Here is a 144,179-nt window from a genome sequence, read left to right as displayed (position 1 = left end):
ATGAAGCTCCAAGTTTGGTTATAAATGAAAGAACCCTCGGTGTAAAATATGGAACCAGACCTTTTTGTGACTGTCAGACATATTCCTTTGAAAATGATAGAAAATGGTTGTTTACCCATGATAACACAGTTAGCCTTAGAACTGGTTAAAATTTTGCCCTATTTGTGTAGAGGTCGCTTGTTTTAGGATAAAACTAGAATGTGAACTCAGACACAATACAAGTCTCAGAGATGTTGATCTTCATACCCTCTTGCATGTGACCATTTTCAATTTTCAAGTAAACCCACACCCCTACAGTGAAAATGGAGCGCACTGCTACTGCTTACCGTCAAAAGGACAGTACTGAAAATGTACTAACATATAAAGTACTTACTTGACACTGTTCACCCTCACTTGTTTTGGTGCCAACTCTGGTAAAATAAAGTTAAAGTTAAAATCTTTGAGTTCTCTGTATGCTAAAATGATAACATTCCATTACCTCAAAATAATACAATTTGTTTAAGAATAGTTCTCAGATCAGCACATGAACTTGCTACAAAGCTGATTGATCTTTTGTTTTGTGCTATCAGTTTGTTAGTGTTTCCTACATTATTTTAATTCATTTGTAATGATCAGATCCTAATTACCTAGAGCTGTACACCTTGTGAACTGATCAAGGGCGCTTTTTGACATGTTGTAGGCCAAGACATTTGCAAACTGAAATTGACAATATGTTTATTGAAAACACATGACAGTTCTGGAAAATAAACATGAATGAAATAAAAAAAATAAATAAATGTAACCACAAATTAACTGAGAACTGCTAACAAAGACAAAATGCTCTGGTCTGATTATATTGACTGATCTGTATACTGTATACATGATTATTCTTGCCTCTTGTAATTTTTACCTTAGTTATCATACTTGCAAACTTAATTTTGCCAACTTTAAATTCACCAAGAAACAAAAGCTAGAAAGAGATATTTTCAAAAAAATTTTCTTTGAAGTTGCCTATTTTAAATTTGCCCAATTGTGATGAGGGTAAAAAATAAAAAGTGTGCAAATATTTTCCCTGAATGGAGTTCATTTAAGAAATGAATTTAATTTTTGAAGATTCATGAGAACATGAACTACGACGCTTCACGCCGGCATATTTTATGAAGCGCATTAGCGCTTCATGATAAATATGCCGGTGTGAAGCGTTGTAGTTCATGTACCTCATGAATTTTCAAAAATTAAATTCATTTCTTATATTTACATTATTTTTCTGATGATTTGCCACAAATAACGTCATTCAAATGTCATTTTCAAAGCAAAACAGTTTGCACTATAGTTTTGATGTCAAGTTAGGTATTATGACGTAACAATGGAGATATTCATGCCCAATCATGGTAGTTCATGAGAAAATGAACTGTATTCTATTTTGTAAAGAATCATAGGGGAAATTTATTGGAAATGTAAATATATATATATATATATATATATATATATATATATATATATATATATATATATATATATATATATATATATATATATTTATTACATTTTCAACAGTGAAATACTGTGATTTATTTATTGAATAAAAGTGATATTCTCTCACAGTGTGAAAGGATACCAAAAATGATATTCTCTCACAGTGTGAAAGGATATCAAAGTAAGTAAAAAAAAAAATTCTGGCCTGTCATGAGATGTAGAAACTAAGCATCTTGATAGAGATAAAACTGCAAATTTCTTCCCAAATAGGTTGCTAAAATCCATGCTATGTAATGTTTTCAATCACACAACTGCCTAGCTATGACGTCTCAACCGCTCAACTATGACGTCAACCCTATGACACTGTGTTAAGAAAAGACAGAGGCAAGGGGAAAATCAAAGAAAATGTAATAAACAGAAAATTCAATGTTTTGTAGATGAATATGGAATTTATTTCACTCGTGAGACAGGATTTTTTCATATTTTCACTCGTGCTTCGCACTCATGAAAATATCAAAAAATCCTGTCCCACTCGTGAAATAAATTCCATATTCATCTACAAAACATTGAATATCCTCTATATATATACTGACTTACTAGTCTGACTATTAATACTGACTTACTGATTTTACTGTAAACACTGATTACTTATCTGAATGAATTACTGATTGATTGAAATTCAAATCACATTTTGTTCAGTCTATAAAGATTCACTAAGAAATGGGATCTGGCAGGCTTAGCCTATCTGAGCCAACTCCCAAATTCTGACCTACTGAACTTCCTGTAGCACTGATCTTCCTGATTTGTATGTAAACACTAATTTACAGATCTTAGAGTTAAAAACTGACTTACTGATCTACATGTAACTGTAAACGCTTACTTAAGATCTGATAGTTAAAACTGGTTTATTGGTCTACAGATCTGACAGTTAAAACTGACTTATATGTACTGTGTCTATAGCTAATTGTAAACACTAACATAATAGATCTGACAATTTTAACTTACTTGATTTAACCGTAAATAGTAACTTACAAATCTGACAGTAAACACTGATTTACAGCTCTGGTAGTTAAAACTGACTTACTGGTCTAACTGTAAACACTATCTTACAGATCTGACAGTTAAGAGTGACTTATAAATTTACTGATCTTACTGTATTCCTTGACTTACTGATCTGATACCATTCACACTAGACACATTAACAATGTTGCCTTTAGTCTCTATCAGGTATGGCACTGCCAGCATGGTCATATAGTAAATACTCCTGTAAATTAAGTCACAATAGTAAATACTCCTGTAAATTAGGTCAGAAATGTAAATACTCCTGTAAATTAAGTCACAATAGTGAATACTCCTGTAAATTAAGTCACAATAGTAAATACTCCTGTAAATACTCCTGTAAATTAAGTCACAGTAGTAAATACTCCTGTAAATAAAGTCACAATAGTGAATACTCCTGTAAATTAAGTCACAATAGTAAATACTCCTGTAAATACTCCTGTAAATTAAGTCACAATAGTAAATACTCCTATAAATAAAGTCACAATAGTAAATACTCCTTCACAATAGTAAATACTCCTGTAAATTAAGTCACAATAGTAAATACTCCTGTAAATAAAGTCACAATAGTGAATAATCCTGTAAATAAAGTCACAACAGTAAATACTCCTGTAAATTAAGTCAAAATACATATAAATACTCCTGTACATAAAGTCACAAAACCTTCACCTTTTAACTGTAACAACTAATGTGAAAGACAGTATAAAAATCAACTTGAAGATATTTAAAACATGTGGAGCCACCAGACCTGACATTGATATCAAAGACTCTGTCGTACTGTTCCAAAGATGTATTCTCTATACTGCCCAACTCCAGAACTCCTGCACAGTTCACCTGGAAAAACAAAATATCCTGGAATCTCTGGAGTCACCGTTCATGTTTCATATTCTTTACTTGACTTATAAGACTGATCACCGTTCATTATCTTCACATTTTATATGGCATTTGTGTTCTCATTTTGATGACATTTGACAATGTATTTTCTTGTTCAAAGCTTTCTGAGATTCAGATTTTATTTATTTAATGACCACAAGATATTTTTATAAATGAATGTATATTAATTAGGATCGTTTCATTGAAGAGGATATGATATTCCTTTTCACTGATGTGAATCATTTGATAAACCGACTTATTGGTTCTGGAGAAATGAAATATTATGCGAAAAATTAACATCCACAACAGATGCTGATTGAGACAATAAAATACAATACTTGAACCTTTGACACAGTTGAGCTACATAATGCAATATTTTTAAATGTCATAATTACCAGAATGTTGAGTTTCCCAAAGTGTGAAATAGTAGTGTCCAACACTCTTTTTGTATCTTCTTCTTTGACCAGATCTCCAGGTATCAGTAGAGGCTGAAATATAACACAGTAATCCACTTAGGTACTTAAACAATGAATAATGCTATAATTGCTATAAAGGTTATTGTATTCAGTTCTATTATACCCTCTCTGATGAAGCCTTTTTTATCTAATATCTTGTTAATTTTTTTATCTGTCATCTCTTCTACAAGAGCAACATTTTTCATTCTAGAAAAACATGCAGAGATCAGATCTGTTTACCATTTTCAAAACTTTCAGATGTTTAAGTATTTTTACTACAATTAGGCCATAAGATACAACAATCGCCTGTTAGATTTTCCTTTGAAACATGAAATTTAGAAAAAAAGAATGTCTCCTAATCAGCAACTCCTTTCAAAGTGTCTAACACGAAATTAAATAATTATCAGTGATAATGATGTTTTATGCTAGATTTTAGTAGAGGTCATGCATTAAAAGTAGTGATGGGAATCGGTAAGAATTTCATAATCGATGATCGGGCTACTGTAACTAACTAATCATCAATTATAATCGGACATTTACAAAGTCTGTCAATTTAGTTTATTAAATGGTAAGAATGGGTGATGAATAACTACTTCCTGTGGTGGTCCAGCTGTAGTTAGAATAATCTAACTGTGTCTCGGGACAAGCCCTAGTCCTTAAGAATATATCACTTTAACGATTGAACCTTCTATCTAGTCCAGCTGGTTCTTCTTTCATTTTGTAGAATCCAAAGTATGTCCATACCCGGGAATGAGCGTTGTTACCCGGGTATGAATACAATGTCTGTTCGCCTGCTCTGATACACTCAAATAATTCATAGACAAGTTGCAGCTGGAATATTCAGCTTAAAAACTATTAGTTGTAAAATAAAATAAATAACCCGATTAATCAAAATAAAAATTTTGTAATCAAGCGCTTGAATTATGCCAGCAATCGACTGATTTTCGATGATTGGAACACCACTAATTAAAAGTTTGGTCTGTTCCTTCTAGCAAAATTAACACTTAATTCACACCTCCTTCTTGATCCATTGTTTGACATGTTGTTGTACACTGTATGTTTCATTCATGATATCATCAGGAACATGCTTTTCATTGCATAAACCAAACTGAATATAAATTTATGAAAACTAGTTCAACATCAAACAAATTCAAGACCAAATTTAAAAAAAAAAGGAAAAGAAAAAATGCATGCAAATGAATGCATCCAACTGGCCAAAAAACATATAAGGCCATCATTAAATTTTCAATTTGTTTTGTTTGAAGTACAACCCACATTTTCCAAGGTGGGTAGGTATGTAAGTGTTTTTTTAATCCTCTTACAATAATTATCATAATACAAATTGAAGATTTTTAGCAATATATTAATTAAATATTTTCATTATACACAGGACATCTAGACAGATTTAATATTTGTTGCCTAAAATAGGTTCAATCTACATGTGTCTTAGAGAAATAATAAAACCTTAACTTTCAAAATGATATGGCCAATCTTTATATCCTTGGGAATACAAAAGAAAAAGAAATTAATTGAAAGTTAATGAAAAAAATGATCAGGTAAGGGCAATTTTGATGGATTGGTCATATTTCATCAAACAAACATTTTTTATTGTTGGCCTACAAATTCATAATTCATATTCAATTTGACTGATTTTAAAAGTTCTGAATCATCTTGAAATGATACTTAACTTTAACTTTTCCAGATTAATAAAGTTTTATAACAGAAAAAAATTAACATGTATATCAATCTGTGAATAAAGAAAGTTGCTACATGTACTTATTGTAATCATCTGTTCCTTAATATGCATAGAAATTTTAAATAATTTAAGTTTGACTGGACATTGACAATTAACTCGATATACTCTAGCTGCTGACTAAGCTGTCTGCTACTGAACTTAAATAACATTCTATATTTTATCCTTTTCCTAAGTTAACTGACTAAAGTTGAACTTCAGTATCTTGAACACCGATATCTCCAACATAATGGATATAAATCAAAGTGATTTGGAAGTCCCAAAGCACTTATTCTTTATAATTAGTATTTTACAAAAGACATGCCAAATATCTCGAATCCTTGGATATTTTGGATTTTTTTTTCTCAATCCCATCGAGTTTGAAATATTGAGGTTTGACTGTACTTCATTGCCATTCTTTCAATTCTTGCCTTATCTAAACATTGCTCTCCTATTTTCTTTAGATTTTCCTCCTTTCTGCCCGTCAGTGCCACGTTAGCCCCCAGCCTGGATAGCAACACAGCAGTCGCTGCCCCAATCCCAGAACTGGCACCTGAAAAATAAAGTCTTATGATAGCAAGAATAGACTGATACATTCTTTATGTTCACAGGGTCATATATTAAACTGATAAATGTCATCAGGCATCAGCTGTTCAGTGCAGTGTTGTCAGTAGATAATTATTTTACAAAATTCACGTTTCAGAAATAACATTATATGTTTAAAGAATTGTGAGTTGTATAACAAGTAAAATTACCTGTGATTAGAGCTACTTTTCCGCTTAGATTTCCCAAACTTGAAGCCATGGTTTTACAAAGTACTTTTAGATCCAAAGTGAAAGTAGACACTTTCGCTTTGACTGTTAACAGCTGTTGGTTGTCTGTTGCAGGTCAGTCAGTCGTTTATAAATAAGTACAAACAATTTACTTAAGCTGCATGAATAAAATGATAAAAATAATTGAAAGGTCAGAGAAAATGAACCATCGTTCCAGATAAATTGTAGTTATCGAAATATATCGTACGGACATTTTTAATCCGGGAAAACTCAATAACGGTATTGGTTTGATCAGGGACCTATATATATATATAAGATATAGATATAGATGGATAGATATAGATATATAGGTCCCTGATTTGATTTATTTAAAATATTTTTTTTAAAAAGGTTTACATGCTAAAAAGTGTCACTATAAAAGGTTGATTGTATTCTTTTGCTGCTTATATATATATATATGAAACATGCAAGGATCCAGAATTTTTTTCAGAAGGGAGGGGGATCCAATTTCATCTAGCTGCAATAATATTAGCCCTCATCATTTTTATTCTCCTGAAAACATCAGATTAAAATATCGGAGAGGGCTACATTATTCCAATTATAGATTTCATCGAACGTTCTACTTGTCTCAGTAAATAGTGCTAGGTCTATTATTATCTGATTAATATTTTCTTTAATCGGGATCATTAAAATATACTCAGGAGCATCTTTGCAAGTCAAGGGTTTTCGGTCCACTCCGTTAGCTCCCCATAAACCCCATGCAGCATCGCTTGCAAAGATGCCAAAGGTGCCGTCTAACTATATTAATCAATATTTTCATATTATATAGGGACTATTTATAGACTATATAATAAAGAGTAGAATTTCCCCCCTTAGTAGTAACAGCCCACCACCCCCACCCACCCCACTTGTCAAAATAATTATTTCAATTGTATTTAGAAAGAAGATGGGCGTGTTTGGCGTGTGATCTGCAGGAATAAGGCGTACGAAACATTTATAGTTTAAATATCTACGATATCTACGATTTGGTCGATTGACCACAGCTGGACATACTTTACAAAGTTACGCACATGGAAAAATGTTACAATTAGTTTGAAATACTTTGTCAAATTTAATATATCAGTCCGCTCATCTTAATAATTATTACATGTAAAACTTAGTAACGCTTCACATAAATGATAAATATATATAGGGTATAGTTAAATGCAATTACATGTATACATGTATATTAACATCAATTCTCTGTAAGGACCAAAATTTTACTGTAGGGCTGTGGCACACACCATGAGCGATTTTCATGAAACTTTTTCAGGTGATTAATGCCCATACATTATGACATAATCAACATTCAAAATTAAGGTTACTACCTTGGTTGCCATGGTAACGGGCTAATATAGATTTTTGCCCCATTTACTCTCAATTCAAGCATAAAAATGCTATATACTTGATTTCATGTGGTTTAATCATCTTTATTATTTTGAGATAATTCATACATTATATGAATAGAACAAATGAAGCACTATATAACACAATTAAAAAAAATTCTACAAGTCACTGCAAATTCTTCAATTGATGGCTCAAAGATGACCAAATTCTTACATTTTGAAAATGGTCGTTTTTACCCTATATTTCAAGAAGTCTTTCAAGATATGCAGGCAATTCAAGAAAAAATCACCTGAAATTTTAGAAACACCATAATAATACTAGAGCCGAGCTCGTTGCAATGCAACGAATAGGTCTTCCGTCGGAGCTCCGGACAGGACAGAGCGACCTTGAGTCAAGGTCATGCAACATTTTAAGGTTATAAACAATCCTGTAAGGGGCATCAACTTTCAATGTTTCAACAGTAGAAAGACAGTAAAGGAATGTAAAATTCCCTTGTCAGTGAACTTGAACTTGTCCAAATAACTTTGCGTCAAGCCATGACACATTCTGCAGCTTGTTAAGAGCAAACACCATCTTTATGTCACCGACATAAAAAAAATTCACAGTCACGTATTCTTTCAGACTATTCATCCAAAACATCATATTCTAAGTGACCTCGAATTTAAGTCAAGGCCATTACACACTCTGGATGATATATTTATCATCTTTTCAGTGAAATGCAAATGCATGCAATTTTTTCTATTTCAAAAGTATAGACCTTTTTGTTTATTTGTTTGTATGTTGTTTAACGTCCCTTTCGAGAATTTTTCAATCATATGGAGACGCCACCATTTGCCGATGGAGATCTGCAAATTTTGACCTATACTCGACACACATGGCCATTTAGCAGTGAGGGATCTTTTTCGTGCCAGCACCTACTGCCAGACGGGACCTCAGTTTGTACGGTCTCATCCGAAGGATCAGTCTCTGCGTCCCACAGTGGGATTCGAATCTGCGACGTAAGGATCAACTCCATAATCCACGACTCTAGAGCAGACACTCTTACCACTGCGCCACTTGGACGACTAGACCTTTTTGAATTTTACACTTATTATATCAGTGACCTTGAACTTGCCTAAATGACCTATGTTAAGGTCAAAAACATTACCTTTGAACAAATTATGAGCTTCCAGTGATACCCAATGACAAAGATATACCTGAAAAAGAATATTGCACTTTTCTGTCAGTGACCTTGAACTTGCCAGAAAGACCTTGGATCAAGGTCAAAACACATTCTTGGATCATAAGCAATCTCTGTATCAAGTAAAAGCTTCCAGTGATTTTATATAACAAAGTTATAGGATGTGGGAAAAAAATAATATTTATCTGCCAGTGACCTTGAACTTGCCGAAAAAACCTTTGTTCAAGGTCAGGAAAACCCATCCCAAGCAATCTGAGAAAAAGTTTCCTGTGTTCCTCCCACCCCTTATAAATTTATAATCCAGGCACGAATTTTGCCACTTCTTCTGCCAGTCTAGTACTATGTTATCTCAAACTGGTGGATCATAAGCAATCTTTGTTCCAATTATGAGCTTCAAAAATTATAACACATACAGTAATCTTACAGTTTTCTGTCAGTGACCTTGAACTTACAGGAATGACCTTGGATGAAAGTCGAGTCAAACCCTTTAATTTTGTCATAAGCAATTTCTGTATCAAGTATGATACTTGCTATTTTTTTCCAATGACCTTGAACTTGCTGGAATGATGTTGGATCAAAACCATGACACACCTTCGGATCATTAGTAATCTTTGTACCAAGTATGACCTTCCAGTTTCTTCATAACAAAGTTATAATATCCTTGGCGAACTATCACGTACAGACGGACAGCTCGGCAGACGGACAGTGTGATTCCAAAAGACTCAAAACACCCCCACCCCAAACCCACACACTTCGTTTGGAGGGATATATAAATTCCTTTGTTAAATTATGAACACTCCTTCTCCCTGGAATCAATATTTGAAAAAAGAAAAAAATGAATGTATGCTATGTTGGAAATTTTCTCATTCTAGTCCAAGGATTCTTGAGAATACTATTTTCAAATGACCCCATGCGCGGATCTAGAGGGGGTTGGGGGCAGTTAAATGTATATACTAAACAAGAGGCCCATGGGCCACATCGCTCACCTGAGTAACTTTGGCCATGCTGTTCATTACCAGGCTTCCCCCCTTGTAATACCTATTGTGGCCCCACCCTACCCCTAGGGACCATGATTTGAACAATTTAGAATCTACACTACCCCAGGATGCTTCCACATAAGTTTCAGTTTTTCTGGTCCAGTGGTTCTTGAGAAGATTTTTAAAGATTTTTCCTATATATTTCAATGTAAAACTTGAGATTCCCCTATTGTGGCCCCGCCCTATCCCCGGGGTCATGATTTGAACAATTTAGAGTCTACACTACTTGAGGATGCTTCCATATAAGTTTCAGCTTTTCTGGCTCAGTGGTTCTTGAGAAGAAGATTTTTAAAGATTTTCCCCATATTTCAATGTAAAACTTGTGTTCCCTATTGTGGCCTCGCCCTACCCCCGGGGGTCATGATTTGAACAATTTAGAATCTACACTACCCCAGGATGCTTCCACATAAGGTTTAGCTTTTCTGGCTCAGTGGTTCTTGAGATGAGGATTTTTAAAGATTTTTTCCTATATATTTCAATGTAAAACTTGTATTTCCTATTGTGGCCTCGCCCTACCGCCGGGGGTCATGATTTGAACAATTTAGAGTCTACACTACCCCAGGATGCTTCCAAAAAAAGTTTCAGCTTTTCTGGCTCAGTGGTTCTTGAGAAGATTTTTAAAGATTTTTCCTATATATTTCTAAGTAAAACTTGTATTTCCTATTGTGGCCCAGCCCTGTCCCTGGGGGTCATGATTTTGAACAATTTAGAATCTACACTACTTGAGGATGCTTCCATATAAGTTTCAGCTTTTCCGGCTCAGTGGTTCTTGAGAAGATTTTTAAAGATTTTTTCCTATATATTTCAATGTAAAACTTGTATTTCCTATTGTGGCCACGCCCTACCCCCGGGGGTCATGATTTGAACAATTTAGAATCTACACTACCCCAGGATGCTTCCACATAAGTTTCAGCTTTTCTAGCCCAGTGGTTCTTGAGAAGAAGATTTTTAAAGATTTTTCCTATATATTTCAATGTAAAACTTGGATTCCCTATTGTGACCCCGCCCTACCCGCGGGGGTTATGACTTTAACAATTTAGAATTTTCACTATCCCAGGATGCTTCCACGTAAGTTTCAGCTTTTCTGGCTCAGTGGTTCTTGAGAAGAAGATTTTTTAATGACCCCACCCTATTTTTGTCTTTTCTTGATTATCTCCCCTTGTAAGAGGACTTGGTCCTTTATTTTAAAAATTTAAACTCCCCTTCCCCCAAGGATACTTTGTACCAAGTTTGGTTAAAATTGGCCCAGTGGTTCTTGAGAAGAAGTTGAAAATGTGAAAAGTTTACAGACAGACGGACGGACGACGGACAACGGGTGATCAGAAAAGCTCACTTGAGCTTTCAGCTCAGGTGAGCTAACAAGTAAAACTGACCATGCCCCCCCCCCCTTTTAGAAAACACGGAACCTTCCTCGAAAACGCGGATCTGTGTTAAAATGGTATGAAAAGTCTTAGGTTTGAAGCTTTAAAAGTCAACGACCCCCCCCCCTCCCCCATACACACACACAAACACACACACAAAATAGGTTTTTCACGTTTGGGAAAAGAGTTTCTTTTTTTTTTGGCTCGTCAAGAAATTTCTGGGTTGAAATATTTTTTGTTATTGGGATCCCCTCCTCTCCCCCCCCCCCCCCCAAAAAAAAAATTCCTTGATCTGCGCCTGGACCCCATCTAACTTTTTCTACATGTATCCGTTAAAAGAGGATGTGACCCTTCATTTGAACAAAACTTTACCAAAAATATTCTGTGTTAATTTTCGTTGTTATGGTCCAGTGGTTCTTGATAAGATATAAATGAGAAAAATTTACGAGTAGCTTTAGAACAACAACGACGATAATGCTTATATACACCAATATAGCAAACAAAGATGAAGAATTATGAACAGCAAAAGCTTACTTGGGTCCTTGGCTTGGGAGATGAGATACTTATTAAAAATTGAAATTATTTTGTCATTTTTTTCTTTTTACAATCGACGGGCCTGCATTTCAAAGAGAGAGAGAGAGAGAGAGAGAATTTCTAGCTAGGTCTTTGAATAACAGTGAGATCGCTTCAGAAAACCAGGTCCCTAAGAATGTACATGTATATAAAATAGGCAGTGCCTTTCTCTCGGAATTCATCACCTGCTTCTATAAAGCTCCATCCTCACTTGTACTGACATGTACCTGGTAAAACCAACCGACTGCGAAGGAAAACATTCTATTTATTTCGAGGATGGGGGTTTACGTATAGTGATGAGAGGAAATTTATTCACCTATACGTTCATTAAATATGAAAGATTGCTTCTGAGTATTTGTATACGATCGCACGACTTTCGTGTTAATTTATAAAAAGTTAGATTATGAAAGCAAAGAACTAAACTAACATTTGTTGTAGATGAATTAAATAATTATTTAGCCGTTAATAAGGTTTTTTTAACATCTGTAAGAACCACTTTATTTTAAAAAACAAATAATCGTCCTATTATTGGCGCCCATGATATATAAGGCTAGGTGTTTAAATAAAACATACATGTAATTCAGATATCGACATCCAAGAGAACAACACATTCTTTTTCAGTGGCGGAAACAGGAATCTTGAAAAGGGGGCCCGACCAGTTTTGTGTCGGGGTAGGGGGCCAAAGCCACATTATAAATTGATTTATTAAATCTTGTGTATATTTTGGATACAAAAGGGGGCCATGGGCGGATATAGGATTTGTGATGGGGGGGCGTGGATAACTTCGTTCAGGCAGGGGGCCTGGGGGCCGCCTTAAGGCCCCCAGTGGGCCCAGGGCGCAAAGCCCCCGGAAGCTCCTGGGTTTACGTGAATTTTAAGAGTCAGTAAAACCAGACACAAAAATAGTTGTATTGATTACTTCCTTTACACAAAAGCCAATAAGATATGAATTAAGTTTGTAACTTACAATACTCTAAAGTCTTTGCAGGAATTTCACGTCTGCTTAAGAATAATGTACAAATTTATTAATCATTTGATAATTTTTACTTCAAATTTACTCTTGAGAAAGCAGAAACTTTGTGCATCTCCGAACTTCGTGAATCTCCGAACTTCATGTATGTCAGAAGTCGTTCTGAATCATTATTATTTCAGCAAGGATGCTAGTCAACCTGATATTTGTATGTAACTCTAATGTTATTCCAAAAAGTGTTGTTGGTTTTTTTTTCTAAATTCCATTCACTGACCTACACATGTATCTCCACCGCAGCCAACGAAACAATATAAACAAACACTCTGTAACGTGCAGTTCCCTTTATAGCAGTATGAAATAAACGAAGCACAATGATACACAAAGAATATCTGAATATTGAAAAATTAAATATTGCAACGTTTGTTTTTATAAGTATTATACATATATGACAGATACACTGTAGGGTAGGGTGGTGTAATTTCGACCGATTATTTTTTTATATTTAGATTTGTTCAAGTATGTCACTGCCTATTACATGTATTACGCTCAACATTTACTGGATTATTTTTCCTTCGGAATACCTTTTATTGTTCAGATGACATTGTGTTATATGTATTATTCGTCATGATATAAAATAAATGTGTTCGATTTACAAGATATGTGTGTTGGGTAGCTTCAACTACACACGGGGTATTTTCGATCGATGTGCAAATATAAATGAAATTATTCGCGTCATCTCTAATTTTAAAAAAAATACATATATATTAATTTAAATTATTCTGTTGTAAAACATAAAAGATTGTGAAAAAATGCTGACAAAAAGAAAAAAAAGCAATTTTCAAAATGTACCTAATTTGAAGACATTAAGTGCACCAGGTGCCTAGAGACTAATTTACCGATTTGTCAAGGCATGCTACAAATATATATATGCGCAGGCATCTAAACCGCATGTAAACAAAACAGATGATTTTTTCCACGGTTATAGAACTAGTTTCTACGGAGTGTTCTTGTACATAATACTTATCCTAATACTTTTTTTATACGGATGGTGGTCATGATTTTTTTCTGGTAACAAATAGCATTGCATCATTTTCATTGGTCGAACTGAGTTACAAAAAAAAATGTACCTGCTGACGCCGTATTCATGCAAAGGGTAACTTCGGCCGATTTCTGTTCAGCTGATTTGCATTTTATTTGTAAAAACTAAATACTATAATTTTAAAAGGTATGAATTTAAGTTGCAAATTTAAACATAGTTGATAAATTTCACGCCAGGAATATCCACTGTGTCTTTCTGTATATACAAGATATTTTTAGAGGTGATAAACTGATAATTCCCCGCAATGGTTTAAAAATACTCGTCCGTAATTTTTCGGGCGATGAAGTTTCTTCTTGGATGTAATTTTCCAGTAAAGAAATAAATTTCGCCTATTATTATCAACATTGATTTGTATGTATATGAAAAATGCATTTTCTTTCTGCATAAAATAGATGTGTGTACACTATAATGGGTTATAAACAAATTATTTTAAGGTATATATGAACAGTCGAAATTAACCAGGTGGTCGAAGTTACACTCGTCTGTGACCATCCTAACCTATATCCTGACGTTAAAAAAAGTCTTGTATCTATGTAAGTAAATTACTGCATAGTTACACCATTTGTTAAATAAATACATCAATCAGTGGATAGGTTTGTAACGTAGACCTTCTGATTTTAAATTCATTTATTTACCTCACTCGGCACACCTCGGCCGATTCGTACCTCATCTGAATGAAGGTGACGGAATCAGCCGAGGTTTGCCGAATGTTATTTACCTTCGACCAGCCTTTAAATATTGCAGTATTTTTCTTTGCATCATCATAGGAAATTGACAAGTGCTGTCTACCCTTCAAACGAAATCGGGAGACGTTTTCCGCTTTGAATAATTATGAGATAATATTCATAGCCTAGGGAATGCAAGGTTTTCAGACTTGATTTTTAAGAAAACCAATACTTGGTCATAAAATAAAATTACCATTTTTTAATTGACCATTAATTATAAAACCAAAGTATGGCATTATTAATATTAGTCATGTCATATTTTGAAAATTTTAGGGGGGGGGGGGGCGTGCGCCCCAAGCCCCACTTAAATCCGCCAGTGGGGGCAGGCCCCTAGGCCTGAACCTCCTCTAAATCTGTCAGTGTTTTCTTTCATTATACGGACTTGCAGAATAAGCGAAATACTCCAAACATTTAATAAAAATCTCAAACCCGATCTAAAACGCGTTGACAAAGTCAAACCAGACGGTTTTAGTTTTTACGGCATTTTTACAGTGATATGAGAAAAGTCGGATAATTGCTGTTAATTTTAAGAAATAAAGTTCGGCATTTTTCAACCTCGTTCGGTATAATATAATTTACTGATAATTTTTTCCGTTAAGGAGGAACACATGGACGAAGGATAAAAAAAGAGGTATTCTGCATGTACATGTACACATCATTGCTATAATTGTGTACTCGGGATTAAACCCAAAATCCTTCGTTACATTGTATTTGGGTATGATTTTCACATGTTCTCAGGCGGATTATCATTTATTTTAATCTGTCTAAAGACAATAATTTCAGTTAATAGAGAAATGTTTTTATTTCGTCGTTTTTTCCCCATCCTTTTGGTTTACACGTTTGCTTTGTACACAAAAGCGCGTGTTCATATACCGCTGTTTCTACACGCTATCGATGTGATCAGGGAGAACATGATATCTTCAAGCAATTTACTTCTTATGAAAACATATTAGGTGAAAATATATACACCCATTAGTATCTTAGTACCTTAGTATCGACCTGTTTAATTGCAATGTCACCAACCGTAACGATCGCTGGCCAGGACTTGAATATAATTTATTACCGTTATTAAAACAACTCGTCAGCTGAGTGGACCTACGTTTTAAACAGTAAAATAGGGAAATTCCAGAGTTCGAAGTGTATTTATTTTGGGCGCTCTTCCGCATAAACAAATTAAATCGCATTTACGCGTACTGACATGCATGTACCAATAATTTGTGTCATGGGTAAATTCAATTTATTAGATGAAATAAAACAAATGCATAAGATTAATCTTCCTAAACAACACGTTTTTAAAACAATCTATCTGATATAACTGACGGTATAAAATAACAAAGAAAATAAAGGGTTTGTGTTTGTATTTAATTTGGAATGAGAACAAATCTTAACCTGTCAAATCACTTATAAAACATACTTCGTTTTCCAGACACTAATTGCCATGCGTAATCTTCACATGCACTGACCAAGAGGTCACAAGTTTGAAATGTATGGCTTCTCATTGCGTGAGTTTAGTCAACACATGTCGGAGTAGACTATCTAAGCCAATTGATTCCCAAAGAAAACTGCATAGGAAGGGGTTTTTTTTGGTACACTTTTTAACGGGTAAAATTCATTCGACGCTCGATAGAATTTTCAAATATAAGTGAAATATTGAGGCGGTTAAGTTACATGCGTCCGACCTAGTATTTTGTATGCAATAATATTGTAAGTTAGGAAGAAAATAATACAAACTCAAAAGTAGTTAATTTTATTTTCGATTTTCCTGACAATTAAAAATGTGACCTCTACATACAATTATCATTTTTAATTATATACATCCTGTTTAATGTTCATGAAAGAAATAGCAACTCGTTAAATAATAACATTAGAGAGATAAATAAACTGTTTCTTTAATACGCAAAGAAAGTGGTCTTTTCGGCATTCAAAATGCATTGAATTTGAAGTGAATAAGCGAAAGGCACTTAAGACTAGCTGATTAAAACGAGCGAGTGATAATTAAACAGTAAGACGGAATCATATGAAAGATTCGAAATGATTTTAAAGTAATTTTCCACAAAGCGCAATTATCTCAACAATGCAATGTTTATAAGAATAAATATGCAACTTTCTTGTAATTGAGCGAATAAAATATAAATCGAAATGTACTAGCGACTTAATAAAAGATATGAAATAATCTGAAAGATTCAACATATTTATCCACTCATCACTTAGGTAAAATGTATTTGGAATGGCCATTCTATGGTTTGTTTTGTGTATGACCTTAGGTCGCTGGTCGATTGATCCTCGGTGACCTCCTTTGCCACGCGCTATCGAGGGAGAGGTTACATAATTGTAAACACACGAGGTGAATGTAAAAGGCGTGTACTTAATGGCTGTGAATAGTCTTTGTTTAAAGTTTTGTTTTATTTTCTGACTTTATTGTTTGTTTTTATATGATAAGAAGAAAAGGTTATCTTTTTTTCCCTGTTTAGTAGACTGGTTTATCCAAATTTGAAAACAAACGAAATAAAAGGGAAAGTTGTCAGTAAATAATTTGGAAATAAAGCACAAAATACTTCAAAAACCTGATTATAAAGAATATTAGCATCTAATATAGCAAGGTTTATTATTTATAGTAAGTTTATTTTAATTACACGCATGAAGAGCTCTTGTTTACTTGCTGAATGAAAACACTTACCTGTATATGTGTTATGCTTCTAGCTCATTTAGAACACAAGACTCAAACAAAATAACATTTTCTTGAGATCAATAAGATGTTAAATAACAACTTTAATTACGGCAGCTATTTCGAAATATTTACCGTTTTTGAGTTATAAAGCAAAAACTTTAAAGGGCCCCAGATCCCTAATTATAGGGGCCAGACCCTTTTTAGTGGTCTCAAATGAAAGGCCTTAAAATTGTGCACAACTTTTATTCTACATGTTTTATCAAAATATTTTTAGTTTAGAAGATAAAAAGGAAAATATGTGTAAATTTTCGCTCTTTTTGGCGTTCTAATTTTTGACCCCTCTCTAGCGCCATTTTGAATACAGAAATTGAAAAACAAAAACCGATGTGCACAACTTCAGTGCTTCTATTATTTAAATTCGGTAGAATTTCTACTCCAGCTTCAGTAGTCTCTGAGCCTTTGTCTGGAAATGAAGCCCCCTAAATTTTCATTTAAAGGGAGATAACCCAAAAGCGGAAGTGGGTTTTTGAAATGTTTAACAGCATTCTGATAGAATTTTGTAACGTCTTTAAACCCTGCAAATTTGAGCAAAATCCGTTGAGAAATGAGCAAGATATGAGGTCTCAAAGTTGGCGTCTAGGAAAAAAAAAAAAAGAATAATAAGAATAATCTTAACCATCAGAATCAGTAGAAGGTCTTCCGCCTGGAGCGGAAGACCTTAATTAGTTAACTTTTATGAAAAGTAGAGTGGGGATTTTTTTCGTTTTTGGTATTTTTAACTTCGAAAATTGGCATTTTGCCAAATAATATTTTTTTCAAAAAGTTACTAGACACTGGTTGTTTTATAAAATTTCTTTTCCAAACATTTTTCTCACGAATAGATAAGACAAACGGAATGATAAGTAAATATTATTAAAGATAATAAATAAGATAAAACAAAATTAAATGAATTATAATTGTTTCTCTATGATCCTTTACAAAGGGCAGGTAACTCAAAATCTAAAGAAAATTAGCAATTCAACTTTTCACTGGAACTTATTTCAGTAAACAACATTTTCAAATACTAGATAAAAAATGGAAAAAGATAATGGATAAAAGCTCTAATGATACTTTTCAACCAAAAAAAAAAAATAAAAATAAATAATAAATTATTACTTTTTCATGCATAGGTAGGTAGATATTAATTTAGCAAGTTTGAAATTTGATAAGCTAATGTTAATTTCCTCCATTTAAATTTTGCTTGTTCCCAGATGCAAATTTTTAGATATCAATTTTATTTGGATAAAGAAATTTAGAATTATTTAGACATAAATTAACACCCCATTAAAAATAAAACCATTAATGTATATTCTTACAATCAGAAAACATACACATATTCATGTGTTTATGTATAATTTTATCGTTACTTTTAAAAACAGTTTTTTTTCTTCAAATTATTAATCAAGCAAGAATCTACATCTAAACATTATCCAAAATGTGTATTTAGAGATAAACAAAATGTAGAAAATAACTGCTATATAGCAATTTTGTAGACAATAGAAACAAATAGGCTTGATGTCTCCATGATTTCTCTTTACATCAGAGGTTGGCCATTATGTGGTGTTGTGTCTGACCAGTCAAGAAGAATTTTAAATCGGTTTGAAAAGTGAAACTTGAAATAATCATCTTCATCTTTTCCCCTGGAATAAAAAACATACATGTACTTAAATTAAAAATCAATTGTTTAATATCTACTACATTTTTCATGTGATAACAAATACAAGTATATAGGCATATCTATTTTTATTAAAATGTATATAATACTAAGCTAGTAGTTAGTATTTACACCTCCAAATAAATTGCCTCAGAATTCCTGCATGTGTTCTTTAAAAAGCAGGCTTCCTATCACAGGTGCTTAGGGACGGGACCCCCCCCCCTCCCCTGCGTTCCATACCCCAAGGGTTCTCCCCGACTTTTTTTATATAAAATATTTTTCTATAACACATTCACAAAGTTTTTTTTTTTTAATTGACTTTAGACATAAACAAACATACAAACACATACACAAACAGACACACCACGGCTGGAAAGCTTACATACAGATTTTTAGGAATAAACATGAAATAAAAAAAATATGAATACACAAGATATAGTAAAATAATAATGTAGATGACATAGATTTATCTATATGTTTATGTTTTCAAATATCTGGTTCCAGTTGATCCATCTTCTTTTATAGTTTATACACATGAAGTTCATTGTTTTATTTATTTTTTATAAAAATTCATACTCTTGGATACTAAAAGAGAACTTTTAGTATCAGAAAGTATGAATTTTTATAAAAAGTTAGTTTTAAATTATATTTTGGATTTTTCAATTGTAATACTTTGTGAATGTGTCATAGAAATATATTTCATTAAAAAAAAGTCGGGGAGAACCCTTGGGGTACGGAACGCGGGGGAGAGGGTCCCATCCTCAAGCACCTGGTCTTCATATTTTATCGCCTTGAACGCAGACAACAATTTGTTAATTAATGAATACCGTAAATAAACCATTAATAAATACAATACATGGCGCAGACGTATGTAGCGCTAATTCATGATTACGCCAACCACTCCATACCCAGTGATTGCGCTAAATTTTGAATACGCCAATTTATGTACACATACAGTATTTTCAGTGTAGCCAATTGCGAGGTAAAAGTAACTGAAACAATTTACCATCACCTACTCCAAAACTGTCCCCATGCTCTAACAGAATCTTCTCCAAAAGAATATTGTTCAGTTAAGATACTGTCCGATGTTCAGTTCTCACGGTCAATTGCAAGGTTTTTTTCTCCATTAGTTAATTTTGTAACTGCCTCCTGCTTCTGGTATTTAGCCTTTGTGTTGAAATAAAGATGATAAAAACACAAGAATAAAGGTTCCCTTTATGTACCGGTATCTTTTCCTCTTCTTTTTTTCAAAGCACCAGTACATCTAAAATATGTTTAAAATATTTTTTTTCAAATAAGAAATTCATTCTTATTGTCAATCATGAATACATACATTTACATGGGTATATTATATTTATATCTTATTAGCTGCAGTTAAATTATTCTCTATTGAGAAGCTGATGGCTCCTTTTAATACCCCCCCCCCCCCCCCCCAGGGGGAGTATTAAAACGAGCCATCAACTTCTCAATAGAGAATACAGTTAAATATGTTTTGTTCTTTTACAGTGAATCTGAATTATATGACTTCTTTTTAGGCTAAAAATTTTTTTTATGTGTTTCCGTTAAGTCGACCATCTCTAATTTTTACCCACCACCTACCGGTACTACTTTATTGGCCATATCAGATTTTAAACTGTACCACTGGCGGATTTAGAGGGGGGCCCTGCCCCCCCCCTTTTGTCTCCAAAATATACATCACATTTAATAAATCAATTTTTTGGTGTGGCCTTGAGCCCTTACCCCGACACCAAACTGGTCCCTTCCCCTTTTCAAGATTCCTGGATCCGCCACTATGTACAACGTTACCAAAAATATATGTTTTTTATATTAAATTGCCTTGTGTATATTTTTCATTACATACAAACTTACATCTTCTATAACATTCTCCTCCTTTTGATAAACTTTGTAGTTATGATTTGCCAAAGGAAGTTGCTTTCTGAAGCAAGCAAAAATTCCTATAATGCAAATATATTACTAAGATGTATATCTGGAATGTCCTGCTAACATGGTGATCTTTGAATATAGACCAATTAAGTCTATTATATAAAAAAAAATTATTTAATTTAAAAATTATGTCAATTTAATTGAAAAAGCTTCTTACATGTAGTTTTTATACAAAATAAATATTTGAAAAAATTCAAATTTATACCTGTGCCTAGGGTTGTTCTAACCATTCCCACTGACTGCCGTATCTTCTGCTTGTTGTATTCCTCCAATTGCATCTTGCATTTTTCTCATGGGTTTTAGAGAGTACATGGAATCCCACATGATGGGAATACAAGTCAGACTTCATGAAATTTGTTTCAATATTTCGCAAAGTGAATTTGACTTAAAAATCTATTATTAATAAAGACCTATACATCATTGTCAAGTTGAATGCTGAGAAAGCAGTGTCTCCTTCTTTTGATGACTTACTTTGTCATACACACCTGAATTCCATTTTAAAAAGTTGAAAAACGCATCATTTTTCTGTTATTGTTTCATGTTTATTTTTCTGGCGTCTGTTTTTGCCACATGTTGTTATAAACTTCTTTAGACTTCAATACAGGAGAGTCAACAAAGGGAAATAACACCAGTTTAATTTTTTGTCTTAGGCTAATTTTTAGGAAAAGTTATTATTTGAGGGGATTGGAATATGACTTTTAACTGATTTCCCCACCTCAAATCTTTTTGCATCTTTTAGATCTAAGCTCGATCTTACTGAAAATATCTTTTTTGTAAGTTTCAATTGCCTGCAAAATTTAATATGCATATCAAGAAATAGGCACCTTTGTATTCATTTTTATGACAAATTCATGTAAATTGATCTGTATCATATTAAAAACCTTGGGTTAAATTGAATAAAATATAGATGCACAGAAACTTTAATTACTTAGCTATAAAATGAAACCCATGTTATGTTGATAACTTTCCTACATTAAGGAAGCACAGAATTATTTTACATGGTGATGACAATCAGGTCAGTTTTGCCATAACAAAATATTTCAAAGTCGTTGCTATGGAAACCAAGGAGGTACTGTCCAAAATTTACCCACCAATAGTCTTTATATAGGGCACTCTCTAATATTATAGTGATAAAATAAAATTCCATGATAGTGCGTGGCCAAGCATTTTTGGTCCTTACAGAGAATTGATGTTAAAGTGTCAGTAGGTTGGAAGAATTGCTTTCGCTTTCGGTGCAACAGAACCAGAATTTATCTATTTAAAAAAAAAAAAAATAAGTACTTAAAATTAAACTGACAAAAGCATTGATTGTTTGTACTAAAAAAAGATATTTACGCTCCATGCGAGGATCGAACCAAAAATATTTCTTTTTTTATCTGTATATATATTTTTTATGATTTGTACAGAAACATAAAAGAAAGATAACTCTTCACAAGACTGTTAAGAGTAATTATGTTGTAAGAGTTAACTCCCTTATATAGAATTTCTCTATTTTATCATATCGAGTGAAATTGATAAATATGATAAATAATTGTTAAAGGGAAGACAGATAATTTGTTATATTTTTATGATCAGAATATTAGATAATTGATATATTGTTTGTACATATTTTTATGACGCAATTTGTATATTGCAGGACATATCCATTTTCCATTATTCCATATATTCCATTAGTCCATTTTCCATTATCCATTTATCATCAACTAGACATGTCACCATAATAAAATGTAAAATTTAAAAAGCTACAAGTGTGTTTTCCATCATTGCCGGGAATACCCGCTACAATTGCACTGGACGGGTAACGCATACTACTGAGCTATCACCGCTACAGACACTTTATGGTTTTTAAAGCGACAATGTAGCACCGCATTTACACATCGGAATTTTTTTTTTGGGGGGGGGGAGCTCATTTTTTTATCGTCTCTGGGTCTTCTCTCCATTTTTTACAAATGTTTGTTAGTTTCTTTGAATTAAAATGCATACAAATAACGTTTGAAAATCATGGAGAGATGACCCAGAGATAGCAAATTTTTAGAAAAACGTGTTTAAAAATGTTACATTTTGTACCAAATGACTCATCTAGCCAAATTTTTAAGTTCTTTTTTAGCAAATCAAAATACAATATCGGGAAAATATTTCCATTTCCTATTTCACAGGAACCCGATACATGAAAAGAATGCTAAAATTTCATGTGACAGATCAATGAAATTTTCACTTTTCAAGTGCGCCCAGATTCCTGCCGAATGCCAATCAAAAGCGCCCTCGTTCTTATATAAAAATGATATACATTCTGTGAAATCAAGGCTACGGAAGCCCATTTAGGACCTATCAAAAAATATTTTCGAATTCGATATAACGAATTGTAGAATTTGTTATAACGAATTTAATTCGTTATAACAATTTCTTTGAATTCGTTATAACGAATTTAATCTGTTATAACAAATTTGTTGAATTCATTATAACAAATTCAAAAATTTGTTATAACAAATAAGATTCGTTTAAAGGAATTCTAAAATTTGTTTAGACAAATTTAATTCGTTATAACAAATTCAAAAATTTGTTATAACGAATTAAATTCGTTAAATCAAATTCAACAATCAGGGCCTTTAGAAAGATAAGTTTGAATTTGATATAATGATTTGGCGAATTCGTTTTAACGAATTTAAATCCTTATAACAAATATTTGAATTCGTTATAACGAATTAAATTTGTTATAACAAATTTTTGAATTCGTTTAAACGAATTTAATTTGTTATAACAAATTTTTGAATTCGTGGTGGTCACGTTTTCTACGGGGGTCCAAATTCATTTTTTTATTTGCTTCAGTATATACTTTTAGTAACTCTGAAAATTCCAGGGGGGGGGGTCCAGAACCCCCCCCCCCTCTAGATTCGCGCATGCGATTTTCTGTCTCGAAAAATCGATTCTAGAGTGCAATTTTCTTAGGGGAAATCCTACTCTAGTGGCAGTTTTCCGGATGTGTGGGTAGGATCTTTCAGAGTGTTCTTTTTTTTTCGGGGGGTGGGGGGTGGGGGTGGGGGGTTGTAGATGGATAGACCGGCACAGTATTGCATCATGAGTCAGAGTGGGTGTTTGATTTATTAGGAAATTTGAAAAAAAAACACCAATATATTTATATCTCCTTTTTCTACTTCCGAAAAATTGTTAAAAATACATGTATGTTGCATTAAACTAGGACTTACGTAATAAAATTCATTCCTTGAATTGCAAAATCTTAAACATGTTAAAGAATTTTTTAGCGATTGAAACTAAATTTCAACTTCAAGTACATTTTAACTATAAATAATTTAAGGTGAAAAATTTTATTTGTGACTAAATTTTACAGAAAAAGTCTGCTGATGCTTTGGTTTGTATCATACATGTCAGCCTAACATGAATTTGCAAGATTGATAAAGAAGCCTTAACAGGATACATGTAATCATACATGCCTGAATATATACATAGAATTTAACACAATCACCCAGTGGTATCTCCAAACCTGCTGTTATATAAGGTAAAATTGTATGCAGTCTATGAGTTAATAATAAATCCACTGGTTGCAGCAGAAGACATACTAAACAATACTGTGAATTCTTTTTTTTTTTTTTTTTTTTTTTTTTTTTTTTTTTTTTAATTTTAATTATAAATTTCATTGAACAATTTTGTTAACAAAATGAAAATCTGTTTGATAAGATGTGTGACATTATTTACAATATACTTTATAATCTAAGAGTCTGTAGCTTATTACTGATAGATATTGCTGTGTGTTTTATGACAGAATAAGAATCATTGGAGATACTTGTACACTGTCAGTGTGTTGGTGTTGTATTGTCCCACATAGAGATTGTTCTCATCATCCACACACACACTATGGGGATACTTTACCCCTTGTTGTTGTGTGAGTAATAGAGACAAGAACTGACCGTCCCGATCAAGGAGGTCAACAGTGTTACTGTATTCATCACACACCAGGATGTGACCGAGGACATCAGTACAGATTCCATAGGGATAGAACACTGACTTCTGACCTGTGTAGGAAAACCTGTGTTGTCCTGATTTATTCACCACCACTACTCCTTTATTATAGTCTGATGTACAGATATCTCCATTGATGTTTTCTGTGATGTAATGTGGTATTATATACAGTTCTTGTCCTTTGTTATCCCTCTGTATGTTCTGTAGTTCTTTTCCTGTCTTGTTGTACCTGGTGACTTTAGCCTCTCCATACCTCATCCCCACCAGTAAGTCCCCGTTGATGTTGGAGGAGTGTATGCTGTGTGGTCTCCAGTCTCCAGTTTTAATGAATTCGGTGATATTATTATCCTGTGTTATCCTATTGATGACATTCTTGACTTTGTCTGTAAAGATCAGATCCCCGTCCTGTGTCACTGTGTGGTAACCACGTCCACGCCTGATTTTTATCTTCTGTATCACATTCCCCTGTAGATCTATTAGGATAAGATTACCATACATGTCACTGATCCAGAGTCTGTCTGATTGATCTAGTGATACATGGATTACAACATCAACACCTGGTACATTGAACTCCCTGACCTTGGTGACAGTGGAAGATAATGATATTGTTTGGTTCTTGTCTGATTTCTTTCTGTCTTCTTTCATCTGTTTATGTGTAGGTTTCACTGCTGTATTGTAGACACTCTCAATGGGCCTTATTTCTCTCTTCTCTGCCTTAGTGTTGGGGACATTTATTTTACCAAGTAATTTGGTGACATCCTTTTTGTTGTATTGACCAGCAGTAAATCCTGGTGTGACTGGTTTTGTTGTCTTTGGTATGGATCGGATCTTTGGCTTCTTCTCAGACATTAATTTCTGGGGTTCTGTAGAGGACAGGCATCTGTGGAGCTCTTTGACAAGGTTATTAAGATAAGTGATGTAATCATCCATGGTCTTGTCTTGGGTGTTTAGATCTTCTAACAGCACATGCTCTATCTGGTCTAACTGTTTCATGTTCTCAAATACGACTGTGTCCACTATATTTTTCAGGATCTCACATTCAGTCTTCATGGATGTTCTGATGTTGTCCATGATGTGTTTGATTTCTGAGGAATCTTTTTTAATTTCATTCTGTAAATCTTGTGATGTGGGGAGAAAATACGCCTGGATTTTGGAGATTTCCTCTTGAAAGAGTGCATATTTATCTGTATAATTTTTTTCTAAATCAGTGAATATATGACCGCGATGCTTTTGCTGTGTGACACATTTGGAACAGACAGGAACTTGGCATTCTTCACAGAACATGTCCACATCTTTAGTGGGTGGATCTTGCATTTCTCTACAGGAAGTTGTCGTTTACGTTGCTGGTAAAGGACCACCTCATGGTACTTGCTTACTGGAGTTTTCAAATGTTCTTCTCTGCATTGTTTACACAACCTTAGGTGACAAGGGTTGCAATAGAACTCACAGTTTCTTTCACATTCTTCAATGGAACACTCCGAAAAGTGCTGGGCTGTGCGAGGAATATCCATTTTAGATAATGCCATCTAAAAATGGTAAGAATTGTGTACAAAAAAAGAAGGAAATATGGAAATGTGTTCTGTGCTACATAGAGTAGTAATATAAAGTTCTACACTATTCTCTATTGAGAAGTTGATGGCTCGTTTTAATACTCCCCCAGTTGAGGGGGAGTATTAAAACGAGCCATCAACTTCTCAATAGAGAATATAACTACACGTATAATGACATATTACATTGCATAGGCGTCGGAAGCAAATTGAAAGTGGGGTGGCTAATTGAAAGGGGGGGAGGGCTAAACCAACAGAAAAAGGTAGGCCCCAGTTTTCAATGCCTATATTTTGTCTATCTTTGAAAAAAAAGTGGGGGGTGGTGGTGGTGGCAACCCCCCCCCCCCCAGCCACCCCCGGTTCCGACGCATATGCATTGTGTATATTTAATATCTTCATACAAGTAATTAAATTGTCTCTGAAACACATGAACTCCGACACCACAAGTATTTAATTGTATCCCCCAATCACTACTGCATCATAATCCAGTCATTAATAATAAAAATGCTTTCATTACTTACAGCTTTTATGAATGACCTATAAATGACTTCATTGACAGACTTAGGAATGTGAGAATGAGACTTGAGGTGAGACTTTAACGATATTTGTAATTTACTTCCTGGTTGGAGATATGTCATTGGGGGGGGGGGGGGGGGGCAGGAGGGTATGGATCCCGATGTCCCCACGATTTCTGACTATGGACCTGAATACAAGTTATATTTAAGAACAAAGACAACAGTACAAAGACTGAAAGTGCATGTCTGAATTATCGCCATTAAAAATCCCAGCGCCATGCAAAAATGTAAATTTTTAAAGTCATGCCAAGAAATCCCGTCCATTTTCCCACAGCGATGGTTAGTCAATAAAAGTGTAAAAGATGCAAATCACCCATATTCCCCTAACGCTTGCGAGACAATTAACGGCAGCAGATTTGAGGGGGTGGATCCTAAGTTTTCAGTTTTCTTAGTAAAAGAAAAATAAACTTCTACTCCAGGAAGTAGCCTCCTATGCCCTGAAAAAATTAGTTCCTGTCAAAAACCTTTATTTATTTACAAAGTATGTGAAAATGCACTAAACATAGGTACCAAAATTGTAAAAATAGACTGGAAAGAAATTTTTAAAAAATTCAAAAGAAAAATATATATATATATATATATATATATATGAAACTACAATTGAATAATAATTTTATATGTATGGAACTATAATTGACTGAGTTTATTTTCATTGGTCAAATACCCTATAAGGCGCGGTACTTCCACAACAACAAAGTTCATGTTAATTTATACTTGGGGAAAAAATATTTTTATATGGAAACACTTAAAAATTTGAAAGGCGTCTAATTTTTGTTTTTACTGAACAATTAATTAGTTTACTATAATTTATTTTAACTTTCTATTTCGTCTATTTTACCATTTTTAACCGCATATGATTTGCATGGAACCCCCCTCAGAAAGGGGGGGGGGTGCAAAGGCTTCTAAATAATAAGTATTCTAGCTTTAATTCAAAACCAGTAAAACTTAAGATTCATCCCTCAAAACTGCTGACATTAGTTTCCTCGCGCACATCTCCCTGGGGAAAAATCAAAGATTAACGCTATACTTCCGCTTTTATCGAGTTCTCTCTAAAACTATAGAATGCGTACCTTTTCTTGACATCGCAACGTGTTTAGTAGAAATGCTATTAAATGCATGGACAAAGATGCATGTCTATTAATATTTAAGTGCTATTTTAAAATTTTGAATTTATATATTCTTTTGTTGGTTTCAAGGTAATTGAAATACACGTACATCAGGTCTTGGTCTTTACTGTGAATTTTAAGAGTAAAAACGTTTTGTTTCCATGCAGGGAAATTAAACTACGAGGGGTTACCAAAAAGTTCGTGGACAAGCGCCATAAAATCAAAAAACGCTTTAGGTATATCAATGAATTTTAACACATTTAGTAAGCATCATCTTTTCTATCTATAAAATAAGTCATAAGTTTAATTTTTTAATAAATTGTTAATGTTTTTGTAAGCAATAGTGTGTCCAGAGGCGCAACCTCGAACATGATGTGTTTTTTTTCCCCTAGCTGTGTGTAAATGAGAAAAAACACTACTGATATGAGCTTTTGTAAGCCCCAATTCCCGTTAATTCAGGCATGTGGTATAACAAAATTGTTCCGTAAAATTTGCAATTTTTACCTCATTCTGTAAGTTCTAAGAAATTTTATCGTAAATTTATATGGAATGTTCAAACAATTAAGGGCTTGAAAATGACGTCAAAAATGAGGGAGGGATTTTTTTTTCCAAACATACTATAAAGTTTCGCCCCTGGAAAAACTGGTACATAGATCTAGGAAATGTTTAAACGGGCTACAGAGAAATAAAATGCATTCCGAGTACTTGTTTTTAAATTCCAAAAAGATTCAGAGAGATGAGAGATGCACAGCTAATGTCAATTTGTGGTCAAGGTGTCGAAATTCAGTCACGTCGAAAAGTGACGTTGATCATGTGTGGTAGATATTGAACTCCGACAAACAAAATATGCTAGCATAATCAAATGAGAATCTTTCCCTATGTATAGATCTACTTACAATATTTTATGCATTGAAAGCAGCTGTTCACGACATTGTAAAGTCATATAAACAAGACGGGTTTAAGTCCTTACTTAACTCCAGGTAATCTCATCAAAATAAGTATATGAGGTAGAGGGAGCGGACATTGAGAAAGTATGACGTTGTCGGATGCCATGGAATTAAACGGCGACAGCGCCGGGTGATCATATAATGTCTTTTTTATATTAGAATAATTTGGCAAACTATCAACGTATCAAGATAAAATTTTCAACATTTCTTAACTTTCATTGTTTTATGTTCCTTATAAATTTTGTAAGTACAGACTAAATATTATTAACGTTATCACCACAGTCCACGAACTTTTTGATAACCCCTCGTAGGTTCATTGATTTATATGAGTAGAAACATGGAGACTGTAGCTCCACTGGCTTAAAAAATCTAATAAATAAAAGTTGAACCTCATGGCCGTCGTCACCAAGTTTCTGAAAAAGGAGGGGAGGGTGTTATGGAAGCGGTATCTCCTACTCTCAATTAGAATTTTTTATTTTACAAATGAGTATCATTTTTGTGGGTTCTGGGTCATTCTAAAAGTATTTTTTTTTTCAAATATTCAAAAGCAAAATTTAGCAGCATTGCGACAAAAAGAAAAATATTCAAGTTATTTTGTCTCCAAAAAAGTTTTCTATTTTTTTTTCTAAAAGGGTGGTATGAATGCACACCCGTTCCCCCTTGCCAAAGGCCTTACACCTGTGCTTGAAACAATTCTTTTAGTTATACAGTAAAGATGCAACACGAATTAATAATCCCAATTCAAACAGATGTAAGACCAGCTTCCTCTAAAATTGCTACAAGGAGCCTTACAAACTACCACTGTTCATTTATTAGGTAAATGCTTAGTAAGCTGGAAAGATTTTTTTAATGTAGTCTCTTTAAATAATCACTTCCGGTCTACTAAATAAAAAAGGATAGACAGTTCATATTTTAACCTTTACAGATTGTGCAATTCCTTACTTCTAAACCTCTTATTCTACTCCGAGAGTTAGAGGGTCAAGATCATTCCCTTCATATTTCAGCCATCGTTTGGCTTACTATCCCTTAGCCTACTTTAATACAATACATTACAAGACGGTATATGTTCACCATCCATTAAGTAAAACATCAGCATTTAAGTCTGTTTCATGACAAAATGAAATCTTTATTCATTAATAAAGAAATGAATGTTTGATGAAACCTGGTTTAAATGCCTTAATGTGATTGACAGAGAAAAAAAATAAAAGAATGTGGGTGTTTAAGAGAGTAGACATGGAACACTGAGCAGTGAAGTTAGTATCCACGGTTCACTGAGCAGCACTCTTTGAGATCTGCTCCTTGAGAATTAGGATGCTCTGTCGCTGTTCTGGAGGTAACATAGCGATCTATTGATCAGTCAACTGTAACACCTGCATAATCAGGGCCGCCTGGGAATGAAATGTAAAAATTTAATTAACAGTAACAAAATCTAATAGAACACATATTTTAATACATGTACAATGTAGGTATTGAAATAAAACAATGATATTCAAGTGCAAAATCTGAATGTATATATAAGGTAACTACAGTGTGGCTGAATCATATCTCTTTGCAAAAAAAGAAAGCAGTTGATTTCAGGTCTTGAAAATTTTAAGCTTGTTTCATTTTTATTTTGTATGCTAAGTTGCAGAACTTGGTTTTTAGACATCATTTTCCTTCTGCTTACTTTTTACTGATCCTGTGGGGAGATCTGGGCCCCTCCTGACAAGTTAGGGAGTCCTCCTGTCAAACCACCAGGTCCCTGGAAAACCAGCTAAGGATTAAGACTGATATTGTGACACCAGAAAACCATACAATACTTGTACATTAGCACAAATATTAATATATCAGTGATTAATATTAAAAAATAAAATAAGAGAGAATGGGAAATTCAAACAATTGTTCCTGTCCATCAGATATGAATGATCTATCATCATCATGTTATAAACTTTGAAAAATATGAACATTGTAGAAATTAAATATAAAGCATATTAGAATAAAGTATTGCAGAATCCAGTAAAACAGGATTACAGCAAAGACGCTATTAACGAATTGATGCTTACACTGAAGTGATTTTCATTCCCCATGGCTTTGAAATATATTGTGAATCTAACAGATATAACGAATTACGTTTATAAAGGAGCAAAATTGACCATCCCTAGCACTTTGTTATAAGTATGTTTAACTGTATACAGTAACCATGTAATGGCATTGTCTTCTTTACTGACAAAATGCATATCTCTCCCATTCTTGTATATTCTTGGAATGCACAACCCCTACCAACCAATTTGTTATCATGCCTTGCCCTAAATTTACAATCCCAAGCAAGTGAATAATATTTTTCTTTGAAATCACTGTGTGAAAATATGTTACAAACCAAAATAAGTGGGGTTTTTTGGTTTTGTAAAATATTAAAAATTGTCATGTTTACTCTTTTATACAGTGGATATAGTTCATAGAATATTGTTTTCATATCCACAGTTTTGAAATCATTGTTGTGATAGTTTTTTGCATGAATTTGATCAATTGTGGATTCATGCATATTAAACAGTGTAAAACATAAAATAGCTATGTGAAAAACATGTGATAAAAAGAATCTCCCATGGTTTGTGGCAAGATATGACTTTTTATCCAACTCATTGTTTGTTTTTATCCCCTCACCAAGACTTGGCGATAAAAACATATTACTCGTTTGATAAAAAATCATATCTAACCACAAACCATGGGACATTCTTTTTAATTCTTTGTTTATTTCAATGTGTTCTTACACCACAACATAATCTATGGAACACAGGTTTATTATCTTTAGCCACTTACCAAGAGCCCTGTAGGTAACCTGGGCATAGGTGCAGACTGTGTGGTGGTGGGCATAGGCATTCCTGGGCGTGGACCCATAGCTCGGGGATCTCCCATCATACGCTGCTCGCCCATCATTCTGGGGTCTCTGATCTCTGGTCTCACACCGGGTCCCATGGGCTACTGTCCCGGGCCCATGGGCTGCTGTCCTGGTCTCATGGTCTGCTGTCCTGGGCCCTGGGGCATTGGTCCTGGCTGACCAGGTATAACCATATTGGGACCCGGCCCACCAGGCATGCCCATGTTTGGACCTGAAAAACAAAAGAAAAGTTCATTTAAAATATATATATAAAAAAACTATATTACTAGAACTGTCCAAAATGGACAATTACCCCCACTGGGTTAATTATTTTTTTTTATTAGATTGAAAAAATGAACTGCAACTATCTGTCATCTTTGTGAAACATGTCACTCTGCAATTTGTTTGTTGAAAAAAAATCATATTATACAATATCTAATTAATCTTGATAACTTTATACCAAATTCATTTTAAAAATAAAAAGGCTGTACATCCAGTTACTATGTATTTTAATTTGATAGACTATAAATTAAGAAAGTTAGAGAATAGATATCTTGAATTCCCAGGATATAGATAACCCTGCTAGACCAGAGATGCTCTAACAGCTTCCCGCATTGAACTCATTAATTAATCTTCATTTGTAGGGGGTATAATGATGAAAGGTACTCAACCTGTTTGCTATTTAACATACATCAGTATCATGAAACATAGGTAATCTGAGATTACAGAGCTCACCTCAACGAATGTTGTCTTTAAGTAAGGCAAAGTCCCAAACTAATAATCTAGAAATGTGCATCCCTAGGTGTAACATTTATGCAATTTTTGGTCCGATAGGGCTTGCAGTTACTTGGGAGTGGACTTAACTGAAAACTTTAAACTAGTCACTCATCCAGAAAATGTAAGTCAAATCCAGCATCTGAATAAAGTTTGAGAGTGTTCATCTTATGATGCATCATCCATGCAAGTTTCAGGGGTGTGCAATTACCATCGCCCGACGCCCGGGACTACCAATTTCAGACGTCTGGCTATCATAAATCTATACTGCATTAGCCTGTCTGGCTAGTAAATCTAAAATGAAAGTATACATATATTTACGTCGACTGAATTGATGTACGAATTATCTTTGTTGTGAAATTATAATCTTAAATTCGTTTTAACCTATATGTATTATGTGTTGCTATCGCCAGTTGTTTCAGTGACAATTATAGTCGATAAAATTAGGGAGAAGTATGTGACAATAACAAAGCACGAACCATTATTTGTTTTATTTATTTCAACTTGAATGTTTTCTTTTACCTTTTTGTTATACTTATACATGTATTGTTTTCGGAAGTTAATGGGCTAGTGACTGACAACCCAGGCTAGTAACTTTGTTACTGCCACTAGCCCAATGGGTTTAGTAACTAATTTTTGTAATTGCACACCCCTGAAGTTTGGTTCAGATAGCCCTTATAATTAACTTCAACCTGGTCACTCATCTGGAAAATGTAGGGCAGATACAGCATCAGAAGCAAGTCTGGTAGTGTGCATCTTTAGATGTATCATCCATGCAAGTTTTGTCAACATAATGCTTAAAGTTACTTGGAAATTAGACCTGCTCTAAAAACTTTAACCTGGTCACTCATCCGGAAAATGTAGGTCAGATCCAGCATCTGAAGCAGGTCCAATAGTGTGTATCCTTAAATGTATTATCCATGCAAGTTTGGTCAATATAGGGCTTTTACTTACTTGGAAATAAGACCTGCTCCAAAAACTTGGTCACTCAACTGGAAAATGTAGGTCAAATTCAGCATCCCAAGTTAGTCCAGTAGTGTGCATCCTTAAATGTATCATCCATCATGATCCATGCAAGTTTGGTCAATATCAGGCTTTTAGTTACTTGGAAATGAGACCTGCTCTAAAAACTTTAACCTGGTCACCTGGTCTTTCTTTTGCTGAAATTGCAGCATCTGAAACCTTGACTGGTACAATGAAACACACTAGAAGCATACTCCATGCATCTCTGATTAAAATTGGGCACAGAAGTACTTGAAAAGAAAACTGCACCAAAAACTTTTACCTGGGACGCTGACACCGACGCCGAGGGTGTTACATAAGCTCCCCCAACTTCGTTGAGGTGAGCTAAATCTTCATGAATGATTAAATGATAAGACAAATATTTTCTGACTGAATTTTTCAGAGAATTTTGCCTTTTATTAACAGTTTGATTTCATAGGATACCCAATTGCTGAGATTCTAACCCTATATGTTCTAGCACAGTTTTATGCTATAAATTTATCTCAACCTCACAAATCCCAAAATAAGTTTTAATTAATGAAGTACTTTAATTTCACTTTTAATTGTCAACATTTTGTGCCCTATCAGTATAGAAGTAGAATTATCATACTCCCTTGAGAAGTTGGTTTTATTTTTTAGACTTTTGATCCTTTCTAATGTGCCACAATTATAGATTTATTCATTATTGCCTATATAGCCAAAGAAAATCCAAACTCTCTATAAACAGCTCCATGTATTGACACTCACGTATCATTGGACCCCGTGGTCCCATCATGTCCTGACCCGGCATGTTGGGGTTCATTGGATTCTGTCCCACCATTCTGGGTCCGGGTCCTCCAGGCATCTGAACCTGTGGACCTGTTCAGGTGGGAAAAAGAAGGAGATTTTAAGCAAAAATACATGTACAACTCTAAGGCTAAAATTCAGTTCAAAGGAAAAGGCTTCATTAACACCCAGAAAATGAATTTGATTTCCCAATTTCATATGTGTTATTCAATGGCTGAATTTTTAACTGTTATTACTATTTTTTGTTGTTGACATTTAAGACTTTAAAAGGTCATAATGATCTGACTGTGATGCATTTCCTCTGTGAGCTTAAAAAAACCTGCAACAGTTTACCTGGAATTGGCCCTGGGGCTGAAACAGGCTGTACCTGAAATTAAGAAAACCTACCATTTAAACTTAAAACAGTTCTCAAAATCATTTTCGATTTTTATTCTGTATACCTATGACAATTTAAAATCTGTTATATATAGTACAAGTTTTAGCAATTGTTTCCTTTTAAAGAAATGTATTCATTTCACAAGACAAGCACTGTGCATGCTATGAATTTCAGTACATTGAACATGTGTGATTAATAGTACACTGAATTATCTCTGACCTTCTTGGAATAACTAGAGATTTCATATTTGATAGGCCTCTGACAAACCTGAGGAATACTGAGGGGTATTGAGATGGGGACACTGCTGGGCACACTGGCAGGGGGGATCTGTTTGGTGTCTCTGTGCAACATAGCCTACAGTAATACAAGTCATCAATATGGTTAAACACTGTGAAAATTTTGGTAGTATTAAAGCATTAAATTTTTGTTTATTAACCCCTATGCATGGGGGATATTTCTGTGGAAATAAGGGAAAATAACTGATTTAAAAATATGTTTAATTTTGAGGCACTTCTCTGATCACAAAATTTGAAGAAAATATTATCACTATAATTTATCTGCACATGTAAGAAATTCAAATTTGAACATCACAGAATATAAAAACTATAAATTCAGTTATTTTTATTGTCACAGAGATTCTACCATGGCCACTTGTGGGTCGACAATTTTCATGACAATTTGAGCCTGCAGTAATGCGTAGGCCAACTGTGGATTTTGTAGCAGCATGTTCCTGGCCTCCGTCGGGTTGTTCTGGATACATAACTGCAAGAAAGAAAAGATTTTTTTTTACTGAGCTGTATGAAAATTTACAATAAAAAATTCTATTGGATTAAGTACTAATTTGTACCAAAGTATTGTGAATATTACATAAATTGAGCTACCTTTATCTGTTTCATGAGTTCAAACATCTGCTCTGGGGGTAGACTGGCCACAGCTTTGGAGATGGCCTCTGGGGCCTTCTCTGGCTCCACTCGGTCTCCATAGGGACTCTGTCAAAATACAGAAAATGATTCAAAATTTAACAATAAATATTCAAAAATTAAATTTTATACCAAACAATGCATCTAACAGTACATTTATTTATCATTTAAATAATCTCACTTTCAGCAGACAAATACGTCTTATTGGCACCACAATGCCATCATTGAAATGAGAAATGAATCTCATTTCTATTAGTACCCTTTTGTTATCCAAAATTGAATGCGAGATTTACTGGTGTGACAGAATGTATTGTTTAAAGTAGTGTTGTCAACAAGCACCCGGTTAACCGTTTAATTGTCGAATGATGCAAGTATCGGTTAGTAAAACTGCTACTCGATTACTCAGATTAATTGAGAATTTTATAAAGGTAAATCAATAGGAATAATGTATTTTTGTTTATAATGTCCCCATTTTATTTAACGTTAGTCTCGACCTAGCGTTTTACAAATGTGCGCGATTTGTTTTGATTAGTATTTCACAGTTTATCTAATTGATGGCTTTGATTGCCAAGGGGTATACAAGTTTTGAAGACTTGATTTAACTAGAAATCTGACCAGTCAGCAAGGGTCCTGCCTAGGGGTAGAAATATAAGGGTGCAGATTAGGGGATGAGAATTCTACTTGATTACAAAAATTTAAAAATATATAAATAAGAATAAGCAACAGCAACTGCTAAATATCCAACAACCTGTAAATAGTATCCTTGTATTTACATAAGGCAGTAAAAAGGCATCATATCTATAATAACTCAATTAAATGTATATATATTTAAAAAAGAATGAAGCATGTGTTTTCTAAAATGCCAGCCTTCAGTGAATGCAAATATCGCCCAGGCTTGACCTTAACTTCAAAACAAACATCAGTTGCAGGCAAAGGCAAAGAAACATAACCCTCTAAAATTTTCTGTGACCAGCAAGATAATCAACCCCAGGGGATTGATTATACTGTTTTCTCAACCTTTTCTTCTAAGTTTACAATAAGAACTTTTTCAGCAATGATAGAATGAGGTTATTATCTGATTACCTGTTAAAATAAATAGTATTCTTGAATTAACATAAGGCAGAAAAAAGAAAAAAAAATTATAAAAAAGATATCTTTATATATATCTTGTTTTCAGAATTCAATAAAATCATACATGTTAGGAATGTAGCTTAAGTAAAACACCTCTGTATCGTATAGTGGTTTATTTTGAACTCCTTCTTGTTGTATACATAATGTCATAGCCACCTCTATGACGTCATAGTTCAGTAAAAGTAATTTAATTAAACATGCTAAATCAAGGTAAATTAAGAAAGTACTAATGTCCATATTTCACAACATTCTCCGGCCCACAAAAGTGTCCATATTTCACAACATTCTCCGGCCCACAAAAGTGTCCATATTTCACAACATTCTCCGGCCCACAAAAGTACGAATTGAGAAAGTCATTGGACAGAGAAATAAAAGGCGGTTTTTAAATGAAAATGCAAAATATTCTTTTAAAAAGTTATTCACAATGTGACATGAAAAATGTCACCCTTTCACTTGGTTCAAGCTTGGATTCACTCTATGTCTTTGGGTTTGGTATCATCATGTACTTGAACAAAGTCTCCAATAAATGTTGGATAACTTGATGCTGTGTACTGAAAGCTTTGTTTGCTGTTAAATGGTTCAACTCAGATTTGAAGTTCTCTTTATCTGCATGTGCATTCTGATGCTCAAAGTACTCCTTGATGAAAGCATTCTCTTTGGCTTGAATTGCCTCCTTTAGCTGATCAATCTGTTGATCCATAATGTTCACCTTCCTCTTCATCTCTGTGATCTCTGCATCCTGAAACTTGACGAGGTTCATGCTGTATGTGTTTCTGTCATCTCCAAAAGCCTCGTGCAGGTTCTGTTGTTGCCTGATTTTGGTGTCATCCTCAGAAATCATCTTGTAATCAAGAATCTGCATGCCATGAACTTTGTTATCTTTCATGTTATTCTGAGTTAGATTGTTGGCCTCATTAATGTAGTGGTCTCGTTCCTTTTTCAGCCGGTAGATGACATTCATCTTCTCCTGAGTCTCCTCTCTGTAATTCTGAATGTTTTGCTTCAAGTTTTTCTTATCAACTTCAGCTAGCTTCTTTGCTGCCTCTAACTCTCTCTTCAAACCAGTAATGTCATCCGTAAAAGTTTCTCTCTGCTGCTCTACATCTGAATGATTTTTGTCTCTCGGTTGCTGAAGTTTCCTCTGAAGTGTCATTCTCGATATGTTGAGCCGCTGTATCTCCCGTTTGAGCTTATTAACTTCAACTTCTTTTTTTCTTTAACTCTGTTACTTGAGCTTGGTTCTCAACAGTCAACTGATTTGTAGCAATTAACTGTGCATCAAATTTGGACTGAAGTTTTGCAAATCGGGTTTGTAAAAACTTAACATCCTTCATAGTTCTCTCATTCAAAATCTTCTGTTCTTTTATCTGCTGTTCCAATTTAGTGATGTCACTTTTAGAGTTCTCTAGGTAGCCCTGTAGATTTTTGATTTCTCTCGTCTTTGCATCCAGTTCCGTCTTTGCTTGTGATGTAGGGGTATTCACCTTTTTGTTTTTGACTACGTCATGAGCATTGCACAAACTTGTATGATGACGTCTTTTACAAATTTTACAAATAAATCTAGATTGGCAATCTGCAACACAATGTCTGCCTAAACAGTTAAAGCACAGCTTGTCCCGTTTGACAATTTTCATACGATCGTTGTGTTTTTTATATCTTGTACAGCCATAAGAATAATGCGACTCCTTGCAAAATGCACAGCAAACTTGATGTTTCTCAGGACTGTAATTCTGTTGTACTTTCTCATCACTGGATTTTGAGTGTATGTAGAAAATAGCTGTAGCACTTTCTTCTGTTGTGTCCATGTGTGTTCCAGCTTCTAAAATGTCAAGTTCCCTGTAAAGACTATTCCTCAAGTCACCTAGCAACCAATCAGCAGAGCCATGTTCACGTGCCAAATTTTTGCGCAATTCACTGGGTAATTTGTTGAGAATAATAGGTACAAGAAGTGAACCATATGTATCCTGAGCTTGACCAAAGGATTCTAGTCCCCTGATATATGTCTCCACTTGATCATGAAAATGATGCAGACTTGTGAGATTATTCTTAGGAGTGGGTAGATCTAAAAGTGCTTGTATATAGGATTGCACTATCTTGTTTTTTTTTCCAAACCTTTCATGTAGGAGCTCAATCGCTCTGTTGTAATTTGCATGGGTAAGTGCAAATCCTGCAATGGTGTTTTATGCCTCTCCTTCTACTAAGGACTTTAAGTAATTAAACTTTTGTACTTCAGTTAACGTGTTGTTGCTATGAATAGCTGAATCGAATGAATCCCAGAATGACTGCCATTCTAATACATTTCCCTCAAATATAGGCAAGTTGAGTTTTGGTAGTTTATGAAAGTTAGCACTGCTACTCGAATTGGAATTAGAATGAAAGTTTGTGAAAGACTGATGACCTGTGGAATCTTCACTGAAACTATGTGATGATTGACCATTCTCTCCGATTTGTGAATTCTCATTGTGATCTGAGTAACTGTTGGCAGTTGCATTTAAACTTGATCTTTGCAATACCAGATGCTTCTTAAATTTCCGCAACTTAGAATTTAGATTCAAGTTGTACTCATCTGTATCTAGTATTTCTTTCTCAATATCCTCCTCTGCTGTGTCTGCTAAAATTTTGTCATCAAGACCTTTAAGAACAGCTTGCTTCTCTTTTATTGACTCCAGTATTGTTTCAATATCTTCTGTATCTGTGTTTTCCTCTTCCAGTCTTTTCAAAAGTCTAGTTACTGCACTTCTTTGTCCTGCTCGGACTGCCTTGAGTTTAGAAATCATTACTCCCCTTTGGTCACGGCACCAATGTTAGGAATGTAGCTTAAGTAAAACAGCTCTGAATCGTATAGTGGTTTATTGAAACTCTAAAACTGTTATCTCTATAACGTCGTAGTAACCTCTATGACGTCACACCTTTATGACGTCATAGTTCAGTAAAAGTCATTTAATTAAACATGCTAAATCAAGGTAAATTAAGAAAGTACTAATGTCCATATTTCACAACATTCTCCGGCCCACAAAAGTGTCCATATTTCACAACAATACATTTTACCAAAATAAAGTATGAACATTATTTAAATCCACATTTCAGAGAATGTAAACATCATTCAGAATTGACCTTAACTTCAAAACAAACTTCATTTGCAGACAGAAGTGTTAATTAATCTCAATGTGGCATATAAAGATATATGCTTTGAATTTTCTTCAAGAGGAAAGTTAATTAATCCCAAGAAACTCATTGCAGCCTTTCCTAGTTTACAATAGAACATTCTCAGCAGTAATCTCTCTTTGCCCATTCACTCTTATATAAAGTTAAGGAATCTACCCCACCACCCCAGCTCCAAACCGGATGACAGAGAGAACCAACCTTAGCATCAAAATGTGTCTTACTGCCTATTCAACCAACATACAAAATTTGAAGTTAATTGGTCAACCCCTAAACAAATTATTAGAAAAAAACAGAAAATTTTTGGACGGAAGAATGACAGACGGACAGACAGACTGACAGAGTGATTACTATAGGGCACCCGAAAATCCTTGCGGGGCCCTAATAAAATGGATATTAACTTAAGCTTCTCCCACAGGCCTGTTTTGTATGAAGGGCTAACAAGCTTCATGAAAAGTATGTAAGTATAAGAAATTTCAATTCATACCTTCATGAATTTTTCAAAATTAAACTTATGTTTCTAAAACTTACTAATGAGTTACTTTTATGGAGTGAACCATGTTTATAGAGATATGCTGAAAACAATTCTACATTTCATAACTCATCAATGCTAAAATGATAACATTCCTTTACCTCAAAATAATACAATTTGTTTAAAAATAGTTCTCAGATCAGCACATGAACTTGCTACAAAGCTGATTGATCTTTTGTTTTGTGCTATCAGTTTGTTAGTGTTTCCTACATTATTTTAATTCATTTGTAGTGATCAGATCCTAATTACATAGAGCTGTACACCTTGTGAACTGATCAAGGGCACTTTTGGACATGATGTAGGCCAAGACATTTGCAAACTGAAATTGACAATATGTTTATTGAAAACACATGACAGTTCTGGAAAATAAACATGAATGAAATAAAAAAAAAAATAAATGTAACCACAAATTAACTGAGAACTGCTAACAAAGACAAAATGCTCTGGTCTGATTATATTGACTGATCTGTATACTGTATACATGATTATTCTTGCCTGTAATTTTTACCTTTAAGTTAGTTATCATACTTGCAAACTTAATTTTGCCAACTTTAAATTCACCAAGAAACAAAAGCTAGAAAGTGATATTTTTAAAAAAATTTCCTTTGAAGTTGCCCATTTTAAATTTGCCCAATTGTGATGAGGGTAAAAAATAAAAAGTGTGCAAAAATTTTCCCTGAATGGAGTTCATTTAAGAAATGAATTTAATTTTTGAAGATTCATGAGGACATGAACTACGTTTACTTCTGTAAATAAAGTCACAATAGTAAATATACTCCTGTAAATAAAAAGAAACAAAACTTTTAGCTTTTCACTCTAACAACTAATGTGAAAGACAATATAAAAAGCAAGATATTTAAAACATGTGGAGCCACCAGACCTGACATTGATATCAAAGATTCTGTCGTACTGTTCCAAAGATGTATTCTCTATACTGCCCAACTCCAGAACTCCTGCACAGTTCACCTGGAAAAACAAAATATCCTGGAATCTCTACAGTCACTGTTCATGTTTCATATTCTTTACTTGACTTATAAGACTGATCACTATTCATTATCTTTACCTTTTATATGGCATTTGTGTTTTCATTTTGACATTTGACAATGTATTTTCTTGTTCAAAGCTTTCTGAGATTCAGATTTTATTTAATGACCACAAGATATTTTTATGAATGAATGTATATTAATTAGGATCTTTTCATTGAAGAGGATATGATATTCCTTTTAACTGATGTGAATCATTTGAAAAACCGACTTATTGGTTCTGGAGAAATGAAATATTATGCAAAAAATTAACATCCACAACAGATGCTGATTGAAGCCATAAAATAGAAAGCTTGAACCTTTAACACAGTTGAGCTACATAGTGCAATATTTTTAAATGTCATAATTACCAAAATGTTGAGTTTCCCAAAGTGTGAAATAGTAGTGTTCAAAACTCTTTTTGTATCTTCTTCTTTGACCAAATCACCAGGTATTAGCAGAGGCTGAAAAATAACACAGTAAACCACTTAGGTACTTAAACAATGAATAATGCTATAATTGATATAAAGGTTATTGTATTCAGTTCTACTATAACCTCTCTGATGAAGCCTTTTTTTTTTTAATCTAATATCTTGTTTATTTTTTTATCTGTCATCTCTTCTACAAGAGCAAAATTTGTCATTCTAGGAAAACATGCAAAGATCAGATTTGTTTACCATTTTCAAAACTTTCAGATGTTTAAGTATTTTTACTACAATTAGGCCATAAGATACAACAATCGCCTGTAAGATTTTCCTTTGAAACGTGAAATTTAGAAAAAAAAATCTCCTAATCAGCAACTCCTTTCAAAGTGTCAAACACAAAATTAAATAATTATCAGTGATAATGATGTTTTATGCTAGATTTTAGTAGAGATCATGCATTAAAAGTTTTGTCTGTTCCTTCTAGCAATAAACACTTAATATTCACACTTCCTCCTTGATCCATTGTTTGACATGTTGTTGTACACTGTATGTTTCATTTCATGTTTATCATCATGAACATGCTTTTCATTGCATAAACCAAACTGAATATAAATTTATGAAAACTAGATCAACATGTTCAACATCAAACAAATTCAAGACTAAATTTAATGAAAAAAAAAGGAAAAGAAAAAATACATGCAAATGAATGCATCCAACTGGCCCAAAAACATATAAGGCCATCATTAAATTTTTAATTGTTTTGTTTGAAGTACAACCCACAATTTCCAAGGTGGGTAGGTATGTAAGTGTTTTTTTTAATCTTCTTACAATAATTATCATAATACAAATTGAAGATTTTTAGAAATATATTAATTAAATATTTTCATTACACACAGGACATCTAGACAGATTTAATATTTATTGCCTAAAATAGGTTCAATCTACATGTGTCTTAGAGAAATAATAAAACCTTAACTTTCAAAATCATATGGCCAATCTTTATATCCTTGGGAATACAAAAGAAAAAGAAATTAATTGAAATTTAATGAAAAAAATATCAGGTAAGGGCAATTTTGATGTATTGGTTATATTTCATCAAACAAACATTTTTTATTGCTGGCCTACAAATTCATGATTCATATTCAATTTGACTGATTTTAAAGTTCTGAATCATCTTGAAATGATACTTACCTTTAACTTTTCCAGGTTAATAAAGTTTTATAACAGAAAAAAATTAACATGTATATCGATCTGTGAATAAAGAAAGTTGCTACATGTACTTATTGTAATCATCTGTTCCTCAATATGCATAGAAATTTTAAATAATTTAAGTTTGACTGAACATTGACAATTAACTCGATAAATCTATAAGAAGTATTGGTGAATTACGAAAACAGTTTGTTTGTGTTATTTATCCTTAAAAAAATTACTTGCTGAAAAGTGTAATAAAAAAGTTGATTGTAACTATTCTTTTGCTGCTTATATATGAAACATGGAAGAGTCCAGAATTTTTTTTTTCAGAAGGGAAGGGGGATCCAATTTCATCTAGCTGCAATAGTAGCCCTCCCCATTTTTTTTTCCTCCTGAAATCATCAGATTAAAATATCCAAGAGGGCTACATTATTGCAATTAGACTTCATCAAACATTCTACTTGTCTCAGTAAAAAGTTCAAGATATATTATGATATGATTAATATTTTCTCGGGATCATTAAAATCTGTGCAATCCAAGGGATTTCGGTCCACTCAATTACATGTAGCTCCCAATAAACAATGCATCATTGCTTGCAAAGATGCCAAAGAAGCCGACTAACTATCAATATTTTCAGTATAATCTTAAATATCTGTGTTATAGAATAGAATTTCCACTTTAGTAGTACCCCCCCCCCCCCTCAGTTGTCAAAATAATTATTTCAGTCGTATTTAGAAATTATATAGAAATGATATACATTCTGTAAAATCAAGGCCATAACTGGGTCCAAATTTTCAATGAGGCCTCCTTGGTTTTAGCAAATTGAAGACTTTATAATTTTTTAAGTTTTCACTTTTCCTTTTTGGGGAAAAATTTTCATAAAATAGAATAAATCTCAAATACGGGTAAAAAAATTACTTATTGTGGAGGGGGAAACAGATTCCTGGGGGTGAGGATTGTGCTCTACAGTGTACGATTTTCTCGCTCAAAAACAGATTTTAGTGTGCAATTTCCGCGGGGAAATCCTACTTTAGTGGCAGGATGTGTGGGTAGGATCTTTCAGGGTTTTTTTTTTTTTGGGGGGGGGGGGTGTAGATGGACAGACCGGCCAGTACTGCATCATGAATGGGTGTTTTCATTTATTTTATCAGGAAATTAGAAAAAACACCAATATATTTACGAGTGTACGTATATCCCCTTTTTTTTTACTTCCGAAAAATTGATAAAAATTTGCTAAAAATACATGTTGCAGTAAACTAGGACTTACCAAATAAAATTCATTCCTTGAATTGCAAAATCTTTTAAAAACCTTTTATGTTCAACTTAATTTCAGCTCAAAGTACATTTAAGGTGAGAATTTTTATTTGAGACTAAATTTTACAGAAAAAGTCTGTGGATGTTTTGGTTTGTATCATACATATCAGCGAGTCTAACATCAGTTTGAGAGATTAATTTATAAATATTGTAAGCCTTAACATGATACATGTAATCATACATGCCTGAATTTATACATAGAACTTACAGTGATATCTCCAAAATCTGTTGTTATATCAGGTAAAATTGTATGCAGTATTTGGAATTAATGCTTAATCTACTGGCTGCAACAGAAGACATGCTAGTATGAAACAATGCTAAGAAATCTTTTTTTTTTAATTCTTTAATAATAAATTTCTTTGAACAATTTTGTTAACAAAATGAAAATACATGTATCTTAACTTATTACTTTTACTAATAGATATTGCATGGTAAAAATACAACATAATCTATGATAAACCTGATCAAGTATACATACATACTAGATTTCTGTAAATTAATTTTAATTACATGTATGGCAATTTTTTGTTACAGAGTATTTTCTTAAAGTAAAGTTATGTATAAGATTCCAGACTACAGGTTTTATGTAATGGTCAGTCATGAACTGGAATATAAAGTAACAAAAATAATGCACATTTTGATATCCCATGCATGTGTTTTATGACAGAATAATAATCACTGGAGATACCTGTACACTGTCAGTGTGTTGGTGTTATATTGTCCCACATAGAGATTTTTCTCATCATCCACACACACACTACGGGGACCGTATACTCCTTGTTGTTGTGTGAGTAATAGAGACAAGAACTGACCGTCCTGATCAAGGAGGTGAACAATGTTACTGATATAATCACACACCAGTATGTGACCGAGGACATCAGTACAGATTCCATAGGGACGGAACTCTGACTTCTGACCTGTGTAGGAGAACCTGTGTTGTCCTGATTTATTCACTACCACTACTCCATTAATATGGTCTGATGTACAGATATCTCCATTGATGTTTTCTGTGATGTAGTGTGGTAAACTATACAGTCTCTGTACTTTGTTACTCCTCTGTATGGTCTGTAGTTCTTTCCCTGTCTTGTTGTACCTGGTGACTTTACCAAACATCCCCACCAGTAAGTCCCCGTTGATGTGGGAGGAGTGTATGCTGAGTGGTTTCCAGTCTCCAGTTTTAATGGATTCAGTGATATTATTATCCTGTGTTATCCTATTGTTGACATTCGTGTATTTGTCTGTAAAGGCCAGATCCCCGTCCTGTGTGACTGTGTGGTAACCACCTCCAACACTGGTTTTTATCTTCTGTATCACATTCCCCGGTAGATCTGTTTGGACAAGATTACCATCACTGTCACTGATCCAGAGTCTGTCTGATTGATCTAGTGATACATGGTATACACTATCAACACCTGGTACATTGAACTCCCTGACCTTGGTGACAGAGGCAGATAGAGACATTGTTTGTTTCTTGTCAGATTTCTTTGTGTCTTCTTTCATCTGTTCATGTGTAGGTTTCATTGCTGTATTGTAGACACTTTCCATGGACCTAATTTCTCTCTTCTCTGCTTTAGTGTTGGGGACATGTATTTTACCAAGTAATTTGATGACATCATTTTTGCTGTATTGACCAGCAGTAAATCCTGGTGTGACTGGTTTTGTTGTCTCTGGTATGGATCGGATCTTTGGTTTCCTTCTCAGGCATTAATTTCTGGGGTTCTGTAGAGGACAGGCATCTGTAGAGCTCTATGACAAGGTTATTAAGATAAGTGATGTAATCATCCATTGTCTTGTCTTGGGTGTTTAGATCTTCTAACAGTGAATGCTCTATCTGGTCTAATTGTTTAATGTTCTCAGATACGACTGTGTCCATCAGACTTTTCAGGGACTCATCTTCAGTCTTCATGGATGTTCTGATGTTGTCTATGATGTTTTTGATTTGTGTGGAATCTTCTTTAATTTCTCTAAGTAAATCTTCTAATGTGGGGAGAAAATACTCCTGGATTTTGAATATTTCCTCTTGAAAGTCCGCATATTTATCTGCATATTTTTTCTCTAGATCAGTAAATATATGCCCCCTTTGGTTTTCCTGTGTGGCACATTTGGAACAGATAGGAACTTGGCATTCTTAACAGAGCATGTCCACATCTTTAGTGGGGTGGATCTTGCATTTCTTCACAGGAAGTTGTCGTTTGCGTTGCTGGTAAAGGACCACTTCATGGTTCTTGTTTTCTGGACTTTTCAGATGTTCATCTTTGCATTGTTTGCATAATCTTTGATGACAAAGGTTGCAATAGGACTCACAATCTTTTTCACATTCTTCAATGGCACACTCCAAAAAGTGCTGAGCTGTGCGGGGAATATCCATTTTAGATAATGCCATCTAAAAATATAATAAGAATCGTGTACAAGAAAAGAAGGAAATATGGAAATGTTTTCTATGCTATGTAGTGATATGACTACACGTACAGTGACAATGACACACACACACACACCCTCACCCTCACCCACCCACACACACACACACACACACACACACACACACACATATATATATATATAAATAAAAAAAAATCACAAAATATTTTCTGCAAGCGCTTTCGCCATGTTGGGCTCTTAAGGCAGTTATACAAATGTCAGGTAGGTTACCTGGTAACATCCAAAAGCAAAAGTTCCTTGTGACGTCATATTAGATCAAGGTAGCGTAAAGTTGCCGTATTAGATAATGTACAAATATTGCATTAACTTGAACACATAATATGCATAAAATCTTACAATATGTTATATAATAAAGTATCATTTTCGATTAAGCTTTGGTTTAAAGAGTTTGATAAAGTAGTCCTCTTTTGCCAATCGTAGATTTTCATTTTCATTGGGAAGTTTATAAAAAGGGAAAATCCTAAATATTCCTTTGCCACATTTTGCAAAATGTTCACAACATGGTGTATAACGCACACTAGGGTCTTTAATTTGTTGTTTGTGTATACGAACCCGGGCATTTAGTTTTCCCGTTTGTCCAATATAGAATTCTTTGCACGTCGGACAGATTGCACAGTAGATAACGTTTTCGGATTTACAGTTCATTGGTGAGTTGGTTCTAATTTCCATTCCTGATTTAAGTTGGATTCTATTTCCCTCTTCTAAATATGTACACGTTCCGCATCTTGGATCTCCGCATTTTTTAATGGTTGGAATTTCCTCCTGTGTAGTAAAACGGGCCTTGGTTATCAATTTTTTAAGATTGGGTGCCTGTCGTCGACTATTGATAATATCATTTGGTTGTATTAAACTTTTCATATTTTCCGATTGTTCTAAAATTGGGTAGAATCTTTTAGCGTCCATTAGGATATTTCTGTTTCGTTGGTTATGGGTCACAACAAAGGCTATTTTCCCGTCATCGGTGGTGAAAATATAAAATATAAATATAAATTTTTGACACAATCCTGTGCTATTTATTGAGAAAATATCATAAAAAACTGATTTTTTCGAAATAAGTCAGAATTCACCATGGATCGCACAATATTCACTATGCATCGGACATACCAGTGGCGGATTTAAGGGGGGGGGGGGCGCCCCCCTAAAATTGTCAAAGTTAGCGTAAATCATAGTTTCGTCGAGAAAATGTAAAAATTTCTATTTGGTAGACCTCATTCTTACCCTACAAAATCTCTAGAATCCAGGAGCTTCCGGGGGCTTCGCCCCCTGGACTCCCACCAGGGCTTCGCCCTGGACCCACTGGGGGCCTCAGGGCGGCCCCCAGACCCCCTGCCTACTTTTGGCGCCCCCTCTAACTTCAAATCCTGTATCCGCGCCTGCATACGATATTTAAACCAGAAAAAATATCATACCTTGATCTCGGTGCTCTAAAATTACATATATGTAGTGATATCGAAACATTTTTATCTTGTATTTAAAAATTAACATTCTAATTAAATTTGAATGACTATTTCGATCCACAAATATGAAGAGATTTTAGTTGCATCACATCGCCTTATAAAGGCTTTACAATGCTAGTAATATGGCAACTCGCGACTTTGTCTCGTGGGTTTTAATCATCTAGTTTTAAGAAATAAATTGAGTCCACTTCTATAGTCGTCATATATTGATAATTTGTTTTTTCACCGAAAATTTAGTTTGTATTTTCTATTTCCGTTAAAAACAGCTGTCATTTGGGTTTTACATGAAAATGGAAGTGATTACCCATGCATCGGAAAGTGTCCGATGCATGGTTAATTTGCGTCCGATGTACGGTGAAATAAACATACTAGTTAAAAACAATTCTAAAATATATTATACAAACATTGAAGTAAAATTTTTGAAAAATTTCTGTAATATCATCAATCATTGGCAAATATTACCAAGGTCAGACCCGTACCGTTGACGTCTATTTAAAAGAACGACAACTCTAAAAATTGCAAAATCGTAAAATTCTGATTACTCCCCTTTGCTGATGCAAAATATGACGTAATTTCAAGGCCATTTTTGTGGTATCACAACATGAAAATAAAAATAGACATTATTATAAAGTTTAATTCTTCATCTTTAAGACAGAAACAAGTAAAAACACGGGGAGACTCAGGTTAAATGAAAGTTTATTGCTTGAAGTTGTCCGAAGCAAGGTATGTGTCCGATGCATGGTTAACTCATCCTATACCTCTTATGCGTTTTTATTAGCTCATTTGCATAGAAACGCCTATACCTAGCCTTAACTCACATGCCTTATTTTTTGTTGTTGACATTTAAGACTTTAAAAGGTCATAATGATCTGATTGTAATGCATTTCCTCTGTGAGCTTAAAAAAATGCAACAGTTTACCTTTAATTGGCCCTGGGGCTGACACTGGCTGTACCTGAAATTAAGAAAATCTACCATTTAAACTTAATACAGTTCTCAAATCATTTTCAATTTTTATTCGGTATACCTATGACAATTCAAAATCTCTTCTATATAGTACACAATTTAGCAATTGTTTCCTTTAAAGAAATGTATTCATTTCACAAGACAAGCACTATGCACGCTATAAATTTCAATAACAATGTATATGTCTGATTAATAGTTACATTGAATTACATGTATCTCTGACCTTCTTGGAATAACTAGACTGTTCATATTTGATAGGGTACTGACAAACCTGAGGAATTCTGAGGGGTATTGAGATAAGTACAGTGCTCGGCACACTGGCAGGGGGATCTGTTTGGTGTCTGTGTAACATAGCCTACAGTAATACAAGTCATCAATATGGTTAAACACTGTGAAAATTTTGTAGTATTGAATTTTTGTTTATAAACCCCTATGCATGGGGGATATTTCTGTGGAAATAAAGGAAAATAATAATGTTTTTAAAATATGTTTAATTTAGGTTTAATTTTGAGACACTTCTCTGATTACAAAATTTGAAGAAAATATGATCACTAATTTATCTGCACATGCATGACTTGTAAGAAATTCAAATTTGAACATTACAAAATATAAAAACTATTAATTCAGTAATTTTTATTGCCATAGAGATTTTACCATGGCCACTTGTGGGTCGCCAATTTTCATGACGATCTGAGCCTGCAATAGTGTGTAGGCCAACTGTGGACTTTGTAGCAGCATGTTCCTGGCCTCCATCATGTTGTTCTGGATACATAACTGCAAGAAAAGAATTATATGATTCTTAATATGCCATACAAATGTCAACAAAAAGTTATTTTGGAAAATTATACATGAGGTCAGTATCACTACATTTTACCAAAGCAATTGTTCCAAGCAAAACATGATACAAAATCTCTTCCGCTTCAACAATTTTCAAGATGCAAGGAGAGAGAGAGAGAGAGAGAGAGAGAGAGAGAGGAGAGAGAGCAGGTAAAGTGCTCCCAAAGTGTTGCTCTGCTCTGAATTAAGGCAACACAAAAATATCATCAAAAAGATTTAAACCTTAAAGTTTAATAATGACTTTTATAAAAAAAAAAATAAATAAGTTGAGAATATCCACTCCTCAGTCAAGAAGGATAACTCTTTCATTTATTATTTAATTCAAAAAATCTCAAGATAAAGCTTGAAATTAAAATCTTTTTATATATATTCAATAATTTCGTTTCATGCATCTCAGTGGGATTCAAGGATCTTTGAAGTCTTAGAGAGGGTCTTATAAAAAGTTTATATTTGTACCCCATAAAAGTATTTTAAAAATTACCTATTTAAAAAGTTGAGTTTCCTTTAATCTAGCCTTATAATCATGATATAAAATTAGAAGAGATTTTTGGTGTTTTGCAAAGACAGAACCTGAGGATTGGACTACCTTAAGAATGATATTAGACATCTCATACAGGCCTTTTTTTTTATGAAGTGCCAACAATTTTAATGAACAAGAGGCCCAAGGGCCTTAACGGTCACCTGAGTATGATACAACAATTTAAAGGATGCATAGAGTATAGAATGAACTGAAAGGTGAAGCTTTGTTGCCCAAAAGCAAGAAAAATAGGTGATCACGATCAACAAAATAATTGGTCTTAATATTCATTAACAGTTCATAAATTAGGTTCTAATCTGTTCCCCCATTTATCACTATCACCATACAGTATATTAACAAATTATCAATGCTTCTGTACTATTTTAATCCCTTGTTGAAATCTCTTACATTGGTCTCATTTTTATTTATCTACTACTTACAAGTCTATCTGATCATTAAAACTACGAAAGTACTTTTTGTATTATACAATAAAAGTTTTTGCATAATTCTCTTATTCTATTTACCTTTCAAGTACATTATTTACAGTGATAAATTATCAAAAGTAAATGGGTAAAGGGGAATAACTCCTCTCAGTAGAATACAAACTAATAGAACCCTGGCCAGGATCAGAACACTTGACCAAATGGTCCAGATTTTCAAAAATCTGGTAAAAATTCCCTTCCTTATAAAAACTTTTACTCTGTTTGCCTCAGATATGCCCAGGTGCGAAGATTTTTAAAGAAATAATCCTTTTTTACTACAGATTCACTATAATATTATCAATAGCCCCCCCCCCCCCCGAAACACCAGAGCTTCACAATTTTGGAAGAGGCATCCTTGCTTATCATAACAATGTACTTAGTTTGTTTAAAATAATACCCAGGTGCAGAGAAAAAAGAATTTTTAAAGAATTAAAACATTTTCACTTTATAATCAAAAGAGCCCCGTCCTAACCCCAGAACCCCTGATCCAGGGGCCATGAATTCACAATTTTGGAAGAGGCACTCTTGCTCATCATAACTATGTACTTAGTTACTGTATTTAATACCGAGGAGCAGGAAAGATGATTTTCAAAGAATTAATGCATTTTCACTATATAATCAATAGAGCCCCGCCCTAACACCAGAACACCTGACCCTGGGGCAATGAAATTCACAATTTTAGAAGAGGCACTCTTACTCATCATTACTATATCCTTAGTTAGTTTCTTTAATACCCAGGAGCAGAGAAGAAGATTTTCAAAGAAATAATGTACTTTCACTATATGATCTATATAGCCCCGCCCTAGCACCAGAACCCCTGACCCTGGGGCCATGAATTTCACAATTTTGGTAGAAGGCTCAATGCTTATTACAATCATGCCAACAGTTTGACTGCTTGATGTCCAGGAGTAAAGAAGAAGACTTTTAAGAATTGCATTAATTTTGGTGGTTTTAGCCCCACCCCTCAGGCCTGGGGGGGGGGGGGCAGTGACCATGAAATTAACAATTTTTGTTTCCCTTCACCCATAGATGCTATATGCCAAATTTGGTTGAAATTGGTCAAGCGGTTTCAGAGAAGGAGCTAAAAATGTTCAAATGTTAACGCACGTCGCAGGACGCACGACGACGGACGAAAACGGATAGCAATAGGTCACCTGAGTGACTCAGGTGACCTAATAAAAATGAGACAAAAATGACTTGTCTTACTAAATGTTCATCAAAGACCAAGAGAGGCCAACGTAACAATGCAACAATTTCAACAAGGAATTGAAAGAGTACAGAAGCACTGATAGTTTGTTTTTATACTGTCTGGTGAGAGTGATAAATGGGAAACAGATTAGAACGTAATTTATGAACTGTTACTGAATGCTAGACTAATTATTTTGATGATCCTGATCACCCTATTTTTCTTGCTTTTGGGCAACAAAGCTTCACCTTTCAGTTCATTTCATACTCTGTGGATCCTCTAAATTGTTGTATTTTACTCAGGTGATCGTTAAGGCCCTTGGGCCTCTTGTATTATACTTGCAAACTATTTTGCCAATTTGAAATTCACCAAGAAACAATTGCTAGAAAGAGATAACTTTTTTATGTGCTTTGAATTTGTCCATTTTAAATTTGCTCAATTGTGATGAGAGCAAAAAAAAAAAAATCCCCCTGAATACAGTTCATACAAACACTGTTTGACTATTAACTAGTCTGACTATAAATGGATACCTCCATGTTATGACGTATTTCGGTTTGAAGTATTGCTTTGATTTGCACGAGTGCCTATTATCTAGACAAAATCAGTAGATACACCATTCAAAATGCAAGTCGACATTTTAAGTAAGAATAGACCCCCCCCCCCCAAAAAAAAAAAAAAATAAAACGCAAAAATATAAATTTACTTATAAATGCACTATAGACATTTAAAAAGCAAATCCCTATAAAGATAGTTTGAAAATTGCTGCTTTTGAACACTTTTCAGCAAAAGTTGTATTTCAATTGTTTGATTAACTGTACAACACCTTGTGTGCGGTGAGGCATGGATAACGCATGTGAGTTAAGGCTAGGATTAGGCGTTTCTATGCAAATGAGCTAATAAAAACGCATAAGAGGTAATATTATTATTCAGAGAAAGTTTTGTTTTATTTTCTTATGCATACTTAGTACCCACGATATGTTATAACCAGTACACATTATGACGTCATATTATGACGTCATTGTTCTTACCTAAAAGAGGCAATAAAACACACTTACAAAACAGCTTCGGCGCAAGGGATTAGCCTATTTAATTTTACATAAAAATTGTATAATGCGGAGAAGAATATTCTATAGATTAATAAAACTGCTGCACAAATCCTAGGCATTTTCTCATTTGATCGGTATTTGAGGAAACTTATACCGGACTGTACATTTTTACCCTGATTCAACTTAAAACATTAGAAACAGAAATTATACAACTGAGCTGTTGATATTTGTGCAGCAATACCAGCAATCTCTGGAATATTTTGCTTCTAAATATACCTTGTTTCAGTTTAATAAAATAGAGCATGCCCTTGCGCCGAAGTATTTTTGTTGATTTCCATTATAATCTTGTGTAGTAAAGAGCAATGACGTCATAATATGACGTCATAATGTGTACTGGCTTTCTCATGTCGTGGGTACCAAGTATGTATTAGACAATAAGTTTTAACTTTCCCTGTATAATAGATATGGTCCTTGGGCATTTTAATTAGTTTATTTGCATAGACATGCCTATACCTAGCCTTAACTCACCTGCGAAGTGCGATTATTTCACATTGTGCTGAATTATGACCAATTAATTATCACGTCAACCAGAGCTGGTCTTCTTTTTTCTCTTATTCTATTAACCTTTCAAATACATTATCTACAGTGATTAATTATCAAAGGTGAATGGCAAAGGGGAATAACTTCACTCAGTAGAATACAAATTAATAGAGCCCTGGCCAGGACCAGAACACTTGACAAAATGGTCCAAATTTTTAAAATTCTGGTAAAAATAACCTTGCTTATTAAAACTTTTACTCTGTTTGCCTCCAATATGCCCGGGAGTAGAGAAGATTTTCAAAGAAATAATTCATTTTTACTATTTAACACAGCCCTACCCTAACACCAGAACCCATGACCCAGGGTCATGAAATTTACAAATTTAGAAGAGGTACCCTCATCATCATAACTATACAATTAGTTGAAGATTTTTAAAGAATTCACACATTTTCACTATATTATCAATACAGCCCCCCCCCCCCCTTCAGAGAAACAACAGAACCCCTGGGACCACAAGTTTTAAAAATTTTGTAAAAGCATCCTTGCTCATCATAACTATACACTTGTTTCTTTGCTTTTAACCAGGAGTAGAAAAAATATTTTCAAAGAAATTATGAATTTTCACTATATAATCAGTAGAGCCCCCCCCCCCCTTCACAAGAAACCCTGACCCTTGGATCATGAACCTGACCCTGGGGCCAGAATTCACAATTTTGGAAGAGGCATTTTTGCTTTTCATAACCATGCTCTTCCTTTGTTTAAACAATACCCAGGAGCAGAGAAGATTTTCAAAAAATTGATGCATTTTCACTACATAATCAATAGAGCCCCGTCCTAACAGCAGAACCACTGATTCAGGGGCCATGAAATTCACAATTTCTGAAGAGGCACTCTTGCTCATCATAACTATGTTTTTAGTTAAGTTCGTTAACACCCATGAGCAGAGAAGAAGATATTCAAAGAAATAATGCATTTCACTATATAATCAATAGAGCCCCCTCCCCCCCTTCACCAGAACCCCTGACACAGAGGCCATGAAATTCAAACTTTCTGAAAAGGCACTCTTGCTCATCATAACTATGTTCTTAGTTAGTTTCTTTAATACCCATGAGCAGAGAAGAAGATTTTCAAAGTTTTAATACATTTTCACTATATATTCAATAGAGCCCCACCCTAACACTAGAACCCCTGACCCTGGGGCCATGAAATTCACAATTTTGGAAGAGGCAATCTTGCTCATCATAACTATGTACTTAATTAGTTTGTTTGATACCCAGGAGCAAAGAAGAAGATTTTCAAAGAAATAATGCTTTTCACTATATAATCAATAGAGCCCCACCCTAACACCAGAACCCCTGACCATGGGGCCATGAAATTCACAATTTTGGAAGAGGCACTTTTGTTTATCATAACTATGTACTTAGTTAGTTTATTTCATACCCATGAGCAGAGAAGAAGATTTTCAAGGAAATAATGCATTTTCACTATATAATCAATAGAGCCCCCCCCCCCTTTCACCAGAACCCCTGACCAAGGGGCCATGAAATTCACAATTTAGGAAGAGGCATTCTTGCTTATCATAACTATGTACTTAGTTAGTTTATTTTCTACCCAGGAGCAGAGAAGAAGATTTTCAAAGAAATAATGCACTTTGTCTATATAGCCCCACCCTAGCCCCAGAACCCCTAACCCTGGGGCCATGAATTTCACGATTTTGGTAGAAGGCTCAATGCTTATTACAATCATGCCAACAGTTTGACTGCTTGATGTCCAGGAGTAAAGAAGATTTTTAAAGATTGCATTAATTTTAGTGGTTTTTGCCCCACCCCTCATATAGCCCCCCTTTCACCAGAACCCCTGACCCAGGGGCCATGAAATTCACAATTTTGGAAGAGGCATTCTTGCTTATCATAACTATGTATTTAGTTAGTTTATTTTATAACCAGGAGCAGAGAAGAAGATTTTCAAAGAAATAATGCACTTTTACGATATGATCTATATAGCCCCACCCTAGCCCCAGAACCCCTAACCCTGGGGCCATGAATTTCAAAATTCTGGTAGAGGGCTAAATGCTATTACAATCATGCCAACAGTTTGACTGCTTGATGTCCAGGAGTAAGGAAGAAGATTTTTAAAGATTGCATTAATTTAGAGGTTTTTGCCCCACCCCTCAGGCCCCGGGGGGGGGGGCAGGGACCCTGAAATTCACAAATTTTGTCCCTCTTCAACCATAGATGCTATATGCCAAATTTGGTTGAAATTGGTTGAGCGGTTTCAGAGAAGAAGCTGAAAATGTTCAAATGTTAATGCACAAAGACGGACGAAAATGGATAGCAATAGGTCACCTGAGTAAACTCAGGTGACCTAAAAATATCAAAATTACTACTTAACATACTGAAAGGTGGAAGCATTTCAAATCCTCCTAATTTGGGTAAATAAATATGTAGGAGAAGTTTTGTTTGGTATCCCATACTACCTTAATTCTGTAAACACAGATTACTTATCTGAATGAATTAATTATCTGAATGAATTACTGATTGATTGAAATTAAAGTCACATTTTGTTCAGGCTATAAATATTCATTAAGAAATGGGATCTTTGGCAGACTATGCCTATTTGAGTCCTCTTACAACTTTGCACTTATTTTGTTTGTCTGTTAAAACTAACTAACTGGTCTAAATGTAAACAACTTACAGATTTGACAGTTAGAATGACTTACAGTGAAAACTAACTTAAAGATTTGACAGCTTATACTGATTGACAGTAAAGACTGATTACAGATATGACAGTAAAGACTGACTAACAGATCTGACAGTAAAGACTAACTTACAGATCTGACAGTAAAGACTAACTTACAGATCTGACAGTGAAGACTGATTACAGATCTGACAGTAAAGAATGACTTACAGATCTGACAGTAAAGACTGACTTACAGATCTGACAGTAAAGACTAATTTACAGATCAGACAGTAAAGACTGATTACAGATCTGACAGTAAAGAATGACTTACAGATCTGACAGTAAAGACTGACTTACAGATCAGACAGTAAAGACTGACTTACAGATCTGACAGTAAAGATTGATTACAGATCTGACAGTAAAGAATGACTTGCAGATCAGACAGTAAAAACTGACTTACAGATCTGACAGTAAAGACTGATTACAGATCTGACAGTAAAGAATGACTTACTGATCAGACTGACTTACAGATCAGACAGTAAAGACTGACATACAGATCTGACAGTAAAGACTGACTTACTGATCAGACAGTTAAGTCTGGCTTTCTGACCTGACAGTAAAAGGCGGCTTACAGATCAGACAGTAAAGACTGATTTACTGATCTGACAGTAAAGACTGACTTACTGATCTGACAGTTAAGACTGTCTTATAAAATTTACTGATCTTACTGTATTGATTTACTGATCTGATACCATTCACACTAGACACATTGACAATGTTGCATTTAGTCTCTATCAGGTACTGATTGACAGTAAAGACTGACTTACAGATATGACAGTAAAAACTAACAGATCTGACAGTTAAGACTAACTTACAGATCTGACAGTAAAGACTAACTTACAGATCTGACAGTAAAGACTGACTTACAGATCTGACAGTAAAGAATGACTTACAGATCTGACAGTAAAGAATGACTTACAGATCTGACATTAAAGACTAACTTACAGATCAGACAGTAAAGACTGATTACAGATCTGACAGTAAAGACTGACTTACAGATCTGACAGTAAAGACTAATTTACAGATCAGACAGTAAAGACTGATTACAGATCTGACAGTAAAGAATGACTTACAGATCTGACAGTAAAGACTGACTTACAGATCTGACAGTAAAGACTAACTTACAGATCTGACAGTAAAGAATGACTTACTGATCAGACTGACTTACAGATCAGACAATAAAGACTGACTTACTGATCAGACAGTAAAGTCTGGCTTACTGACCTGACAGTAAAAGGTGGCTTACAGATCAGACAGTAAAGACTGATTTACTGATCTGACAGTAAAGACTGACTTACTGATCTGACAGTTAAGACTGTCTTATAAAATTTACTGATCTTACTGTATTGATTTACTGATCTGATACCATTCACACTAGACACATTGACAATGTTGCCTTTAGTCTCTATCAGGTATGGCTCTGCCAGCATGGTTATATAGTAAATACTCCTGTAAATAAAAACCACAGTAGTAAATACTCCTGTAAATGAAAAGCCACAATAGTAAATACTGCTTTAAAGAAAGTCACAATACTAAATACTCATGTAAATAAAAAGCCACAATAGTAAATACTGCTGTAAATAAAAAGCCACAATAGTAAATACTGCTGTAAAGAAAGTCACAATAGTAAATACTCCTGTAAATAAAGTCACAATAGTAAATACTCCTGTATATTAAGTCACAATAGTAAGTGCTCCTGTAAATAAAAAGCCACAATAGTAAGTACTCCTGTAAATAACATCACAAAACCTTCAGCTTTTAACTCTAACAACTAATGTGAAAGATAGTATATGTATATTAGACAAAATATGAAAACATTTGGAAACACCAGACCTGACATTGATGTCAAAGATTCTGTCGTACTGTTCTAGAAATGTGTTCTCTATACTGCCCAACTCCAGAACTCCTGCACAGTTCACCTGGAAAAGGAAAATACTACAGTATCCTGGAAAACAGTGCATATTCTTTATTGGAGTGATCACTGTTCAATATCTCCATCCTTAACATTTTGATAGAATTTAATTATGTTTCCTTGCATGTTAAATGCTTTTAGAGATTGGAATTTTTTAACTGTATGTATAATTATCATCTTTTTATGGAAGAAGCTATGATCTTCTTTTTCACTGATCTGAATCATTTGAAATGAAAATATTGGTTCTGGTAAAGAAAGGAAGTACTGTGTGAAAAATTAGCAACATCCACAAGAGACAATAAAATAAAACACTTGAACCTTTGACCCAGGTGAGCTAAAAATGCAGTATTTTTATATATGTCATGACTACCAGAATGTTCAGTTTTCCAACGAGTGAAATAGTAGTGTCCAACACTCTCTTTGTATCCTCTTCTTTAACCAGATCACCAGGTATCAGCAGAGGCTGAAAAATAACAGGTAAACCAATAGGTATCTAAACAATGAAAAATACACTTGCTATAAAGATTATTGTATTCAAGTCTATTATACCCCCTATGATGAAGCCTTTTTTATCTAATATTATCTTGTTTGTTTTTTTTTAATCTGCCATCCCTTCTACAATCTAGCAAAACTTGCAAAACATGCAAAGTTCAGATCCGTTTACAATTTTCAACACTTTAAGATGTTTTAAGTATTTTTACTACAATTAGGGCAATAGGCCATAAGATACAATCCCCTGTAAGATTTTCCTTTGAAACATGAAATTTAGAGAAAAAAAAAGAATGTCCTCTGATCAGCAACTCTTTTCAAAGCATCAAACACGAAATTAAATAATAAATTATCAGTGATAATGATGTTTAATGCTAGATTTTAGTAAAGGTCATGCATTAAAAGTTTTGTCTGGTCCTTCTAGCATTATTTAACACTTAATTCACACCTCCTTCTTGATCCATGTGTTGTACATTGTATGTTTCATTTTATGATTATCATCAAGATCATGCTTTTTCACTGCATAAACAAAACTGAGTACAAATATATGAGAACTTGAGTTCAACATCAAACAAATTCACGACTAAATTTAAAAAAAGAAAAAAATAAATGCATCCAACTGGCCCATGGCCAAAAACATAAAAGACCATCATTAAATTTTTAATTTGTTTTGTTTGTACTCCAGCCCACATTTTCCAAAGTAGGTACATGTAGGTATGTCGTTTTTTTTTAATCCTCTTACAATGATTATCATAATACAAATTGGAAATTTTTAGAAATTTATTAATTAAATATTTTCATTTTACACAGGACAGCTAGACAGATTTAAAATTTATTGCCTAAAAAAGATTCAATCTAAATGTGTCCTAGAAAAATAATAAAACCTTAACTTTCAAAATGATATGGCCAATCTTTATATCCTTGCAAACACAAAAGGAAAAAATTAAAGTTTATGAAAAAAAATGATCGGGTAAGGGCAATTTTGTTGGATTGGTTGTAATTCATCAAACAAACATTTTTTTTTTGTTGATCTAAGAACTCATATTTCATATTTAATTTGACTGATTTTAAAAGTTCTGAATCATCTTGAAATGATACTTACCTTTAACTTTTCCAGATTAATAAAGTTTTATATCAGAAAAAAATTAACAAGTATATCTGTGAATAAAAAATTTGCTATATGTTTTTATTGTAATCATCTGTTCCTCAATGTGCATAGAAATTTTAAATAATTTAAGTTTGACTGGACATTGACAATTAACTCGATATACTCTAGCTGCTGACTAAGCTCTCTGCTATTGAACTTAACGAGGCCGGGTCTAATTATTTCTATCTTAAATATTTTGATAACTTTTCTTGAATGAATTTTTACTACATTTGTATTATATTAATTATTTTAAGATAAAAATACCAAATGTTCACCATCCCGGTTTCTAAGAGGGCCATCTTAAAAGTTGTCAAATTTTACTATTGGACCCTATGGGACTTTTAAAATCAAGACGGTTTGATGAAGGTGACAGAATCAGTCGAGGTTTGATGAAGGTGACGGAATTAGCCGATGTTTGCCGAATGAAGCCAGTCTATCATCGTTCCAGATAAATTGTAGTTGGCAAAGTATATCGTACGGACATTTTTAATCTGGGAAAACTCAATAACGGTATTGGTTTGGTTTTTTTTTTTAAAGAAATGTTTACATTGCTGAATAGTGTCACTTAAAAAGATTGATGGAATCCTTTGCTGCTTAAATATGAAACATGCAAAGATACAGAATTTTTTTTTCAGAAAGGGGGGGGGGGGCGGGGTGGGTTCGGGGAATACTGAAGTACAACAATGCTATTAGCTCTCACCATTCTTTTTTCTCCTGAAAACGTCAGATTAAAATTACAGAGAGGGTTACATTATTGCAATTGGATTTCATCGAACATCCTACCTGTCTCAGTAAAATTAAATGGTGCAAGGTCTACATTTTAATATGGATTAATATCTTTTGGATATTATACAACGCAAAGAAACAGGAAGTCATCACAATGCAACTACCGAAAAACGAAGGGATACTTTGATCTTGATTACAATTTTGCTTCATTACCCACACCTCCAGGAAATGCGTCTCGAATTTTTCTTAAATCACAAGGAACAAAATTGAAATCCAACACTCCAACACACAGACACACACATACACACCCGCATATATATATATATATATATATATATATATATATATATATATATATATATATATATATATATAACACAAAAATCATAATATTAAAACTAAAATCCTTTCCTACAAACAAACAAAATCAGGCAAATAACTATTTACACTGTATACAATAATTCGCATGCTCTAAACAAAATCATCACGCCACGCAGGTACATTTCTAATGAACCTAGGCCTATCCCGAGCACAATCGCTTGGCTTTTCACTGATATCATACTGTTCTTCTTTTTCTTCTACAAGACTTTCTTGACTATCATCTTCCGCATTGTTTGGACTCTGATATACTGTTATTTTCTATTTGTCACATCCGACAGTTTGTCTTCAACCAAGAAAGGCCCTCTCCAAAACGATGTTAACTTCGGAGAATCTTGTAGGGAAAAATACATAAACTCTTTTTCCGGGTGTAAATGATGACCATGCTAGTTTGGTATCATGGTATCTTTTCTGGCGCTGCATTTCACCTTGCATGTTTTCTCTGACCAATTTATGTGCTGACTCTAATCGTTCTCTTAACACCCAAATCCATTGACTTGTTGGAATATCATCAAATCTAATGGTGTAGTCGCTTCGCTTCCCAGCATTAGCATGTTTGGCGAGAAATTGGTGGTGTAATGTTCTGTAGAACGATATATGCCATAAGTATATATGGAAGATACAACTCCAAGTCACGCTGGTTTAGTTGGTTTTCCTGTTCGTTAGTGCTTAACATAGAGAGCAATGTGCGGTTAAAACACTGTACCATCCTGTCTGATTTAGGGTGATAGGGTGTTTTACGTGTCTTTTTAACTCCAAGTAGCCGACACATCTCCAAAAAGAGTTTGCTCTCATATTGCCGACCTTGGTCAGAATGAATTGTGAAGGGGATACCAAATCTGACCTATACCTGCTCTACCAAAGTACGACCAATCGTCTCAGCCTCCATATTTGGCAGAGCAAATGCCTCTGTCAACTTGGTGAGATAGTCTGACACAACCAAGATGTTGCGGTTTCCTCTATCGGTATATAATTTTAGCGATAAGTAATTTTAGCGATTTGACAATATCTTCCAAGATATCTTTACCTCTTTAGTGCTGAATGATTTGTTAGCGATATGATATTTTAGCGATCTCAACACCCTCGCCAATTATGCAAAAATTGAATACTCGCTAAAAATTCAGTTTATACGGTAGACTAGTATCTGTTGCAATTCTTTCCATTGGCATACCTGATCCAGTTATCTCCATTGGGGCCCTATGTTTAGGATTTGGATTTTTACGTCTCGTACATTTGTCAAAACCTGTAACATGTTGATAAACGTCTTTTTGAAATCCAGGCCAGTAATAACTTTGTCGTATCTTAGCTATCGTTTTCTTCACCCAAGTGTCCAGACGTCTGATTATCATGATACATTTCTAAGATGCGTCTGCGCTCTTGGTCAGGTATAATAGCTTGATGTACTTCTTTGTTGGGAAGAATTAAACAGAGACCACTTGCGCATTAGCAGTCCGTTCTCTATAGTGAGTCTAAGAAACTGGTTCCACAAAGACTTCACTACGTAGCAATGCATAGAAATATCGCTAAAACTTGATTGCTCTCCTTTCTCAACCCATGTTTTTACAAGCTTAATGTCTCTACTCTGCTCTTGAGCCTCTTGAAGACTATAATCCATGTCGTAACTTTTTATCTCCGATGGCTGCAAAATTCTTACAGCTGATTCAATTTTCGGATCATTTTCCAATGATGAAGGATCAAAACCACACTGAGCGCACGGTATTCTGCTTCGCACATCTGCATTACCATGCTTTTTACCTATTTTCATATCATAGGTACTGATTACTTCCAGCCGCCTAGCCAACTGACCCTCTGGGATTTTGAACCTTTAAAGCCATCTCAATGACCCGTGGTCAGTTCTAAGAAACTGTTTACCATAGAGATAGTGGAGGTAATGCTTAATAAAATGGATAACGGCCAAAAGTCCTTTCTGTGTCACACAATACCTTCTCTCTGACTTTGATACTGCACGGCTAGCATATGCTATAACACGTTCTTTACCGTCAATATTTTGAGATAATACCACAATCGCTTCGTTGCTAGCGTCGGTATCCAAAATAAATTGCTTTGTAATATCAGGTAGGGATAAAACTGGTGCAATTATTAGTTTGTTGCGCAGCACTTCGAACGCTTCTTGTGCCTCTTTACTCCATAGAAATTTCCTTCCTTTTTCTGTGAGTCGATGCAGTGGTTTGGCAACTGAGGCAAAATTCTTGATAAAACACCTGTAATAACTGCAAAGACCTAGAAAAATCTTAATTCAGTTACAGTACTTGGAACTGGCCACTCATCTACCGCTTTAATTTTCTCTGGGTTGCTCGCAATTCCGTCTTTGGAAATGATATGTCCCAGATAGGATACCTTGGTAGCAAATAAATTGCATTTCTTGGTTTTTAACTTTAGGCCGGTCTGATGCAATCTCTGAAAACATGTTGTAGGTTTTCAAGCATGTCATCAAATGGTTTGCCCACAACAATAATGTCATCAAGGTACACTAAACATTTATCCAATTGGAGTCCTGCAAGAACGGTTTCCATAAGTCTCTCAAACGTCGCAGGCGCACAGCATAAGCCAAAGGCATTACCTTGAATTGGAATAACCAATTTCGCGTTACAAATGCTGTTTTGGGCTTATCACGCCATACCTCCATCCTCCATACTAACCTGCCAGTAACCACTGTTAAGATCAAACGTAGAAAACATCTCGTGTCCTGACAAGTGGTCAAAAGCCTTATAAATTTTCGGAAGAGGATAAGCGTCCTTTGTGGTCACATCATTTAATCGACGGTAGTGTCTTTCTGACATATTTTCTATTTATCAATTAGTCTACACAAAAGCGCATTGTGCCGTTTTTCTTGCAGCGCCCAAGGGCTGTTTGAAGGTTCTATCACACCCTTTTCGAGCATTTCTTTTACCTGTGCATCTACCTCATGAGATAAATGAATTGGAATTCGCCTAGGACCTTGTTTAATGGGTTATTTAGCCTGATCCGTGATTATCTTATGGTGCACCACATTTGTCTGCCCTAAATCATAATTAGATGTTGCAAAAAAACCTGATTTTTATGTAGAAAGTCCTCAACTTTTGTCATTTGTTCGGGCAAAAGGTTGTCCTTACATCTGTCTAACAAATCTTTCAAATCACTTTGCAGCTCTTTAATTAACTTCTGAGGATAACATGTTGATTTTGGCTTCTCCTCAAATGCGGTAATTTTTCCAGTCAGAGTTCCTCGAAAAATCTGTTGCACATCATCCGTGAGGTTCAAAAGCAAACTGGTATTTTATCGCTATCTTTAACGAGAGTGCGTCCTACCAGTGCACGTCTCAATAAATATTCGTTCTCGTTCCACTAAGTAATATGTTCCTCCATAATTATTATTTCCCGTAACATTGACAGAAATAATTATTTCACCTCTTAGTCGCCTCTTGGCTCTTCAGTGGAATTTGAATAGGCTTTTCAAAATCCACTGAAGAGCCAAGAGGCGAAAGCGCTATGGATTATGCAAATGTCACTTGCTGCAGTGACTCTGTAACAGCTTAGTGTACCTTCCCAGGAAAATGCGCATTTCTCATTCTTTAATAGCAGCGATCTCTCTTGAAGATCTATCAACCCATTGTATTTCTTGAGAAAATCAAGTCCAATAATTCCGCCCAAAGAAATATCTGCAACAAATGCATCAAAAAATTTATCTGACTCACCAATCTACAAAAATTTTTTGATGCAGTTGTTGCATCCCTTTCTCTTATTTCAAAGAGATTGTATGATAGATTGCAGGAGGAAAGACCTGAGCTAAAGGAGAACGCTCGGCGAATATTCAATGCTAGTGGTTCTCTTCTGTCTCACTATGGTAAAGCAACATTTTCTCTTCATACAATCTCGTTGAAATAAGAGTAAGGATTGCTCCAGTGTCAATCAAGAGTTTTTCCCTGCATAAAGATACCTGCTTCCTCACACAAAGTGCTTGCTCCAACATTCCCATCTTTTGTAGATTTTCTCCACCTTTTACGTCTACTGCGAACTTGGCATGCGCTTCCGCCATCTGACTTTGCTACATGTCTCCGTTTATCCTTTCCTTTGTCTCGAGCTCTGTTCTTCAACATTGGGCAATTCTTCCGAATGTGTCCTTCTTCCGAGCAGTAGTAACATTTTACCCTCTTACGTTGCATTCTTTCTGGAAAGATTCTCTGCGAAATCTTGCATTTGTCTTAATCTGTCTCTCCAAATTATCTACATGATCTATTTTATTCTGCATTTCCTGCATCAGCGCTTTTAAACCTATAGAATTTGCAGTTTGAGTTTGTGCTTGTCCGTGAGTATCAATTGCGCACATGTTGCTTCTTTTTTCAGTCTTGTAGTAAGCATCAAGTTCTACTGCTTGCGCACAGTACAACTCAGTTTGATTAGGTGGGGCGAATCTCTTCAAGCGCTTTCACTAACAGGTCATATTGTTGTACTGTTTCTGACGAAACATTTCCTAATATCCCTCTCATCAAAGGTTGCAAGCTTTATGTTACACTTTGAAACTTTTTCCTCCCTGTTATTTGCCTGTTGTATTGAGGAAACGGCTCTCTCTGGAGGGGACACTTTCTTAACTTTGCGCCTGACCCTCACGAGGTGAATCTTCATTTCTAATTTGCTCAGGAGGCCTAATTTGATATTGCACTTGCGGTGGAAGTTGAGATTGCGCACTCAGTGGAAATTTAAATGGAAAATGCGAAATAGTCTCATTCAACACATGAACTGGATGCGGATGCGCATTTGACAAAAGTGCGCGGCGCGTTTCCTATGGGCAGTGGTGCAATCGCTTCGTACCTGTTGCGCACTCGAAGCATAATCTGTTGTCAAAAGGGATGCATTTGTCCCAGAAGCAGATTTCGTTGCGCTGTTTTTCTTCATACTGTCACACCAACTATTTCTTCATTTTCCTTCCTAGGGTTTTTGTCGCCCGCGTGGCGCAGTGGTTAGAGCGTCTGCTCTAGAGTCTCGAAGTAAGGAGTTGATCCTTACGTCGCGGGTTCGAATCCCACTGTGGGACGTGGAGACCGGTCCTTCGGATGAGACCGTATAAACCGAGGTCCCGTGTCGCAGTAGGTGCTGGCACGAAAAAGATCCCTCACTGCTCAATGGCCGTAAGTGCCGAGTATAGGACAAAATTTGCAGCTCTCCACCGGCAAATGGTGGCGTCTCCATATGAGTGAAAAATTCTCGAGAGGGACATTAAACAACATACAATCAATCCTATGGTTTTTGGATTGCTATGCATTTGTCAATACCATCGTCTCCTCTGCAGGCTGCAGTTCTTGCTGTGCGCTTTCGCCAGTCATTGTCGCAATGCCAGGATCGCGCATTGGTCTATTTGTCGCAACAGGTGTAGACTGTTTTTCAATCTCAAGGCGCAATCTCTCGCAGCTCAGATATTTCCTCATTGGTCATTTCTTCCATTGCGCTCATAATTTACAAAGCAATGATAACAAAACTTTAATCAGATTAGAATACTATTATCTATTACTTTTACTTTTGCCGAATCCCACCGCGATGCCACCACATTTATGTAACCTTTCCGGTTCGTTTATGGGATTCGGCTGTTCTATCTGAACAAATTAGGTAAAATTTAAATATCTCAATCACAGATTTGAATTAGCAATTAATATGTACACTATCCCTGTCGTTTCTCGGGAGCTCACGTGCCTTTCAAGGACTGAAGCTCATTAGCTGCGCACCTCCAGCCAAACCCGTGTATAATAGTAATACATGTATATATAATTTTATAATCAATATATCAAAGTCCCGAAAGCCTATTTTAGGCACGCAAGATTTTATTCAGGTATCCCAGTACCTACCACGTGTTGCTCTTCGTTTTTGAACCGTCTTTTCGCAACAGAATATCTAATCAACCCGACTGTCTCAGTATATATATATATACCCTTAACATGCCGAAAGCTTCAGGTCACCTGAACTGCTGAGAACCGAAGGGAACAACTCAAAGAAACAGGAAGTCATCTCAATGCAGCTACCGAGAAACGAAGGGATACTTTGATCTTAATTACAACTTTGCTCTACAGTGCACGATTCTCTGTCGAAAAACCGAAGATCCTACTCTGGTGGCAGTTATTCCGGATGTGTGGGTAGAATCTTTCAGAGTGTGTGTGTGTGGGGGGGGGGGGGTAGTATTAAATAGTTAAGTATTGTATCATGAGTCGGCGCTTTGATTTATTTTATCAGGAAATTAGGGGGGAAAAATACCAAAGGCAATGTATTTATACGCCCTTTTTTATTTTCGAAAAAAAATGTTAAAAATTGAATTGTAAAATCTTAAAGAAATTTTTAATGATAACTAAATTTCACTTTCCGTACATTAACTCTAAATAATTTAAGGAGGAAAATTTTATTTGTTTAAAGAAAGAGTCAGTGGATGTTTTGGTTTGTATCATACATGTCAGTCTAATGGAGTTGGCAAGGTTAATTTATAAAGAAGTCTTAACATTTAGATACATGTAGTCAAACATGCCTGAATTTATATATAGAACATATAGTGATATCTTCAAAACCTGTTGTTCACTCAAACTCAATAAAAGGGTCCAATTGCTGTCGTCTGTGAAATAATTTCAAACTATGCACTACATTTCATTTGATTGAATATTATTTTATTGTTCGAAGCCTTGTCAAACCAACCATGCTTTAGCAACTGTTTGACTTGAATTAAACTTAGGTAAAATTACCTCCAAATGTGTCATTTTGAAATGATCGTTACTGTCGCCGGTAACAGAGTTTGGACATAAGGTGCTTAATTTTAAAACTTAAAGGAAAAAATTGTAAATGATAACATCATTTAAGATTGAACATATCAAACTGTGAAAATGAAAAATAACATCGATGTTGTTTGACTGATGGTATGTTCAGTGCTTAATTTTAAAGTGATGTCGCCAAATAAGACACAAGATCAATATCGCCGAAAAAAATATTATGAACGTTACTTATCAAGACACAAATGTAACTACAGACAAGTGATGTTATTTTATGAAGCTAACTATCACGAATATCCTTTTTAAGAAATATTAATTTCAACTCTTCATCCGCAAAACTTTAATTCAGTCTGTAACTTTGCTTTCTAGCTGCGATGAAATAAGAATGAAATGTTCGTTACCGTATTCATGCAACTAAACGTACTATCTTCACACCGACTGGTGGTTTCATTACAAAGATAATGTGTGTCGTAAAAAAAACCCCAACATTTATATCAGCAATCATACTTTTATTCGAATCACTATTCCATGGTATGTACTTGTTCGAAATGTCCGTTAACGAAATGTTCGTTACATAGTTTTGAATTCGGTTACTTTAAACGCCGAGAAAACCCAACTTCAAGCGTTTATGGGATGAAAGTTACAAAGCGCCATTTTGTTTGAATGTCATTGTTGAAGGAGTATTCAAATTTCCAATTTCCGAAAGTCTTCATGCAGAACACAAGGTAGGTGAATTCAGTGATGTGTACCGTGATTTATTAACAAAATTATAATATTTTTTAAACAGAAAAACTGAGAATGAATAAATAGACTACTGCTTAAAATTTAACATCATTGTTTGTGCTGTATATTTATAAAAATGCTCAAAATAAACACAGAAATGTTCGTTACTTGATGGTAACGAACATTATATTTCACTTTTAGTATCATATCGTTTTGAAGTTTTTTTTTTTTTAATTTCTTTATCACGCTATGAAGTTAATTGGTTTAGAAACAATGTGTTACATGTTTGATAATTTTATTTTTGATTCGTTTGTGTATTTTAAACAATAACAATACGTTTGAACACAATATTTAAAAAAATATTGTAAATATTGTTTTTGGTAATTATTCTTCACCTGTTGAAATTTTGGAGGAAAAAAACTGACATTTTGCTATTCCATTTACTGTACAGAAAAATTGCATACATCTATACTCATGCTTATCACAGATGTTTCCTTACCAAAATTTAATTAATATTTTTTTTCAAAATTTATCCAATATTCCTGAGTAACGAACATTTATGAAATGTGGTAACGAACATTTCTTATCATGTTAATATAATTTTATTTCATTTCTATTTAAATCAGATGACAAAATCACGTGCTGAAATTCAGAAAGCATACCGAGAAATACTTAAGGCCAAAAATAAAGAAGAGTATCTGAGAAAGGAGAGAGAACGTCGACGAAAGAGTTATGTCCCATCCTCTCAGCTCTCCAGGAGAGACAGATTACGAAGGAACATAAAAAATAACGAAATATTGAAATGCCATAGACAGAGAGAAAAAGATATATCAGCAGCAGAAGCTATGAATAATGAACACAACTCAGAAAGCATGGACACAAGAAGTTATGAAAGTCCAGGAATTCAAGGTGAATCTTCATAAAGATTTGTAGTCGAAATTATTTCGACGAAACAGCCCAAGGAAGAGAATAAGTAGAGCATTGTCAAAAAAGAGTAGAGAATTGACGAAGCTGAAAACAGAATTCCAAACACTGCAGAGAAAATACAAGACAACATTACGAAAGATACAGTGCATGAAAAAGAAAGAAACAACAAATGAACCTTCAACACCAAAAAGGAAGTCAAATGCACAGATTAAAGAGGCAGGTCTGGAAGATGACCAGGTAGAAAACATTCGAAGACAACTCTTAATGAGCAACGCTTTGATTGAAGAGGTGAAGAAGGCTAGAGAAATTAATAATCTAGGAAAAGGAAAAATAATACGAAACGTATTAGCAAGTAAAATCATTAGGAAATACAGGTGTGTAAACATACTTAGCAAGATGTCGGGCTTCAATAGAAAAAAACTGGGCAAAGTGACGACAAAGGTGATTGATTTTGGAATACAAAAGAAAGCAAGGGAAATAAGACGCTACAGAGATGAAGTTATTTGCTTCTTGGAGCGTGACGAAAATAGCAGGAACCTACCTGGAAAAGCAGACGAAGTGAAAACTGGTGTACATAGAAGCACACAGACTCGGGTATTAACAGACTACCTGTCAAACTTGCACCGTAAATTTCTAAGAGAAAATCCCACAGTAAAGCTTTCCCTTGCGACTTTTCAACGAATAAGACCAAAATACATCCGCACAACAGCATTTATCACACGAGACAGTTGCCTGTGTACTAAACACCAGAATATGGCATTATTACTGAAGGCCCTCCGACGAGAAAACGTTCCAACCAATCCAGAAAACTACTTGGACAACCTTTTGATTGAAAATATCAAAGAAAGTATTACCAGTTCCGATATAAGTTTTGAGGAATGGAAAAGGGTTGCAGTGGAAGAGAAGGGAAAGAAAAAAAATGGTGATGAAAATTGTCAAGGTTAACAAATCAAGGGATGAATTCATCGCACACTTAGAGAAACAGACACAGCAGTTCAAAAGCCATGTTAGTAGAATGAAAACACAGTATGAGCAAATAAAATTGTTGAAGGAGACATTGATGCCCAACCATGTTGTTATTCACATGGATTTTGCTGAGAACTATAGCTGTAGGTCGATGGAAGAAATCCAGTCAGCTTACTGGAACCAGCAAGCGATCACATTACATACTGTTGTAATCTACAGAAGAGCTGCAGAAGACTAGCCGGTATGCCACAAGAGCTTTGTGATAATCTCGGATGATCTTAATGACAATGCCACGACAGTTCTGACCTTTTTAAAAGTGATCATACAAGGAATAAAAGAGGGGGATCCAGAGGTCCAGTTTATACATTTATTTATTTGACTGACAGCCCAACAAGTCAGTACAGAAACAGAACTATTTTCAACTTTGTTGCTGACCATGAAGAGACAACAGGCATCAAGGCTAGGTGGAATTACTTTGAGGCCGGGCATGGAAAGGGTCCATTTGATGGGCTTGGGGGAGTAACTAAGCGTATGGCCGACCAGGCCATGAAATCAGGCAAAGTTGTAATACAAGATGCACAAGATTTCTTTGCTTGGACACAATCGTCTTCTTGTAATATGAGTAGTGTTCGGTTTCTATTTGTCCCGAAGGAGAGGTGCGAGGACACGGCCAAAGAGTTAGAAAACATCAACGTTAAAACCATAAAGGGTACTATGAAGATTCATACCGTCGTAGATGTGGCTCAAACTCCATTCTAGTTAGAGACACAAGTTGCTACTGTGTGTCAGTGGAGATCATTGCGACACCTGGCGACAAGAATGCACAGCAGTAGCAGATATGGAGAAGGATGGTGCAACGGAACAGGAAATGGAAAGGGTGGCCGATATAGGGTCGGTAAAATGCAGCATTGAAGACTTTGTCGTAGCAAAATACGAACAGAAGTGGTATGTCGGCCAAATTATTGAGGAAGACCCAGATGATGAAAACGGTTATACATACAACATTTCCTTCATGGAAAAACGTAAAAATATGTTCCAATGGCCACGTCAGAAAGACATTTTGTGGTGCAAATCCTCCGACATTAAATTGAAGCTGAACAAACCAACCCCCTCAGGCAAATCAGGAAGAATGTATAAGCTAGATAGCGGTGACTGGGAAAAGTTTTCCAACGTTTGTGAAATGTAACGGACAGTCCAAATTTAACAACTTTACATACTGTAATGTAATTTTAAAGAAGCAAACATGATTTTAGAAGTAAAGAAAAGCCTGTATTGTATGATTTGGTACATAATGTTATGTTAGACAAACATGGAATTTACAAAAAATTTAGTATGATTTGTTGGTAACGTACATTTCGAAATGATATGACTATCACAGTTTGGAAAATTGACTTGTTTTTGAGAATTTAGTAAAAATCAATATTCTTTTTATGATTGTTTATGATCACATTAATATTTAGTTACGAAAAATTTTGGCACAAAATCCAAACATATTTTTCTAATGGCACAAATTTACCCTTTTTTTCGCAATTAAATGACTGCCAACATCATTTATTGACACCTGCATAATATATTTAAGCACTATTAATGTGTTATTTGTGTCAATAAAACAATTTACACTAAATATTATGGAAATAAGTGAATAAGTGTTGTTAAAATTTAATTTGCATCTTTCTTTCAAAACAGGTTTTTCATAAAATGTACGTTACTTTTTAGTCCCTTTTTGTTATTTGATTGCAAAGACATTGCATTGTGTTCGCCGATTTCCATATTTTTTAAATGAAGATTAAAGTAAATATTTACAATGTTATTTGTATTATATTTCTTCTAGTATAACATACACAATTTTTTGTGGAGTGTAAAACATGCAGTATTTTTGCATGCCTAAAAAACGGAAAAGTCCAAATAATAACATATACTTAAATATCGTGTATATCATTAACGATAAATTTCATCCCAAGCATTCAATATTTTTAAATTACATACACATAGTCTTCTTATCATACCTTGTTGAAATTTGATATTTATAATATTATATTTTATGTAAAGTCACTGAAAAGTAATGAAACCCCTTGGTAACGTACATTTTTAAGGCTAAATATTATGAAAAAAATGTAATAACTTTTAAATGTCACAACTCAAAAACCCATCAATTCTCGTTGAAAAAAAAATTGTATTTGCAATGATGGATTATTGGTATTTAACTATCAACTATTGAGTTTGAGTGTGTTATACTCCGTATCAGGTAAAATTGTATGCAGTATCAGGAATTATAATGCTAAATCCACTGGCTGCAGCAGAAGACATACTAAACAATACTAAGAAATACTGTTTTTTTTATTGTTTAATTACAGATTTCATAATGAACAATTTTGTTAACAAAAATGAAAATCTACTTTAAGGATGTGTACCATTATTTACAATATATGTTAAATCTAAAAGTTTGTATCTTATTACTTTTTTTCGTAGATATTTTAATTAAAATTGTTAAAAAAAAAATACAACATAATATACGAGGAAAGCAGTTCAAGCATACATACATACTAGATTACTATAAATTTGTAATTATGGTAATTTTTTTTTTTACAGAGTATTATCTAAAATTAAAGTTATGAGATTCCAGACTATGTGTGATGAACAGTAATGAATTTGAATATAAATAACAAAAATAATGAGTAAGTGCACATTTTAATTTGCCATGCAGTGTGTTTATGCCAAAATAAGAATCACTGGAGATAGTTGTACACTGTCAGTATGATGATGTCTCGTTGTCCGACATAGAGATTGTTCTCATCATCCACACACACACCACGGGGACACTCTACCCCTTGTTGTTGTGTGAGTAATAGAGACAAGAACTGACCGTCCTGATCAAGGAGTTGAACACTGACACCATAACACACCAGGATGTGTCCGAGGACATCAGTACAGATTCCATAGGGCTTAAACTCTGACTTCTGATCTCTGTAGGAGAACCTGTGTTGTCCTGATTTATTCACCACCACCACTCCATTACTATGGTCTGATGTGCAGATATCTCCATTAATGTTTTCTGTGATGTAGTATGGTGTTATATACAGTTCCTGTCCTTTGTTATCCCTCTGTATGTTCTGTAGTTCTTTTCCTGTCGTGTTGTACCTGGTCACTTTACTTTCCTCTGTAGTCTTCATCAACCGTAACAGTCCTTTAGCCTCTCTAGCCATCCCTACCAGTAAGTCCCCGTTGATGTGGGAGGAGTGTATGCTGAATGGTTTCCAGTCTCCGGTTTTCATGAATTCAGTGATATAATTATCATGTGTTTTCTTAATGATGACTTTCTTGTTTTTGTCTGTAAAGATCAGATCCCCGTCCTGTGTCACTGTGTGGAAACCTTCCCATTTACCATTGGTTTTTATCTTCTGTATCACATTCATGTGTAGATCTGTTTGGACAAGATTACCATCCAAGTCACTGATCCAGAGTCTGTTTGATTGATGTTGTGATATGTGGTATACTCCATGAACACCTGGTGGTACTTTGAGCTTCCTGACCTTGGTGACAGAGGCAGTTAGAGACAATGTTTGTTTCTTGTCAGATTTCGTTCTTTCTTCTTTCATCTGTTGATTTGTAAGTTTCATTGCTGTATCTGTATTGTAGAAACTTTCAATGGACCTTATTTCTCTGTTTTCTGCTTTAGTGTTGGGGACATGTATTTTACAAAGTAACTGAGTGATATCAATTTTGCTGTATTGGCCAGCAGTAAAACTTGGTGTGACTGGTTTTGTTGTCTCTGGTATGGATTGGATCTTTGGCTTCTTCTTAGACATTAATTTCTGGGGTTCTTTAGAGGACAGGCATATGTGGAGCTCTTTGACAAGGTCATTAAGATAAGTGATGTAATCATCCATAGTCTTGTCTTGGGTTTTTAGATCTTCTAACAGTGAATGCTCTATCTGGTCTAACTGCTTCAAGTTCTCAGATACGACTGTGTCCACCAGACTTTTCAGGGATTCACCTTCAGTCTTCATGGATATTCTGATGTTGTCCATGATGTGTTTGATTTTTGAGGAATCTTCTTTAATTTCTTTCAGTAAATTTTGTGAAATGGGAAGAAAATATTCCTGGATTTTTGAGATTTCCTCTTGAAAGATTGCAGATTTATCTGCATATTTTTTTTCTAAATCAGTGAAAATATGCCCGTGATGGTCTCCTTGTGTAGCACATTTGGAACATACTGGAACTTGGCATTCTTCACAGAGCATATCCATATCTTTAGTGGGATGGATCTTGCATTTCTCCACAGGAAGTTGTCGTTTACGTTGCTGGTAAAGGACTACCTCATGGTTCTTGTTTTCTGGACTTCTCAGATGTTCATCTTTGCATTGTTTACACAACCTTATGTGACAAGGGTTGCAATAGAACTCACAATTTCTTTCACATTCTTCAATGGCACACTCCAAAAAGTGCTGGGCTGTGCGGGGAATATCCATTTTAGATAAAGCCATCTAAAAATGATAGGAATCGTGTAGTCAAAGAAAGAAGGAAATTAGGAAATGTGTTCTATGCTACGTAGAGTAGTTACTAGAATATGACTACACACACAATGACATTATATCTTCATACAAGCGTTTACACTTACAGTAATTATGTCTGAAACACACGAACAGACACCACAATTATTTAAATGTATCCCCCAATTACAACTGTATCATAATCCAGTCTTAAATAATGAAAATGTATTTATTACTTACAGCTTTTATGAATGACCTCTAAATGACTTCCTTGACAGAACTTTGGAATGTGAGAATGAGATCTGAGGCGAGACTTTAAACGATATTTCCAATTTACTTCCTGGTTGGAGAAATGTCATAGACTTTGAAGGAGGGGATGAACCCCGATGTCCCCATGGTTTCTAACTATGGAACTGAATACAAAAGTTATATTTAAGATCAAAGACAACATTACAAAATATGTCTTACAGGACAAAGTGTCTCAATTATCGCCATTAAAAATCCCAGAGCCGTGTACAAATGTAAAGTTTAAAGTTTAAAGTCAGTGTTGAAGTAGAAATGCTATTAAATGGACAAAGATGCACGTCTATTAATATTTAAGTGATATTTTAAAATTTTAAAATATATTCTTTTGTTGGTTTCAAGGTAATTAAAATACACATCAGGTCATGTCCTTTACTGTGAATTTTAAGAGTAAAAACATTTTGTTTCCATGCAGGGAAAACTATGCACATTGATTTATATGAGTAGAAACATCGTGACTGTAGCTCCACTGGCTTACAAAAAACTAAATAAAAGTTCTGTTGCACATCATGGCCTTCAATAAGCCTCTGGAAAAGTGGAGGAAGAGTCTGGGAGGGGTATCACCAACTCTGAATTAGATTTTTTTTAACAAATGGGTGTCATTTTGGTGAGTTCTGGTGCATTCTAAAAAGTTATTTTTTCACATATGAATAAGCAAAATCTAGCAGCATTGCTACAAAAAGAAAAAATATAAGCTATTTCATCTAAATAAAAGTTTTGGATTTCTTTTTATGCCCCCCCCCCCCCCCTTTTGCCAAGGGCCTTGCACATGTGCTTGAAACAATTTTTTAGTTATAGAGTAAAGATGTTACAGGAATTAAATGCATCAACTGTTTTGAGATCCCAATTCATACAGACGTAAAACCAAGTTCCTCTAAAATGCAATTGAACAGTATCAGTGAGCCTTACAAACAAGGACTATATTCATTTGTTACAAGCTTTGTCAGATGGAAACATATCTTTACTTTGTAGTCTCTTTTTAGTCCCCTACCGGTGAAACCAGAGGGGACTATAGGTTTCCTCTGTTCGTCCGTCTGTCCCACTTGGTTTTCCACACTTTTTTCCTAAAATGCTTGCAGATATCGAGCTGATTTTTGTTATGTGAGTGTATCTTGTTGAGTTACAGATCAAGGTTGCATTTCTTTCCGCTTCATTGATTTTTGACAGAATTACAGCCTTTTCAATTTTTAAGGGTTTTCCGCAATTTTCTTCTAAACACTTTCAGATATTGAGCTAATTTTTGGTATGTGACTTGATTAGTTATAGATCAAGTTTGCATTTCGTTCCGCTTCATTGATTTTTGACAGAATTATGGCATTTTCAATTCTTAACGGGAACCAGATTACACTTGCCGGTAGGGGACTAGTATTGCTAATGCAATACTCTCAGCATGCTTGTTCTACTCTGAGAGAGTGCCAAGATCTTTCCCTTCATATTTCAGCCATCATCTGGCTTGGTACCCCTTGGTCTATGTTTACCATTCATTTGAATGAAACATCAACATTTTAGTCCATTTCATGACAAAATGAAATCTTTATTCATTAATGAAGAAATGAATGTTCAATGAAACATATGCTTTAAATTCCTTAATTGACAAAGAAAAAGAATGTAGGTTTTTAAGAGAGTTTTTAAGAGAGTAGACATGGATCACTGAGCAGTGAAGTTAGTATCCACGGTTCACTGAGCAGCACTCTTCGAGATCTGCTCCTTGAGAATTAGGATGCTCTGTCTCTGTTCTGGAGGTAACATAGCGATCTGTTGATCAGTCAACTGTAACACCTGCATAATCAGGGCCGCCTGGGAATGAAATGTTAAAATTTTATTAACAGCAAAAAAATCTCTTTAAAAACATAAATAATCTTTTGACTTAATACAGAACGTATTATAAAAGGCATTGAAACAAAACAATGACATTCAAGTGCAAAATTTGAAAGTACATGTAAAGCAACTACAGTGTGGCTGAATCAAACATATCTCTTTGCAAAAATCGAAAGCAGTTGATTTGAGGCCTTGAAAATTTTGAGCTTGTTTCATTTTTATTTTGTATGCCAAGTTGCAGAACTTGGTTTTTAGACAGCCAAAGCCACCAGTTTCCTTCTGCTTACTTTTTCCTGATCCTGTGGGGAGATTTGGGCCCCTCCTGACAAGTTAGGGAGTCCTCCCGTCAAACCACCAGGTCCCTGGAAAACCAGCCAAGAATTAAGACTTTGTCTAGTATTTTGACACCAAAATCCATACAATACTTGTGTACACTAGCAGAAGTATTAATATATAAAAGAGTAGATTAAAAAATAAAATAAGAGAGAATGGGAAATTCAAACAATTGTTCCTGTCCATCAGATATGAATGATCTATCAGCATCGTGTTATTAACTTTGAAATATATGAGCATTGTAGAAATAAAATGTAAAGCATATTAGAATAAAGTATTGCAGAATACAGTTATACACAATTACAGTGAAGACGCTTATAATGAAGTGATGCTTACATTGAAGTGATTTTCATTCCCCATGGTTTGAAATATATTGTGAATCTAACAGATATAACGAATTACATTTATAAAGAAGCAAAATTGACTGTCCCTAGCACTTTGTTATAAGTATGTTTATTTGTATACAGTAACCATGTAATGTCATTGTCTTCTTTACTGACAAAATGCATATCTCTCCCAATCTTGTATATTCTTGGTAAGCACAACCCCCTACAAACCAATTTGTTATCATGTCTTGCCCTAAATTTACAATCCCAAGCGAGCGGATAATATTTTACTTTGAAATCACTGTGTGAAAATATGTTACAAACCAAAATAAGTGGGGTTTTTTGGTTTTGTAAAATATCAAAGATTGTCATGTTTACTCCTTTATACAGTGGATATAGTTTATAGAATATTGTTTTCATATCCACAGTTGTGGAATCATAGTTGTGATAGCTTTTTGCATGAATTTGATCAATTGTGGATTCATGCATGTTAAAAAGTGTAAAACATAAAATAGCTATGTGAAAAACATGTGATAAAAAGAATTTCCCATGGTTTGTGGTAAGATATGACTTTTCATCCAACTTGTGTGTTTTTATCCCCTCACCAAGACTTGACGATAAAACATACTACTCGTTTGATAAAAAATCATACACTGTATCTAACCACAAACCATGGGACATTCTTTTTAATTCTTTGTTTTTTTTCAATGTGTTCTTACACCCCTACATAATCTATGGAACACAGGTTTATTATCTTTAGCCACTTACCAAGAGCCCTGTCGGTAACCTTGGCATAGGTGCAGACTGTGTGGTGGTGGGCATAGGCATTCCTGGGCGTGGACCCATAGCTCGGGGATCTCCCATCATGCGCGGCTCGCCCATCATTCTGGGGTCTCTGATCTCTGGTCTCACACCAGGTCCCATGGGCTGCTGTCCCGGGCCCATGGGCTGTTGTCCTGGTCCCATGGGTTGCTGTCCTGGGCCCTGTGGCATTGGTCCTGGCTGACCGGGTATAACCATATTGGGACCTGGCCCACCGGGCATGCCCATGTTTGGACCTGAAAACCAAAGAAAAGTTCATTTAAAATATTTAAAAAAACCTATAATATTATGATGAAAGGTACTCTGCATGATTGCTATTTAACATACATCTGTATGATGAAAAAAATCTTTTTGAATGATTATATGAAAAGATAGATATTTTCTATAAACTGAACTGTTTTCCAAAAAATATTGCCTTTTATTAATAGTTCGATTTAACAGGAGACCTGATTACTGCAGATTCCAAATCTATATTCTGGTAGAGTTTCATGCATGCAATTGATTTATTTCAACTTCAACTTCGTACTTTAATTTCACCTTTAATTATCAACATTTATGTACCCTATCAGTATAGAAGTAGAATTATACTCCCTTGAGAAGTTGGTTTTATTTTTTTTTTTTAGACTTTTGATCCTTTCTAATGTGCCACATCTATAGATTTATTCATTATTACCTATATAGCCAAAGAAAATCCAAACTATCTATAAACAGCTCCATGTATTGACACTTACGTATCATTGGACCCCGTGGTCCCATCATGTCTTGACCCGGCATGTTGGGGTTCATTGGATTCTGTCCCACCATTCTGGGTCCTGGTCCTCCAGGCATCTGAACCTGTGGACCTGTTCAGGTGGGAAAAAGAAGGAGATTTTAAGCAAAAATACATGTACCACTCTAAGGCTAAAATTCAGTTCAAAGGAAAAGGCTTCATTAACACCCAGAAAATGAAGTTGATTTCTCAATTTCATATACATGTGTTATTCAAAGGCTGAATTTTTAACTGTTATTATTAATTTTTGTTGTTGACATTAAAGGACCCTCTATACACTAGAAGAAAATATTTTTTGGACATTGAGAAAATTATAGTGTGTAAAGGTGTAAATATTGGGCTTATCTATCATATTTTTAACATAGGGTGCCTCGCATTTACCCCCAGGAAAAATGTTCAAAGACAATGAAGTACTGATGAACAGAAATTACTGTTGTTTACTACAGTGGACAAAATACCTGCAAATGAAGTGTTCCATCTATTCCTCTTTGCCTATTAAAGTTTTATGAATGGTTGATTTGATCACAAATTAAGTAATAAACTGTACATTCCAATTTACTTTATTCTTGATCAAAGGGCAGATCACTCTATCTGCATTAAAATACCACAAAATCAGAACACTTTAGTGTGCAGTGTATAGAGGGCTCTTAAGACTTAAAAAGGTCATAATGATCTGATTGTGATGCATTTCCTCTGTGAGCTTAAAAAAAACCTGCAAAAGTTTACCTGGAATTGGTCCTGGGGCTGAAACTGGCTGTACCTGAAATGAAGAAAATCTACTATTTGAACTTAATACAGTTCTCAAAATCATTTTCCATTTTTATTCTGTATACCTATGACAATTTAAAATCTCTTATATATAGTACAAGTTTTAGCAACTGTTTCCTTTTAAAGAAATGTATTCATTTCACAAGACAAGCATTGTGCTTGCTATGATTGTACATGTGTGATTAATAGTTATACTGAATTATCTCTGACAGTCTTGGAATAACTAGAGTGTTCATATTTGATAGGCCTCTGACAAACCTGAGGAATACTGAGGGGTATTGAGATAGGTACACTGCTGGGCACACTGGCAGGGGGGATCTGTTTAGTGTCTCTGTGCAACATAGCCTACAGTAATACAAGTCATCAATATGGTTAAACACTGTGAAAATTTTTGTAGTATTAAATTTTTGTTTATAAACCCCTATGCATGGGGGATATTTCTGTGGAAATAAGGGAAAATAACTGATTTAAAAATATGTTTAATTTTGAGGCACTTCTCTGATCACAAAATTTGAAGAAAATATGATCACTAATTTATCTGCACATGTAAGAAATTCAAATTTGAACATCACAGAATATAAAAACTATAAATTCAGTTATTTTTATTGCCATAGAGATTCTACCATGGCCACTTGTGGGTCGACAATTTTCATGACAATCTGAGCCTGCAGTAATGCGTAGGCCAACTGTGGATTTTGTAGCAGCATGTTCCTGGCCTCCGTCGGGTTGTTCTGGATACATAACTGCAAGAAAGAAAAGATTTTACTGAGCTAAATGAAAATTTACAGCAAAAAATTCTATTGGAAAGTACTAATTTGTACCAAAGTATTGTGAATATTACATAAATGGAGCTACCTTCATCTGTTTCATGAGTTCAAACATCTGCTCTGGGGGTAGACTGGCCACAGCTTTGGAGATTGCCTCTGGAGCCTTCTCTGGCTCCACTGGGTCTCCATAGGGACTCTGTCAAAATACAGAAAATGATTCAAAATTTAACAATAAATATTCAAAAATTAAATTTTACCCAAACAATGCATCTAACAGTACATTTATTTATCATTTAATTAACCTCACTTTCAGCTGACAAATACATCTTATTGGCACCACCCTGCCATCATTGAAATGAGAAATGAATCTCATTTCTATTAGTACCCTTTTGTTATCCAAAATTGAATGCGAGATTTACTGGTGTGACAGAATGTATTGTTTAAAGTAGTGTTGTCAACGAGTACCCGGTTAACCGTTTAATTGTCGAATGATGCAAGTATCGGTTAGTAAAACTGCTACTCGGTTACTCGGATTTATTGAGAATTTTATAAAGTAAATGAGTAGGAATAATGTATTTTTGTTTATAATGTCCCCATTTTATTTACCGTCATTTAACGTTAGTCTCGACCTAGCGTTTTACAAATGTGAGTGATTTGTTTTGATTAGTATTTCACAGTTTATCTAATTGATGGCTTTGATTGCCAAGGGGTATACAAGTTTTGAAGACTTGATTTAATTATAAATACCTCACATAAACCTCTGCTAGTCCACAGTACAAGATTAAAGAAGATGCCGTCACATGCATCAAAATATTTTCAAAAGAATGGCTGAATTTATATCCGTGAGGTGTAAATTAATGTAAAATGGAATTAACATACACGGGTAGCATAACTAATATTCTTAAACACCTCAGACTGAAGTTTTCATGTAGCTGTGAAACCAGCGATATATAAAACGCAAACAGCCAACAATTATGGGGTGTTCGAGAACAAATTTATTTAGAAGATATTATGTGTGTTTGTAATTACAAATAAAGTTCATATGTAGTGCATTTGTGTTTTGTATATACCGATATACAAATAATAAGATAAATATATAGATTCTGAAATTGTAATGACATTTCATACAATTTACATTACAGATGACTATATATATACTGCGAACAAGAATGTTTTGATTTCTAAAGAAAAACCTTCTGAGTAATAGGCTACTCGATCGGTAAACTAAGTGAGTAACCGGCTACTAAAAATCGTCCGATTTGACAACACTAGATTAAAGGTTGTTAAACTTGAACCACATTCAGTTTGCTATTTGTAACACTTATTGCACTGTTCACAGCACAAACTGCTTGTGTTAGTTAAGTGACTTTGCGAGTGTTGCTTTCTGATAATGAAACAGATAAATATCAATGGTTGACTTTGAAAAAAATGTCTGAGTAAGAGCTCTTAGAGCCTACTGAAATTTTAAATTCTAATTCCCTGTCTAACATACTCTCTAGTTCCTGGGGCATCATTAACATGTTAATTTTATCCTCACGCACTGAACATCCTTTTCTAAAATACTTGTACTGTAACCAGTACACTGGGACTAAAAAACTGTACACAAATAGTGGAATTAGACCCAGATTCCTCCAGAACTTGCTGTTGACAAGAGGGACCTGTTTGTCCCTCCCAGCAACAAACTTGCAAATTTCCAATTGAAGGACAGATCTTCCAGAACATAGTGGCAAATCTGCCATGCCTGTTAGTCATGTAATTCAATATCATTATTGTCACTTGTTCAAATGTCAAAATCTTCTACATCATAATTCAAACATTTTCTCTAGTCTTCAACTATAGTCCTTTTGTAACAATCCAAATCTATGTCCAATAGCAATGATAAAAAGTGAAAGCTGTTGTCATTTTGTATTGCTTTTTAATATCCAGCAATTTTTTTTCCCACAAGAAGTTGTTTTTCTAGTAGCTAGGTCACTGTTTACATGCAGGCCAGAGACACATTTATTGCATTTGGGGCTGTCATATATTACATTCACTAAACCCTCTTCATTTAACATGTCAAAGTGTTGTTCTTATATTTCTAATGGAGTTCACCATAACAGTTCAGCCCATCTTCACAAAATACTAGAAAAACAGAATCACTGGGGAAAGTTGTCTTAGATTGTTACAATTACCTCCCATAACTTAATCTCAGTGTATATCATTTAATACACACTTGTATTTCTTTTTTTCATTGATGGGAATTGAGAAAAATTTAATTGGTCACTTTTTAGTTTCATTCTACAGATGAAAGTGGGGGGGGGGGGGGGAGATTAAAATTTTAACATTGTTCCACCCCTTAGAATAACTGAATTATATGTAGCCCTTAAGCCATTAAGTTCTATCATCTGATATGCATGGTAAATCTACCATAGGCTTATTCAAAAAGCATATGCAAGATTGACCATGGGTTTCCAATGATGTTAAATTTTTATAATTACAAATTGAATGGTCTACTTTTGCATACCCTTATATCATGTATATTAGCTTGCATTAAAAATATCTAATTTTTAATTGATCTAACATAACATCATCTAACCTCCATGATGGGACCCCCTAGTGCCTGCTGTAATCCCTTCATTTCATCCCTATTCTGCTCCCCAGCTGCCACGCCCACCCTCAGAGGCCGCCCATTGAAATCATAGTTGTTCAAGTTCCGCATGGCACTCTGGGCGGTTTCCACATCCTGGTACTCACAGAATCCATAGCCCTTTGGTTTCCCTGTCTCTCTGTCATAGACTAATCTGTAACATGTATGTATAAATTCATTATTTCACATTACAACAGTTCTGCTAGTCCACAACTAATCTAAACCAAATGACGAAAAAAAAAAAAAAAAAAAAAAAGGCATAAGATTGAACACTCTATTGCACTTACAATCCAGTACATTAAAGAAAAGGTGCATTTTAAAAATATTCCCCATGATAAACAGCAAATCCAGATATTATCTTTGTATTAAAAGTTGCTTTGCCTCTTGCTATCAAAAATTTCCCTGCTTTATCTTTTGTATACATGTGTATTCATAATGTTCAGCTCTGTGGCAATGTCTATATATGATAAAATAATGATTATAATTACTAATTAATGATTTAAAAAAAAGCTTTACAAAACTGTAAGAATAAGCACTTCTTAAACACACCAGACAACACAGATTTGGTACAGCTGGTTTTGTTCTATGAAATTATCTCATATAATGAGGAAATAGAGAATGAATGAATGAATCAATGAATGAATGAATGGTTTGATGAAAATATTTGCCAGGGTCCAACACTAACATTTATAGGCTTTAGTCTGGCCGGACTAGTGCTTCTTTACTTTAACTAGTCTGCACGCGATTTTATGAGTCCGTCAAAAAAAAAACATCAATGTTCTTTAACGGTTAATTTAAAAATAAACATTGCAATGTACATTTTATACTTTTTTAAAAAATAAACAAAGCATTTAGGTGAAATGTTTTATTCTAAGATTCGTTGAAATCTCGCGATCAGGAATTATGATCATATTCCAGATCTTGTTCGTTTTTCTATATACATTACATCCAAACATCCGACATCTTTCTTTATGTGTCATACTAAGTCATGATCGCTAAACTGTTTAATTTCATACCAATCAGTCCTAAAATTAAGCGCAGAATTGACTCTGAATTACCTAACTTCCCGCTAAGAAGCTAAAAATACATGTGGGGTTTTCCAGTGAAAGTAGTTGAGAATCGGACATCTGTAATTTTTTGATTTTTTTCCAGAAATTTTTATTAGTCCGCTTGGACTTATTAGCCACGGATTTTATTAGTCTGAATGAAAATGTATTAGTCTGAGACTAAAGGACCATTGTTACTGTTGAACCCTGTTTGCAATATACACTACATGATTTTACTTTCATGATAATATGTAACAATTTTTCTGTAATACTGTACATAAAAGTCAGAAATTATAACAGCATGAGTACAAATAGAGTAAATACAAGAGGCCCATGGGCCACATCGCTCACCTGAGCACATTGGCTAGGCTAAAGCACAAATCAGTCCAGTATTGAAAAGATAACGGGGGGTGGGGGGGGGGGCTTGAATTTTAAACTACCTGATGATGCTTCCATGTCAAAATAACAAATGGCTTTGTTGTACTTGAGAAGATTTTAAAAAATATTTCCCATATATTCCTTTGTAAAAATTTGATCCCCCATTGTGGCTCCTCCCTATCCCAGGGGTCATCATTTGAACAAACTTGAATCTACACTACCTGAGGATGCTTCCATATCAATATGACTAAACATAGCTTTTCTGTTCTTGAGAAGAAATAATTTTTTCTATGTGTTCTTATGTAAAACTTTCGATCCCCCATTGGGCCCCACCCTACCCCCGTGGTCATCATTTGAACAAAATTGAATTTACACTACCTGAGGATCCTTCCATATCAAAATGACTAATCATGGCTTTGCAGTTCTTCATCAGAAGAAATCTTCCTATATATTTCTATTTCAGACTTTCATCCTCCATTGTGGCCCCATCCTACCCCAGGGGGTCAACATTTGAACAAACTTGAATCTACACTACCTGAGGATGCTTCCACATAAATATGATCAATCAGGGCTTTGCTGTTCTTGAGAAGAAGATTTTTAGAGATTTTTCCTATATATTTCTATGTAAAACTTTGATCCTCCATTGTGGCCCCGCCCTACACCCCGGGGGTCATGATTTGAACAAACTTGAATCTACACTACCTGAGGATGCTTCCATATAAATATGATCAATCAGGGCTTTGCTGTTCTTGAGAAGAAGATTTTTCCTCTATATTTCTATGTAAAACTTTGATCCTCCATTGTGGCCCCGCCCTACACCCCGGGGGTCATGATTTGAACAAACTTGAATCTACACTACCTGAGGATGCTTCCATATAAATATGACTCATCATGGCTTTGCTGTTCTTGAGAAGAAGATTTTTAAAGGTTTTTCCCATGTATTTCTATGTAAAACTTTGATCCTCCACTGTGGCCCCGCCCTACCCCCGGGGGTCATGATTTGGACAACTTGAATCTACACTACCTGAGGATGCTTCCATATAAATATGATCAATCAGGGTTTTGCTGTTCTTGAGAAGAAGATTTTTAAAGATTTTTCCTATATATTTCTATGTAAAACTTTGATCCTCCATTGTGGCCCCGCCCTACCCCCGGGGTCATGATTTGGACAACTTGAATCTACACTACCTGAGGATGCTTCCATAAAAATATGATCAATCAGGGCTTTGCTGTTCTTGAGAAGAAGATTTTTAAAGATTTTTCCTATATATTTCTATGTAAAACTTTGATCCTCCATTGTGGCCCCGCCCTACACCCCGGGGTCATGATTTGAACAAACATGAATCTACACTACCTGAGGATACTTTCGTATAAATATGACTCATCACGGCTTTGCTGTTCTTGAGAAGAAGATTTTTAAAGGTTTTTCCTATGTATTTCTATGTAAAACTTTGATCCTCCATTGTGGCCCCGCCCTACACCCCGGGGGTCATGATTTGAACAAACTTGAATCTACACTACCTGAGGATGCTTCCATATAAGTATGACTCATCACGGCTTTGCTGTTCTTGAGAAGAAGATTTTTAAAGGTTTTTCCTATGTATTTCTATGTAAAACTTTGATCCTCCATTGTGGCCCCGCCCTACCCCCGAGGGTCATGATTTGAACAAAGTTGAATCTACACTACCTGAGGATGCTTCCATATAAATATGACCAATTAGGGCTTTGCTGTTCTTTAAAAGAAGATTTTTAAAGATTTTTCCTATATATTTCTATGTAAAACTTCGATCCTCCATTGTGGCCCCGCCCTACCCCCGGGGGTCATGATTTGAACAAACTTGAATCTACACTACCTGAGGATGCTTCCATATAAATATGACTCATCATGGCTTTGCTGTTCTTGAGAAGAAGATTTTTAAAGGTTTTTCCAATATATTTCTATGTAAAAATTTGATCCTCCACTGTGGCCCCGCCCTACACCTGGGGGTCATGATTTGAATAAACTTGAATCTACACTACCTGAGGATGCTTCCACATGAATTTCATCTTCCCTGGCTTTGTGGTTCTTGAGAAAAAGATTTTTAAAAGATGCTAATAATTTTTCACTAATTCTTTATTATCTCCCCTTGAAAGAGGGTGTGGCCCTTCATTTGAACAAACTTGAATCCCCTTCACCCAAGGATACTTTGTGGCAAGTTTGGTTGAAATTGGCCCAGTGGTTCTTGAGAAGAAGTCGAAAATGTGAAAAGTTTACAGACAGACGGACGGACAGACGGACTACAGACAAAATGTGATCAGAAAAGCTCACTTGAGCCTTCGGCTCAGGTGAGCTAATAACTCAGGGTGGTTCCTGCAATGACAAAATATTGCTTACTTTGTCCAAATTATACACTTGATTGATTATTTCAGAACAGGATCATTGCCCTAGGAGTGACTTCCACGACACCTTGAGGACAATCTTGATGGGATCTTACCTAAAACTCACAACTGGACCAGCAGCAGAAAATATTTCCCTCAACTGTTCCTCTGTTGTCTCATAAGGAATATTACCCACTACAAAAATTAAAGCATTATAATTTAAAAATCTTTATTTGGGGACATTTTCATTTTAAATTTTAGGTACATGTATAGCCCTAAATTTTTCATCAATGGTTAAACATGTAAATCAACTCACACACTACTACAAAACTTTAAATATCAGGGGTCTCGGACCAATTTTTGGTACGGTGGCTAGGCCATTAAAATTTGGAAATTAAGCAACATTTTGGGGATAATTGGGAAAAATAACTTACCATTAAAACTCATCAGCTGCTCATTAAACTGTTTTTGTTGTTATTGTTGTTGTTTTTTTTATTTGTTGAACAAATTCGGATTACTCATACCTTTATGATTACATGTATCTGGTCAAAAGTTTGTAATTTACAGTATTCGTGTTTCATCACTTACCAAATACTGATCTTTGGGCTCTTTCTGCTGAAGTGATAGGTGCATTTGGATCATTTTGCATGTGCATCATTTTCAACGCTTCAGATTTTCCTTTCTGCTTTGAATGCACCCTAATAATAAATCCCGAGGACTTCCAAAATTTTAGTCAGTCTGGTACATCAAGGCGTTTGAATCTACCTGGAATAATACTATAAGTACAAGAACGCAAGTAAGGTCAAGGCAGCAAAGAGACACAGCCGATACATACCTGCGATAATAAACTTAAGTTTACAAAGAAAAAAAGTCATAGACCGTCAATAAAAATCTCGAGATGGCTGGAATGTCATGGAGAGCATATCTGACAAGGTACATTTTTGGAACGGCAATTTTTGAACACCAGTGATTATTGTATGTCTATTTTTTGCATGCATCAGTACATATGTGCAAGTACACAGGTACAGTCAGCATGCTGTCAGTGCATGTCAATATGTGTCTCGCAGAATGAATACCTGAATATATTTATAGCTGTTGCAGTGAAGCATCTGACCAAATACAAAGGTTGCTGATCAGACTGTGCCCAGTCATTCAAAATAAACCACACTTAACCAGTTAACAGGTCCAGCACAATCTCCCGATTTAGCTATGTAGCTTGAATTAACTATATAGCTTTATTAAGCTATTTAGAATAGCTTGATGTAGCTATTTTATCATACCTTTTTCTTGAACTTGCTATTTTAGTTAGAATGGACAAAAAGTCACTCCTTGGTGCAGTGATAGTTTTCAACTGTGAACACTTCTGTATAGACAATCATGCATGTAAAAGTCTTATCATAAAATTGTGTCGATCTCTCCTTGAGAGACATTGAATTCAAAGTTCTAAAAGTTTTGGGGCTTATATATAAAGCAATTAATTAATATGTGATATTACAGTTACATTTGTACTTCCTTATTGACATATTATAAAGAAAGTAAATTAATTGATTGGTAATAATTCAGCATAGTGTGAAGCACTTATGCTTATCCAAGGAGTGTTGGTAAAATGGGTAGGCAAACCCGGGCCGGGCAAATTAAAAACCGGGGCTGTTCAGGATTTTTCAGTTTTCCGTCTTAATACTTTATTAATCAAGCTGAAATTTTCAGATTATGTTTGTTATAGGTTTATTTGTATTCGCTGTAAAATTTACATTGAAATACTTGCTATTTCAGATTTTATCGGCGATTGTTGTTTTCCAAGTTGGTAAAATGGGTAGGCAGTAGTAAGCCGACATTTTACGATTTTTTGGACATATTTGACAAAAAAAGCTAATAAACTTATGAAATATTCTAATGTTTAACAGTATATCTAAACTATTTTTAATTATTTCTTCCTTGAAATGTGTTTCTGTTGAGTAAAATAACACGTTTTTAGAAAAACCGGGTCATTAAAACCGGATCCGATCACTCGTTACAAACACGAAAAATCTGAAATACTTGTTTATTACATTTTACTATTGTCACCTGGAAAAAAAACTCTATTTAATTTATTTGTTGGATGTTTGTATTTAAATTTTATTGATATTGAAAATATTTTAAGAATCTTGACATATAATTATATGGATATTAATACAAAGTCTTGTGCCAAACATTAATCATGTTAATCAAACATAATTTAAGCTGCTTGGGATAACAAAAGTGGCTTGTTATGTTCATTGGGGAGAGGAAGTTATAAAGAAATTATGTTGATGAACTTTTATTTAAATACTACCCACGAGTTAAGAGCTAGACAATACCACAAAGGTGTAGGCTTACAACCTGAGAACCCCCTATGAAACAAGGTACGGCGATATCATTATTTCGGAATTTTCAGGTTTGTCGCGGTTGATCGGATCCGGTTTCAATGACCCGGTTTTTTATGAAAATGTGTATTTAAGCATAAAAAAGCATTTCCCAGTAAAGAAATAACTATTTCTAGTTAATACACATTGTTATACATCGCAATAATTCAAAAGATTACTTGTTCATTGTCACATTTGTCAAAATACACGTAAAATATTGACTTGATACTGCCTACCCATTTTACCAACTTGGAAATCAGCAACCGCCGATAAAATCTAAACTACTGAGTGTTTCAAGGCAATTTTTACAGCGAATACAAATAAACCTATATCAGACATATTCTGAAAAAATCAGCTTGATCGATGAAGAATTAAGACAGAAAATCGAAAAATATCGAACAGCCCCGGTTTTTAATTTGCCCCGGCCCGGGTTTGCCTACCCATTTTACCAACACTCTTATCCAAGCTTCAATGCACACAAGGTGTTACACAGTTATCCAAACAATGGAAATACATCTTTTGCTTAAAAGTATTTAAAAGCTGCAATTTCAGAACTACCTTTGATTTGGATTGCTTTTTTGATAGTCCATAGTACATATATGAATAATCAAATACTGTTGACTTTTTGTCTTATATTTCTTATAAAAAATATTTTTGTGAAAAACTGCACATAAATAGCTCTATCAAGCTATTCTGAATAGTATATATTTAATTCAAGCTATATAGCTAAATCAAGAGGTTGTGCTGGACCTGCTTAAGCAGCATCATGAATAATGTATACTGTTAATAATATTCATTTTTAGCCAAGTAAGGGGAGACTGGAATGAATAAATACTTTAGTCTGTCCTGATTTATTTATACAAAGAGGTGGTGTTGAATGCAGAGGTAAACTATCCAAAAATTTGACACAGCCCTCTGTCTAACAATTAAAGGATAACCATGCATACATAAATAATCAAATCAGATACATGTATTGAGATCACATGTGTAAAATTGCATCATGGTCCAGTTAAAAACTTAAATTCAGTAATTCTTTGTTATGTAAATCATCAGTTTATATATATTTTTTGCTTTGTCTTCCTCATATTTCTCATTTCATAGACCAATTGTTTATTGTCAGATTATTAATGATGTTAAGATTGCAAAGAGTAAGTGTAATAGTTTGAATCTCAGTGTTATCGGTGATGAAGCTTGTCTAAATTGTCTCTGAGTCTGTCTTCCTAATTTTTATGGTGTACATGGACTGGCTCCAGTAGAGGATGATGAACTCATACAAATGTGATGAACAGAACTTGCATCTGATTATAATCTTTGTTCACCATGTTCACTCAGAGCACAACAGAAGAACACGAGTATATAAGCACTGGACCACAGGGGTGTGCAATTACAAAAGTTAGTTAATAGCCCGTCGGGCTAGTGGCAGTAACAAAGTTACTAGCCCGAGGTTGCCAGTCACTAGCCCATTAACTACCGAAAACAATACATGTATAACAAAAAGGTTAAAAAAAACCATTTAAGTTGAAATAAATAAAACAAATAATGGTTTTCGTTTTGTTATTGTCAGGTATTTCTCCCTATTTTATCGACTATAATTATTATGTCACTGAAACGACTGGCGATAGCAACACACAAAACATATAGGTTAAAATATACGTATACTTTCGTTTTAGATTTACTAGCCCGACGGGCTAACGCAGTATATATTTATGATAGCCCATCTCTAAAATTGGTAGCCCCGGGCGTCGGGCGATGGTAATTGCACACCTCTGGACCATTAGTGTCAACTTGAATCTCCTTGATTTTGTTATTATGTAGATCTATATGTTGAGTTGACAGGATACATAATGTAATGTACTGGAAATTTGAATTATGATAGAGAGATATACTGCATATGATGTTAATCCAGATATTGTCATTGAAACTTGTGTCCCTTTACAATGAAATGAGAAGTTTAGACCTGTTCAATATTATCTTGATTTATTCATTTATTGAGATTTAATAGCAAAGGGTAAAAAAAAAATAGTAACTAAAAATAATTATATATAGTAATTACAAATAGTGATGAAAAGGTTTCTTGATTTTCTTACTCCCTTAAGTGATGAATGTGTCCACCACTCCACCTACATAATTTCACTCCATTACCTTATAAATTTAACAAGGTTGAATATGTACTGCAGAGGAAACTTGTGTGTCCAACATTTAGGAGAATAACCTATCGGTGACAATGCTGAGTAAAGTAATACAATATAAATATCACATACAAAAATGAGGGGAATGTCGTGATTAAAGATTTTTGACCTTATAATATTGTGAATAGTATGAAAATAACAGTTCGTTGTGCTGCCATTGATAATGAAAATACAGCATTATGAAACGGCTAATAGATACATGTACTTAAACCACTTATTTAGGTGAAAATTTTTGTCAATGTTTTCTACAATGCCTTTTTTTCCTTTTCATATTTACCTGGATTGTTACCATTACAGTACAGTAAGTAAATTCAAATATTCCTTTCGAAAATCACATTTTAATAAAACTTGAATTCTTTGATTTTCAAATTACTTAATTTAAGCAATTGAAAGGTTCATAGTTATGTTCTAGGCTATGTCTAACAAATAAGTCTGGAAATAAAAAGGTACATGTACAGAGAGAGTAATTTCTCAGGAAAATTTTCTTGTGAAGTATGAAAGTATAACCATCTCATATTTATTACTATATACATGTATTACTGATTCTGGAATGTTCAGACTGATCTTTAAAATAATGGAGATCCTATCATTTGTTTTATTTGTTGAACATTTAATTTAATTTAACTTGTATTATTTACTTGCAGCATTTTTGGGGACCAGGTATGCAAATAAATTACTTATTTCAATCAAACATATTTATATTGATTTCTGAATTGACTATCAAGTACTAATTTATCTCTATAGATATGTTCACTTACCACATTTTTTATCCCCCCCCCCCCCCACAATGTTGGAGGGGATATAGTAATGTGCTTGTGTGTGTGTGTGTGGGGGGGGGGGGGGTTTGAGGTGGTGTGGGGGTTAGTGTGGGAAGTGTAACAAAAGTTACACAAGTAACAATTTATATCAGCTAGGATCAATATGCTCTTTTGGGAGGGGATGCTACACTTGAGGTGCCCTTGTTTATGATCATTTTTTAATATGTTCAATTAATGTGATGTTTAGTAAATTGATGCTGTTGATTTTCAGTTGCAAATTGGGCCATTCCTTTGGCAGCTATAGGGGATTTCCAGAAAGACCCAGAACTGATCAGTCCTTTTATGACCCCAGGTATAAAAGTAGAAAAAAAATGGCATGCTTGATATTCAAATGTGATCTTGGATATTATATGAAAACTTATCATTATATGCATAACATGAATTAAAGTTGCACATATTATTCCTAGCTTTATGAACTGTACATGTGTGTGCTGAAATGAATTCAGGCAAGCATATCATTTTTATTTTTTTATTTTTTTTGCCTGCAACCTTCACCTTTGCTTCAACTTTAATGTTAAGGTAGTTGTCATACCCAGATATTAAAGATTCAGTAGCAATATGCTATATATGACTGAGGAGGACAGTAAAACTTTTTTGGACATTTTCTTGGCATATGACAGTACCATACAATTGCATTAATTATTAAAGCTTGTCAGTTTTTTTTTAGCAATTGCTAACACCTTGCATTTACCTTCAGTGCATGTTTAATTAAGGTTTCACATCAGTAAAATAACAACTGATAAGTTCAGAAGGTTGATTTCTTTCATTTCTTATTTCAGCCCTCATTGGTTACTCATCTGCATTTGCGCGGTTTGCTTGGATGGTCAAACCTCGTAACCTGCTGCTCTTGGCCTGTCACATGACCAACATTACTGCTCAGTGTGTCCAAGCCTGTAGATACATCAACTACTTGTAAGTTGAAGTGTACAGTACAAACATGTACTGAATACGTCATATACTTGTCAGTCTAAGTCTGAGTCTATTCAAGTGCATAGATACATCACCTATATGCAAGTATCTCCAAGTTTGAAGGGACATCAACTACTTGCAAGTCAGTTTAATTTCTCCACTACATATAAATAATGTGGTCAAACCTGTAGAAACATCAACTGGTGTATGATTATATATTATAATAGTCCTATGAATACAGGTGTATGATTCTGATAAATACATAAATCACTATCTAGTTAGTCTTTGAGGCCAAGTCTATATGTAAGTTGTTTAATCATTTTTAATTCAGTGAAGTCCTCTTGTCATATTGCAAACTAATTACTATCCTTCTGTTATGTATTTTTAGAAAGTAAATAAGACACTAAAGTGTAATTTATTCAATGCAGATTTGAGCATTAAAAAAGTTAAGTTGCAAAGTTGTTTTTTTTTTTTTTTGCATTATATGCATATTTTTTTTTAATTAACATGAAATACCTTACTGAAAATTGAGAAAATAATTTAACAACCACTCGGAGGATAATTCATAGGTATTTTTTCTGCAGCTACCTGACAAAGCCAGAGGATAGAAAGAAGCACCATATAGAGATTGTAGAGAAAGAAATTCACTCTCATCCAGAGCAGTACCCCAAAGTCCACATCAAAGACCACCCCTCCCCCAAAGAACAGCTGGAGGAGGTCAAGGAATTCGACGCAGCATACAAACTTCCAAAAGAGACACCCGTCATTACTTAACTTAGATGTCTCTTAGATGAATTTAATATCAAAGGATTTCTAGATTCTTATTTATCTTAATTTTTTGAACTCAACTTGTTGATAATTTAAGAGATACCATTTTTTAATATGGGTTTTCACAGTGCTAAGAATAGAGCAATAAAAAAATGAGAAAAGAAATTATTTATTGATAATGTCTTTTAAGAGGCAATATTCACAAAATTACAGATATTTTAAGTTTGCTGTTTTGAAATGTATGTTATACAGTGTATATATATACTTTAATCTCTGTAGAAAACTTTTTTTACAATAGTAAAAAGAATCAGGGTATAATATTGTTCAGAATAAGAAATTTTGGTGAAGATCTATATACCGGTATATAAACACCTATCCCTGTGATATTTAAAATAATACATCAGTGTGATTTACTCAATAAACTTAACCAGTTTTAAAATAACTAATACATCTAGACTAACTTTTGTTACTTAACTATTGTTATTTATTTTGTCATATTTAGTTGCCATCCAACATTTATGTTAGATAGACCAAACTAAATGGGATTTTTTTGACCCAGTTTGATGCCAGGAGTTTTTCTGTTGTGTTTTCTTTTCTTTTTTGGTTTATGCATAAATGTAATTTGTGAGGGATAGTGTGAAAGGCTCTTGCAAATTGTTAGCATTAAAGAAATGCTAAGCAAATTTGTTGAACTGTAAGTTACAGTAATATTTGGATGAACTGCACTCAATTGAGCCATTGAGGTATACAATTAATGATTTAAATTTATTTACCACGCCCTGTTGTGTCCTAAAAAAAGAATTGTACAGTACAAATATCTTGCATATTTAGTTATTTACTCAGAAATATAGTCTTCAAAATAATTCTTTGTGCCATGCAGGTAAAATTTGATGGAAAATTGATGTTTCTAATTCGTTCAGAATACTAGTACAATCATACAGTATTTTCACAGTAGATTTTGGTGTTCTGTGATTTCTATCTTGAGAGTTTTAGTGTCATGTTGATAAAGAGGGGTGTAAATAATGGTATAAGTAAACAATGAAAAATTAAAGCAAAATTGATGAATTCTCAGTTTAATGAATAAAGAAAAAATATAAATAGCACATGAAGACTGCCAAATCACACTGACAGTATTAATACTAGAATGGTGAAGGGCATTTATATAAGCAGAATGTAATCATTTAAAATGAAAGTAAATGTCCAATAAAAATATAACTCAACTGGGAAACTAATCAATTTCAAATTATTTTTCAAACAAGTTGCAATTTATATACACATACTATTTATTTTCATGATCTAAAATACATATCAGTTGCTTTAATTAATATATATGTATTTTCTACACATTATCCACTAATAACAGAGAATATCAAATTCAAGATGAAAGCAGAATCTCGAGATTATGTTTATCCACCATTTTATATGTTATAATTCTGATTTACTGTCTTCCTGGGTTTTTTTTTCTGAATCAGTTAAAATGTTGAAAATGATTTTTATGACAATTTAAAGTAAATATTCAAATGTCATATAAGAAACAAATATGTGCATTTTGTGGTTAATCATTACTAATACAATCAGACTTGGTACAAAATGGCATTTTGTATATGTAAATAAACTTACATATATGTACATGAAAACTGTACTTGTCCAATTGACAAAGGCATTGCTCAACTGCAAATTTTGAAAAATTGTACAATGTAGCAAGTTTTGGTGAGTTTGAAAATTTTTATTTTATATTCACCAGTGTATTAGTTTGGTTTTGTGTATACATATATACATTTAAATCTCCTGTTGACTGTATGTTTCCACTGTTGAACAATAAATAGTTAGAGACCATTTAGTTATTTATTTATTCATAACAAAAAATTTAAAAGTTTTGGAAAAACATTCATTTAACACAATATCCATGTCATGCAGTGTTTGAGAGGTAATATGTTGGTGTGTAACGAGTGTGGATTTGAACAAGAGAAAAGACTGCATCTAATAAGTGAGTAACCTCATCAAAGTAGAAAGAGCTTTAAAATGGAAGTGTTAGAAATGCATATGGATGAAATTCTAATAACAACAAACAAAAGTGCACATTATGACAGGAAATGTAATGAACTTATTATTTCTTATGTGTTATTCATTTCACATTGAGGTTATGCAATAGACAAAGACAAAACAGTTATTATGGTTTTGTTTGATTAATATGGTACATGTATTGGGCAGTTATTAAAACTTTAAAATCATGGATGCCCTTTTCATCTATAAAAGTAAGTTGGAAGATTTTTTTATGTTGTTGATCTCCATGCAAAATACAAACAATTAAGGACCTGAAACATCGAAGGTAGGATCAGGTGCCAAGGAGGAGTTAGCATCCCCTGTCAACTGGTTACACCTGCAATGTGCCACATGTCATAACTGGGTAATTGGAGAAATCCGTAGTCGATTAAGTTTAAAAATATTGGCCAAAAAATTTTTACTTTAATTTTGAATAATTTTGATCATTCGACCTAATGACAAATTATATTTCTAAACATTGTATTGACCATAAAATTTGAAAAACGAGATTATTGTTACTTATATACATGTATCATCATCTTATTTGTTAATAGGCTGGCTCATTTCAGAAATACTTGGAACATGGTCCCTTATGTCGAAATAACTGGGAGATGGAAATCTCAAATGCAGATGAATATATATATTGTTACATAAATAATGGAACTTTACGATAGGAAAGTTGAAGTTGTCAAGTTCAATATCATGAAATTTAGGTGTTTATTTGCGATCAATATTTTTCTGTAGTAAAATCTCCAAATATGAAACAGGGTTGTCAGTCTCTGTGTCTTTTATTCCTAGTTGATTGACATATATTGAATCAACTTATGAATGAAAATGAGTTTTGTTTATTGATAAAGTGTCGCGATAATTAAATGACTATTTGAAGGCCACAGCAAAAGACTTCTTCTAATGTATAAGTTATTCAATAAATAGTTACGATCAGTCATATATATATCGACTCTATATATCACAGTGAACTAGAAATAAAAGACACTATAGAGGCTACCGCATCATTTAAGAGTGTCAATATTTGATATAGACGATAATAGCCAAACTGAACTGTATTACATATACAGACGGGATGCCTTCATCTTTCCAATGTCAATTTCCCTTAATTATGTACCTAAAGTATTCCAGGATCACCTGCATATATGGTGTTTAGTGCCTCCCAACTGATTCGATTCGCAAGAGCCAAGGCAATCTACTGATCTTGATGTTAGAAGGATTTCAACAACTCTGTTTAATGTCAGATTTTCAGAAATTCTACGGTTGTTAAATTAATCCTGTTTGGAAATACAACCTATCATTGGGTCGTATTTTGTCTGACCTGTTTCTTAGCATTTGTTATACGTCATCTTTTTTGTACTAACCTTGTCTAAGGAGTACTCGGTCTACATTATCAAAATATAGGGCTCATGTCGGGTTTGGGATGCAAACTCCTCCTAGGCACCTGATCCCACCTCTAAAATTTCCGTTGGTCCGTGTTTAATGTCTTTAAGCTGTTCACGGATTTTTATTATTTGTAATCGTCAATTCTTTATAAGCGTGTTTTACTGTACAATTATACCTGTTTTCGACTGGGACCATATCGTACAATGATCGTATAACTAAGCTAACTAATTATTATTTGTTACTTCTGAATTACGAGATTTAGAAAGATAGATTTTCTTATCTTATAAACACAAGATTTCATCATCCATACTATTCTTTTTAGCTCACCTGAGCTGAAAGCTCAAGTCAGCTTTGTCTGTCTTCCGTCCATCTGTAAACTTTTTATATTTTCGACTTCTTCTCCAGAACCACCAGGCCAATTTCAACCAATCTTCCCACAAAAAAATCCTTGGATAAAGGGAACTCAAGTTTGTTCAAATGAAGGGCCATGATTATTAAGCATTAGTAACAATTTGGTGGTCTTTTAAATTTTTCTTCTAAGGAACCATAATGGCCAACAAATTATGAGAAACCTTCATTACTTAGTGTAGATTCAAATTTGTTCAAATCTTGACCCCGGGGTAGGAAGGGGGATCAAAGTTTGACATATTAGGAATATATAGGTATAAATCGTTTAAAAATCTTCTCAAGATTAGCAAAACCATGATTAGTCATATTAATATGGAGGCGTCTTCAGGTAGTGTAGACTTAAGTTTGTTCAAATCATGACCACTGAGGGTAGGGTGAAAGGTAATGGGGGTCAAAGTTATTAGGTAAAATTTTTTAGAAATCTTCTCAAGAACAGACTAGTCTTAGACTTCTTGGAGAAATGCTTTTTTTAAAAATGGAACTCGATTTGATTTCGTTGGTCATTTGCAAAACTATGTCATTAAAAATCATTCTGATTGAGTACACAAGTACTCCGAAGTTGATATTAAAAAGATGATTGAATTTCTGATTGACAATATCTATGTAGTTTTTGGGGATCAAGTCTTCCAACAATCTTTCGGAATTACTATGGGTACTAATTGCGCCTCGTAATAAACAGACCTATTTTTGTATTCCCATGAACTAGGATATATTTAAAAACGTCTACATGAAAATGAAGAAGTCTCTTGCTGTGGCCTTCAATAAAATAAACAATACTCATTTTCATTTCTATGTATATTCGATATTTCCCTTTGAACTCAAAATAAAAGATGTCACATGTACAGAGTCTAACACATCTGTTTCATATTTGGATATTTTGATAGAAAAAAAGATGTCAATGGTAATCAAACCAAACTTTATGATAAACGTGATGACTTCAACTTTACTATCGTCAACTTCCTTTATTTATTTTGCAATATACATGTACCATTATCACCTGCATATGGAGTTTATGTCTCTCAGTTGATTCGATACGCAAGAGCATGTCTAAAACGAGACAAGCTATTGACAAATAAGTTGATGAATCAAGGATATCAACAGTCTCGTTCAAAGTCAACATTTAGCATATTCTATGGTTGTATGGTTGATACAAACAAGTACATGTACAATCTATCATTAAGTCGAATGTTGACTGACACTTTTTATACGAATTGTTAGGTTATTATTTTTACTTTGAATTGTCAAGACGAAACACTAGCCATTAAATTTTCCTTTTTCGCTGTCCTACTGAATGAATTAGTAGAAACGACAGACGAGTATCCTCGGAACATATAGATTGTTAATAGAACACATAATGTGACTTTTTTAATTACTAGAACTGCAAAAGACGTGCTCTTAAATTAAATTATTCGGACAAAATCCTGCAAGAAAACAAATGAATCCCTCGAAGCGAGGAAAAAGATGGTTTGAAAAGGACCTAGTGTTAAACAAAATATAAGACTAATACAAAATCTTTACTTTATTGTTAACATTTAACGAATTTAAGACTATAAAAGGAATGTGAGCAGAAGAGTACATAGAAATAAAGGTCGTAGGAACAGTGATTAAACACGGTTTACAATAATATATACATACAATGTACATGCACACGTCTTTCTCTCTCTCTCTCTCTCTCTCTCTCTCTCTCTCTTTATATATATATATATATAATTACGTTTGCATATATGTACTTTTCGAAACACAGTGATTGGAATATTTAATATAATGCTAATTAAATATTTGATTTTACGAATAGATTAAGATGATAAACTTTGTAGTAATGATTTACATGCAATTTGTTTATAATTTCAGTTGTATTAATGATTTCGTTGAAAACTTAAACCAACCGAGTATATAGAAATAAATTTTTTCCCAAAACCCTGCATGTCTTCTATCTATTCTGTATAACAATATTACAAAAGTGTTATGAAATGATTAATGCCAAAGACCTGAGTGTGTGTTCAGTGAAAATAACCTCAACAGGCTTTTACGCAGGTAGATACAAAGAATATTGAACTCCAAATTTAGTATCGTGTAGCAAAGCTAAATTTGTGACGTTAGCTGCTCTAAAGAAAGACAACCAGAAGTCTCTGATGAGACTGTAGCTCTACTGGTTGTACTTATAAAGGAAGATAAAAGTACGTAGCACTTGGACTTGAAACTTTGCAACAGCAATAAATAGAATAATGATCCATGGTTTAGTCTGTTTTTGTGGCAAGATTTATTGCAATCAGAATAAAATTGCAGGAGGAGTAGTCTTTAAAAATAATTTTACAGAAAATTCGATTTAAGTAACCATGGCAACATCATTCAACAAAATCAAAAAGCAATAATAACAATTATGTATCTTAGTGTTGTCTACTTGTATGCCAAGTTATACCGAAATCAGACAAAACATGTAGGAGGAGTACATTTTGAAAGTTTTTCAAAAAATTTCTATTTTAGTAACCATGGCAAAACCGCTCATCAAAATCCAAAACTGGTATAGAGAATTATATATCTTAGTGTAGTCTACTTGTGTGTCAAGTTATACTAAAATCAGAACAAAACTGTAGGAGGAGTAGTCATTTTGAAAGTTTCTAGTTTCTAGTAACCATGGCAATACCGTTCATGGAAATCAAAAACCGATATACAGAATTATGTATCTTTGTGTAGTCTACTTGTGTGCCAAGTTATAATGAAATGAGATCAAAAATGTAGGAGGAGTAGCATTTTGAACGTATTTCAAGGAAATTTCTATTTTTAGTAACCATGGCAACACCGTTCATTGAAATCAAAAACCGATACACAAAATTATGTATCTTAGTATAGTCTATTTGTGTGCCAAGTTATAACGAAATCAGATCAAAACTGTAGGAGGAGTAGCGTTTTGAAAGTTTTTCAAGTAAATTTCTATTTTTAGTAACCATGGCAACACCGTTCATTGAAATCAAAAACCGATATACAGAATTATGTATCTTAGTGTAGTCTACTTGTGTGCTTAGTTATAATGAAATCAGACCAAAACTGTAGGAGGAGTAGCGTTTTGAAAGTTTTTCAAGGAAATTTCTATTTTTCGTAACCATGGCAACACCGTTCATTGAAATCAAAAACTGATACACAGAATTATGTATCTTAGTGTAGTCTACTTGTGTGCTAAGTTATATTGAAATCAGACCAAAACTGTAGGAGGAGTAGCGTTTTGAAAAATTGTTTACAGACGGACGGACGGACAGACAGACAGACAGACAGACGGACGGACGACGGACACCTTATTATCGCATAAGCTCTTCTGGTCTCTGACCAGTAGAGCTAAAAAAAAAAAACAACAAAAAAAAAAAAACAAGAAACATATACATGTATTTCTTTATTAGCCAACTAATTCACATAGTTAAAAGACACTGAAATGGAGAATAAAACGCTAATTTACTATTTGTGATGTTGTGTTGCCTGGCAGAGAGGTAAGTACTGCGCTGAGCAATCGACTGCCACCAGTTTTCCCAGAGAAGCCGTCGTAGCGGCACAGTAACTTAGCTGGTGAGAGCTGATTGAGTGAAACATGTTAGAGGGAACTGACTGAAGGTTAGATTCCCAAATCCAGTGGTTATTGTGGGAAGGATCAATAGCATCAACATAAAGCTCAGTGCGTGTCACCGACACATGATGTCCTACAAAGCATTAGATACTCTTGGTAATGCAATTCATAATATGCTGATTTTAATGTACAAACACAGTGCTATCTCTTTAAGATTAATCACTAAAACTGTCAATTTAAGTATCTAGTGATGGTCATTTTTTGAATTATAAAAGTATTATGGATTGTACGTATTTTACACAGTGTAAAATAAAATTGTTAATTTTCATAGCATTTTTATATATGGTGGGGAGGATCGTAGTGCTTATATTTCAACTGCTGGGATCTTGTGATTTTTGAGATTCGATCAAATTATTCAAATTGTAATTACAATATTCGACTCCTAGTTAATTATCTCTTAATTATGAAGATACAGACATTCACAAACAAAGAAATAAATTCCCCCGTCAAAAAACTTACCATGAGCGGTGACATGATGAGAGGTAACGTAATGGAGTATTCGGTCCATTGTCGAGGGATCTCTAAATGTCGCAAGGTGTCCACACTGTGACTCACAGTAGTGCTAAAATAGGAAAAATAAAATAATCAGAAATAAATAATTTATCATTTTGTTTGAATTTTGAAAAGTGCAAATTGCAGTAATCTCTTTACACCAACCAACCTTTGCTTGTATCCAGGACATTTTTGTCTTTCCTATATGGTAACATTCGTTATGATAAACGTAGTCAGTAGTAAACGGACAACTGTTCGAGTTGTATTTGCAAACTAAAAAAAATTGAATAAAAAATGAATCATTTTTTTACTATCTTATGAATTCATCATGGTAGAATGTCGGTAATCTTGCATTTTATTTTTGTAGTTTCCATAACATTACTCTTATGGCTACCGTAATGTTCTAAATACTTGCATCACTTATAAAAGATATTTCTTTGTTTCATTTTGGCAATTACATATACAAGAAAGAAATGAATAGTAAACTTTTGTATGTTTAATGCATTTGTTTTAGCAACCGTCTGGTATTTTCTACGAAAACATGTGGCTTACTATATTCATTCGGGTAACTTACCCTGCTGATTATAGAACTACATGTAGCTAGCCGGATTAAGATTTTTTTTTCAGTTTTATACCTCTAGCGGTGGTTGTAGGGACTGTTGTGGGCGTGGTTGGAGGGGGCGTGGTTTCTGGGACCAGCTGATGATGATTACACAGATCTCCATGACAACACCCTCCTGTCAATGACAGCTCTGGGTTCCCACTGGCCCGTCGTCCAAATATTGAACTTGCTTGTGTATGCAGGTTGTCACATATCTAAAGTAATGAGACAAGTTTTGACAATAAAAAAAGGAAAGATAATGATCTGTGATCAACCTTATAAATCATTTAAACAGTGCAAAACAAGAGCAGGGCAAAATACAGAAACACTAGAGGTGGGATCAAGTGCCTTAGAAAAGAAAAGCATCTCTTGTCGACCGGTGTCGCATAATATTTGGTCCGCCTCGTTTAAAGGTCCGGGGGGACCTAATACGATAACATATAAGGTCCGGCCTGCCTCTATAATAAAAGGTCCGCCTTCGGTTTAATATGCAGATTTTTCTCCTTTATTGATTCGAAATTAATTTGCTTTATTAATCTTTTTACATTATTTAAGGTATAGTTGTTATAAAAGTGTCCCTCCCAGCAAAATGGAGTTCCAGGGACGTACATGTATGTACATTGTATATATACTAAAAGGATTAAGTCTTGCGATATCTCGCTAGTTGCTGGATTTCGTTAGCCAATTTTAATTAATTATATTTCTAATGCTATGATATATCTCAGTACAAAACCTCAAATTATCTATCAAAAAATTATTCAAAATTTGATGTTAGCACTGATTAACTGTTAGCTCCTTATCGTAGTACATACCTCCCAGGTAGTGCACAAAACAAAAAATATGCAAAGATCTGTTGATCGAGTTACCTTATATGAAAATCATGTACGACATGTGTCTTTTATAGTTTGAGTGATATCAATATTATCATTGCAAAATAAATATATTATTATTGATAAAAAAAAATACATATATATAATACGCATACCTTCACTGGCACAATGTTCAGTATATGGTGTTCGTAAGTCCAACAATGATCATTTCATTACAGTCTATTTCCTAACAACGTTCGACTTCCACTTCCCAAAAAGAATTTTCATATCTTTCGAAATATATTTCATTATATCATCAATAATAATTATGCATAATTCTTACGATTCATATTTGTACCTAACTATAAAATCATTGGAGGGTCACTTTGACAGAGACTTGTGTTAAGGTGTACTAGCCTGTCCCGTTGTTGTTAAAACTACATGTCTGTGCTTTGAGGGGTAGGCCTATTGTCTCACCTGATGAAACTTGAAGTCGCATATCCCCCGTGTTATCCCCCGTGTTTTTATAACCATCGTTTCTTGTCCAGTTAAAGACTAACGATTATTTCATTCTACTTGATATTACCCCAGGGTTAACACTGGTTAAGGAAGATGTGCATTAATTGGCAAAATCAAACCAAAGTCAATCGAGTTGAACATTTTAAGCAATAAAACACCCCTCCCCAAAAAAAGGAAAACATTATAAATGGTGTTGTTGTATTTTTGGTGGGTGGGGTATAGCAAAATTATGCTGATACATGTCAAATAGTTTAAAAAGTACTGATGTTGTAGACTTTCCTACCGCATTAATATTTTTTCCCGGAAAAACGAGCTTGGGTTTAAAGACCCCTCCCCTTCTGGAAAATGAGCCTAGCATAGGATTTTATTTCCGGAATTTTTTTAAAAATATTGTTTATTTCATTCCCTACATTTTGTAGTTTTCATTTCTGACGTTTTAAATTTTCATCTCTGACATTTATCATCATAAAGTACTTTTTCGGCAATGACAACAAAATTGAAATTTCCCTTATAAAAAAATTAAAGAATAAATCAAGAATAATTCATTGATTTCCAAATAATAAGTTCTGCTTATATTTAAAAGAATCTTATGACGATTTTATCCTCGGACACATGTAAGTGTAAGTTGTGAATTTTTTTTTATCTTTTCAAATCAAGATAATCAGACTGAATTTGAGATCAGAAAGGTTTAGATAGAATTTATGACATACAGAAACTATGTTTGACGGAATAAAGTAATCAAAGTTGAGGAGATTCTGTCTTTCGGTGCTTTCAAACACATATAATTCAGTGGGCATTAAAATTTGGTGATCAAAAATTGCATGTTTTATTATTGAAATTATTGCGTTTTATTTCTAAACTTTGTATTTTTACTAAACTTAGTGTTGATTGTATTGTAAAATGAAAACTAAAAATGTCGGAAATGCAATGCAAAATTTCGGAAATGACATGCAGCGAGCTTGGAAGAAACAACCCCGGCTTTATTATCCACATAGGAAATACTCAGTACGCTTCAGTACAGAATTTTCTCCTTTTCCACCTTCTTACTAGGGAGAATCTTATCCACCCATACTATTTACAGAGGGGTTTTACAGAGCAACTTGACATGTATTTCCCCCTAAAATAAAAAGGAAAGTGTCTGTTGAGATCGTGACTGATATAAAAATTCATAAAACACCACCAAGTCGTGTTCTTTTGTTAATATTTTTTATATTTATTTTGATTTTGGTTTAAATTAGATTTTCTACGACTTTAAGAGGCTATTTCTTTTTTATTTATGTGTGTGTGATGGGGGTGGTGGGTGGGGGGGTGGGGGGTGGGGGGTTATAGTTCTCTTGTTGCACGTCATTAACATTACTAATTAAATAATAATGTATATCCTTGGTCCCTTCAGACAGATGTTTATGGTTGCATATAGATATACAATACAGTAGACACATCTCCTGCAAACGTACATAGAGTGGATAATTAATTGACATTAAAGTTTTGTCTTTTTGTCAGCATATTAAATGAAAAAAAGTACACTACTACATGTAGTATATATGCAATTCTTATGCACAATTAGGCCATTCCAAGAGTTTTCTAAGTTAATTTAGCGTCCATCCTAAAATTAAAAACCTAATTATCTTTTTACCCTGGAAAAACACACGAACCAACAAAGAAAAAAAAAACAATAGGAACTTACAGCATTTCCATAATTTTTGCTTTGTAAGTGAGATACATGTATGTGGGAAAAAAGAAAAACAGAGGGCGGACCTTTTATTATACTGCGTTTTAAGGTCCGCCCTGCCATTTTAACGAGTTTTTTTTTTAAGCTACGATAACTTTTAATAAACTCTGTTCAAAATATTCGCCTTGTAATAGTAAGATATCTGAAATACAGAGGGCGGACCTTTTATTATACTGCGTTTTAAGATCCGCCCTATCTCTAGTTTGTATGCTACGAAAGTAAACCCTGTTCAAAATTTTCGCCTTGTAATAGTAAGATATCTGAAATATAGAGGGCGGACCTTTTATTATATTGCGTTTTAAGGTCCACCCTGTCTCTGTCCCTAATTTTTATGCTACGAAAATAAACCCTATTCAAAATTTTCGCTATGTAATAGTAAGATATCTGAAATATAGAGGGCGGACCTTTTATTATATTGCGTTTTAAGGTCCGCCCTGCCATTCTGACTATTTTTTATGTTACGGAAATAAACCTTGTCCAAAATGTTTTCTTTCTAACAGTAAGACATCTGAATTATAGATGGCGGACCTTTAAATATATTGCGTTTTAAGGTCCGCCCTGCCTCTTTCTCTAGTTTTTATGCTACGGAAATAAACCCTGTTCAAAATTTTCGCCTTGTAATAGTAAGATATCTGAAATATAGAGGGCGGACCTTTTATTATACTGCGTTTTAAGGTCCGCCCTGTCTCTTTCTCTAGTTTGTATGCTACGAAAATAAACCCTGTTCAAAATGTTCGCCTTGTAATAGTAAGATATCTGAAATATAGAGGGCGGACCTTTTATTATATTGCGTTTTAAGGTCCGCCCTGTCTCTTTCTCTAATTTTTATGCTACGAAAATAAACCCTGTTCAAAATGTTCGCCTTGTAATAGTAAGATATCTGAAATACAGAGGGTGGACCTTTTATTATACTGCGTTTTAAGGTCCGCCCTATCTCTAGTTTGTATGCTACGAAAGTAAACCCTGTTCAAAATTTTCGCCTTGTAATAGTAAGATATCTGAAATATAGAGGGCGGACCTTTTATTATATTGCGTTTTAAGGTCCGCCCTGCCATTCTGACTATTTTTTATGTTACGGAAATAAACCTTGTCCAAAATGTTTTCTTTCTAACAGTAAGACATCTGAATTATAGATGGCGGACCTTTAAATATACTGCGTTTTAAGGTCCGCCCTGCCTCTTTCTCTAGTTTTTATGCTACGGAAATAAACCCTGTTCAAAATTTTCGCCTTGTAATAGTAAGATATCTGAAATATAGAGGGCGGACCTTTTATTATACTGCGTTTTAAGGTCCGCCCTGTCTCTTTCTCTAGTTTGTATGCTACGAAAATAAACCCTGTTCAAAATGTTCGCCTTGTAATAGTAAGATATCTGAAATATTGAGGGCGGACCTTTTATTATATTGCGTTTTAAGGTCCGCCCTGTCTCTTTCTCTAATTTTTATGCTACGAAAATAAACCCTGTTCAAAATGTTCGCCTTGTAATAGTAAGATATCTGAAATATAGAGGGCGGACCTTTTATTATACTGCGTTTTAAGGTCCGCCCTATCTCTAGTTTGTATGCTACGAAAATAAACCCTGTTCAAAATGTTCGCCTTGTAATAGTAAGATATCTGAAATATAGAGGGGCGGACCTTTTATTATATTGCGTTTTAAGGTCCGCCCTGTCTCTTTCTCTAATTTTTATGCTACGAAAATAAACCCTGTTCAAAATGTTCGCCTTGTAATAGTAAGATATCTGAAATATAGAGGGCGGACCTTTTATTATACTGCGTTTTAAGGTCCGCCCTATCTCTAGTTTGTATGCTACGAAAATAAACCCTGTTCAAAATTTTCGCCTTGTAATAGTAAGATATCTGAAATATAGAGGGCGGACCTTTTATTATACTGCGTTTTAAGGTCCGCCCTATCTCTAGTTTGTATGCTACGAAAATAAACCCTGTTCAAAATTTTCGCCTTGTAATAGTAAGATATCTGAAATATAGAGGGCGGACCTTTTATTATATTGCGTTTTAAGGTCCGCCCTGTCTCTGTCCCTAATTTTTATGCTACGAAAATAAACCCTATTCAAAATTTTCGCCTTGTAATAGTACGATATCTGAAAAACAGAGGGCAGACCTTTTATTATACTGCGTTTTAAGGTCCGCCCTGCCATTCTGACTATTTTTTATGTTACGGAAATAAACCTTGTCCAAAATGTTTTCTTTCTAACAGTAAGACATCTGAATTATAGAAGGCGGACCTTTAAATATACTGCGTTTTAAGGTCCGCCCTGCCGTTTTGACTAGTTTTTATGTTACGGAAATAAAACCTTGTCCAAAATGTTTGCTTTCTAACAGTAAGACGTCTAAATTATAGAGGGCGGACCTTTAAATATACTGCGTTTTAAGGTCAGCCCTGCTTCTTTCTCTAGTTTTTATGCTACGAAAATAAACCCTGTTCAAAATTTTCGCCTTGTAATAGTAAGATATCTGAAAAACAGAGGGCGGACCTTTTATTATACTGCGTTTTAAGGTCCGCCCTGTCATTTTGACTAGTTTTTATGTTACGGAAATATACCCTGTCCAAAATGTTTGCTTTCTAATGGTAAAATATCTGAAAAACAGAGGGCGGACCTTTTATTTTACTGCGTTTTAAGGTCCGCCCTGCCTCTTTCTCTAGTTTTTATGCTATGAAAATAAACCTGTTCAAAGTTATCGCCTAGTAATAGTACGATATCTGAAATACAGAAGGCGGGGCTTTTATTATACTGCGTTTTAAGGTCCGCCCTGCCCCTTTCTCTATTTTTCATGCTACAGAAAAAAAACCTGTCTATAATTTTCTCTTTGTAATAGATAGATCTAAACGGCGGATTAAGGTTTTACATAGGAATATCTAGGAAAAAAAATTCAAAAATCTTCTTCTTAAGAACAACGTCATGATTAGTCATATTAATATGGAAGCATCATCAGTTAGTGTAGATGTACGTTTGTTCAAATCATGACCCCCGGGGTAGGGTGGGGTCACAATGGGGGATCAAAGTTTTACATAGGATATATATATATCGAAAAATTTTCTCCACAAGAACAGTGAAGCCATCTTTAGTCAGATTGATATGGAAACATCCTCAGGTATTGTAGATTCAAATTTGTTTAAACCATGATAACAGGTCATATAAAATTAATTTTCCGCCGGAATATGGCTGAAATATAGCCGACTCGGCGTTAAACCCTAATCAATCAATCAATCAAACCATGACCCCCTAGGGGTAGGATGGGCCACAATGCACTATCAGGGATTAGCATGTGAATGTATAGGAAAAAAATTCTAAAACCTTTTTTTCAGGAACAACAAAGCCATGTTTAGTCACATTGATATAGAAGTATATTGAGGTAGTGTAAATTCAAGTTTGTTTAAATCATGACCCCGAGGGGTAGGGTGGGGCTAGCGCTATATCTATAAAAATCATGACACCTGGGGTAGGGTGGGGTCACAATAGTGATTAATGTTTTACATTGGAAGATATGTTAGAATAAATTTGCTGATGAAAAACAGCAGGGCCTTATTGACTCAGGTGAGCGTTGTGGCCCATGGGCCTCTTATTTTATGTCAAGGTCTTGGAAAATCGTAGGACGATTCTTTTATAAAAGGCAGTGACGAATCGAATGTATAATGGTAGTACAATGTATATTTATCTAGAATATATTCACCACATACAATCAAAAGATACGTTCAGATTTATTATCCATGTATATCACAAAAATGTTATGTTAGAATGATCATTAGTTGTACTGTATCCGTATCTATAGACTTTGATTCATATAGCATGAAAAAGAGGGAGTATTTGTTTCTGTATTCACACAATGAATTGGGAAAATAATCACCTTAAAAATAAGAAAGGGGTTCATCAACACTACGTACATAATGTATGTGGTAAATGCCTTGTGTAACAAGTAAAAAGAAATCTGTAATACACCAGGTGGTGTTTATTTTCTACGTACTTGATACGCAAGGAGCAGATGGAAATTTAAAGAAGGTGTTATTGCCACCCCTCCCCCTCTTCCTCACCTGAGATGCAATGTATTACCGGAAATTTCTCCAGCCACTACCGAAATTATTCATATTACATGCGCAGATCTGGGGGGGGGGAGTCGGGGGGACCCCCCCATCTGGAATTTGCAGAGTTATTAAAAGTATATACTGAAGTAATGACTTTGGGCCCCCTTAGAAAACGTGGACCCTACCATCACCACCACGAAATAGGTGTTTTTCACGTTTTGGAAATGGAAATGGAATTGGATTTTACGTTTTTTTTTTCTTCCTTGACAAGAAATTTTTGGGTTAGAAATTTTTTTGACTGGGATGCCCCCCCCCCCCCTGGAAAAATTCTTGATCCGCGCCTGTATAATCATTATTCAAAATTGTTAGGTTATATCCGAAACAACATATGTGCAATGTATAGCATTTATGAAAATCGAACTTCAAATATTCTGTCATGACTACATGAGACCGATTGTATTATTTCCTCCATGGTTACCACGGAGAATGACTAAGGACTTCGAAAAGAATAATTTAAGGAGATTGGCAAAGTTCCCAGCTTTCGCAAAAAAATTTTCAAAAACTCTTGAGCAGGTGTAGTGGTACTAAACAATACACTTTATTGGTTTTCACCGCGTAGAAAATTCTACACGGGAGATCACTCTCAATCAAGCTCCAGACAGCTCAGTATTACTCCATATCATTATTCGTAGGGAAAGAAGTCCCGGAGAGTATGGAGTATGAATCTCAGTCATACTCCATACAGTGTCAATATTTAATTCTCCGGGACTACTTGGTATGGAGTTGTAGCGTAACGTAATACTGAGCTGTCTGCAGCTTTGACTCTCATGATGGAAAACCCCATGAATTACCTTTTCTCTCCGGATAACCGTGAGTTGCCACTTTCCATAAATGAATAAAATAAATAATCATAAATAATCAGCGTTTTATAAAAGAAATATATTTTTGATTTAAAATTAGACTGAAACGCTTCTAGTCGATATCACGAAAATGTACATATCATGTAGCTTGAAATGGGAAATATGACGCACGCTTGACAACGTCCCCAGAAACAATCAGTCAGTATATTTCTGGGTGCATTTGGGGGGGGGGGTTATAGCACAAATTAATGTAGAAAATAGAAATTCCTTGATACGCAAAAAAAAAAAGGAAGAGGATCAACTGATGTTCCCTCCCCCTTCCCCCGTTCATACAGACGTGAGATACATAAATGACTTGTATATAGAACTGGACATTCAACTTTGCCCAAAATGCTTCATGTTGGTAAAAAAAGAAAATATTTTACAATAATGATTTCAAATTTTAATCGGTCATGCAATACAGCATGCTGGATTATCCCACAGTCTGTCTATTATAGTCACAGTAAAATGTGTAATTTCTTTTTCTTTCTTTTTCTTTTGGCAAAAAAAAAAAAAAAAAAAAAAAAAAAAAATACAAAAAAATACAAAAATGAAATATTATTTCATATGTAGTTCATTATGACGAGGAAGAGTGATATTTTTATAAGAAAGAATTAAATCCAAACCATGATTATACTTTAAATCTGATGTATATGTTTTCAATATTGAATTACAGGTTTTAAGCTTTAACATTACATGTATTTTGTTTCTGCAGTAAATACAGATCGAATACAACATTAGGCTATATATTACCCTATCCACAAATAAAGGGCAAAATATTATTATAAACTGAAAACAAGTTAATTGTAAAAACTAAAGGGAAACATATACATACTTTTATTTTTTATCGGTCTTAGTATTAAACTCTACACTTGGAATAAGAAATTTCTTTAAATATTGTAATAAAAATAGACTATATATAATTAAATAATTATATCACATTTTTGATGTGTACGCATGAATATCATAATAGTATTATAATTTGTTCTTCAGCATAATGTATTAAAATAGAGAATTCATATCTATTGATTTAAAGCAAACACATGACCATTACATTGTCATTGCTCTCTGCCGCGGGCTCTACCTGCGGGTACCTGTCAGGTATACGAATACTTCACACCCCCATTGTTTTATTGCCTATACACACCGGCAGATTTCACACCTTTAATCGTCCTAATTTACACAAAGCAAATGCTGGGGGAAAACAAACACAAGCCCAATAAATGCGACATTTTTTTTTTAAATCATTGCCCTAAACGGTATTGCTAAAAGCACACTAAACATGGAGTACCCCGGTAGCAATTCCTGCCCTAAGAGATATGTTGTACAAAAAAATAAACACAACAGCTAGGGTAAATCCTTAATCTTTCTTCATATGATGTAAACAAACTCTCTTTAATTTTATGTGTTTAAGTCAAGATTAAAACATTTTGCACCACCCGGACCTTTAAACTTAGGTGGACCTTTTCTTATACGGGCCGGACCTTTTCTTATAAAAGGCGGACCTTATATGTTATCGTATTAGGTCCCCCCGGACCTTTAAACGAGGCGGACCAAATATTATGCGACACCGGTCACACCCGCCTTGAGTTCTCTGCATTAGTCAGGTAAATGGTGTAATCCGGAGTCAAAGTAAGAATACAAAATAATTGATATGAAAGATGGCGGTCAAAAGGCGACCCATCAATAAGTTGTATTTGCAAGCAAGGTAATGATAGCAACCTTGGAATTCGCGAAATGAAAACTTTAAACGAGACTGTAGAGAGCCATATAACATCAATTTATTTATCAATAGCTGCCTCTGTTTTCAAAATGATCGTACTCATAACATGCTCTTGCCTATCGAATTAGTTGAAAAACATTAACTCAATATGTAGGTGAAAGTGAAATACTCCTACTTAAATAGGGGAAGCTGATTTCATCCCGCTTGTCAAGTTATGTGACTAGTTTTCGGCTGAGGTGTCTCTAGTCAGTCAATTAAAAATAGTTTCTCAGGTGGCTTTTATTTCGAGTTCGCTAGGCTATATAAAGTCAAAATATGAATGAAAGTAATCAATGTTAAGTGATTAAATTCGTCGTTATCTATAAATATAAAACTGAATGCCACATAAAGAGATTTTTTATCTTCACATGTAAGTTTTTGATAAAAAAAACATGCTTTATGAAAATAGTAACATAACTTATAAGATATGCATGTCAAACGTTCACTAGTGAATCAACGATAATCATAGAAAAAATGTCATAAAAGTTTTGAAAAAAAAATAATGCACTAAAATGATTTTTTCCATAATAATTGTACTAAATAACACATATTAAGTTATTATTAACACGTAGGAGGAACTTTTACTTGCTGATATGAACATATTTAATTATCATTGATAAATGGTATCTGAATATGAAACAATAGAAAGAAATCTTTGCATGTATTTCATACATGTACTAGTTCTCCAGAATGTTTTCATAACAAGGAAAATGTTCTCTTCAGAGGGTGGAAAGTTACTAAAGTTTTCTAAGACATTTGATATATACCCTTTGATGAACACATCCAAGTCGGTAGCCATGTTCCAGGTTGAAGTTCAAAGTTTCCAGTGTATAACAAACCTAAATAAAGGAAAATAAAATTAATTTAAAAGATAATTTCATTGAAAAAATCATTGCTATCAGAACAAATGTATTTAAAAAAAGTTGTCTGATAAACACGATTTCAGCAATATCTTATCATAGAAATATTTTATCAAACTCACCTCCCCTGGATCGCAGACACGTGACACAGTGCAGTTCTCGGTTGACGAGACATGTTCACATTCATAACACTCACCTTAAAACAGGTAACAAGATAGTAATTAATGATCAACATTTTTTGAGCGCTATTGTTAAAGGAGTTAAATAAGGAGATGCACAAATTAAAAAAAAAGAGATATATTCCAAATGCCCTTCATTATTATAATTCATGTAAAATATGTTTGACAAAAGTGAAGATAACGAACAATGATCAGTCCCATAAATCGTAAAAACAATTAAACAAAACGAAAACAGGGCAAAAACACGGACCCCCGGAAACATCAAAGGTAGGGTAAGGTATCTAGGAGGAGGAAACATCCAACAGACAGTTGGAAGACCTGGTATTTAAAGACTATATTGTTATTGTCAATAAGGAACTTCAGCATCTTTAAACATTGACTTTAAAATGCATGTGTACTAGTGCGTACGTAGAATTAAAATGATTTTTAACAAATCAAGTTGATATTGTAGATTTTTTTAAAAAAAATTGGACCTCCAATTTCTTATAGAAGAACGTGTTCTTAAAATTTACCATCAGGAATTGTTTCACAGAGTTTAAAAGGCAGGTTTTAATTTTCAGGATTATGAAAAAAAATTGTGATAACAAATTTTCTAAAAGTTCTTCTGCGGTTTTAGAATTCACAGTTGATTTGCACATTTTCTTGGATATGCTGAGGCATAGAACATCATTGTTTCTCCTTTACAGCAATTGATAATGCTTTGAATGAACAAAGATAGTGGCAGAAAAAAATTACTTGACACTGAAATATATCTATGTAACGATTTTAGTATATGCTCTCTCTCTCTCTCTCTATATATATATACTTAAGGCGAGGCGATACAACAAGTATTACGTAATTTGTAAAGAATCAAGAGTATGAATGCACCCCTATTCTATGCATGTATTATAAAATTTTCAATTAAAAGGTTTTCCCTATATGTCATATACGAGTAAATCATGACTTTAGTTAGCAAAAAGTTTTTCTTCATACGAGTCACACTCCAGTTAAAGAGGCTGGGGGGTTGTGGCCATTTTTAGACTATATTGATCTCCTTTGGAAGAAGAGCTCCATATGAAGATATAGAAAATGATCAAATTTTTAAACTAAAATTTTTGAAATTTTTCTTTGTCAAATGATAGTTGACAGCTTAAGATATCATATCTAAAAAATGAAGTTAAATCTGGTGGTTAATTTGTGGTTAATTTGTTGACCCCCCAGCCTCCTTAATTAAACAATTTGAAGTGGTTTGGTTCTTCTGTAGTATAAGTGATTCAAAAGAGCATTTACTTACAAGAGATTAATAGTAAAACTCTACAAAAACGATCAACACAATGCATGCATAAAATGTGAACTACACTGCATATAAATGTTTGAAAATAATGCGTTGAACTTCAGCTCTTAGACTTTCGTATATTGTATATAATTCCAACAAAGCTACATATCGCCCCTCAGTCAAAAGTATTTCGCAGAAGTTGCTAATTCAATTTTAAAACATATTTTTCAGATAACATAAACCGAAAGAATTTTCATAAGAAAGTCTTCATGAGGCCCCTTCCTTCCCATTTTCCAAAGAGAAAAAGACTCCTACTCACTGCATTTTCCACACAGTCTTGGACATATGTGATCAGCTATACAGTCATCATTACACATGTGAGTATTAATGGTGAATAGTAACGTACACGCCAGGTTGTCGGCGTCAGCACATACAGATGATCCACTCTGACGCTTAACAGCTTGGATTAGAACAAAAATCCAATAACTGAGAACAAACTTAAGTCAAATTATGATTTTGAATAGCATGATTCTTTTTTAACAAATTAAAAATCGCGGGTATATATTTTAACACTCAATTACAAACATTATGAAAACTTTTTTATTTTCAAATTAAAAAAAAAATTATACTAATTTGAAATCTTGACTTTTAGTTGAGACATTAGTAATATTTTCAATACATTTCTGAACTTTCTACGAAAATGTTTGTTGTCAATAGGCGAAAGGGCCAATGTGTCATTTGGTGAGAGAATTTACTCATTCCATCGTGTTGAAACAAGTTTTATTACATTCATTGCTTGATAATTTAATTTTTGCAATTAGATATCGTAGAAAAATGTGTGACACGCTCAATATTTCAAATACAGTGATAAAGACTGAAAATAATCAACTGTGACCAACAAGAAAGGATGTTTTTTAATTCAAAAGAAGCCTAGCACACAATTTTGATTATTCATTATTCTAACTATTTTTTCGATATAAGTGGAAATTATACAAGTTAAAAAAATGATTTAAAAACATAATTCTTAATTTATAAAATATTTTTGGACGTCGTACCTGTATCAGGGGATTTGACCTCTAACTCTCTCTTACTGCCGCCATTTTGATTACAGAGGTCTGACGTACAGCAAGATGTTCCTGCTCTTTTGCTCATTGAACGCTTTCCATAATGAGAACATACCTACAAGATGAAAATAAGGTCTTTTGGGGTTATCAAAAAAGTCCTTGGATTTTGCACTAAGCACAGGATTTTCGACTGTTTAACGAAATTATTTCTGATGGTAAAATTTTCTTGTTGAATATCCCCTTAGGTTGACAAATGGGACGGAAATAACTCCTTGATCATTTGCAAAGAGTGTATTTTATAGGATTAGATTTTTTCAACGATCAGAAATATATTTAGTGGCAACATTTTAATAGCTGTGTTCACAAAGACCTGGAATTGGGATATATTAAAACCAGTTTACTCACCGCTTTAGGGGCACAACCAAGCTTATAGACCTCTCGGAAATCATTTGTGAATGATGCTGCAGATATACATTGCTAAAAAGAAATACACGAAATGCAGTATCTAGTTTGAAGAGTTATTGTTTTTAAAAATAAAAATAATTGCTTTTAAATGAAAATATTCATTACGTAGTCCTGGCTTGGACACTCAATGGTAGTGTTACACATCTGTGATGATGAAATATCTGCACAGGAATAACATCTTAATGCTGTAAAGATAGAATAAAAATGTATTGGGGTTTTTGATTTCCTTCTCCAATTAATGGTTTCTTTTTCAAGCTTTTAAATTGATATGTTGAAACATCAGATCTATTGTTTCATATTTATGATGGATATTAGTAAAAAAGCATATTGTGCTGATGAAAATGGAACAATATAATATTAGCTCTTAAAACAGATATAAACGTACTCACTGATATTATCATATGTTCCTTTCCAAATTCAAACAGAAATTGATTTTTTTTTAATGTAACAGGTGATTTTGAACCAACATAAATGTGTTCTTGTAGAATTGTAATATTACCATGTACTAAGTAAGATATAGTCACATAAACACCCCTTACAACAATATATCTACAAGAAATAATAAACCTTGTACTTATGTTGATTCTACAATTTTTGATGCTGAATAAAAAGTCGGCACAGAAATTTTCCTCATTCATACTGTTATGGATAACATTTTACATATAGTTAAAGTACTTACGACAGAGGCCACAGTAACGCTGACATATAGAGGCATAACACGTGTCGTTACACATGTTTGGTTTTGAGGAGGCCAGACGCTGGCATGCTGCCGTGTCCATGTCATCACAGGCATAACACGTCACAGCGAGACATATCACACCTTCAAAAAAAGAGGCCATGTAATTAAAAGGTCCAGATATTTATCAGTCAAACCACATATCTTTTTATGTGTGTTTATCAATACAGGACCAAAAGATAAGGTAATATTTTGTTTCACTGGAATTGAAATGTATGTTTTTGAAAGTAGAAAGAAACAGAACATGCTAGTAAATATCTTTCTTTTAAATATATAATGGAATTTTCATTTCCTCTTTAGTAGCCCAATTTAAACATGTAAATCATAGCAAAATAAACAAAAAAAATCTACAGGATATAAAACACAAGATGCCCATGGGCCACAACGCTCACCTGAGTAACTTTGGCCCTGCTGTTCTTCACCAGATTTCCCCCCTTGTAATACCTATTGTGGCCCCAACAAAGCCCGGGGGACATGACTTGAACAAATTAGAATCTACACTATCCCAGGATGCTTCCACATAAGTTTCAGCTTTTCTGGCCCACTGGTTCTTGAGAAGAAGATTTTCAATGATTTTTCCTATATATTTTAATGTAAAACTTTGATTCCCTAATGTAAAAGAAGATTCCCTTTTGTGGACCCGCCCTACCCCGAGGACATGATTTGAACAATTTAGAATCTTCACTAACACAGGATGCTTCCACATAAGTTTCAGCTTTTCTGGCAGACTGGTTCTTGAGAAGAAGATTTTAAAATATTTTTTCTATATATTTCAATGTAAAACTTTAATTCCCTATTGTGGCCCCGCCTACCCCGGGGTCATGATTTGGACAATTTAGAATCTACACTACCCAAGGATGCTGCCACATAAGTTTCAGCTTTTCTGGCCCACTGGTCTTGAGAAGAAGATTTTTAAAGATTTTTCCCATATGTTTCAATATAAAACAATGAGAAGATGATTTTTAATGACCCCACCCTATTTTTGTCTTTCCTTGATTATCTCCCCTTGTAAGGGCACTTGGTCCTTCAATTTAACAATTTAAACTTCTCCTTACCCAAGGATGCTTTGTACCAACTTTGATTAACATTGGCCCAGTGGTTCTTGAGAAGAAGTTGAAAATGTGAAAAGGTTACAGACGGAAGGACGAACAGACAGACAGACAACGGACAACGGGTGATCAGAAAAGCTCATTTGAGCTTTCAGCTCAGGTGAGCTAAAAATAGACGAGAAAGTTTTGAAGATTTCAAAAAATGTTTCTGGTCTAATTCTAAATGTTTGTCAAACAAAGAAAGCCTGTTGCGTAAATAAAATCTTATATACGTGTCGATAGTTGTGCAATAAATATGAGGCACTCAAAAAATTCGAAAAAAGTACAAAAATGGAGTTTATACATATGCAAATTAGATAAAATAGCGTCTAGTGTATGGTAAACAATACAATATTATCCTTTGTTAAGAGTTTAAGGTATTTTCCTGACTCAAAGAGATTATTCCTTGGACTTTCACGTTTTCAAAATATGGACCTGAAACGATTTTCAGACTAATGTAAAACCAAGACTACGCATATAATACGTTTTTATGTCCATACGTTTAAATTGTGTCTATTAACGTAATAAGTAAACGTTTAAAATACTTTTAATAGAAGTTCCTGTGGTATACAATTTAAAAGATAAAATGACTCTGTGTGTGTGTGTGTGTGTGTGTGTGTGTGAGTGAATAAGACATTAGACTTACCAATGATGATCTTCCACATGTCAACCATGTTGTAAAATTTACCACGATAAAATTCACGAATGAAGATAAGAACAAACGATGTGATATACATTCAGGTAAGCGTGGTTAATTCTTGTTGATATATGCGGTACTAGTATTGTATTAAATACAGTAACGTAATATATACACAAATATACAAAATGATCAAGTCACTGGTATTTTCTATAATAAAAAAAAGTATATCTTACAGCTAAGAATTAGGAAAAAAAAGTTTACGAAAAGCAACTTAATATTTTAAATTACGTCATCTGATGTGAAATGAGTAGTTTTGTGAAGAGATGGCAAAAGTTCATCATCTTTCTGTCCAGAAGTTTTGAATCATAAATGATTTTTAAAATGTATGGTAGAAAGTAAGAGGTGAATATAACAAACAGCGATATATTTAAAAAAAAATCTACAGATAATACGAATCTGTGAACAGAGCATTAAACATTGACTCTCCCAGAAATTCCAGAGGTGGGATCAGGTGCCTAGAAGGAGTAAACATCCCCATGTTGACCGGACACACCCGCTGTGAGCTCTATATAATGATCAGGTAGATGGGATATCCCGTAGTCATTTTAGTTTAAAAACAAAGGTCTAACAACTACAGTAAAACATGTCAGCCAAAATATGAACCAATGATAGATTATATTTTTTAATAAGGTCATTATAACGAACATAGAATATATGAAATGCTGATTTTAATCGTGGTTGTTGAAATCCCTTTAACATCAACTTATCTGTCAGTAACATGCCTCTTTTAAAAATCTGATCGTACTCAGAGCATGCTCTTGAAAAGGGAATAAGCTGGGTACACACCAAATGCAGGTGATAGCGGAATATTACTACAAGAAAAAGGAAAGTTGACGCTGAAAACGCTGAAATCTCGTTTGTAATACAGTTTAGTTTTTAGTTTCGCCCTTATTGTCTATAGTCTGTAAAACATCCAAATATGAAATATATGTGGCAGACTCTAAATTGTCTGTTATTTCAAGTTCACTGGGATATATCCAGTCTACACATGAATGGAAGTTTTAATTAATTAAACGTCGTCGATATGTCTCACTGATTGTCGAAGTGAAGACAACAGCAAGTGTTTCTTCTTCGCATGTAGAAGTTTTTGAATAAATTCTGCTTCATAAGTATACAAAAACAAGTTATTTTAAAATTTCTTAAAGTTCTTTTGGGATTTTGAGAATCCACTTCTAATTTGTACACCACTTCTAGAATATGCTGTAGCACAGCACGTCTGAAGTTTCTCCTTTACAACAGTTAAATTACTTGTAAGGAGTAAAGATAGGGCGCGATAGAGCATTTGCTGTACCCAGCAATGTATCTTTGTTTGTGAGGGTATCTTTTCTAAGGAACCTTCCAATTCTAAAAAAAATTTCAAATCATTTTTCTGGGACCCTTTCGTAACGTAAAAGTAAGTAGAATCAATTGTGTAATTGGTAATTTAAAGATTACTCCGTCTGGTCCACCTTCCATATGCTGAGATAATATCTAGGTCTAATTGTTCTTTTTTGTTTTATTTAATTTACAATTACATGTATCTACTTTTAATTGTTGTAACGTGAAAAAAATGCTTCCTGAATATTAGTACTAAAGATATCAATGCAGTAACTGTACTAGTGTAATTAATGAATGTAACAAATCTCACAACTCGTATGTTTATCTGGCTCTAAAACGTGAGGTTTGGTCTGTAAGAACAAAGAAGTATCTTGTTTGTTTTTTTTATATTTAAAGGAAGTTAAGCAAAGAAGTTAAGCAAAAATGAGAATGGAAGTGAGATACAGTTATTTGGACATTAGTTTTATTAGAAGATCGGTACCGATACACATTGTAATGAATTAATTTTTATTTATAAAGCACATTTTGCAACAACTCTTAAACTACATAATTGCCCTGAGTGAAGAAATATTAATATAGAAAGAAAAAAAAATCCACTTTTATAAGGATATATTTGAAGAGTTAAAGAAAGATACTAAGAGTGAAATATTAAAAATACAATGCAGTGTTTCATAATTCTTAAAAATCGTGATTTTATTCAATATGATACGGTAAAACTATATTGAGGAATAATATCATACAATAATGATAGAAAAAATTTAAAAATTGCAATGTCAACATATAGCACCATGGGGACACAATAACTCATTCACTAGCTACAATCTTGATTACATCCGAAGCACAATAGTTTCATGCAGAAATTCTTCAAAATCATATGTCATTTTCGGATATTTTTAATATTCCCAACAACCAAAATGAATTTGAATTACGGTAATAGCCATATTTATATTGGATTCCGAAACTTCATAAAAATCCTTACAAAGATACAAAGCGGGTTCCAGTAAATGTTCTACCAAGCCTCTTTCTTTACTCCTCACTAAACTATTAACAGTAGTGAAGGAGAAACTTCAGGAGTACTGTGCAACAATATATTCGAGAAGTGGTGTAAATCAGGTGTGGATACTTAAAAATTCGAAGGAACTTTTGGTAAATTTGAAGTCACACAATTTTACCAAAATCAATAACATAAACACTTACGATTTTTCAACTTTATATGTTCGCATTGCTCTAAAATTTGTATTGTTTAATGGACTTTTGAGCTTGAATACTGTTCGTTATTACCATTTATTTCATGCACATATATTATAGAAATAAAAATAATGTTATACATAAGACTACCAAGATCGCAAATAGTCACGAATCTAACTACTGATAGGGTGATTTGTAAGATACCTTATACAAACAAAGGAAATAAGTTATAATGAAATCATCATCATAGTTTATCTTTGGATTAATTTCTGAAAAAATCGATGAACAACGTTTGATCATGAATATTTTCATAATGTTTAACACGTGTGATTATATGGTTATTTGAATTGAATACTCACCCAGTGTTATTTTCTTGGGGGTTTTATTTTGTGTGTGTGTGGGGGGGGGGGGGAATCATGTATTTCGTTCAAAGTATTAGTACCATTGCATGAAGATGTCAATGTGTCATCAGCGTGACACTATATATATAAATAATATATAAATATTCTATTCCTTTCGAATTTAGTACAAAATCACCCATATGAACTTTACCTATGTTTTCTCCAAAGAAGGCTAACACAATTAATGTAAATATTTTATAAAGAATCATTTTGATTCAGCAAAGTCCACAAACATGGGGACATAATCTTGCTGTGCTTTTATCTAAGCAGACAGAGGATACAAAACTAAAGTCGTTACACCTAGGATCCAAGTTTCGACATGGAGCCTTTGTTGTTGTTGTTGTTGCAGTGGTTGATGCGGAGACGGGAACTAGCTTATGATGATTGCAAAGATCACCATGACAACAACCGCCCGTCAATGACAGTTCGATGTTCTCAGACCGTCGACCAAATACAGAACCTGCTTGTGTTTCGAGAGAGTCGCATATCTTCAAAAGACAGGGGGGGGGGGGGGGGAATCAAAACTTTGAAAATCGGTATTTTACTCAGAGTAATTTTTATCTAAAATTAATACTGTGCAACATTAAAGTAAAAATACTGTGCAACATTAAAGTACAATTCCATTTCTTTTATTTATTATTTCATTTTATTTTGTATCTAATGTCAAAACATGGGACAAGATTAAACATTTTAACATTTGAATATACCTTGTGATGTAGACAGCCCATTCTGTATCCATGTTGAAGTTTGAAATCAAGAGTTTCTACTGTATAGCAAACCTAAAAAATGAACGTTTTCAATAAGCTTTTTAATGATTTTATTCCCTGAATGGATGGAGTCAGATATGACAAAGTCTATGTCATTGGCCCTCGTTTAAATGTGTTAAAAGCATTAAATTTAATTTTCATTAATTTTTGCACTTACATCGAGCTCGAGGTAGAAAATAAGCATGTTGGTAAACAAATATATCATGAATATTTATTTTCGAAAGACAGTGCATGTGAATGACCAAATATGATATCCAACATCGAGTAGGTAACATTTGATAAACAGCTAATTTTTTGTGTCGCATCAAGCCTGTCTTATATTTAAGCATAAGCAGATTTATTTACCAAAACCACGTTATTTTCATGCTTACATTGAAACATTGGGTAATTCGCTAAGGTCATTGATGTCTCCAGCCTGTACTTTGTGAATGATTTTTTTGTTTAAAATCTGAGGTTTCAAATATCATAGCAATTAATCAGACTCAGAATAACCATACTTTTAGCAAAGAAGAAAATACGTCTGTGTTCCTAGTATTTCTGTCAAATGAGACAGTTTGTGAATATCTATTCGGAATTTAGAGATTTTTTTCTCTCTAAAAAGGAAAAAAATAAACAATTATTCCGTTTTCTATCATTCTCTCTGTCATTCATATAAAAGAATTATAATTGTGATGGAAAACTAATGTAAACACATTTATTTTCGTGAAGTAAAATTTTCGTGGCTGATTCGATGTAATTTTATTTATTTGGTAGACATATACATCTCACTGTAGCTAGTGCTTTTAACATTCCGTGGAGGACATGAATTTGTGGGCATCCTTTTACACGAACTCAACGAAAATTAAACCTTTCCAAAATTTGTGATTTTACGTTATCTTTGTCCCGATAATATTTTTCTCGTTGAATTAGAATTAATCCTTTTGATTTCATTTTTCTAACTCTATTACATAAATATGAAAGTTTGCAAGAATCTCGTTACAAAATAGTAGATCATGTTACATCCAGCTGATAGAGATATCATACATGTATTTCATTTAAAACAGATAAAAGTTACCTCTCCTTTGTCACAAACACGGGTCTGATTACATCGCTCAGTCTCATTGACATGATCACAGGTGTAACACTCTGCTGAAAAAAAATAAATGCTAGCACTACTAATTACTAATAACTATATAATTCGGAATTTGGTATAGATTTGCTGCATGTAATTTCCTGTTTGATTAAGGGCGTTTACAACAATATAAAAAGTATCATATAAAATAATTAAAAAAGGACTTACAACACCTTCCACAAAGTCTAGGACATATTCCGTCTGCAAAGCAGTCGTCTGTGCAGAGGTGAGGATTAGTTGTGAACAGTAAAGTACAAGCCAACTCATCTGTGTCGTCACACATAGAGGGCGCTGTCTCTCTACGTGAATCTTAGACATAAGTACAACTGATTAATAATTCATTAATTTGTATGGTAACCAAGATCTAAATAAAAAGGAAACAAGACTGTATAGGTTATTTACTATTTCATGTCATGAGAGAAGGATACCTTTTATGAGAACTGATGGATCTGGGGATCTTTTTATGTGTCCATTGTGATTACACAGATCTGACGAACAACAGGAAGCGTCAGCTCTCTTACTTACTGAACGTTTACCATAATGAGAACAGACCTGACAGAACAGTGAAACCATATCAACAAATCTAAAAGTTGTACATGGCAACAAAACAGTGGGGGTGATTGCAATAGCATGGAAACAAATATACTCTACTGATTGTTTATAGAAAGTTTCTAAAACAAAAGTTTATATATTTCTATAATAATATATGATATGTAAACATTAGGGTACAATATGATAAAAATGAAATGTTTAAAAGTATATTCAGTGACTTAGAAATAAAACATACAGATAGTGGAGCACATCCTAATTTGAAGACCTGTCGAAAATCATTGGTAAAGGACACCCCAGTAATGCATTGCTGGAACAAAATGATCAACATTAACATTAAAATTTCAGAGCATATATTTACAAAACGATGCAAAAAATGAACATCTTTATTCGTGAAGCTATTTATCTTACGTAATCAGTTCCTGGACACTCTATTGTTGAATTACATCTCTCAGCAGAATCAATGTCTGTGCATGAGTAACACTTTAAGGCTGCAATAATTACGTTAATTTTATACACATTTTAATTTTTGAGTTCAATACCTTGATTTAGCCAACCGAAGAGAACACTAAATATCAAATTATTGCTAAAATATATATATATACTTAAAATAAAGAAGAAAAACACGAAAAACCTCAGTAAAGCTTTAGGCCTTTCATTCTATCATCAGAAGCTTTACAAAATAAATAAATAAATTATTTTGTAAAGCTACTGAAGATAGAATGAAAGGCCTAAAGCTTTACTGAGGTTTTTCGTGTTTTTCTTCTTTATTTTAAATATTTTATTCCGACCACTGAGACTTTTTATTGGATTATATATATATATATATATATATATATATATATATATATATATATATATATATATATATATATATATATATATATATATATATATATATATATATATATATATATATATATATATATGTATATTCCGTTAATATAAGGTATTATATGTTCATATTTACATTTGCAAATGTTTTCCCTTATATAACATTACTCTGAGCAATACGTATCTATAACTGTATAAATACCTATACGGGGTCAACAGAGGTCATGGATGTGCGTATGAATATTTATGAAAACTAGGTTAACGGCACTATTTTTACTAAGGCAATACACATTTATCGATCGCTTCCGCTTATTGCAGAAGTCTAAAAATAGATATAACCAACATCACAAATTGTATTTATCGTTTTATTTGTATTCCAAGCAGTGGACTCAATCAATAATAAAACATTTCTGCAAAACAATGTCTTATTCATGTATGTCTTAATTTTCGTCTGCTACACTGACCCCAGGTCACTCTAATGTAAACAATGGCTGAATTTGGCAACTTTGATATGGGTGACGCAGAAATGTACCTTCTGCTAGACGATGACATATTTGCATCACTAGATCTTTCCTTTATGGCACCTCTGAGTGTTGAGGAAACTAATGAAATGGAGAAAGAGCTGAAAGTATCAGATATGGAGGGTATGCCATGTCCTGGTGTGCCTGTTCATACACCCCCACCAGCAAAGAGATTCAAATCTATCTCCGAAAATGAAATGCAGAACTTTCAGGATGCAAGGCAATCTGTATCTACAAAAAGAAACACAAAATGGGGAATCAAGTTGTTTCAAGGTACATTTCACAAGTCAAATCATATTATTGTCAATATTTTAGCTGGTTTGCTGTTTATTTGATCACATTGAGCACAAAATCATGAGTAAAATATGAAATATAATAGTTAAACCAATAACCATTTAGTAAAAGTTTACAACAAAGAAAAGTTGATCCATGATGATTATGATATGTCCTTGTAAGAGAGGCAAGTACATGTTCTATTGTATATTATCTATATGTACAATGAACAGACACACTCACCACCAACAAAGACACACGTGTAAAATACTATACCTAGAGTCGACCAATATGCACAACAAGTGCACAACAAATAACTTGTATGAAATACGTGTATCCAATAACAATGCAAACTGCATTAAAAATTTCTCAAAATATTAATAAAATTTGAATCAAATGACATGCAAAAACTTGAGGAAAATTGTTAAAAAAGTAAATAAATAAAACACTGATAAAATAAAAAATTCAAACACTGCAAGAAATATTTCCAATTAATTTTTAGATTGGCACTTGGAAGCCTTTGGTGAACATCTTGACTTCTTGACAGTCACTGCAGAATTCCTAGCTAACAGATTAAGAAAGTTTTATTGTGAGGCAAAGCCCAAAGAATCGAAAAAACGGTCTGTAGAACTTACTGAAATACAAGCAGAAACTTACCACAAAAACTCCTTGAAAAGTCTCAGATCTGCAGTAAACAGGCATCTGCAGGATTTGAGTAGGTCGATTGATGTCGTAAGAGACAAAGAATTTAAAGCTGCCAATCACACCCTTGATGGGATGTTAAAATGTATGACAAAAACGGGGGCTTCAAGGGCCACAAACCACAAAGAAGTAATCCATACAGAGGATTTACAGAGAATCTCCTCCTATTTCAAATGTGCACCATCTTCTCCTATTGTTCTGCGACAATGTGTGTGGTACAACCTTTCCATTCATTTCATTTCCCGTGGTTTAGAATTTCACCATCAGTTACGCAGGGACTCATTTATGTTCCAAAAGGATGAAAATGGCCTACAATATGCCACACTTAGACATGAAACGCAACAAAAAAATTTCCAGGGTGGCATTGGATGTCATGAAGCCCCTTCGGACAAAAGAATTTATGAGATACCAGGGAATGATTTGTGTCCAATAAAGATGCTTCAGCTTCTGATGAGCAAAACAGATAAAAATGCTACTCACCTCTTTAATTCATGCTTTAAGGATGCTCTCTCTCTTCCAGGTCTGCAAGAAGTGTGGTACACTGATAAACCTTTAGCAAAAAGGTCATTCACAGGATTCATGGCCGATATATGTAAATCGTCAAAATGCATGAGGACCTACACACCACACTGCCTCCGTGCCACAGCCATCACAGCCATGAGTGATGCCGGTTTCCAAGCACGCCAAATCATGTTTATGTCGGGACATCGAAGCGAGGCGTCCTTGAAAACATATAACAGAAATCTATCGAATCAGCAGAAGCGTTTGGTGAGCTCATGTTTGTCAACAATCACAAATCCCAGTGACAATTGTCCCTTACCCACCTGTACTTCCACTTCTACATCCTCTGCGATGTCAGTTCTTTCAGGAGATTCATCTGCGTCTTGTGTTCTATCAATGAATGAATTGCCTACACCTGTCGACTGCAGCCCTGTTCTTCAAGTTCCTCCACCTCAGTCTTCTGTTAACTCAGTAATGTCCACGGAATATCTTTCAAAGTCAGTCTTCAACAACTGCGTCTTCAATTTTCAAAAGTGAAAGGGCGCATAACAACTGTAACACTGCGCACCCCATTCGCAATACGTTTTCAACAGTTTTTCAAAAAACTACCGATTGAGACATAAAAATGATTTTTTTAGTTATAAACTCTTAATTTATTTATATTTCTTTGTTGACACCTTTGCCCTCGAGCTTTATTATAATTAAACAGTTTTACATTTGATGGAACTTTGTTTTGTGTTTACGTCATTTTGAACGAAGCGTTATGTAGGTCAATGTGAAATGTATGGAAACGTGTTGCAAACAGAATTCAGCAATAGTTATCGATCACAAATGTAAATATAAGTAATAAGGTATCATTTTTAAACATCTATCGGGCTATAAATACGGGTTGGTACGAGATCAAATTTACCATAAAGCCCTTCGGGCTTTATGGAATTTGATCTCGTAACCAACCCGTATTTATATCCCGATAGATGTTTAAAAATGATACCTTATTTCTTAATTACAGGAAAGAAAACAAATTATTCTAAAAATAAAAGGAAATAAAAAATATTTTAGAGCTCTTTTAAAATTTATTTTTTGATTAACTTCATGTATGATACACCTTACATAGTTCAAATGTGGTGTACTACATATATGTAGAGAATGTTTGAAAGATATACAGATATAAATATACATGAATATTTGATATACAGATTACCTGTATGTAGGTCATTTAGGAATAAAATAATACATGAATGACAATACTAAAACATTTAAATTTCTATGCATATACTAGCTTACATTGAGAATTTTTTTCCCCCAAAATCTTGATAATCAATTGTTTACAAATCCCTGGCACAAATTCAAACACTTTTATTTAACAAAGAAAAAAAAAGAATTAAAAGCAGTCCCGATAGGCCTATTGTTCCTTCAAAGTGAAAATTTTGTAAGAAACATGTAGTGTTTCTAAAACATTTAATGTTTTGTAAATATTTGTAGAATTGAAATTCATAAACCTCTTATAATAGTTTCTTACAACTTTTATTTGAAACAAAATAAAAAAAAATAATAATAAAAGTTATAGATTATAACTCATTATCATTCTATGGACATTATAATCACATCAATCAATACGCGTAATATGTATATACAAGTGTGAACTGATATTAAACACTCACCACACATTCCACATGTACGTTTACAGGCAGAGGCATAACACGTGTCATTACACATGTCAGGTTTGGCTGCCAGCAGACGACTACATGCAAAATTGTTTACGTCATCACATCCATAGATAATTACTACCATGAAGGGAATAAGTAAGACTGAAACTATGAAAGATTCAAGCTAATGAAATATTTCAATATTCAAACAGACAGTGACGCGCGATACCTGAAAGATAGCGGTGAACAACAAAAGCGTTGTGTTTACTTAAAATGAATTATGAGTTAAAACATTAGATATTTCTTTTAATATTTCAAAATTTCAAAATTCAAATTTTAAATTTCTAAACTGGCAAGGGTAGTCATTATAAAGTTTAATATTTACCATGTGAAATGACTGGCCATATTGTATCCATTTTAATCGTCAAGGATCGACGAGATAAGGGCGTCATTTGTAATGAACAGCCTCATATCACAACATGAGATAATTTTTAGTACCATGTTTCTTAAATACCACTACTCTCTCGAAATTCATGCCATTTTAAAATATAAAACAATTCTTCTCCAAATGCAACTTGTACATTATCTCCGCAAAGATGCAAATGAAATTTCATTTTCATGCAAGTGCATAGGATGACATGTACAAGCAATTATCAATCACTGGTTATTTGCAATTAAATTTCAACACGCGGAAATCGGGTGGTGAGATGAGGAATCCAACGCAGTGCCCTCCACTGGGTAACCATGGTTGGTTTACGGTTTAGATGACTGCATCCATTTATACATAGCCAACGTTTGATAGGGAATTTAATTCTTATTCAAGAAACGGGTAAATTTTCGAGAATTTGCCACTCATACGGATATTTTATTTTAAAGAAATAGATAATACAAACAAGAATGAAATCATATTAACTTGAAAATATTTTATTTTTTGGTTATTGTTTGTCGGCTTGACAAATGGGATATGCCAATGTTGAGCAAGAAACAGCTCTCAATTCCGAGTGGTAATCAAAGATTGCACAGTGATATGATGAGATGCTGGCAGCATTGTCGAACATTGCTGTTGGTACAGGGACCCTCGAAGACTCCCAAACAAAATTCGTGTGGACCGGATTAATAGCACCCACATAAAACTGAGCCGTTCTATCGCCATGATAGAAATGAGAATATGAGGTATGGCCTATCAAAATAAAATTGTTAAATTAAGGTGTCAGTACATGCATAAAAAAGATTTACCTTTCATATAATACTTTGTTTAGAGATCTGTTTAGAGAAATTTTCTTGAAAGTAACATGCAAAAACGTACGAAAAATGTTTGAGATGACATTATGCATTTCGTGTTCATCATTAGCGAATTCTGCTAGGTGAGCACATCTAGATTTGCAGTATTCCTGTAGAGTAAAATAAGTTATTGAGGTAGATTCAATCTGAATCAGATATGTATTTTAAGATCATTTTAAAAACAAATTGCTTAAATAAAACAAAACTGTACTGTTTGATATTGCAACAACCTGGGCGTGCTTTTATTTGTATTGTCAACTTTTATTTCTCAAAAGTCAAAAAATTATGAAGATAACGAACAGTTATCACGCTCAAACATCCATTGAAACAATACAAATCAGGAGCAGAGCAAATGCGGACCTTATAAACATCAGAGGTGGGATCAGGTGCCATAGAGGAGTAAGCATCCCCTGTCGACCGGTCACACCCGCCGTGTGCTCCTTGTCATGGTCAGGAAAAAAACGGAAAAATCAGTAGATAATTCAGTGTCTGAATAATGACCTAACAATTAAGATGCAAAACCTCAGTCAGCATTCAACTTAATGACAGATTATTTTTGCTGTCAAGGTCATTGAATCGACCATAGAACTTGCAAAGTGTTTGTCGGAATTTTAAATTGTTGAGCTAAATAATATTGGATATACATATATATTACATCAGCATATTTTATCTTCTACTCTTAATTTGAATTTAACAATATACATGTATTCTGTTTCAGTGATATTAACCACTACCATTCAAGTTGAAATTCAACAGGCAAAATTATGATCCTTTCTGTAATCTAAGTCAAATCAGACAAAAATTGTAGAAGTATTTTTTTTTAAAGAAATGCTTATAATATAAGGGTGTGTTTAAAAGAGTGTCAAATAAACGCATTGCACGCAACGACTTTTTATGCATAGGCGCTTCTTATTTTCAACTTATGTTGCACGGTGCCTGAAATTCAGGCATGGACTTACTTGCGCATCTCTTTGAATCATCTGTGTTTGTCCTACCAAATAGCATTTGTTGTTTTTAGTCATATCTGGAGAAAAGGGACATCCGTGGACTATGTTGCACACTGAAAAAGGAAACTAATTGTTATATCTCAATCACTGCATAAGTTGCTAGAGGTAGAGGATTTTTGTAAAGCATACACTGTACCTTCATGGTACAAATGCAATACATCGACATCTAGTTATATAACGCTCTTGTTTGCAAAGAAGCAATTAAATGTCAATTTTAGATGCGCTTTCCTGCTTCTGGAAAATATAAATGTACACATTCAAAGAAAATTTATATGAAAAAAATACTTTAATGATGCACTTAATCTTCAAATAAACCGAAAAAAACCCCCACATCTTTGCCATTTGTAAAGAGTTAATCTATGAAATAAACTCAGAATCTTTTTTACAGAGTATAAAACAGAACTTGTGAATATTCTCAACTCATCTGATTTAATAAGATTTCTTTCATCAGTGGTAAATGAATACATATTATACATATTTTCTGAAACTTACATTTGTAACAAAACATACTACAAATGTTAGTGCACTAAGACTGATTTGTATATTTAATATCTCGATAATTTTAAAGATAAAAATTAAAACCAAAACACTAGTATTGAAATAGGTGTATAACTATCTTTAAAGTTTTCCGTTTTGATTTACCTCTTTGATTGTTTTCTGTTTAACGTCCCTCTCGAGTATTGTTTCACTCATATGGAGACGCCACCACTTACCGGTGGAGGGCTGCAAATTTTAATCTATGCTCGGCATTTAGGGCCATTAAGCAATGAGGGATCTTTTTTGTGCCAACACCTACTGCGAGCTCGGTTTATACAGTCTCATCCTAAGAACTGGTCTCCATGTCCCGCAGTGGATTCGAACCCGCGATGTAAGGATCAACTCCTTACTTCGCAACTCTAGAACAGACGCTCTAACCCCTGCGCCACGTGGGCGACGATTTACCTTTTTGAGTTGTAGTGGTAGCCATAGTTGTTCTGGTGGTGCTGGGAAGTTGAGTGGTTGTCTGATGTATGTTATGATGATTACATAAATCACCATGGCAACATCCACCAGTTAGCGACACCTCAATATTTCCAGAACGTCGTCCAAATACATTTGTTGCCTGGGTTTTCATTTGATCACAGACCTTTAAAAAAAAATGTTATTCTACTTCTTAGGCACAAAAAATATTGCAGAGGATGAAATTATTCTGACTGCATACATGTAGATAACATCAAAAACATTTTTTTTTTTTTTTTTTTAAAAAAAATATGCATATGATTTTTACCTGTCCAGGTAAATGATAATTCCGCTTTACAACTTTAGAACATTTTTTGTTGTTACCTGTTGATGAACACATCCCAGGCGATAACCGTGTTGTAAGTCAAAGTTCAGGGTCTCCAAAGTGAAACATACCTACAAGTACTTATCTTCACTAATTATGTTACTATTTATATATCACAAATCCTCAGAAATCGTAAAAACTGCAGCGTGTTACTACTACCTTGTCATTCTCTCACCAGAGGGCGTTATTCAAGCTTTACTTGTAACGCCCTCTGGTGAGAGAATGCTCACTCTGTGCCTTTAAGGGGATGAAGAACACATGGTCACATGACTCTGTTTAACTACGTCATAGTCTCCGCCCATATAAGTGCAAAACGTGTAAAGCATCAGTTCTTGTATAATTTTTTGACAATTTGTTTTATTTTAATTACCATCTTATATAAAAAAAAAAGTGAAAAAGTTTTAACATTCTTGTAAACATTAACAAATCATGAAAAAAGTTGATCCACTCCTCTGTTTCCCTAAACTGTGCGTCTAAAAAGTCGGTGACGTCGATCCTTTAGTACAGCAAGATCATACTCGGTGAATACAGGGGCGGTATTATTATGTAAAACAGGTCATAATCAGTATATGATGAAATATTTTGAGAAACGAGGAAAACAAAAATTATTTTTGCATGGCTGATGACAGAAATCTTATGTAGGTATATCTTATTTCGCTTATTTATCTTACATGTGACGTCATAGTTGGTTTTTCCCCGTACTCGAGAAATGTAAACATGATACATTTTTGTAATGCTTATGTCCTCTTTAACGATGTCCTGTGCAAAATTGAGGTCAGCTTCACCATTCGAAATTTTTACAGTTAATCAATAATTTGAAGGACTTGCATTTCAATGTAAATTTAAAAACATTGAATGATAGTATATTTTGTAAATTACGTTTTCTGTTGTTTAAGTTGTCCTAAAAGGTACGTAATTTGCCCTATCCAGATGCAGTGTGATAGAAGAAACTTGCTTTTTCGAATTTTAAACTCCATGCATACTATGAAATATTTTTAAAGGATACATGTCCACTATTTTTTATATAAGCTTAAAAAAAACCCATAATGGACAGAGTAATGAGCCCGGAAACATGGAGAATTAAAACTCCACTTAGATAGTGAAGGGCATAGTATTTGTCAATCAATATCTCTAAGATAAAATCTATACCTAATGATATAACTTAATTAGAAATATACCAAATATGAAAAAAAATGAATGACAAGTATTTTTTCAGCTCAAGGTCCTTCTTCCCCATAAGTTTTCTTTTCTCGGATATAGATGAGGCTATCAAATAGAGACAGATACAGAACCATAAGACCTAATAAAGTTTTGGTTCAATAAATAGAACCATAACTCTCTATTTAATTTAAGCTATTAGTTTTTCACTTTTGGAATAATTTAATATTCTGGATTCCTTTCTTTATGAAATTCATTTTGAATGTTTTTTTTTCATAAACCTTGAATATGTTGAATGTTACTTTTTTTTTTTTTTTTACACTTTTAAAATGTTTTAATATCATTGCCTTGAATTTATATGACATAAAATTATATTTATATTTTTACTTTCTTACAGTTTGACTTTTATTATTTACTTTGAAAATCAAATGCATTTTATTGAAAGAAACAGTTTAATTACTGACATTGTGTTTTTTTGTGAAATGAAGTCGGACTTTAATGCTTTATATTAAAGGTGAATTACCCTCTTCTTTCCGTTTTTTCCTCCATTTTTTCTTCTTGAAAAATTTTTGTTTTATCTTCAATTACAAGTACACTATATGAAAATATAAGACATATAACATACATTTATGCAGATTTTTTATAAGCCTTACCTCCCCAGCATTGCACACTGTTGAGTTCATACAACGTTCCGTTGACATCACGTGATCACACTCATAACAAGTAGCTTGAAAAATTATAATAAAAACGTTTATGCTTTACAGATAGAAGAATCTAAATTAATTTTAAATCTTTAAATAAAAAAAGACAAAATAAAACAAAACCTAATTTTTTTTTTAAAATATTTCAGCGACCCTTGATAAAAATATATTTCTAATGCAAAAATTTCTATAAATCGGAGATGGAACAAATTTTGAATTTTCATGCTGTATATTAAAATTTGATATTTCTGATAAAACAATCATGTCGAGGAATAATTTTTAGCTCTTTAAAAATGATCACAAATTAATTTAGGAAATAGTCTATTTGGTTCATAAATATTTTTTCTTAAAGCAAAATTCGGGAGCATCGAATACATGTCATTAGTTTTATTTTAGAATATCAAAAGTCTCTTGCTTACATTTTTAAGTAAAAGACTATTTAGAACAACTATATTATTCATGATTGCACTGCATGTTCCTTGGTCGTCCGTATTTTTAAATCAAACATACACGTATATCATATTTCGCTTGTTTTTAATCTTTAAGCAACACAGATTTCAACCATAAGAAGAAATTTTACTTTTTTCTTTAAAAAAAAACAAAACAAAAAAAAACAAAACAAAACACCCCCCCCCCCAAAAAAAAACAAACAAACAAACAAACAAAAACAAAAAAAAAAAAAAAAACAGAAAAAACAAAAAAAAAAAAAACAAAAAAAAGCCCAAACAAACAAACAAAAAACAAAAACAGTAAAAACGAGTACATAAACTGTTCCGTACAATTCAGATATACAACAACATTATAATCAATAAAGGAAATACATGTATGAAATTTGAAAGATAAAGTAGAATAAGAGACAATTTGGTACGTAATATGTGTTGTTTAATTGTTAGGCCATTTATTCATACTGAATTGACTCCGGATTGATCTCTCTGTTTACCCAGTCATGAGAAATAGCATACGATGGGTGTGGCCAGTTTCTTCTCCATGGCACCTGATCCCACTTCTGATGTTTTAAAGGTCTGTGTTCGCTCTGCCCACACTTTGAATTGTTTCAATAGACTTTTGAGCGCGGTTACTGTCCATAATCTTCATATATCATACATATGTTAGAAAGACAAATATGAGATCACATACTGCATTTTCCACAGAGCTTAGGACAGATGACGTTAGCTATACAATCCTCCTGACACATGTTGATATTGGTGGTGAACAGAATCGTGCATCCTAGTTCATCAACATCTGAACACTGAGGTGAAAGAGTCTGTCTCTGCTCTACTGACCTGACAGAACTGGCTAAAGGTAAAAGAAAAATACATTTTTATAAAAAAGATTCTACAAAGCGAATTCTGAAATGATTACCTTTGGAAAATACTTATGAATTTACATTGATATCCTTTTTCTTAAACCTTTCATTGTTTGTTGTGTTTATGTTTATTAATATGTAGATTTTGTTTCAACCATGACTTGTTAACCGACATTAATTACTGGAAATAAAATATTAGTAATCTTACATGATGGGGTTCGAATAGGATTACGTCTTGCCGGGGAATGATTGTTACAAAGATCGGTTGTACAACATCGATGTCCAGTGCAAACCTTTAAAAAACATTAAGTACATTTGAATAAGCCATTTCCATGAAAGAGGCCTGTATAAATTTCTTCCTTCTCCACCCATAACTAAACTGTCAAAGTACGTATGAATGTGTTTTATCTTGAGTATATAATTATAAATACCAATCATGGTGCATGCTTACCGATGCTGGAGCACATCCCAGCTTGTAAACAACTTCAAAATTGTTTGTGAAGGAAGTCACTGAGATACACTTCTAAAAAAAAATGACAGCATTCAGCCTTACATTATACACTTCATATCCTAGCATGATAACATTTGGTGAAATATGATAAAGGTTAGAGTGATTAACCTTAAAGTTACAATTTAAGTGCAAATAAGTCAAATGTATCGTTGCTCAGCAAGATGTGCACTGACCCCCAATTTTCTTTGCGATTTTGAGACATGCTATATGAGTAGTTATCTAAAATAACTCATATCACAAGTGACATACTTAAATGTTAGTTAAGAATACGTTATCGAATGATATAACAGATAACCTAGTGGTAGGGCCTTCGCTTCGTTATGGGAGGCCCGGGTTCGATTCTCGTTTGCCGCGCCGCGTCAAACCTAAGATGTAAAACATAAGTAGTGATTTTCCTTCCCAAGGGCCTAGGTCTAAACTTGAAGCCCTTCATGGGTACATGGTGACGTCTCTATATGAGTAAAAAATTCTCGAATGTGATGTTAAACAACAATCAATCAATCGAATGATACATTAGATAACAACATATTTATTTTTTATATATATTTTACTTTTCAATTTCATTAACTATAGTACTAGGAAATTATGACACCCCTCTCTTAATGACAAATGTTCGGTTACTTTTCAATTCCTTAATCTTTTATTTCATTTAGCTAATTGATTCAAATCCTTTGATCCATACCTGCACTTATAAATCTCTAATAATGATAAAGGATTTAAGAATCCATACGACAGGAAATAAAATTTCTGCTTATTATTGGCCTGGGGTAGGGTAGAGTTATAAATAAATTTTGCTATTAAATCCTAATCCTCATACATGTATATAAAAGAGCAGGGGGTATTAGATTATTCATTGATAGAAATTAGAATATCCCAATATGTTGCATTGCAAGATATACGTAAATAAAGCTTCCTTCTTTTATGTTATTTGGATTTCATTTAGTTCTTACTTGGTCACTTGTGGAACACTCCACCGAGTTGGTACATTTAGTTGGGTCAGTGATATCATTACAGCTATAACACTTCAGGGCTATACATAGACAAAATGAGAAATTGTGAATATAAAAGATGAGCATAGAACTATAATTCCAATATCACTAAGCACTGAGATTAAGCAAAGCAAGTATATCATAATGTACCGACATTTGACTGTTTTATAGATGTGAATATTCATATTCGAATTAACAAAGAGTGATTAAAACATACGGCATAATCCACAATGACGTTTGCATACAGAAGCTAAACACGTGTCATTGCACATATCCGGTTTGGTGGCAGCGAACCTCTGACACGCTCCTGAGTCAAGATCATCACAGGCCAATGTAAGACTGGTAAAAAGTAGAGCAAGACCTGACAGGAACGGGCAAAAGGAGACCACGAGTTAGAAAAGGGGTTGTTAAATCGAATGTTGATTTGTTTTCCTGTTTTTATGGATTCTGTATAGAATCAGAATTTATTATTATTACTTTGAAAACACGATTAGTGATTATTCATAATTATATCCAAAAAGTCCATGTAAATTACATGGACAAATATCAAGTTGTTCATGAAAATAAATAAATAATTTTCTTTTTCATTTAAAGACAGGGGTTGATTGATCTTATACCAATAAAAATCCATAGAAATTCACTGGTAATAGCCAAAAAATTCCCTGATTTCCCTATAACCTTGAGGATAGACCTTAAATAATGAAAGACCTTACCAAGTGCCGTGTAATGCCACAAGGAATCCATTTATTTCCTGTGATATTTGAGTATAACAAAATCACAAAGGAACCTTGTAATATCCTCACTACATTGTAAAGGTAGGATCTTATCTGTGAAGGTGTACACATTATCTCAGTCTTGGTCTTACACTGGACATGCAGCGCACAAAAAAGTTATCACTTCTATTTTGAATTTAGTTGTTATAATATATAAAAAGAAGTTTGTAAGGGGCGTTGTGTTCATGAAAACTCAAGATCCTATAGCTACGTGCAAAAGGCTTTGGCATATGAAAAAAAAAATGTAACAATACTTCGACTATCCATTGATTAGAATCATGGTTTTACAACAAAAATGAAAATTTAAAATTGGAAAAATAACTCTGGTTCCAATGAGAAAAGATTCAACCTGACGTTGGTGCAAAAAGAAGAAAATTCATTACTTTCGAGAATGTCTAAATGTTGGCTGGAATTCTCTTTCCCTTGGATTTAATGGAATAAATTAAATTCATATCTACAACTACTTTCCCTTTTTCTTAGATAATTTTGGATGAAATAAAGTATGCATTTTGATTAGGAGAAAACTGTAAGATCCTTTAACTATTGAACCTTTTAAAAATATTTATAGATTTGCAGGTAAACAGTTGAAGGGAGAAGTGATTTTTCCTTGAATATTTTCATTGGATACTGAAAGAAAGTAGTTGAAAACAAGTTGAATTTCAAAGATAAACTGCAAAACAACCAATATGTTTGCTAACATGTTCCACTGTGCGTGATTATAACCTTTCAATGACAGAAACTTGACTGTGTGGAAGTGTATAATGGTACAACAAAACATTAGATCATTTTTTCCTTGTCTACGTCCTGCGGTATATGTTGGTATATGTCAACTAGAACATATTGTTTTAAATAAGGTAAATTGCAGGTAAACAGTTGAAGGGAGAAGTGATTTTTCCTTGAATATTTTCATTGGATACTGAAAGAAAGTAGTTGAAAACAAGTTGAATTTCAAAGATAAACTGCAAAGCAACCAATATGTTTGCTAACATGTTCCACTGTGCGTGATTATAACCTTTCAATGACAGAACTTGACTGTGTGGAAGTGTATAATGGTACAACAAAACATTAGATCATTTTTTCCCTGTCTACGTCCTGCGGTATATGTTGGTATATGTCAACTAGAACATATTGTTTTAAATAAAACTTAGTCAAGGTATCTAATATGACATTTTTATTTCTTAAATTTTCTAATGTGATTTCCTATTTTAAAAGAAACATCATTGGAACTCTCAATTTTTATTATAATAATTATTCGTTTGAGATTTAGCGATATTAATTATATAAATCTTTATAGAAAAAGTGGCAAAACATTAAAGTAAAATAAAGAATTCAAGTAGAGATTCAGTGTATGTACTATATAGAAACTTTAAGTTTACTTGATTAACAATAATTTACCTTAAGCAAGTCTTTGTTAGGGATATCATGAAATTTTATACAATGATAAAACTCTCTACTCTACCTACAATAGTTCTTAGAAAAAAAATTTGGCATTCCACTAACAAAACATAACTACAGTTTACTATAGTATTAATTTTGTTAGGGTCCACTCCTTTAAAAGGACGATGCCATATTAAAAAAAACTGTAAATCAATAAAATTTACAATATTTTATTGTTGTTTAGATTGGCACAAGGGATAATATGTAGCAGTGCAACTAACTCCACGTAACTCGTGTCCGTTATGAGCAACGGCACAATTATGCAAATGATTTGAATTTGGGTTGTCAAACATTGAGTTTGGAACAAACTCTAGGGTTGTCTCCCAAATGAATTGTCCCGAATGGGCGGGATTGATCGCATCCACAAACACATCCGGTAGATTATGACGATGTACGGCTGGTAGATCTACAATAGATTAATTGAAACAAAATCTATTTTTAAATGCATTTGAGACATACATCAGGATCTTGACTGAACGACAAAAGTGTCACTTAACATGGAGAGCAAAACAGAAAAGTTTCTTTTGTAACTTGATGTAATAACATAGATTTCTGTGACAGAAGTCAAAGTTGTGAAGTGGTTATACAAAACCAGTCAATAGGTATCAGGCAGACAATGGTATGTGATCAGTTAAGCTCAGAGACTGCTCTGGCTTAGGTGAGCCAAGAGTACATAGAAATCTCATTGCTACGGTGAATGAAAATGTGCTAATTACTAGGATTATTGAAAAATGTTGTTAAGGCCAATATGCTAAGCAATTAGAAGTGGAAAAAGTTTTGGTCTGTTACTGAAAGAGTTTGTTATGTTTTGTTCGTACGTAAGTGGCTTTAGTTAATAGTTGGTGAATAAGTACCTACGTTCGAGATTGTCGTCGTGACCGACAGCATTAAGTATATGTCGCAGATCCCCAGAATCGTGGAACACTGCTAGATTACTGCAGTGGGACTCACAAAAAGACTGCAATATTTTACGAAATTAAGTTTAATGTAATAGCATTTTATAAATTTAAATGATTTTTATAATTTTTTTTCCTTTCCAGATTTTTAATGATTTATATATACTATGCTTAGATCAAATTAATCACATATCCTAAGAATACATTTAAGTTAAACTTTTTACCTTTATGCTTAAATTAATACATGACTGTACATTCCAACAATGAAAAAATTACTTTAGCATTCAGCCATGTCATCATAGTTGCTCCGAGGAAGTAACATTTTCCGAACACTCTCGCCGCAGGACTAAAAGGACACCCACTTACCATCGAACACGCTGAAAATAAAAAAAAAATCTCAACAAAAGACATGCAAGGCCTAAAAATACTATACAGCTTCTGTTCGTTGATTGCAACTGTAAAAAAAGCACATTTTACATTAAAGTATTATATATAATGAAATCATTAGGGGATGGAACAAATAAAATGAAATAATTTTAACGATTTCATGAACCCCTGTGAAAAATATCCCCGAAAGGAATTCAAGCTTTACAGTATTGTTTATCAGTCATAAAAAATTATGTCCATGGTAGATCAATTATATAAAATATTTCCTTCGAGATAACCAAAAATGGCTGTCTCCTGGTATCAAAGTAAAATTATTTGTTAAAGAATTTAAATCAAACTTACTTCTAGATGTAGTGGTGGGAATGGTTTGCATTGTAGTGACTGGTGGTAGTGTAGATATGGCTGCCGGAGTCAGTTTGTGGTGATTACACAGATCACCATGACAACAACCACCCGTCATTGATACTTCTATGCTGTCAGATCTTCGTCCGAATACATTGCCAACTTGTGTCGTGATTCTATCGCAAATCTTTCAGAAATATTTTTATACGTACTTAGATGGTTTTGAGGAAATGGTCATATCAAATACAAGAGTTAAAAAAGGCCTTGATATTTTTTTCTCGTTAATTTTCTTTTGCATAAGAAATATCTTGAAAAATTTCAACAGATATAATTATACTAAAAGAGCAAACAAACATATTTGTCTGTTCATGGGGAAATATATTCTGTAAAGTCAAGTGCCTACCGTACCTGTTGATGCACACAACCCATCCGGAACCCATGTTCAAGATCAAAGTTCAAAGTTTCTAATGTGAAACAAACCTGCAATGTACGTTGATGTTAAATCTTTGAGTCATGTTCCTTTGTTTATTTTTTATTTCTTGTAAATAGTACAAATAAATTTTGCAAACTAACCTCCCCTGCCTTGCATATTCTGGAATGATTGCAGCGTTCTGTTGTAAGCACGTGATCGCAATCATAACACTCAGCTAAAAAAGTAAAGTCCTGGTGCTAAATATTTCTAATTGAAAACGAAAGTATTCTAACAATACTAATAGAAAAACAATGAGACAAAATGTGATTTTATGTTCACCATATTAAAATTCATAGGAATGATATGGCGGAAACATTAAAAGATTTTATACATGGATTAAGTGATGCTGACATTCATTAACAATTTAAAGACTGAATATTTTCATCTTTTGTTCAAATATTCATTTTTCATCAGTAAAAAGAGCTAGTATAATTTCCTTTAGATGGCACATTACGTGGGGGCTTAATACAAAAATGAATACCTATATACATGTTGTAATTAAGTCTTAATAACCTACTGCATTTCCCACAAAGTCTAGGACAGATGACGTTGGCAACACAATCATTCTGACAGATGTCAGTATCTGACGTAAACAATAGCGTACAGGCCAGATTGTCTACGTCAGCACAGGCCGGGTTCAGCGTCTGTCGTCTGCTGGGTACTACAATGGTAACTATAACATGAAATTTCGACTAGTAGTTTGATAGTTACGATTTGATTTATTTAATTATGACTAAGGAAAATGATGATAATTCAATGGAAACAATTTAAGCATCTAAGTTTTAAAGAATATCCTTCAGATAACCTGGACTTTCTTTCTTTTCTTCCTCTGATCGTCGCTTGGTATTCGCTTTATTGTTGCATAAATCTGAAGTACAACAGTTTGTTCCACTGCAGATCTAAATGAGAAAATGTTTCCAGATACATGTATTTAAAATGCTATTCCTGAAAAATGTTTGTATTCTAAAATAAGATTTTAAACACAAATATCATAATAATGTTTTGGAGTTACCGAAGATGGTGCGCATCCTAATTTATAAACAAGACGAAAGTCATCCGTGTACGATTTCACTGAGATACACCTCTGTTCGAAAAAGAAAAAAAAAAGATATTAACACTACACACCAGCTACTTGAGGAAGATTTGAGAGTCGGTTTAAGTTTAAGGTAGATTTATATAAACTCACGTGATCGTTTGATGGGCACTCCGCTGAGACGTTACAGGACTGGGGGTTAGCAATATCATGGCAGGTGTAACATTTTAGTGCTGTAGAAACGTTTATACATTGTAAAAAAGTAAATGTAAGCCTCATAAAAACTTCGATTGAATTCAGAAAATTTCAAACTGCAACAGTAGATAAATTTAATTGCTTCAATGATTTAAATCTTGTTTTGTAATATTGAATATTCGATGTTACATTAACATGAATTTTATGGTAAATTTAGTTTGAACAACAAATGGGAAAAAATAGATATTCACATACGACAAAGTCCACAATGTCGCTTGCAGATAGAAGCAAAACATGTTTCGTTACACATATTTGGATGTGATGAAGCAAGTCTGACGCAGGCTGCAGCATCGATGTCATCACAAGCTAGGAGTCCCGTTGTGAACACAGTGAAACTCACTATAATAAGTAAACATGAAATGCATTCGATACTGATAAAGCAAAAAATGTTTCCTGTTAGTAGTCAAAACTTTTTATCAATGAGAGTACGTATCTGCTTTCCAGTTGAGTTATAATAATTAATAAGTGAAATACTAAAAGAGTAGCATATTTACCAAATATTGAATTCCATATTGTAGCCATGTCTGTTGAAAAAGGGTAAACTAGTGCAAAATTTCTGATAAGGTATAAGTGACTCTAATCATTTGATTGACACTAAGTGGAAAACAATCTGCAGACGAAAGATTCCACGTGACTTTTTAATTCGAAGTCAAAGTCTTTCAGTTATTTCTAAGAAAAACACGATTTGCAGGTGTTTTTATTTAGGATATTTCTATTTCTTATTTAACAAAACGCGATGTATTATTTCTTAATTGAAGATACACGTACAGATGCTTGAATGACTGTTTTTTTTGATTTATTTTCTCATGCTATTGATGTGCAACACAAGTGAAGTCTCAGCTGTATGATAATTTTTTTTTGCCTTTTTTTAACCTCACAATTTTTATCCGCAGTATATTCCAAGATCAGTACGTTCTTTCCTATGAATTTTGTATGAATTACATCAAATAAAAAGTAAAAACACAAACACAATATAAACCACAAACTCTGTATCCGAAGAAGGATTATTTTTCCTCTTTAAAAACAGCCTGTCCTGATGCAGTGCAATCTTGCTTTGTGGTTACGACATATTAATGCAATACTGTAGAAATTAAATGAAATAAAGATTTTTTTTTTTAAATATAAAGATATGCCCATAATA

General features: G+C 33.9%; 8 protein-coding genes, 1 long non-coding RNA gene and 3 pseudogenes across 12 annotated transcripts in view; 1 reads left to right on the top strand and 11 right to left on the bottom strand.

The window, feature by feature from the left end:
• LOC133176637 (3-oxoacyl-[acyl-carrier-protein] reductase FabG-like) overlaps window positions 1–6,540 on the bottom strand; it is a 10,410-nt gene extending 3,870 nt beyond the window's left edge. Inside the window, exons 1-7 of the mRNA XM_061311739.1 lie at window positions 6,330–6,540; window positions 6,006–6,127; window positions 3,783–3,875; window positions 3,263–3,348; window positions 2,626–2,719; window positions 627–696; window positions 374–410 (exon numbers count right to left, since the gene is read on the bottom strand). Coding sequence (XP_061167723.1) covers window positions 374–410; window positions 627–696; window positions 2,626–2,719; window positions 3,263–3,348; window positions 3,783–3,875; window positions 6,006–6,127; window positions 6,330–6,378 — 551 coding nt within the window. The 5' untranslated portion in view covers window positions 6,379–6,540. The remainder of the gene's footprint in view (window positions 1–373; window positions 411–626; window positions 697–2,625; window positions 2,720–3,262; window positions 3,349–3,782; window positions 3,876–6,005; window positions 6,128–6,329) is intronic.
• Window positions 6,541–24,747: 18,207 nt separating this feature from the next.
• LOC133176632 (uncharacterized) lies at window positions 24,748–27,094 on the bottom strand (annotated as a pseudogene).
• A 3,144-nt stretch (window positions 27,095–30,238) lies between these two features.
• Window positions 30,239–36,092, bottom strand: LOC133176612 (cleavage stimulation factor subunit 2-like; annotated as a pseudogene).
• A 9,175-nt stretch (window positions 36,093–45,267) lies between these two features.
• LOC133176633 (tripartite motif-containing protein 2-like) lies at window positions 45,268–75,626 on the bottom strand (annotated as a pseudogene).
• Window positions 73,469–75,641, bottom strand: LOC133176631 (tripartite motif-containing protein 2-like). Its single transcript, XM_061311735.1, has 2 exons — window positions 75,567–75,641; window positions 73,469–75,320 (listed from the first exon to the last, which is right to left on the bottom strand). The coding sequence occupies exon 2, from the start codon at window positions 75,318–75,320 to the stop codon at window positions 73,563–73,565; it is 1,758 nt and encodes a 585-aa protein (XP_061167719.1). The 5' UTR covers window positions 75,567–75,641; the 3' UTR covers window positions 73,469–73,562.
• A 1,564-nt stretch (window positions 75,642–77,205) lies between these two features.
• LOC133176634 (cleavage stimulation factor subunit 2-like) lies at window positions 77,206–88,347 on the bottom strand. The gene is made up of 11 exons (XM_061311736.1): window positions 88,229–88,347; window positions 87,757–87,835; window positions 83,808–84,012; window positions 81,321–81,428; window positions 81,089–81,208; window positions 80,724–80,810; window positions 80,424–80,457; window positions 79,660–79,770; window positions 78,875–79,164; window positions 77,735–77,809; window positions 77,206–77,426 (listed from the first exon to the last, which is right to left on the bottom strand). The coding sequence occupies exons 1-11, from the start codon at window positions 88,296–88,298 to the stop codon at window positions 77,307–77,309; spliced, it is 1,299 nt and encodes a 432-aa protein (XP_061167720.1). The 5' UTR covers window positions 88,299–88,347; the 3' UTR covers window positions 77,206–77,306.
• Window positions 88,348–92,845: 4,498 nt separating this feature from the next.
• LOC133176640 (probable mitochondrial pyruvate carrier 1) lies at window positions 92,846–96,545 on the top strand (the record flags this gene model as incomplete). The annotated part of the gene is made up of 4 exons (XM_061311743.1): window positions 92,846–92,870; window positions 93,240–93,320; window positions 93,808–93,940; window positions 94,522–96,545. Coding segments are annotated over 4 exons (429 nt in total), but the record flags the coding sequence as incomplete, so codon positions are not given.
• Window positions 96,546–101,920: 5,375 nt separating this feature from the next.
• LOC133176592 (uncharacterized) lies at window positions 101,921–119,330 on the bottom strand. Its single transcript, XM_061311706.1, has 12 exons — window positions 119,303–119,330; window positions 117,512–117,652; window positions 116,938–117,017; window positions 116,773–116,844; window positions 116,359–116,482; window positions 115,623–115,763; window positions 113,992–114,065; window positions 113,777–113,848; window positions 103,289–103,469; window positions 102,823–102,926; window positions 102,621–102,723; window positions 101,921–102,234 (listed from the first exon to the last, which is right to left on the bottom strand). Exons 1-12 carry the CDS (start codon window positions 119,328–119,330, stop codon window positions 101,996–101,998), a joined length of 1,359 nt encoding a protein of 452 aa, XP_061167690.1. The 3' UTR covers window positions 101,921–101,995.
• A 3,147-nt stretch (window positions 119,331–122,477) lies between these two features.
• On the bottom strand, window positions 122,478–129,582 carry LOC133176593 (uncharacterized). The gene is made up of 9 exons (XM_061311707.1): window positions 129,552–129,582; window positions 129,182–129,328; window positions 125,101–125,180; window positions 124,928–124,999; window positions 124,569–124,692; window positions 124,309–124,449; window positions 124,084–124,157; window positions 122,970–123,041; window positions 122,478–122,750 (listed from the first exon to the last, which is right to left on the bottom strand). Exons 1-9 carry the CDS (start codon window positions 129,580–129,582, stop codon window positions 122,478–122,480), a joined length of 1,014 nt encoding a protein of 337 aa, XP_061167691.1.
• LOC133176595 (uncharacterized) lies at window positions 125,875–128,074 on the bottom strand. Of its 4 annotated transcripts, none has more exons than XR_009719494.1 (3): window positions 127,840–128,074; window positions 127,500–127,763; window positions 125,875–126,275 (listed from the first exon to the last, which is right to left on the bottom strand). It is a non-coding gene; the product is annotated as an uncharacterized LOC133176595 (long non-coding RNA). The 4 variants fall into 4 exon arrangements; XR_009719495.1 differs by having other exon boundaries at window positions 127,500–127,741; XR_009719492.1 differs by having other exon boundaries at window positions 127,844–128,074.
• Window positions 129,583–131,668: 2,086 nt separating the features above from the next.
• On the bottom strand, window positions 131,669–136,053 carry LOC133176611 (threonine-rich protein-like). Its single transcript, XM_061311721.1, has 6 exons — window positions 136,047–136,053; window positions 135,775–135,933; window positions 134,590–134,663; window positions 132,778–132,849; window positions 132,397–132,580; window positions 131,669–131,688 (listed from the first exon to the last, which is right to left on the bottom strand). The coding sequence occupies exons 1-6, from the start codon at window positions 136,051–136,053 to the stop codon at window positions 131,669–131,671; spliced, it is 516 nt and encodes a 171-aa protein (XP_061167705.1).
• A 3,754-nt stretch (window positions 136,054–139,807) lies between these two features.
• LOC133176610 (uncharacterized) lies at window positions 139,808–143,549 on the bottom strand. The gene is made up of 12 exons (XM_061311719.1): window positions 143,533–143,549; window positions 143,234–143,409; window positions 142,937–143,016; window positions 142,763–142,834; window positions 142,556–142,649; window positions 142,268–142,423; window positions 141,852–141,925; window positions 141,687–141,758; window positions 141,279–141,465; window positions 140,826–140,926; window positions 140,512–140,611; window positions 139,808–140,059 (listed from the first exon to the last, which is right to left on the bottom strand). The coding sequence occupies exons 1-12, from the start codon at window positions 143,547–143,549 to the stop codon at window positions 139,824–139,826; spliced, it is 1,365 nt and encodes a 454-aa protein (XP_061167703.1). The 3' UTR covers window positions 139,808–139,823.
• Window positions 143,550–144,179: the final 630 nt, after the last annotated feature.

This window comes from Saccostrea echinata, unplaced genomic scaffold, assembly GCF_033153115.1.
Source record: "Saccostrea echinata isolate AGI-Se365-2 ecotype Australia unplaced genomic scaffold, CSIRO_AGI_Sech_v1 ptg000077l, whole genome shotgun sequence".
Taxonomy (NCBI): Eukaryota; Metazoa; Mollusca; class Bivalvia; order Ostreida; family Ostreidae; genus Saccostrea; species Saccostrea echinata.
This window is presented reverse-complemented; position numbering and strand designations above follow the sequence as displayed.

Coding starts and splice junctions, on each gene's coding strand:
- LOC133176610 (XM_061311719.1), bottom strand. Junction 143,017..143,233: donor GCGACATTGTGGACTTTGTC/GTATGTGAATAT, acceptor ACGTTTCTACAG/CACTAAAATGTTACACCTGC. Junction 140,927..141,278: donor TCCCACCACTACATCTAGAA/GTAAGTTTGATT, acceptor TTTTATTTTCAG/CGTGTTCGATGGTAAGTGGG.
- LOC133176611 (XM_061311721.1), bottom strand. Junction 132,850..134,589: donor CAGTGTGCAATGCTGGGGAG/GTAAGGCTTATA, acceptor AAGTACTTGTAG/GTATGTTTCACTTTGGAGAC. Junction 132,581..132,777: donor TGGGATGTGTTCATCAACAG/GTAACAACAAAA, acceptor TTTTTTTTAAAG/GTCTGTGATCAAATGAAAAC.
- LOC133176634 (XM_061311736.1), bottom strand. CDS start 88,298: ATGATGCACATGCAAAATGATCCAAATGCACCTATCACTTCAGCAGAA. Junction 80,811..81,088: donor TCGACCCACAAGTGGCCATG/GTAGAATCTCTA, acceptor GTATTACTGTAG/GCTATGTTGCACAGAGACAC. Junction 80,458..80,723: donor TACCCCTCAGTATTCCTCAG/GTTTGTCAGAGG, acceptor TCTTCATTTCAG/GTACAGCCAGTTTCAGCCCC.
- LOC133176592 (XM_061311706.1), bottom strand. CDS start 119,330: ATGGTTGACATGTGGAAGATCATCATTG. Junction 117,653..119,302: donor CATGTGGAAGATCATCATTG/GTAAGTCTAATG, acceptor CTTTTTTTGAAG/GTGTGATATGTCTCGCTGTG. Junction 115,764..116,358: donor GGTCAAATCCCCTGATACAG/GTACGACGTCCA, acceptor TTCTAATCCAAG/CTGTTAAGCGTCAGAGTGGA.
- LOC133176593 (XM_061311707.1), bottom strand. CDS start 129,582: ATGGATACAATATGGCCAGTCATTTCACATG. Junction 123,042..124,083: donor GTGTTTGTGACAAAGGAGAG/GTAACTTTTATC, acceptor TTCATTTTTTAG/GTTTGCTATACAGTAGAAAC. Junction 122,751..122,969: donor TGGGCTGTCTACATCACAAG/GTATATTCAAAT, acceptor TGTCTTTTGAAG/ATATGCGACTCTCTCGAAAC.
- LOC133176631 (XM_061311735.1), bottom strand. CDS start 75,320: ATGGCTTTATCTAAAATGGATATTCCCCGCACAGCCCAGCACTTTTTG.